We start from the raw sequence: 142,347 nt of genomic DNA, 5'->3' as shown, positions 1-142,347 counted from the left end.
CTGGGAAGATAAAGCAAAAGCAAATTAATCCAGTTCCCTATAAGAGGTGGAATGGGGTTGGAGCAGGGTGAATGAAGATGGTAAAAACGAGAGTCCTCAATACATTCCTTTTTTTTTTTTTAAACAGGAGAAAATCGAATTTAATTTCATACCTACAGAAACACCACATACATAAGAAGTTCAAAAACAGGAAGGTAAAATGAAGTATATATGCCATCCTGAGCTAAGGGATGGCTTAGTGGCTTCCAAGCACAAGAGGATAATTCACATGGACAGTAAGAGGGAAACCAAATATTGGGTAGTTTGCTCCACCATGCAACTGGCTCACTCAGATAAAATTTTTCTCTGGTAATAATTCTCATTCTGGGAAGGACCCCCAATTTAAATCCTTTTAGGTAGTTAAGGGAGGGGCAGAAGTTTATCTTGAGATTGCAGGATCTCAATTGCCTTTACCTCAAAATAATCAATGTGCAAGTGTGGCCCATTTGGGGGAGCTCATTCTGAACACTTTTGGTATCTTATCCATTAGTGTACAAATTCCCTTAGAGTGGAGATTAGGTTTTATTCATATTTGCATATGCCTAGACCCTAGTTCAATGACAAGACCATAAAATATAGTCAATAAATTCTATTAATTTTATAATAATAAAAATCCTTATAAAGTAAGTAAGTGATATAAATAAAGGCAAAAAAAGAAGTTGAAAGTTAAACAAGGATGAGATCAGATCACCTGGAGGAAAGTGTAGGGATTTATAAGTGAATAACTTCAAAGTAGCTAAACTGGAGGAAGAAGCCTAAAGATCAGAGGGGTCCACTGAGCAAAGACCAGTTGTAAAGAGTTACACTGCCTTTTCACTTCATGATATTAATTTATCTGGAAAAAAGTTGATCTGGATGACCTTATTAATCTGGTGTACCTCCTACTTCCTTCTCCAGTCTAGCAAGTCTCACATTTAAATAAATTCTACTGATGTTAATGAATATTATACCTGGTGGAATAATGAAGAGATTGAGTGCATTTGGGGACCAGTAACTTGGAAGCAGGCAGGGACTCTGGACGAGGGGCAGACACTAATTACAGAGAGTTAGGAAGCCCTCAACAATACAAATTTCTGAGGCTCCCAAACAATGCCTTTGCCCTAAGGTTATTTTTGTGGGGTTTTTTTTAACTTAATTTAATTTTTTTATACAGCAGGTTCTTATTAGTTATCCATTTTATACATATTAGTGTATATAGGTCAATCCCAATCTCCCAATTCATCACACCACCACCACCCCCCACCACTTTCCCCGCTTGGTGTCCATGCATTTGTTCTCTACATCTGTGTCTCACTTTCTGCCCTGCAAACCAGTTCATCTGTACCATTTTCCTAGGTCCCACATATATGTGTTAATATATGGTATTTGTTCTTCTCTTTCTGACTTAACTTCACTCTGTATGATAGTCTCTACGTCCATCCATGTCTCTACAAATGATCCAATTTCATTCTTTTTTACAGCTGAGTAATATTCCATTGTATATATGTGCCACATCTTCTTTATCCATTCATCTGTCGTAGGGCATTTAGGTTGCTTCCATGTCCTGGCTATTGTAAATAGTGCTGCAATGAACATTGTGGTGCATGTGTCTTTTTGAATTATGGTTTTCTCTGGGTACATGCCCAGTACTGGGATTGCTGGGTCATATGGGAGTTCTATTTTTAGTTTTTTAAGGAACCTCCATACTGTTCTCGATAGTGGCTTTATCAATTTACATTCCCACCAACAGTGCAAGAGGGCTCACTTTTCTCCACACCCTCTCCAGCATTTGGTTTTTTTCCCTCAAGACTGCTTTGGCTATTTGGGGTCTTTTGTGTCTCCATACAAATTTTAAGATTTTTTGTTCTAATTCTGTGAAAAATGCCATTAGTAATTTGATAGGGATTTCATTGAATTGGTAGATTGCTTTGGGTAGTATAGTCATTTTCACAATATTGATTCTTCCAAGCCAAGAACATGGTATATCTCTCCATCTGTTGGTACCATCTTTAATTTCTTTTATCAGTGTCTTATAGTTATCTGCATACAGGTCTTTTGTCTCCCTATGTAGGTTTATTCCTAGGTATTTCATTCTTTTTGGTAAGTGGGAGTGCTTCCTTAATTTCTCTTTCATATTTTTCATCATTAGTGTATAGGAATGCAAGAGATTTCTGTGCATTGATTTTGTACCCTGCAACTTTACCAAATTCATTGATTAGCTCTAGTAGTTTTATGGTGGCATCTTTAGGATTCTCTATGCATAGTACATTTCATCTGCAAACAGTGACAGTTTTACTTCTTCTTTTCCAATTTGTATTCCTTTTATTTCTTTTTCTTCTCTGATTGCCATGGCTAGGAATTTCAAAACTATGTTGAATAATAGTGGTGAGAGTGGACAACTTTGTCTTGTTCCTGATCTTAGAGGCAATGCTTTCAGTTTTTCACCACTGAGAATGTTTGCTGTGTGTTTGTCACACATGGCCTTTATTATGTTGAGGTAGGTTTCCTCTATGCCCACTTTCTGGTGACTTTTTATCATAAATGGGTGTTGAATTTTGTCAAAAGTTTATTCTGCATCTATTGAGATGATCATATGGTTTTTATTCTTCAATTTGTTAATATGGTGTATCACATTGTTTGATTTGTGTATATTGAAGAATCCTTGCATCCCTGGGATAAATCCCACTTGATCATGGTGTATGAGCCTTTTAATGTGTTGTGTTCTGTTTGCTAGTATTTTGTTGAGGATTTTTGCATCTATATTCATCAGTGATATTGGTCTGTAATTTTCTTTTTTTGTAGTATCTTTGTCTTGTTTCGGTATCAGGGTGATGGTGGCCTCATAGAATGAGTTTGGGAGTGTCCCTTCCTCTGCAGTATTTTGGAAGAGTTTGAGAAGGATGGGTGTTAGCTCTTCTCTAAATCTTTGATAGAATTCACCTGTGAAGCCATCTGGTCCTGGACTTTTGTTTGTTGGAAAATTTTTAATCACAGTTTCAATTTCATTACTTGTGATTGGTCTGTTCATATTTTCTATTTTTTCCTGGTTCAGTATTGGAAGGTTATCCCTTTCTAAGAATTTGTCCATTTTTTCCAGGTTGTCCATTTTATTGGCATAGAGTTGCTTGTAGTAGTCTCTTAGGATGCTTTGTATTTCTGCGGTGTCTGTTGTAACTTCACCTTTTTCATTTCTAATTTTACTGATTTGAGTCCTCTCCCTCTTTTTCTTCATGAGTCTGGCTAATGGTTTATCAATTTTGTTTATCTTCTCAAAGAAAAAGCTTTTAGTTTTATTGATCTTTGCTATTGTTTTCTTTGTTTCTATTTCATTTATTTCTGCTTTGATCTTTATGATTTCTTTCCTTCTGCTAACATTGGGTTTTGTTTGTTCTTCTTTCTCTAGTTACGTTAGGTGTAAGGTTAGATTGTTTATTTGAGACGTTTCTTGTTTCTTGAGGTAAGCTTGTATAGCTATAAACTTCCCTCTTAGAACTGCTTTTGCTGCATCTCATAGGTTTTGGATCGCTGTGTATTCATTTTTATTTGTCTCTAGATATTTTAAAATTTCCACTTTGATTTCTTCAATGATCTCTTGGTTCTTTAATAATGTATTGTTTAGCCTCATGTGTTTGTGTTTTTTACGTTTTTTTCCCCTGTAATTGATTTCTAATCTCATAGTGTTGTGGTCAGAAAAGATGCTTCATAGGATTTCAGTTTTCTTAAATTTACTGAGGCTTGATTTGTGACCCAAGACGTGATCTATGCTGTAGAATGTTCCATGTGCATTTGAGAAGAAAGTGTAATCTGCTGGTTTTGGATGGAATGTCCTATAAATATCAATTAAATCTATCCGGTGTATTGTGTCAGTTAAAGCTTGTGTTTCCTTATTAATTTTCTGTTTGGATGATCTGTCCGTTGGTGTAAGTGTGGTGTTAAATTTCCCCACTATTATTGTGTTACTGTCGATTTACTCTTTTATAGCTGTTAGCAGTTGCCTTATGTATTGAGGTGCTCCTATGTTGGGTGCATATATATTTATAATTGTTATATCTTCTTCTTGGATTGATCCCTTGATCATTATGTAGTGTCCTTCCTTGTCTCTTGTAACATTCTTTATTTTAAAGTCTATTTTATCTGATATGAGTATTTCTACTCCAGCTTTCTTTTGATTTCAATTTGCATGGAATATCTTTTTCCATCCCCTCACTTTCAGTCTGTATGTGTGCCTAGGTCTGAAGTGGGTCTCTTGTAGACAGCATATATATGGGTCTTGTTTTCGTATCCATTCAACGAGCCTCTATCTTTTGGTTGGAGCATTTAATCTATTCATGTTTAAGGTAATTAACGATATGTATGTTCCTATTACCATTTTCTTAATTGTTATGGGTTTGTTTTTGTAGGTCCTTTTCTTCTTTTGTGTTTCCCACTTAGAGAAGTTCCTTTAGCATTTGCTGTAGAGCTGGGTTGGTGGTGATGAATTCTCTTAGCTTTTGCTTGTCTGTAAAGCTTTTGATTTCTCCATGGAACCTGAATGAAATCCTTGCGGGGTAGAGTAATCTTGGTTGTAGGTTCTTCCCTTTCATCACTTTAAATGTATCATGCCACTCCCTTCTGGCTTGTAAAGTTTCTGCTGAGAAATCAGCTGTTAACCTTTTGGGAATTCCCTTGTAAGTTATTTGTCATTTTTCCCTTGCTGTTTTCAATAATTTTTCTTTGTCATTAATTTTTGTCAATTTGATTACTATGTGTCTTGGCATGTTTCTTTTTGGGTTTGTCCTGCCTAGGACTCTCAGCGCTTCCTGGACTTGAGTGGCTATTTCCTTTGCCATGTTAGGGAAATTTTCGACTATAATCTCTTCAAATATTTTCTCTGGTCCTTCCTCTCTCTCCTCCTTCTGGGACCCCTATAATGCGAATGTTGTTGCATTTAATGTTGTCCCAGAGGTCTCTTAGGCTGTCTTTATTTCTTTTCATTCTTTTTCCTTTATTCTGTTCCGCAGCAATGAATTCTACCATTCTGTCTTCCAGGTCACTTATCTGTTCTTCTGCCTCAGTTATTCTGCTATTGATACCTTCTAGTGTATTTTTCATTTCAGTTATTGTATTGTTCATCTCTGTTTGTTTGTTCTTTAATCCTTCTAGGTCTTTGTTAAACATTTCTTGCATCTTCTTGCTCTTTGCCTCCATTCTTTTTCCGAGGTCCTGGATCATTTTCACTATCATTGTTCTGAATTCTTTTTCTGGAATGTTGCATATCTCCACTTCACTTAGTTGTTTTTCTGGGGTTTCTCTTGTTCCTTCATCTGGTACAAAGTCCTCTGCCTTTACATTTTGTCTATGTTTCTGTGAATGTGCTTTTCCTTCCACAGGCTGCAGAACTGTAGTACTTCTTGCTTCATCTATCTGCCCTCTGGTGGGTGAGGTTATCTAAGAGGCTTGTGTAAGTTTCCTCATGGGAGGGACTGGTGGTGGGTAGAGCTGGCTGTTGCTCTGGTGGGCAGAGCTCAGTAAAACTTTAATCTGCTTGTCTGCTGGTGGGTGGGGCTGGGTTCCCTCCCTGTTGGTTGTTTGGCGTGAGGCGACCCAACACTGGAGCCTACCCGGCTCTTTGGTTTGGGCTAATGGCAGACTCTGTGAGGGCTCACGCCAAGGAGTACTTCCCCAAACTTCTGCTGCCAGAGTCCTTGTCCCCAAGGTGAGCCATAGCCACCCCCTGCCTCTGCAGTAGACCCTCCAACAGTAGCAGGTCGGTCTGTTTCAGTCTCCTGGGGTCACTGCTCCTTCACCTGGATCCTGATGCGCACACTACTTTGGGTGTGCCCTCCAAGAGTAGAGTCTGTTTCCCCCAGTCCTGTCGAAGTCCTGCAATCAAATCCTACTAGCCTTCAAAGTCTGATTCTCTAGGAATTCCTCCTCCCGTTGCCAGACCCCCAGGTTGGGAAGCCTGATGTGGGGCTCAGAACCTTCACGCCAGTGGGTGGACTTCAGTGGTATAAGTGTTCTCCAGTTTGTGAGTCACCCACCCAGCCGTTATGGGATTTGGTTTTATTGTGATTGCACCCCTCCTACCATCTCATTGTGACTTCTCCTTTGTCTTTGGATGTGGGGTATCTTTTTTGGCAAGTTCCAGTGTATTCCTGTTGATGATTGTTCAGCAGTTAGGTGTGATTCCGGTGGTCACTCAAGAGGGAATGGAGCGCACGTCCTTCTACTCTGTCATCTTGAACCAATCTAATACATTCCTTTTTATATCATTTTTTAAACCTTTGAACCTACTCAAATTATTTAAACGTACTGAGCAAGGAAAAAATTTTTTCTACTTCTTTAATGTTGCATCTATACGAGATGATGGCTGTTCACTAAACTTTTTGTGGTAATCATTTCATGATGTACATAAATCAAATCATTATGCTGTACACCTTAAACTTATACAGTGCTATATGTCAATTACATCTCAATAAAACTGTAAAATAAATAAATAAAGGTACTGAAACATTTTGAGGGGAAGAGATTCTTAAATGACCAAACGAACTGAAGAGCTATGATCCTGCATTAGGCAAGCCCCCAAATCTCAGAGAAAGAAGACAGAGGCCAGCGTTGATTTTGCAACCAAGAAGGTGATATCCCTGTGTGCTAGGTTACATTTACCAGGTGACTTGGGTCTGTGTGACCCGGTACTTCTGAGAGGTCCTGAATGTGTGAGGGTAAAGTGAGGGAGGTGTTAGGTTGTGTTTGTGGGGCTGTGTGTGGGGATGTCACAGTGTCCAGACTAGGGCAACCCTAGATGACCGTGTTAGCTGCAAGATTTGGTGGTAGACTGGTCTGGACAAGGAAGGTGTTAAGCACTGGATTGTGTTCCCTCAAATTCATTTGTTGAGGTCATAACGCCAGGACCTCAGAATATGACTGTATATGGAAATTCTGTCTTTAAAGAGGTAATTAAGTCAAAATAAGGTCATTAGGGTTGGCCTTACTCCAACATGACTGGTGTCCTTATATGAAGAGGAGATTAGGACACACACATGCACTAAGGGAAACCACAGGAAAGCACTGGGAGAAGGCGGCCATTTGCAAGCCAAGGAGAGAGGCCTCAGAAGAAACCACTCTTGCTGACACATTGATCTGGGACTTCTAGCCTTCAGAACTATGAGAAAATATTGACACCACCCAGTCTGTGGTACTTTGTCATGGCAGCCACAGAAGGGGACTGGAGGGCAAGGAGAACAGCTTTGCTAAGAAAGGGGTGAGCCCAGGAGAGAAGCAGGGGTGAGGTGGGGTGGCGGTGATACTGAGGGAGTCACAGCTTTGGGGGATCCTGGGAGAAAAGGAAGAGAGGGAGAGCATCGAAGAGAGGAAGGAGGACCGTGTGTGTGGCGGGGGTGGGGTGGTGGTGGAGGGCAGTGAGCAGAAGGCAGCAAGTCTCTCATTTCTCTCTCTTAAAATCCCATTTTCCCCAGAGCCAGCCCTTCCCCAGGGCTACACTCTCAATGTCCCTCTGTTCTGCTTCGGCAGCAGAAGGTCTGGCTCTTAGGAGGGGCCTATGTAGAGCCGTGCCGCCCCTCCCCACCATCTGACGGCCCATTGTGCCCTCAGAGCTTGGAGGGGTGATTCTGAGGGGCACATTCCCTCGGCTCCAGGAAAATCTCTGGCTCCCAGGGCTCCCCGGTGCAATCGGGAGCAGAGGGGGCCGGCTCCCATGCTGGGGAGGGGGCTGCAGGTGGGGGATGGACAGCCGGGGAATGACTGCGGCCTCAGCTGGCGGGGCCTCCTCCTGCCACCTCCGCCCCTCGGCCCTGCGGCAGCTGGGCCCGCGCCCTCTCCTTCCCCCAGGCTTTTGTAGCTCCAGTTTATTTTCCAGTTAATGAAGTGCGGGGAGGCTGCGTCCTGGCTGCTGCCCCTGGAAACGCTGAAGTTCTGAAGGCATCTCCTCCCGGAGGCTGCAGCCTGCGCCCTCGGCCCCTTCCTCGCCCGCCCCTGCCCCAGGCGGCCTGCGGGTCCCACCTGCCAGAGCGTCTGCCGCCTGGGGCCTCACCCCACCAGCCCGGGACCAAGGCCAAAGCAGGCGTCCTAGGGTGGTGTGAGGGAGGAAAGGAAAACCCTGCAGCCGAGGCCTAACTCTCCTTCTGCCGTTTGCCGGCTGTGTGTCTTCCAGCAAGTCACTCAGCCTCTCTGAGTGTAAGACGAGCGGTGGAGTCTGGGAACTTAGCTCTTCTCTTTGGAGTCAAGGGAGGTGAGGGAAACAGGGCCTAGGTCGCCAGAAACAGAGAGGAAACAAGCTTCTGTGTTTATCCAGGCTTTGCAGCCTCCCAGCTGAGCAACCTGGAGCAGGTGACCTAACATCTCGGGGATTTTAGTTCCTTCATCTGTCAAATGGAGGAAACAAGCAGTTGCCAATGGGGCAAACAAGTAGTTATTGAGGGGGTAACTGAGATAATTCACAGTTAAGCATTTATAATAACGTGGGCTCATAATAAAAAGTGCGGCCATTATAATTATTATTATTCAGCATTACCTTAATAAAATACCAATGCTGTGGGCAGAGATCAACCCTACTTTACGGGCCCTGAAGCTTATACCATTTTGGTTTTTTGTTGGGGAGGTGGTGGGGAGGGTCCTTAATAAAGGAAAGGAACATGCAAAATTATAAACGCAGAAGTAGGTAAGAAGTGACCATTTATTTTAAAAATGAAAAAAGGATTCATAACAAGCTACAGGTTTTAAAAAGTTGACAAATCAAAAATCATTAAAAATCCAGAAAAGTGAAATAATCATTTTTATTAATTAACTGCCTGACGCACCCATATAATATTTTTCTCTGCATTTTCGGCTGTGTCCCCTTTGACTGATTCCTCATAATGATTCTATAATGGTTTTAATAGAGAGAGCAGAAGCGTAATTCAGCTTTCCTCTGGAATGGTTGATCAAAATTTATCTTTTTATTACTGATAGTCTTTAAAAGTGTCTTTCAACTTTAAAATTGCTATTGGTAATACCATCTATAATTTTAAGTTTTTTGTCATTTTTGGAAAAAGAAAAACCTCTACACTTTTTTAAATTGTTTATTTATTTATTTATTTATTTTTGTCTGTGTTGGGTCTTCATTGCTGCGCGCGGGCTTTTCTCTAGCTGTGGCGAGCGGGGGCTACTCTTCCTTGTGGTGCGCGGGCTTCTCATTGCCATGGCTTCTCTTGTTGCGGAGCACGGGCTCTAGGTGCGAGGGCTTCAGTAGTTGCGGCACACGGGCTCAGTAGTTGTGGCTCGTGAGCTCTAGAGCGCAGGCTCAGTAGTTGTGGCGCATGGGATTAGTTGCTCCGCAGCCTGTGGGGTCTTCCCAGACCAGGGCTCGAACCCGTGTCCCCTGCATTGGTAGGTGGATTCTTAACCACTGCGCCAACGGGGAAGCCCAAACCTACACACTTTTTAAAAAAATAATTGAGCTGTAAGATATCAGGACAGTTCGAGTTTTCTTATGTTGTAACTAATCTTAAATACTTGTTATAAAGGACACCAGTTACTATTAACCAGTTTGTCCTCATTGTAGTGGTCTATTATGAGTTTTATGTTATCTTTATCAAATCACTAAGAAATTTAAAACTTTTCCCACTGTAATTGTATGTGTTACCCTCTTCATTAATTGGATTATTAAAGAATCCCAGAGCCTGTTAGAAAACTATCTCTTCCCTTTTATTTTTCTTGGCCGTGCTGCATGGCATCCGAGATCATAGTTTCCAACCAGGGATGGAACCCACGCCCTCTAAAGTGGAAGCACGGAGTCCTAACCACTGGACCGCCAGGGAATTCCCACTATCTCTTCCTCTTAATGCAGCGTCTCTTTGGGGGTAATCTGAGTTTTGTGTTACAATTCCCGTCCTAATGTCGGAATAATTTCTACCTAATCATCTCATATAAAAACACACAGGAATCATTTTTGTGTGGTATATTTATAATTTATATGCTACCTCATTAGGCGTATTCCTGACAGGAAAGAACTTCCATTTTGACAAAGCATCAGTGAGAACCAAACCCAACACTTGCCATATTACACATCAGGTGATTAGAAGAATCTTCCACGGACTAGATTCCGCTTTCCGTGCCTCCAGGTCCGGGTGCTAGAGGACACGTTCTTGGCACCACAACCCTCTGGCTCTGCATCTGCATGTCCCGATGCTGCATGAGTCTGCTTGAGGACCGTAGGAGCATTCCCGGAAGCCATCCCAACACCAGAGAGTTAGTATAACCATACATGCAAGTGATTGTGAGCTATACCACATAACCCTTTAATCCAACCTAAATGTACTCCCAACTAAATTTCCCCTTAGCCAGACTCCCAGAATGCCCGTGGCTTCTCTACCACCTGACAAGAGGCGAGGTGGAGGTGGAGGGGAAGTTATAATGAAAAGAAACTACAGACACAATCAGTTGTGATTACAATATCTTACTCTTGCAATTTTTTTTTTTTTTTTTTTTTGCGGTACGCGGGCCTCTCACTGTTGCGGCCTCTCTGGTTGTGGAGCACAGGATCCGGACGCGCAGGCTCAGTGACCATGGCTCACGGGCCCAGCCGCTCCGCAGCATGTGGGATCTTCCGGGACCAAGGCACGAACCCATGTCCCCTACATCGGCAGGCGGACTCTCAACCACTGTGCCACCAGGGAAACTCACTCCTGCAATTTTTAGGCAGAACCACATGAACGCACTGGCAGGGTACAACCCAGGACCTTAGAAGGAACAAGTGAGCTTCATTAACTTCACGATAAGTTTGCCTCTGCTTGTAGACTCTTGGGCCAGGTATAATTTTATGGGCTCTAGAAGGTTTCTCTATAGTACCCCCAAAATGCCTCCTTATCAAGTATAAAGATGTCTATAACTACACTGTCAGACATATATTTCTTTGGTTAAAATATTGCCCCAGTGCTACTCTCTTTTAAAATGTATCTGGGAATTCCCTGGTGCGCCAGTGGTTAGGACTTTCACTGCCAGAGGCCCAGGTTCAGTCCCTGGTCAGGGAACTAAGATCCCACAAGCCATGTGGCATAGCCAAATATATATATATATATATATACATATACATATATATATATATAATATATATAAAAAATATATATTATATATCTGGTGGGGGAGGATATGGAGTCTTTCACATTTTAGTATAAACTCATTTGACAGTGAAAGTTTAGAGCAGTAAGAGAGCTCTCAAGATTGTGGAATAACACTTTAAGAAAGAGACTGTATCACCAAAGGCAAACTTCTTTCAATTCACACTTTGCACGGGGAATGAACGTGCTGGATTCTGCAGCCTAATTGGGGGTTGCAAGCGGCCTATGTGAGAAGGTGGAGTTGTGGGGAACACCTCTAGGAACTCAGCATCATTTTTAGTCACTTTTCAACTCTGAGCAATAATAGAAGAGATAAGAATCCCTTATAATATTAATAGCAATTCTTTAACGACATCACTTGGCTTGTTAAATATTTTGGATTTTATTCAGTGCCTTAAGCCACATGCTGGTGGCCCAGCTGAGGGTGAGTTGGGAAGACACATAATTGTTCTGATTTGCTCTGGCTTGCTTCCTGCATGGTCACTCTGCCCCCACTTCCCAATCTCTGCTTCCCAAACTCTGCTTGCCCGAGACCATGACTCAGGTCCCAGCCTAACTGAATTACACCACCAACACCCTACTCCCCACCCACCTTGGGTACTTTCTAGTTCCCACTTTCCCAGAGGTAAGCATCTGATGGTTTGTTGGTGAGAAAGAGAATCTCAGTTCATCGTTGCTTCTCTTTCCATTTAAGACTCTAAATAGAGGTGGCGGTAAAATTACCCTAGAAGATCCAGAAGCAGAGGAGGAGAGATGGAGAGGAAAGCCGGTGTCCTGAGCAGTGGGTGACTGCCAGGTGACTGTTTATCTCAGTCTCTCTCACTGGCTCTGAGCTTTCTTTCCCCCATGTAAATGAGGTAGGAGAGGGGTAGGTCCCCAGAACACAGAAGGGCCTGGGGCTTCTTCTTTCAAAGCAGTGATTCTCTCACAAGCCTCCTCAGAAAACTCCACTTTGATAACCCCAGCACCTGAGCAAGCCACCCTGGAACCAGTTGTGAAGAGGCAGGCTGTCAGCTGGCTGTGTGCAGTGTCTTTGAGAAGAGAATGCAAATCCTGGGATATTAGATAGAAACCAGGCTATACAGCACTTAGCGCAAGGTCTCCAGGAATAGAAGAAACATGGTAGACTTTGACATACTTGTTGAGAGTCCTATGGTCACATTTATTGATACTTGCTCTGTACCGTTGGGCAAGCTACTTAACCTCTCTCTGCCTCAATCCCCCTACACAGAAGTGGAGATGTTGACGCCCTTCTAGTCATTGTGAGGACTGAAAATCATGCCAGTACAGCTTCTAACACCATGCTGGACATGTTGTAGATGCTCAGGGGGGACTAGGGTCACAGAAGGAAGAGATATTTGATTGAACAAACATTCTCTGAGCTTCTGCCATGTGGCAGGTCCTGAGAAGACCCTGAGGGAAGAACTAAGATGTATGGGGAAGGGACTCACAGTTCGAGGTGGAAACAAGACATGTCTGTGTGCAAGTTTATCATAGTAAACGAGTGACCTCAAGTTGCAGAGAGTGCAGTCAGTGGCGCTGTGAGGAGAGAACCAAAAGGTACATCATCCCACCAGGCAGCTCAGTGAAAATGCTGCATCTGAGTTGGGCCTTGAAGGAGCAGTTTTGACTGGAGATTTATGGTAGAAAAATACACCACATGGAGGGGAAAGCATGCGCAAAGGATGAAGGGGTGAATCCCTAGGGACTCTTTGGGGAAACTCACCGGATTCTAGGAACCACGTAGCATATGTGAATAAAGCTGGAAGCTGATAAAGCTGTCCATGGAGCCCAAAGGTAAGTGAAGGCCACGGGGGCTTTGCATGCCTTAAATGTCCACAACTCACTAGGAAACGGGGAACAGGGCAGGTTTTTGAATGCAGAGTTTTGGAGAGACAGCCCCACTCCTCAGAGCATCCTGGTACTCCCAAAGCAGGGGCCCGGCCCAGCCATCCTGTTTTCGTGAGAAGAGCAGGACTGTGGCCACCATCAAACAGGAGAAGGAGGGAGGGCAAGCAGGCAGGGAGAAGTACTAGTGAGTTACACCGTTATAAATACACTTTAGGGCCGTGTGACCTGGCCATAAATCGCTGCACTGTGCTCAGGTGATGTCACCCGATGCTTGGCTGTATTTATAGCTTTGTTCACTGTTCCTTGGGATTTTTTTTTTTTTTTTTTTTTTTTTGCACTTACATGCCATTTCTACTCTTATTCTGGTGCCTGAAGGATGATTTCCTGGAACTTCCCCACTACTTAGTGGAGAAGTTCCTCCTGCGTCTAACTGGATCTGTACTTTGTTACAAGGAACCAGATCCCCCTCTGGATCTGTACTTTGTTACAAGGAACCTAGCCCCCCCTTCTCTACTCCAAGAAATCCTTTGTAGAATTCAGAATGGGGAACATCTCTCTCTTTTTCTCAGTCCTAAGAGCCTCCTGTGTGTCAGGCAGTATGGTGACAGCAGTGAACAGTAGTGGCAGTCTCTACCTATACAGGGTTTACCATCCAGCAGGGAAAACAGACACTGAATACCTAATTACAAGTGTGATTAACGCTGCTGGTGAAAATAGAGGGTGCTTGAGGGCAATAACGAGGTGATCTCACCTGTTTGGAGGAATTAGAGAGGCTTCCATGGAGAAGTGACATTCAGTGTGAGGTCTAAGGGATAAGTAGGGGATGAGGGGGGCGGTTCGGGGCCAGGGTGGAAAAGAACATTGCAGGCAAGGGAACAGGGCATGTGGAGGCCTCAGTGAAGACAGATATGTGGCCAGTTCCAAAAACTCGGAGAAGCCTGTCAGAGCTGGAGTATACAGGGCAAGAGGGAGTGTGGGAAGCGGGAGGCTGGAAGGCAAGACAGAGCCATCCCAGGCAGGCTCTTGTAGCTAATGGGAAGATTCTGAGTGTGATCCGTAGGGCAACGGAGTCACCAGTGAGTTTTAAGTAGGGGAACTAGGTGGTTACATTTGAGCTTGAGAAAGACCACTGGGGCTGCAGACACACAGAACTGCAGAGAACAGAGCTGAACAGACACCGACAGGCTGTTGCTGGTGGTCCAGGCAGGAGGGGCCATAGCATACGGACCAAGGTGTTGGCAGTGGAGACGGAAGGAAATGGACATAACTAATAACCACCAACAGGAACTGGAGACTGGTTAGCGCTGAATGCGGAGGAAGAAAGAGCAGTCAAGTACAGCAGGTCTTTGGTTTAAACAACAGGATAGAGGCTGGTGCCAGTCTTTTATTTTTTTTTTTTAATCGCATGCCTGAGGGATGATTGATGTACAAAATGCTGCACCTATTTCATGTATAGAACCTGATGAGTTTGGAGGTAAACATATCCATGCCATAAACATATCCATCACCTCCAAAAGTTTCCTTCTGCCTCTTTTTATATATTATTATTTTATGTCGACATAAGATTTACTCTCATAGCAAATGTTTGAGTACAGTAGAGCATTGTTGACTACAGGCACTAATCTGCACAGTAGCTCTCTTGGACTGACTCCTCTTGTATAACTGAAACTTTGTACCGTTTGACTAATACCTCCCCTTTCCCCCTCCCCGTCCCCTGGCAAACACCATCCTGCTCTCAGGTAGACCCTCTTGAAGGACCCCCAGAGGAGGAGCCATGTTTCTGCTGTTTTGTTGTTTTTCATCGCGGGCAAATTTTTCCTCGGGATTTACTTTCCCCTAGACCTAGTCCCAGAGCCTAGACTCGGGCTTTATGTGGGGAGGACTTGGGGATGGGGCAGGAGGAAGCTGGAGGCTCAGGCATGAAGGCTGGTGGAGGAGGGGAACTGCCATGCCTGCCAGAAGAGGAGTAGGTGCCAGTGCCTTACTGCTGGCTGTGTCTCAGAGGCTGGAATAGAGGCACTGGAGGGACATTAAATCAACATTCTCCATCTGTCCAGTTAGGAAATGCCACCGAAACCAGCAGCCAGACCCTGCCTGTCAGCCACTGCTAGGCCTGTTCCCTGGCCCAGAAGCCGGGAAGCCAGTGGGTGCAGGGAGGAATACTGTGGCCTGGAGCATGGCTGTCTCATGTAGGAAGACCCACCATGTCATGTGCAGGGAGTAAGGAAATTGGTCCCTGACCCTGGCTCTCCGGAGGAATAGAAGCAGTTCTTAAACAGGGAGCATTTATAGAACACCCCTATATATGTCCTGATGGAACCCCTCAGCAGGCATCTCTAGGGAACGGCCTCTGCCTCCTTAGCAGAAACAAACATATGATGACAATCCCATGGGGCTGTTAGAGCTAGAGGAAACTGAGGCCCAGAGAGGGGAGCTGTCTTATTTAAGGCCATATTTCAGACTTTGAAGATCCTAATTCTCAATACCCAATTCTAGGAAACTTTCCTTGATGTCTCCAAGCTAAGTTCAGTAACTAGTGTTCTGCACTCTTAAAGAAATGGGTATGTTTCTATCTCTGTACTTCCCAACTCAGTTGTAGCTATCTGTCAATCTTTCCCACTAGACTGCGGCTCCAGGAGAGCAAGGGGTGTGTTTTATTCATCTTTGTGTCCTAAGTGCTTAGCCTAGTGCCTGGGCATAGAGTAAGCTTTCAATACATGTTTGTGAGATGATGAAATGGATGAATGGGTGAACAAGCTAATTAATTAATCTTAACCCAAACCCTTAGCAAGCCTCTGTTGGGGTTATTAGGACAGGAGTGACTTTTTTTTTTTTTTTGAGTGTTTTAAAAATTTTATTAGTTTTTAAGTTTAAATCATTTAACACTATTAATTTTCCCTTTAAGCACAGCTTTGGCTATATCCTGTAAGTTTGTTTTTGTTTTTTATTGAAATATAGTTGATTTACAATGTTGTGTTAGTTTCTTAGTTTCTGGTGTACAGTAAAGTGATAAAGTTATACATATATAGATAGATAGATAGATATACTTTTTCATATTCTTTTCCATTATGGTTTATTACAGGTTATTGAATATAGTTTCCTGTGCTATACAGTAGGAATGGGCCTGGGGTGCAGGGGTGGGAAAGTTGCTTATCCATTCTATATATAATAGTTTGTTTCTGCTAATCCCAAACTCCCAATCCTTCCCTTCTGGAGTGACATTGCTAAGGGTTGTGCTTTAAGGTAATGGCCCCCCTTATAATAAGGGTTAAGTAAGCCTAGCTCTATATTTCCATTCACGTGAACCTTATTCAACTTCACCCTTAAACCTACTATGATGTTCAATAACCTTAATACAACTTCAGCCCATAATCTTAGCTGCCAGCTTGAATGCAAACATAAACCACAATTCTCACAGCCAGACCTGATACTAAATAGATCTAACGATGGGTGGTTTTAGGTCTTCGAAGAAGCGCTAGGGAATGCTAAAGATCAGCAGACTGTAGACTTGGGAGTAGGATCCAAGGGAACCAAAACCAAGGGCCAAAGGAAGATGAGAGACTCTCTCTTTCTCGTTGCATCCCCACCTTCTGCTCACTATAGTCTCTGATTCTCAGATACCTACAGGAGACCAGAGCTACATAATGATCAGAGCTGTTTGGACATAAGGGGTGCCTTTGCTGATAAAAGCACTTGGAATGGGCCTGGGGTGCAGGGGTGGGAAAGTAGGAGTTAGCAAGGATCCTGGCCTAAGACACAAGAGGCCTCCCTGGGTTCTGGTGCCAGTCTTACTCTGACTATGACTTACTTTGTGACAGATCATTTCACCATCTCAAGGGGGAATGGACCTCATGTTGTCTGAGGCTCCCCCTAGTTCTGGAGCTTGATGTTTGAGTCATTAGTTGACATTACTTTCCAATTTTTCCTGATTAAGTCTATTCCCCACTCTCTCCTCCTCCATACCCACTCCCCACCTCCCTGCCCCTGTCCAGGGCCCCTGAGTGCTGACTCTCTCCTCTCTTTCTCTGAGCTGATCTCCTCAACTGGGCTGCTCATTTGAAGCAGGAATCTTCCAATCCCTGTGAGCTGAGGCAATGAAATCCTCATCAAACCTAATAAGAGGTAACTGGTCCATTTAGCACAAATTGTCCCCCCATGTCGGGATGTGAAGCACTGAGAAAGAGGGGGATGAAATGGGTGGGAAAGAATGGACCACAGCTGCTCGAAGGCAAGGCTGGTGCGTGGTAAACACACCCTGGGAGCCTGTCTCTGCCAAGGTCATTCTTTCTACTCCCCTGCCTCCGAGCAGCTTCAGCCTATCCCAACCTCTCCCCAGATATTTTGGACACTCATCCTCAGTAGATAGTCCCTTCTGGGGTCTGGCCTTTAGTCCTTTGCTTCAATAGCAAAGCCTGTCAGCTCCCTCAGACATCCTCTGACACCCAAGCCCCATCCAAGGAGCCTGATTCCTTGGTCCACCATCCCCCAAGGGGCCTGCTGCTCTTCTTTCTGCCCCCACTCCCACCCCTCGCAGTACAGATTTGAATCTCTCCCCATCGCCATTAAGAGACTGCCTCTACTCTGATCCTCATACATGTCAAAGCTGGGCATCTGAAGGAAGAGGAGAACAAGAGAAAACAGACTGGTGTAGCAGCGGGAAAGCCCAAGGCCTGATATGTGGAAGGACTTACACAGCCACCTGGGCTGGAAGACACAAACGTGGAGGAGGAATGAGGACAAGCCCCTTTGCTGGGAGGACTTTAGAAGAAAGGGTGCCTCTCTCACTGCTCTGGGCTGCAGTCTCTGCAGCAGGGGGAGGGACAGGGTGACCTCTGGCAGCCCCTCGTTCTCAGGGACTCAGGGTTTCCTTTATGGTCAGGATTATTTTCCAGGCTGAAAATCAGGATTTGGCCTTTTCCTTTTGTGTCTCTGGTAAGCAGCAGGAACACAATCCTCCGCCCCCCTCTAGGGGGAAAAAGGACAATTTATCGAATTGTTCTGCTGTTCTCAGCCCTCATTGAGACAAAGAATTCATTTCCGTCTCTCAGGGTGGCTTCTCCTGCTGGTGGTCATAAATTGCCTCACTGCTGATCCCCTGACCTCCTGATCTCTTTGCTTTTGTGCTCAAAAAATTATTCATATTTCTCTTAACTCCATATACAACCTTTGGCTTCTTCTCTCCTTCCCTCAGGGTGACGTAGCGTCCTTAGGGATTACTTCCTCTACCTCCACGCCCCCGCACACTTCTCCCTGGGCAGGGCCCTGCGCATGGGGATGGAGACTGATCCAGCAGCCAGACCCGGCGAGCTTATTGGGTGCTCAGCACTGTTCTAAGAGCTGTATGGATACTGACCCATTTAATCCTCACAACCACCCCATAAAGCAAGTACTATTATTATCTCCATTTTCAGATGAAGAAATCAAGGATGAGAGAGGGGAGGTAAATAGGCTGCCCAAGGTCACACAGAAAGTAAGGGGCAGAACCTGGTTTAGGACCCCCTCGGGCTGGTTTCCATGCTCATGTACCTTGCTTTCCACTAGTCTGCTGCTTCTCTGATGGGGAGAGGGTGCCCAGCTTCTTCCTTGCCCTCGGGGAGCTCCAGACTGAGAGAACATGCATAGCTCTTGCCCCAAAGGAGCCCCAAGTTAGATGGGGAGGCAGATATCCTGTCCTGGGGAGATATGTCCAGTCTGACAGACTTTGTTTCTGGGGGCATCCATCGGATACTGGGGACTCAGCCCCAGGATGCCCCCAGTTTGATGAGAGCTATGTGATTAAACTCGAGTAGGCTCAGTTAATCCAATTAGAATTGTGAACATTCGTTTGAGAGAGATGAGAATGGAGGAAAGTTAAGAGAGCTTCATTGGGGTTCTCCCCAGAAGGAGGGGAGGGCAAAGCAGGATTGGCAATAAACGGAACTGCTGGTAGAGGGAAGAGGGCACGGCAGGCACCTCATGGTGTGCGCCTTTGCTGAGGGTGATGCCTGGAAAGCAGGCGTTTGCTTAGCTCGGTGATTCTCAACCCTGGCTGCCCATCAGAATTACCTGGGGAGGTGTTTTAAAATCCCGATGCTTGGGGCTTCACCCAAGAACAATTAATCTTTGGGAGTGAGGCCAAGGCACTGGTGATTTTTAAAAGCCCCTCAGGAGATCCTAATACACAGCTGGTGTTGGGGACCCCTAGCTGGAGTTAGGGTCTTAAGCTCTGGCATCTGGGGTATTGGCTTTTGTGGAGGGGATTCTGGAGAATTGTGTTTGCTATGAACAGAGCTGGTAGGAACTGGAGATTAAAGGCAGGGAGGGGGAAAGGGAAGTTAAGGGACCACGAGAGGGAAGGGAGGTGACTGCTTTGGATGTTAAGGATCTAGAGAAATTTGGCTTCTCTGTTGCTAGGGTTTCTAGGTGAGATAAGAGGCCAAGGGGAAGGAAAACCTTTGATAAGCCGGTCCCTACTCACACTGAGAATCACCATCAAACCTGAATAGCAGAAGCTGGAAGGTGGGCAAGAAGCACTCACTAAACTAAGAATATTCTCTTCCCTCTCTCTGGGCTTTTTCTTCTAAACATTTTCCTGCATCATATCACCATGGGCCTCCTGTCCATGCAGAATGAAAAGGGGAAAAGACTGTCTCACTGATAGTGCAAGAACATCCCTACCTCAGGACCCTTGTACTTGCTGTTTCCACCTACCTGATATATTCTCCTCTCAGATGCCCGAACATCTGAATCTCTCAGTTCCTTCAGGTTTCTGCTTAAATGTTACTTTAGCAGAGCAGCTTTCCCAGTAAGAGTAGCAATTCCTCCTTCCCTCCCACTCCCTATTCATTGTATCCTGCTTTACTTGTCTCTCGTAGCATTTACCACAACCTGGTGTATTCTATGATTTTTCTACTGCCTCTTCCTGCTCTGCAGAATGGAACACTCTGAAGGAGGGGCTTTGTTAAAAAAAATTTTTTTTTCATTGTTATATCTCTAAGACCTAGAATTTTGACTGGAACATAAGCAGACACTGAATAAATATCTGTGGAATGCAAGATTAGTGGATGAGTAAATGAAAAGCCCTTGTGTGTCTGCACGTTGGTGTGTGGCTGTTTGTGTGTATTTGTGATTATATTCCTATTTCTCTGGGTTAGGTATGCTCCTTATTTTTAAACTGTGCGTTTGCCCGTGCGCATGTGTTTTTGAACATATGGAGGACTCTCTGGGTCTATGCATGGTGTGCTTCTGAATGTGAGTTTGTGTGTGTTTCTGCCTGTGTTTCTGTGTCTTCTGTAGGTGGATGTGTCTGGACCCTTCAGCCTGGTGTCAGGATCTGTGGAAGGAAGAGGCGTTGTAACTGCCTCTCACCAGCAGAGGGCACCAAATAGCCACGTGCCTTTGCTCAGGGCCCGAAATCCAGAAATCTTGGCGGGTAGTTAGGGACCCAGGAGACTTAGGATCCGGGAGGAAAGAAGTGGAGACCTCTCTGGACCAATACAGGGCTGTAAAGTTGTGCAATTTCTGTGCAGTTTCTGATATTTCTCCTCAACTCATTCCCTAGAACCCAGAGGTCGAGGCTCCCCCAATCCTGTGAGCAGAAGCATCCGGTTAGGGGCTGGGAGAGAGGCTGGTTGTCAAGCTGGGCTCTTTAAGAAAGAGAAGAACCTCGTCAATCTCCAGGAATTCCTTCCCCTCCCAGTACCCAGATCCCTCAACCTCAAAGGATCTGAAACTCTGTGCTTGGAGATCCTCCTGTGGCTGCCCTCTCCTGGGCCTTTGGAAGTCCTCTAGTTGACTACTTTCTGGATGGGTAGATAGATGCCCAAGATGAACAAAGGAAGGAGTCAACTGCGCCTCTCCCCCACCAGCTGAGGACTCCAACACAGCCTGGTGTCATTGTGTGCTGGGTGAGGCCCCCGTGGCAGGGGCCTCAGTCCGGTCCAGGAAGCAGCTGGAATTCTTCAGCTTTGGGTTTTGTAGGTGGGAAGAGAAGTGTATCCGTCCTCACCTCCAGCATTCATCAGTCAATTGAGAATTCCCAATTTGGGGGATGTAGGGGTTAGATTCTGGGTGTGGAATTTACAAGAAAAAAAAAGGATTTTATCCTTTTTGATTCCATGAACAGCCACCTGCCCACTCCCTCCTCTCCCACACACGCTTACACACACCCAAACACACCCAAACACTCACACACCCTTCCCCACCAGTCATCCCCTGGGCTAGAGGCTTGTCCTCAGCCCATGCCCCGCCTCCCCAATCTACTGCCTAGTTCCTTAGCCCGGGACCAGGGCTGTATATATAAATGAGAGGGAGGTGCGGGGGCAGGGGTCCAGCCGTCCCAGCTCCAGCGCCCGCTTCTGTCACGTTAGTCACCCCCTTTGCCCTCCACCGCTTTCTCTCTTGGCGCTCCGTCCATCTCAGTTCTAGCGAGGGGTGTGAGTGCGTGTGTGTGTGTGTGTGTGTGTGTGTGTGCGTGCGTGTGCGCGCGCAGTGGGGGGGCAGGAGGAGGGCTGTGGAGGGAGGCGCCGTCGGAGGGAGAGTAGACGTCAGGAGGAGGGACTGAGGAGGGAGAGAGAGGGAAGGAAGAGAAGGGGGGAGAAAGGGAGAGCAGAGATCGAAAGAGACCCAGAGAGATAAAGCTTGAGGCGAGAAATAGTAAAAGGCGGGGGGAGGGGGGGAGGGGGGAGGAAGGAGGGGTGGAGAAGAGGGAAAGGGAGAGTGAGAGAGAGAGCGAGCGAGCGAGCGACGGGACCGGGAGGAAAGAGAAATAAAGAGGAGCGGAGGGAAGGGAAGTGAGTTTGCGCGCGTGAGTGAGTGTGCGTGTGCGTGTGAGTGTGCAGGGGCGGGCGCGGGCGGGCGGGGGGCGGGCTCCCGGGCTCCCCTCCTCCCCAGCCCGCTCGTCTCGCTCGCTCGCCAACTCCGGGCCCCAGCCGCGGGCGGGCGGACGGCGGGCGGACAGCATGCTGAGCCTCCTCGTTTGGATCCTCACTCTCTCCGATACTTTCTCCCAAGGTAAGGGCCCCCCCACCCGCCCCGACCCCCGGCAGCCCGGGGAACACTGGGGGGCTCGGCGGCCCGTGGCCGGTCCCCCGGGGTCTGGACGCCACGAGGCGGGGGCTGGGTCCCGGCGCGGAGCCCTGGGGGAGGGGGCGCGGAGTAACGGGGGCTGGCGAGGAGGAGTTTGCCGTTGATTTGCCCAAGTTGTTTCCTCCGGCTGCGCGGGAGACCGGTGAATCGGGGCCGCGAGGGCCGGGGGTCGGAGTGAAAAAGGGATCCGAACGCTCAAAGTCTTTTCCGGAGCCTCTGGCAGCCCTACCTACCTCCACCCTCCGAGGCCGGGAGTCAGGACGCCCGGGTCCTGGCCGGGGGAAGGCTGGGAAGAGAGTGGAATTTCAGATTCGGGGGTGGGAGGTGCGCGGAGAGCTGGGGGCCCAGGCTCCGGAAGATGCAGCTAAGGGAATCCTCGTCCTCCTTCCAGCCCAGCCCCTGGGAGGGCTGAGTCTGAGCGGCGGCTCCCGACTGCCTGGGGCTGCCCCCTTCAAAGGCAGGGAGCGGTGCCTCGGGGCCTCTGGTGGGGATTCGAACCCCTGCCCGCGGAGGCTCCGGGTCGGGAGTGGAGTTCCAAAGGCAGCTCCGGGCCCGCTAGATATGGAAGGGGCCACTTGCGGGCGGGGCTCACACCCACGGGGGGTCAGGAAAGTGTTGATGTCGGGGCCTACTTGGGACTGGCAGGGGAGAGGCTGGGAGATGAGGGAGAGGCTGAGAGAGAGATGAGGATGTTAGTGTATCCTGAGGCTGGGCTGGGGGGCGGCGGGGGAATTGAAGAAACCAAGGGCCTGGACTTCAGCCCCGACTGGGGTCTGTGGGCGTGGATTCTTGTCTCCTGGGTCGGACTCTAAGGAAGATTTAATCCTGCTGAGCAAGCTTCCCCCACCCCCCCAAAATGGAGCTGACACACAGATGTTGACATACAAACACCAAAAACCAGCCATAGACACGGAGACAGACTATTCACCTACTGAGACAGACATACCCGTGAGCATCCCCCACACGGAGACAGACACATATACACAAAGACACTGACACATCTGAGGAAGACAGATTCCTCCCCCGTATCGGCACATGCGTGCACGTTCATGCACCCAAACATAACAAAACTCACAGACACAGTACATGTATGAGGCGGGCATTTACAAGGACACAACACACGCACACACACACACACACACACACTGAAACCCTTCCAGGGATACCAACCCTCCAGCAAACAAAGAAACTTGAACAGATATTCATATAGGCAGACACTTACGGAGATGTACAGACAACAAAATGGAGGAGGTGGTCTCCTTTTTTTGGTGGGGGGTGGGATCTGGGAAGGGGGAAGTTAGCTTGGACTGAGCACCCTCAGGCATTGCCCTGCTCTCAGTTCCCTTCCAGGCCCGGTGGGTGTGTGTTTAGGGGTGGGGTGTTATGCTGGACCCCTCCCCTCCAATCCTGGCCAGGCGCCTGCCTGGCTCTGAAGCCAAAGCCTGGCTGAGTTGCTGGGGGCGGGTCTGTCGATCCATCATTCCCCATAGGGCATCCATGCCCCCCCTCGCACACACACACTTAGGATTTGGGAAGGGCGCACATCCGTGGTGTGAGAAGTGGTGCTGGGGGAAAGGAGGCCTGGTCCTGGGGTTGGCAGGCCAAGCCAGCCACTTGGCAGAAAGTTGGGAAGATGACTTAAGTTCTGACTTTGTTCAGCCGGGCTGCTAGAGAAGGGGGAGATGGGGGAGGGCCCACGGTGGTGGGGGAGGGGTCAGCTGGGTCTGTACTGATATGCGTTTGGCGCAAGCTTCTGTCTGCCCCTTTCCCCACAGCCCTCATGTGTCAGCAACGTGGATACAAACGAGCTTCAAGGAACAAAAGCTGCAGTTAGCAAACAGGAGAGGCATGTGGATTGAATTGGGACAGAAACGGTCGGAGAGAAGTGTGTTGTGTGCCTTTCTCCCTTTGGAAAGGGGGGGAGGGGTTAGGGGTTAGCTGAGCTCCCATCGCCCATCCTCCAGCGTGGGTGAAAGCAAGACCTGAGGAAAGTGTGCAAAAGTATTTGGGATGGGGGGAGGGGTTACCAAAGGGAAATAAAAAGGAGAGGATAGAAAGGAGGGGAGAGGAAGTCATTCCTGAGTGTTCCTGGGAAGCTGAGCAAGGACTGGGGAGGAGGCAGGGGGGGAAGGAGTGGGGATCTGGGGCTCTTCAGGGTGGGGGAAGGCGGCAGGACCTCTCTCCTCAGCCCCCATCCTTAGAAAGAAAGAGTTGTAGGCAAGGACTGGGCCAGTGGTAGGGGAAACCAAGGTGGGAGGATTGCCAGGGGCTTGAGGGAGGGTGGAGAGAAGGTGGGAGGAGAAGGCAGTTGAATTGAGGGGAGTGGAGAGGAGAGGGGAAGGGGACGTTCAGCCTAGGCAGAGAAATAAAAATCACGTTTTAAAGAATTTCAATGGGCTTCATCAATCTTCATTTTTCACTAAATAATTTTCTGTATCTTATCTAAATGAAAACCATTATCCTTCCCCCTGTTTCCAGCATGCGCTGGCTCCTCAGACTGATTGCACCGAAAATTGAAATATTTATTCATTTTCTGGGAGATTTTCTCACTCCCCAGTCTCAGGGAGGAGAAATTGAAAAAGAAAGATTATAGCTAATCAGAGCAATGTGGGATGACAGGCTGGCCCAGGGTGGGAGCTGCCCAAGGGAGGGTGGAGGTGAAGGTAGGGGGAAAATCTGTCCCCCCAGCCCCCAGAGTCCCCTGGGCATCCCTGCCACCGCTTGGCAGGGCGGTGAGGAGTGAAGGGAAGAGGGCCTCCTAAATTCCCAGTATTCAGCTGCCGAGTACAGCTACATCCTGCCAGAGAACAAGAGTCTGGAAAAAAAGAGTAGCTGGGAATGGACTCTCTCCTCCCTGTGCCACCCCCACCCCCCACAGATGTCCCACCCTTCTAGCCCAAAGCAGGATCTTGAGGTTGGGGAAGAGACAGGGAGCGACATGGCAGAAATCAGGATACCAGGTCCCTCTCCTTGACCTTCTTTTTTTTTATATATAAATTTATTTATTTTATCTATCTTTGGCTGCGTTGGGTCTTCGTTGTTGTGCGCGGGCTTTCTCCAGTTGCGGCGAGCGGGGGCTACTCTTCATTGCGGTGCGCGGGCTTCTCATTGCAGTGGCTTCTCTTGTTGCGGAGCACGGGGCTCTAGGTGTGCGGGCTTCAGCAGTTGTGGCTTGCGGGCTCCAGAGCACAGGCTCAGTAGTTGTTGCGCACGGGCTTAGTTGCTCCGCGGCATGTGGGATCTTGTACCAGGGCTCGAACCCGTGTCCCCTGGGTTAGCAGGCAGGTTCTTAACCACTGTGCCACCAAGGAAGCCCTTCTTGACTTTCCTGATGGGACTTCGGCTCAGGCCCAAAGGGAGGGTGTGAACCCAGTATTTAGTGCCTGGAATTACCTCTGGCTAAGCTCTGGACCCCAGAAGACCCTGGATCAGGAGGCGGAGGCATCTAGGTCCTCCCACCTTCTGCTGCCTGCATGGTTGGCTGTCTTGCTCTGCCTTTGGTTCTCTGATGGGGTGAGGATGAGGAAGCCCAGCCTTGTCCCCGGCTCTTACCCCCTTGACTTGAGAACCAAGTGCTGATGGAAGCTCTTGTAGACCCTCTTTATATCCTCGGGGACCAAATCTTAATTTCTCTTTTATCCTTTCAGTTTCTGACACAGTGCTACACACTCGCTTGGTAAGTGCCCTTAAATATCGGATCAATTGATTGATTTGATGAGAGTGCTACGATGTTGGAAGAAGGCAGTATTAAAGGGTGCTTAAATCACAGACTCCTGTCCAGCTCCCTGGCTAAACCCCCTCCCCCTTGGCCACTGGGTAGTTGTGTTGGCTTTTGAACAAGGTATGTGCCTTCTCTGTGCCTCAGTTTGCTCATCTGGAAAGTAAGGTTAGGAATAACATTTCATAGGGTGTCGATGGCAGTCAAATATGTTAATCCGTGTAAGGTGCATGGAACAGTGTCTGGCACAGAGAGATGTGCTCAGTAAGTGCTTCTGTTATGACTTTGTGGCTGGACATAGGAAGCCGAGTTGTTTGCTTCCTTTCCAGCTCTCCTTATGATTCTCTTTTTGTTTTCTTGCTCCAACTGCCCAGATGTTTTGTCCTGGGCTTCAGTACCTCTGCTTTGTATCTCTCACGGAGAGAACTGGGTTGTAGAGGATCCAGAAGGGGAAGCTGACCAGCCTTCCCCTGGTTGGAGACCTCAGGAAAGCTCTGGAGAAGGAGAGGACCAAGTGGAAGATGTCAGCATTCTAGTGAGAAGGAGCTAGAGCTCTTGGGAGAGATGAGGAACACTAGCCCCGAGGTGGCAGCATTTCAGAGTCTGGAAATAATACAGATCATTTATTGAGCCCTTGTGCTAACTACTTGATATGCATTATCTAATTTAATCTGTACCACAGCCCCCTGAGATTGGCTCTGTAATTATCCCCATTTCATGGATGAGAAATCGAGGTTTAGACAGGTTAGGTATCTCGATGGTAGCTGGGGGAACCAACCCACCTCAAATCCTGCGCCTCTCCCCTTTGCCTGGGATCCCACATGCCAGCAGGGACAGATGCTGGGCTAGGACAGGGTCTTTCCTGATCCAGAGCCAAAGGAGAACTAAGAGGAAAAGGGAATGAGTGCTCGTAAATGGAAACTCACTCAAATCTTAAAACTCATCCTTTATTCTGAGATTCTGTCCTTCTACATTTTTGGGTGTTGAATGGTTTTTCTTTGATGATACGACAGTGCCCATAAATGACTTTTTTTAAAAGCCCTTTACTTGGCAAATCTAAAGGTTTGCAACCTGTGTTTGTTTCTAAGATTAGACACAGCGCTACAGGTCCATGAGCTACAAACTTGGGCACTACCCCTGTACCATGCAAGGCTGACTCCTGGAGAATCGTGGCGAGGCAAGAGGTGGAGTGCTGAGTGGGGGCCTGGGGAGAAAACCAGGACAGTCAGCTTCCAATTCAGCGCAGTCCCTGGCAGACACAGAGGCTGGGATCTGGTGTTCCCATCTGCTTTGGGAAGCCCTGCCTGCCCTAGAGTGGGGCAGAGTGACTGTAGGAGGTGGGCTCCCTACCAAAGCGTCAAAATTACTTCCTCTTGAATCCCTACTGTGTGCTCTTCACATTCATCATTCTTTATTCCTTTTAACAACGACCTTGTGAAGATAACATTACCCCTATTTTATAGATGAGGAGACAAAAGCTGAGTTTAATTAACTTGCTTAAGGCCATCCCTGGGGTATTAGATCCCCGATTTCAACTCTTTGTCTTACTACAAAGCCAGGCTGCCTCCACGTCTCAGCCACCTGTGCAAGTGCCTCCTTTCAGCTGAGGCGGCTGTGGAGGGGAGAAGGGGCCTTCTTCCTTCTCCTCTTCCCCACGGCGATGGCCAGGCTTCTCCTGGTACCTTGCTCAGCCTTCTCCCCCAGGGCTCAGCCCATCACACCTAGCGCACATCCATCTTGCTGCTTTGCTCTCAGGGTCATCTGTTTTATTCAGTGGGGATGGGAACTCCTTGTCTGTCAGGAGAAGGAGGTTAGTAAAGCCCCCTTTCTTCCCACCTGTAGAGTCTTTTTAACTTTGTACTTGTATAGTACTTTCCAATTTTAGCAACTTTTTCACACGTACAATCTCATTTAATAGAGATACTGTGATTGTCCTGTGATACAGACAGGGTAGTTATTACTGCTCCATTTAACAGATGAGAAAACAGAGTCCGAGAGAGTTGAAATGACTTGCTAAGGGGGAGGTTGGGCTGGAGGGAAGGGATAGGGGGCAAATTCCTCCGTCACCCCAATTTGGGGGGACTGTTTCCAGCTAAGGGTAGGGAAATTCCTCTCATGTGCCCAGGGCTGAGAAAGCTGTGCCCCTTCCCGACCTACCACCTCCTGCCTGGTTTCTTTTCAAGGCCTCCAGACCACTTTACTTGGCCATGTCCTGGAGGATGCTTTGACCTGGAAAGGGCTGGTGTAGGGGTTGGAGGAGGCAGTGGTCAGCAGTGGGGGAGAAAGAGGCTGCCACGTCCTTGGTCCTCGATGCTGAAATGCAGCATCAAGGAGAGGCTGTCTCAGGAATCAGGAAACAGAATGAGTTCATTCCAAGTGAGAGAGAAGGCTGTTCACTTTTGTGGAGGACGTGCTTTGTGTTTTATGTGCATTAGTAACTCATTTAATACTAACAATCTGTTAAATGCAGGAGTCATTATCCCCATTTTGTGGTGGACAAAGAGAGACTCAAAGATGTTAAGCAGATCGGCCAACGTGATACATCTTAGAAGTGACAGAGCCAGGACTAGATCCCAAGCAGGGAAGTTGGAGTGGGGCGGGCCGGCATGATTCCCAGAAGGAAGCCCCTGAAGATGGTCATATCCACCTCTTCCACATTGCTGCTGCATGCAAGTCTCACTGCACAGTGTGTGTGCCCACAGGCACGCGCATAGGTTCCCACGTGGCCTCCTGTGCACTCGCACACGCAGCTATTTCTCATCCCCATATCATATACCTATGGACAGATATCTCTGGCTTTCCCCTGGTCCTTCCATTCACCAGAACAACACTGCCATGTTTCTGTGTACCATTCCCCTTCCAGCTATGGCAGCCATCCTTTGAAGAGTCTTTGAAGGCACTAATTTTTGTCTTGTCTCACGTGCTCTGAAGATATACACACTACAAGGTTAAGAAAGTTAGAACGCTTGGGTTCCTCATTCTGTGACTCTGGTCTCTCTCCATCCTGCAACCCCAGCTCTTACACTTTCCCACTACTGATTCACAGACAATGCAACCTGATAGAGTTCTTTGAGCTCCCAGGATGAAAGCTGTTCTAGCTCCCAGACATTGCCAAAGATCACATTTTTCTTTCTTTTTCCATCCCACTCTCCCACACCCCCCATCAGCTCTCTCCAAACTCCCAGTTTCTCCCCCTCCACATAATTTCTCCAGCAACTTTTATTAACCTCCGTAGCCTCTGGGAGCTGAAGCCTCATTCCTCTCTGCCCTCCTTGAGTCCATTTAACAAAATTGGGATCATATTGAAATAAATGTGCCTTGTAGCCAGCCAGCCTCCTCAGGATTAAGGGTCTTAAATCCAGGGTGGAACTCTCTAGTACTCCCTAGCAAATTCCATTAGTTTCCCAGGAGATGCTGCTGCTGCTTCATTCCTCTGGAGATCTGGCTCTGGGAAGGTGATGGGAGAATCTCCCAGAAGGCCACGGGGACTGGGTTTTGAGGTAGGGAAGGGACGGCAGGGACCTGAGTGCTCTGTGCCTGGAGGGTAGTCCCTGGAGGCTGCCCCACTCCAGGCCAGATTAGGAATCATACATTCCTCTTCCAGACTGGCCCTTTGATGCTTTTCTTCTCTGCCTCTTATTTCCTTCTGAAGCGATATGAGGAGTCCATCCTCACTGGAAGATGTGTGGGAAGAGAGTAAGGACTCAGTCCCTTCATCCCACAGAAATGTGTTGTGTACTTATACTATGTGCCAGGCAGCAGTGCTGCAAAAAGAATAAAATACTGTCCTTGCCTTTAAGGGTCTCACTTTGTGATTTAGGTGCAAACATTACTTAGCTTTGGTAGGTCTCAGTTTACTCTTCCATAAAATGGGGAGAATTAATTTTTTTTTTCAAATCAGCAAATGGATATTTCTATATATAAAACATACTGGTAGGCATTATGAGGAATAAAAAAAACCCCACAAAATTGTATGGTCCCTTCCCTCCAAGAAGCTAAGATGCGCATACATGTGCAGAGATTCCAGGTAGTGCCAGGCTGGGTGTAGCTGGTGTCAGGATAGCAGTGTGCGCAATCAGAGCTGGGGAGTTTGCTGTGGGCTGAAGAGGCCAGGAAAGGCTCCATGGAGGAAGTGGGTCTAAGGATGGACAGGATGTGGCTGTGGCAGGAAGAGGGAGAGCATTACCAGACCGACTGAACTTCCCGAGTCAAGGTGTGGCTACCGGAATGTGCAGGGTCCATTGAGGCTGGTGGCAGCTCAGGATTTGGGTCAGGGCAAAATAATGGAGGTGATCCAGAACAGTAGACTGTGGCCTGACCCAAGAAGGCCTTGAAAAGCCAGGCCAGAGACTGTCCTGTAAGAAGTGGGGAGCCAGGGATTTCTGCTTCTGAAGCACAGGAAGTGTTAACCCGTGTGATCCCTACCTCATTCCTCACCAAACCCTCCTCTCCTCTTAAACTCCCCTTCCGCTGCTATAGAGATCTGCAGCCCATTCAATTGGAAAAAAAAAAAAAAAAAAGGTGAAATGGGCAGATGATCAGAGTTTGACCAGGCAGAAGTGAGCAGAAAACCTTAGAGAAAATCAGTTCTGCCTTGGGAAGTTTCAGATCTGTGACCTGAGTTGGGGAGGCTTTGGAATGTTGAGAAGATCTCTTTTTCTCTGTGAACCCTCAGGTATATGATAAAGATGCCCGGAGACAGAGTTCAGTGGAGAGCCCTGCAGCTTGGTGGATACCAGGCTCTTTGTCACACGTTCCCTGGGAGCTTAGGCCGGGTCTGCACTGCCCAGAGTCTAGGGGAACCACCTGGTTCCATCAGAGGGCCAATCTGGATTTAGTCCCTGCAGGGTCAGTCCTGGGCCATTTCCTCTGGTCAGTGGCCAGAGATGTGTGTGCACTTGGGAGTTGAGCCTAGAGATTCTTAAAACCTCTGCAAGGAAGCCAGGTCTGCTTTTTCAAATGGAAACCTTTGAAGAAGTTTCCTGCTAGGGTGGTGAGTGCCTGTGTCCAGCTAAGTCAGTGTGCTTTTAGTGGCTGGGCTGGGCCAGGCACTCAACTAGGCACTGGAGGTACAAAGGTAAGTGAGATTTGGTCCCTGTCCTCAAGACACTCTGGGGCGGGTGTGGGAGAAGGATGTATAAACACATATTGACAATACTATAAGATAAATGTTGGGAGAGAGGTATGTGAAAAATGCCAAAGTCTAGCTGTCGGAGAGGGGGGAGTGGAGGAGGCAGCCTGGCAGGGGGAGGGCACAGCCACAGATGTGAGGCTCTGGGGCTGCGCTGGAGCCTCTGGAATGCAGCGCCACTCAAGATATCCCGGCTCTGGACAATCCCTGATTGTGCCCCCTGCTCCGGATGGAAGGAGCTGAGGAATCCGAAGGAGTGAGCAAGGTCCCTCCCAAGGATTATGATTTCCAGGAACAAAGGCAGTTTATATAAAGCGCCCTTTCCCCAAATCTCCAACCTCCTGTGTCCAGTTCCCTCTTCCCCACCCCAGCTCCCACCCAATGGAGCTGATTTCTAAATTAACTTTGTCCTTGTAATCTGCTTAGCTGAGTTCTTTTTCTTTTCTTTTCTTTTCTTTTTTCCCTCCTTCCTGAATTCTCCCAGGAACAGCCTGGGGCCCTGCTCGCTCCATTACCCAGCATTGTCAAGCCATGAGGTGCTTTTAACTGCTCTTACCATTGACTCTCTTAACTGGGAGGTTACTAAAAGGAAGGAAGCTGAGATGGGCAGATGGGGGCAGAGAGAGAGACACACAAGGGAGAGGGAGAAGGCAGGCTGACAGGGTGAAGCCCCAGAGAGGAGTTGGGGTTTTCTTCATCTTGATTCCCTAGTCATCCAGTGACTCCTGCATTTTAATCCCAAACCCTGAGCAACTGACATGCTGCTTGCTCTATGCCTCAGTCCCTACCTCCCTGGAAATCTACTAGCTTGACCTCACTGTGAGATGGGATGGGGGGACTCCCAGAGGCCCCTGCAGCCCACTCCCTCTTTGCCCACCTCTCCCACACACATACTCCTGCTACCAGTGCTATCAACTCTCCAGCCTCCACCCCCAAGTTAGCTACTGCCTGGATGATGTTTGATCCTAGACTAATGTGCCTATCACCCTGCACACATCTGGGAATTCTTCCCTTACTAGGCCGTGGGTGAAGTGAGAATACAAAATCATTTTAATGTCTGTTGGAGCCAAATATAATTAGAAAGGAAAATCTGACTTGGCAAAAAAAAAAAAAAAATCGAATGCATTGCAAAGCTAAGTTAAAACGACTTCTGTATTATCGGCACTGCTGCTGCTCTCCATTTGTGCAGAATATTGAGAGGGGAGCCTGTAAAGCCTGTATGTAAGGGGTCTGGTGTGTGCACGTTGCCTTTGGTTTCATACCAGGGTCATGCCATAAGACTAGTCTCTTTTAACACATCTTTGGAGTGGGATAACCCCTCAAGTACCCCGGGACCTCCTTACCAGAGGGCCTATGGGAAAGCCAGACTTGCCCAGAGGGGCCGCTGCCTGTGTGATCAAGACCAAGTCATTTCACTAGAGCCTCAGTTTTCTCATCTATAAAATGGAGACAGTAATACCTACCTCAGAGGGTTGCTATGAGGACTGAATGAAGGAATCTATGTTAAGAAATGGGATTTGGAACACAGCTGGTATTCAGTAAATCCTATTGCACAGTGCCGGCTTTTTATAACTCATAGTCCAAGGCAGATCTGAGGAGAGCAGACGGTAGGATGAGTGAAGAACAAATAATGGTGCAAAGACAGGTGAGTCTCTGTGAACTGTGCCAGTGATGGTGGTAATCCCTGAATTTACGGTTTCTGGAATGCAGTGCGGTGGGACTTTTGAGATGGCAGCAAACCTAATGGAAAGCTCCCTGCTTTAGAGTTAGGTCTGAGTCCTGGCTCTGAAGGTTCAGTGGTCTCTTCGTCTTCGTGAGCCTTAGTCTCCTCAGCGTTAAATGGAGTGACAGCAGCCACAGCCACTTACCTCTTACCTGAAGCCCTGGGAAAGCATCTGGCAATGCACAGTAAGCGTGACCAGGAGGTTTGTCGCGCCACAAGATTTCAACTCAGTGTGTTAGAACAACGATTCTCAAACTTTAACAAGCTTATGAAGCACCTGGGGATCTAGTTAAAAAGTGCAGATTCTGATGTGGAAGATCTGGGGTCAGGTGGAGTTTTTTTTAATTTGTTTGCAATTTTTTTTTTAAATGTATTTGTTTATCTTATTTTGGGCTGCGTTGGGTCTCTGTTGCTGCGCACTGGCTTTCTCTAGATTCGGGGAGCGGGGGCTGCTCTTTGTTGCAGTGCGCGGGCTTCTCATTGCGGTGGCTTCTCTTGTTGCGGAGCACGGGCTCTAGGCGTGCGCGGGCTTCAGTAGTTGCGGCATGCGGGCTCAGTAGTTGTGGCTCACGGGCTCTAGGGCGCAGGCTCAGTAGTTGTGGTGCACGGGCTTAGTTGCTCCGTGGTATGTGGGATCTTCCCCGACCAGGGCTCGAACCCATGTCCCCTGCTTTGGCAGGCAGATTATTAATCACTGTACCACCAGGGAAGTCCTCAGGTGGAGGTTATGCCTTGGCACCAAGTCCCAGGGGACGCCAATGCTGCTGCTTCTTGGACCGCACTCTGAAGCGTTAGAGGATGTGTTCTTCTAGGGAAATAGATCTTCAACATTCTAATGGGAAGCAAGAGAAAATAGAATTTGTTTACCTGAATTCGCTTTTCAGCCAGCTTAGTTGTGTAACAGAGCCCGGATGGATCGTTGATTCAGGAGTGTCGATATGTTTGTTTTAGGGAAGCAGGTTGTGGGACGGAAGAGGGGGCAGTGGGTGCCAGCGTGTCCATCTTCGGGCCCAAGCCTGACCTGACCAGCCTCCTTCTTGCCACCTCCCAAGCTCCCAGTCGCCCCTACTCCACCCCACCAAGTCTTCACTCAGGCCAACAGCTGCCAGCTACAAAGTTGAAAAGCAACTAGCTAGTATGTTGGTGGAAACGCCTCCATGCACGACCCAGTCAGTCACTTCCACTCAATTTTTTTTTCTTTAATGAAGAGTCCTCAAAATCCAGCTGTCATTTGGTGGAGTTTTGGGGGAAAATATTTTGGCAGAGCTGCTAGCCAGGGCCTAGACCTTGTTGGCTTTGGCTTGAAAATTTGGTCAGGAGCAAATTGAGGTTTGGGAAGGAAGGTGGGTCATAGGCCTAACCGAGGGCATGATTTGGGGGGAGCAATGGAGGACCATCCCTGGGCAGGTCATTTTCTCACACTCACATAGACCTACTGGTTGTTCAGGCAACGTGATGAGCTAACTCATTCTCTCCCTACCTTCTCTGTCTGTGTGCAGAGCCTCAGGCTGTAGAGGAAGATCCCCAGGCCTGGGAAGAGAGAGCTTCTGCCTTCAGAGTTCTGATTCAATGGGGGAAGCTTGGTTCTTAAATCTAGGGAATCCTGTCCACTGGGGGAAACAGGAACTCTCATTACTTCCCCTTATCCCCCCCCCGCCCCCCCAGAAAACTGACTGCACATTCAGCCATCTCCAAGTGCAAGTGGGGACATATGCAAACTGCACGCATCCATCCTGAGGGGTTTCAGAGTAAATAAAGAAGGAGGTGGGATCAATCAGATGGGGCTTCCTAGAACATAGAGCCTGGGGTCAGGAGTGAAGATGGAGAGATGATTCTGGAAGAATCCTAACATCTTTGGACTCTCAAGATCTCTCTCTTTAGTCAGGTAAGACTAACTTGAATCAACCTGGACACGTCAGTGTTTGCCCTTCTTCTGAAGAGAAAGGAATTTCATTCGCTCTCTCTGCTTACTCACTTTCATATCTAATAATCCCTGGCAAGCAGGAAGTTCTTCTTTGTGTCTAACCTGAACCCTTCTTGCTCCTGCATAAAAAAAAAAAAAAAACTGTCTTGAGACTGTAACTGAATAAGTGTCCGGTATTCTTTTTGTCTGGAAAAATAACATTTTCCCCAATAGGTTCATTTTTCTCTCACTGCAAGGCAAAGCTCCCTGTGATAGAGAAGCAAGCCCAGAGAGGTCATAAGTGAGACTGTCTCTGAGGCCCCAGTTGAGGCAGAGCCGGTTGTCTCTTTAGGGGTCAGATCTGCTTTCCAACAAACTGCCAAGGCTATCTTCCCAGTGTCCCCAGTCAGGGCTAGAAGGATAGTGTTCCCAGGAACCTGGCTGAGTCACCATGCCCTTACTTGTTCAGTTTCCCCTTCTCAGCGGCTGGAGCAGCTGGAGGCTGGAGGGCTCTGGGCCGCTGTCTCTGGCTGATGGCCTGAGGGCCTCTCCTCCTCCCTCCATGGGGGCCAGGCTGAGAGAGGGAGGCCCTGGCATCTGCTGCTACACCTGGTACCTGTAGGAAAGCGGGGCCTGCAGGGGAGATGGCAGAGGTAGGCCTATGCCACAGTCAGGCCCCGTTCTAGCTTCAGAGCAGGAATATTTTCCTTTTGGAATCACACAGGGATGTCCTCAACCATGCCTGGGTGGACAGGGTGGATCCCAAGTGCCATCAGTGTGGGCAGAGAAAGGAGAGGATAGGGTGTCTGCCTTTGGAGATCTACTAATCTGTCGGAGTACGGATGAGGATCCTGGACTGTATTAGATCAGTGCAGACTTTTAGCTCTAAGCTTGAACTTGAGGGTGGAGACTTGATTTCTGCTATCGGATAGCTAATTATAATAGAGGAGATAGGTTCCCCATCTTCCTCAGGGTCTACACACACAGAAAGATCATCTAAATAAGGGGAGGGGCTTCCCTGGTGGCACAGTGGTTGAGAGTCCGCCTGCCGATGCAGGGGACACAGGCTCGTGCCCCGGTCCGGGAAGATCCCACATGCTGCGGAGCGGCTGGGCCCCGTGAGCCATGGCCACTGAGCCTGCGTGTCCAGAGCCTGTGCTCCACAACGGAAGAGGCCACAACAGTGAGAGGCCCGCGTACCGCAAAAAAAAATAATAATAATAAAAATAAAAAAATAAATAAGGGGAGGATTTTGAACCCTGTTGTACATCAGCACAGGAGAAGATGGAAAAGGAGGTACTGGAGCTGCGGGATCAGTTATGGAAGGTTTCCAGGAAGGGGCAAGAGGGGAACATGGAACCCAGTGGGAAGGACTGGTAGGGCAGGACCCGGTGTAAAAGAAGGTAGAAGAGACGGCGCTTACTGGAGGGCTGGGTGGGAGAATAGTGGGGGCCGGGGGTAGGGCTACCCAGCTAGAGCAGTGTGGGCTGCAGCCTCTGGGAGCTGAGACCTGTGGTGTCGCCTTGTCAAGTCGTGGCCCCTGCAACGTTCACGCTGGCCGTGTGACACACTCCCACACGCACAGGCCGGGAGAGGAGTGGCGGTAGAGCAGCTCCTGCTTGCTGGAGGACGGGGCGGAATGTAAGTCCTCGAACAGGAGGAGCTGATGTGTGTGGTGGGGAGACAGGAGCTTGGCCCTCTGGTCCGCCTAGAGGAGTCAGCGGGGCTGTTCCAAGTTGGCTGCAGCGTGGAGCCTGCCTGTGGGGCAGAGTGTCTTTGTCGGGGGGAGGTTGCTACCCTTTTTCAAGGGTAGCCATGGCCCGGGGTCCTGGAAGTGCTGCCCGGTGGCCTGGCACGGGACAATCTGTCCACCAGCACAGACACACGCTCCGCTGTGCTGGGCTTCTCCCTGCCCCCCAGCCGATGATCCCCAGGCCTCTTCCTCCTGCTGTCCTCCCCTGTCTGTCGGTCTGTCACTCGGCAGGAGTGAAATGTGCCCTGCTCTTGGAGCATTTGGTGCTTGATAATTTGTGGATTATAGCTAACTCTCGATAAAGATTCCCCTAATTGCTTGGCTCACCTCAGGTTCTATCATCAAAGCAAAGCCGTGAGGCCCCCCTCTCGCCCTCCTTTTCTTTTTATTATCTCTTAATTAATCACTCTGGCTTTCACACTTAGCAGATAATTACAGTCTCCTGGGCACGAAGCTCATTTTCATAACCTCCTGCTCCAAACCAGCAGCAGAGCGGGGGAGGGGAGGAGGAAGCGGGAGAGAAGGGGAGAGTGGGAAGAGAGATGCTGGAGGGAGGTGCGGGCAGCAGGTAGCGGGTACCTGAGAACAAGGAAGGAGAAGAAAAGGACTTTGGGCAGCAGCACGGGGCGGGGGTGGGGGGGCAGTGTGGAAACAAGGAGTGCTGAGCGTGGGCACGGGGACCAGAACCCCTGGTCAACCCAGCAGTCCCAAAGAGGCTCTGCCAGTGGGCGGGGAGTATGGCCCTGCTCCCTGGGGAAGGCCCCACCTGGTCCACCAGTGCTGGCACAGCCTGAGCTGTACTCGCCGGCTCCCTTGGCCTCCCAGGGGGTGAGGTGGGGTACATCAGGAGATGTGCATAGGTTGGTGGCCAGAAAGCTGAATGAGGAGCAAGAGATGGTCCCAAGTGAAGTTCCTTCAACCATGTGCTGGGAAGTGAGGCAAGCTGGGGTGAGAATGGTGACAGGGAAAGGAAGGACAGGACCACCATCCAGTTAGCACCCAGGTCTTGGTCTGGGAAATTTTCTTCTTTGAGGAGAGCAGGGCACACACCCTGGGGCTGAATCCCATGGCCATGACTAGGGAATGGCCACTCAATAATGTGATTGGATGAAGAGGGGAAAGCCTAGCACTTCCTCACACCTGTGCCTTGTAGGTGCTGTGCCAGGGGTCTGACGATATGCTCATCATACCCATTTCAGAGATGAGAAAAACTGTGGCTCAGGAAGAAGAGGTTAGGCAGAGAGAAAGCACCGTTCCCACTGGGCCGTCAGCCCTGGCATCACCACAGACCTCGGGGCTTTCCTTGGGCTTCCAACTCCAAAATAAACAGAGAGGAAGATGTCCAGATGATGGATTTGAGAGGCTCGAGAAACAGGAGAGTTTACCGAGAGTTAGACACAGAGCTGGACTCGGACCCAAAACTCTAGAATGTACTCACGTCCCCACCACTGTTCTTCATCATGTCTCTGTGGCCTGGGCTTCTGGTCCACAGGAAGTGGTGGAGAATGAGGGAACATCCATTTTTTCCCCTCTCTATGTTGAATTTTCTTTCATGACCCTAGAACAATGTGCTTGATCTCGAGAAAGAAATAAATTGGATCCTACTAACTTTTGCTGTTAACTAGCTGTGAGACCTTGGAATCGTCCTATGACCTGAGTCTGTTTCTTCATTGGTAAATGGGAATCTTGAAAAGACCGCAGATGGTATGCGTAAACCTGGCGTATGACAGGTGCTTAACAAATGGTAGCTGTTACTACTCCTATTGTCATTACCACTACGCATGAAAGCACCTAGCCCATGCCCTTAGAAACCACATAAAACAAGTTAATTGTTTTAAAAGCTGGTGACGAAAAGAGGGTCCTTTTGTTCGACTTCCTCAGTAAGGGAGGGCACAAAATTTCTACCCTGTGTTCTTTCTGGGATGTGCTATTGAGCCTTGACAACCCAGGTCACTCTGTCCCAGTGCAATTTTTCTCTCCACAAATAAGTTGTCTGTTCTGGCTGGGGCTGCTTCCAGCTCAGAGCTTATTGGCTTCCAGCTCCAGGCAGGGTTGGTCGTCCCTTTGCTGACCTCCAGGCCTCAGACTGCACACTGCTCCTGCCGCCTGCAGCAGAGCCCCTGTGCCAAAGGGTTAAATGTGTCCAGTCTCGCGTGGCTTGAAACGTGCAACTTCTGGTTTCCCAGGCACTACAGTAGGAAAGTCTATATTCAGGAGGTAATATGGAAGGAGCACTGTGGATTTTAGCCCCGTTTGTGCCTGTCAGGGAGTGGCCTCATGCACTGACCTGGGCCTGTTTTCTTATCATAAAACGAGGAGGTTAATCTCCAAGATTCTTTCTGGCTGTGCCATTTTCCGACTCTTTGCCATCCGGTGGGAGTTCAAAAAAAGGACTTGTTCTTCCTGAATGAGGCCCTGGATCTCTCTGATTTGGTTTTTCAGCCAAGGCCGGAGGTACTGATTTCAGAGGGCCAGAGCTGGGGTGCTCCAGGAGAAGGATTATTTGCTCAGAAACCAGGGTGGAAGCAAACGTTTTCTACATTTTTCAGATCTGGTCTGGACTCTAGGTGAGGACAACTGGAGTGCCCTTCTCCCCACAAACACACACACACACACACACACACACACACACCCACACACACACACCCCCCCCCCCCACACACACACAGAGAGTCTGCTGTCCGCTCTGGGAAGGTGGGAGACCCTGGATCAAGCATGCGGGTTCTTGTGTCTCCATGTTGATAAGAGTTTGTTCCTTAAGCAACGTGCTCTGGCTTCACCCTGAACTTTAGCTTTGGTCTGTGAAAAGGTTTCGCAGAGTCTTGTGGGAACATAAACATTTGGTAGATTTCTTTCCCTGAAAGCTATTTCTTCTCCTTTCTTTTTCTGGGAACTTTAGCCAGCAAGACCAAGGCCCCTCCACCCTCCCATCCTCCCTCCCCTTTGCCTGAGACACCCAACCCCCTCTCTCCTCCTCCCCGCGATGAAAACAAAGTGAATTGGTGGGTACTGGGAATCATCGAGAGCAAACCGGGCCAGAAGAAAGGAGTGAGGCAAACAGATAGCTCTCCCAAGAGGAGAAATTATAAGAAGGGAGGAGAGAGAGAGGGAAAATAAGCAAATGGCATCAGTGGTGAAAAGTGAATTCCAGGCATTTAAAATTCTTTTGGTTTTAATCATCTCAGAGGCCGACCAGAGCTGAGCCGTGGGGGAAGGGAAAAAATGAAAACCAGGGCCCTCTCCTAGGAGCCAGAGCCCAGGAATTTCGGTCTGCGCCCTCCACCTCCTGCCTCTGATGCTCAGAAGGGTTACCTCCTCCAAGGGCCTTTCCTGACTAACCCTCCCTTTATCTCATTTCACAGGCTCAGTTTATACTCAGTTTTCAAGCACTGACCTTTCAGTTTTCGACCAGATTGCAAGTTCCCCAAGGCCCTGGATTATGCTTTGTTAAAAACAAAACAAAAATAACAAACAACAAACCTCGGCCTCTTTCATAAGTCATGCCTGGGCCTCCTCGGTGAGGGTCAGGGCCCCCAGAGAAACTTCTGGGCCTGTTTTCGTCCTTTGTAACATGGATTTGAAGAGATGAGCTGAGCCTGGAAGAAACTCCTGAAGGAACTGGGAAGCTGGGAGGGAGCCTGGCAGGTCCCGGGTGCCTCCTCTGTGCAGTGTTCTGTGTTGGCTGCTTTAGGATTCTCTCAAGGGCTGTCCTGTCTTCTTGCCCCCTCCCTCAGGGTCGGGGCTCGTCGTCCGGAAAAGCAGCAGGCGAAGCCCCTGGACACTGGTGGGTGGGGGGATTCCAGGCTCTTTCCCTGGCCAGGGGGGCAAGAGTGGGTTTTAGGTGAGGGAGTGAATCAGGAAATCTCATCAGCCTGGCCAGGTGATGGGTGATGAGGCACAGAGTGAAGCATAGCCTGAGGTTAGCCTGGAAAGAATCAGGAGGAGGGCAGGGAAGACCCTGTCACCTGCCATGCTCAGAAGCCTCCTCCTTTTTTAGTCTGGCCCCTCCCTGTGTGCTGAGCATCTTTCTTCTTTCTTTCTTTCTTTTTTTTTTTTAAGGATTTATTTATTTATTTTTGGCTGTGTTGGGTCTTCGTTTCTGTGCGAGGGCTTTCTCTAGTTTCGGCAAGCGGGAGCCACTCTTCATCGCGGTGCGCGGGCCTCTCACTATCGCGCCTCTCTTGTTGCGGAGCACAGGCTCCAGACGCGCAGGCTCAGTAGTTGTGGCTCAGGGGCCCAGCTGCTCTGCGGCATGTGGGATCTTCCCAGACCAGGGCTCAAACCCGTGTCCCCTGCATCGGCAGGCGGACTCTCAACCACTGCGCCACCAGGGAAACCCCTCTTCTTTCTGAACTTCCTCCCTCAGCCTCCCGCTCCCCGACTCTCTTTCTCCTTCTCCATCTGGAGGCAGCTTTTTCCATTCTACTGACCACTAGCTGTTTCTCCCAGTTTCCCAAACCCTCTTGCCCTCAAACTTCGATGCTGGGATGTTCAGACTTTGTTTCTTATAATGCGCTTCCCACTTCCTTCCCCCAGTAAGATTACAAACATTGAGAGCTCGAGGCTATATTAGATCTGATATTAGACTGGGAGTCCGGTGACCTGGATTTTCGCCTTGACTCTTCTTGGGCTGTTTCTTCTTGGGCAAGTCACGTGCTCTTTCGGGGCCTCGGTTTATTCAGCCATAAAACAAGGAGCTCACTAGGTGATGCCTGAGGTCCCGGAAGTACTCTTTGCCTTCTGGGTGAAAGAGCAGGACCTGGAGTTCAGACTGCTTGGGTTCATGACCCTGTTGTGCAAGTCCCTTCACCTTGGTATAGAAGAACAGTGGCATCTGCTTCGTAGGGTGGTGATAAAGATTGCATTAAATAATCTGTGTAGAATGCTTGGCAAACGTATCTGAGATGCTTTAAGTATGCGGTACGTGTTAGCTCTTATTGCTAAGCTGAACCCTAACATTTTATGGTATGAAGTAATGAGAAGAGCCCTGGATTTGTGGTCAGAAGACCTGGATTCAGGTTCCAGCTTCCTCCCTGACTCTCTGTGTGACCTTGTACAATTTCGTTTCAAGTTGTGAATATGTTAATGATAAGTCTTTGGGGACAAGGGGATCTTCTCTCTTGGTCTTGCATCTACCCCACCGTTCATGCCTAGAACGGTGCCTGGCCTAGGCACTCAGGAAGTGTGTGTTACATGAATGATTGAGTATAAGGTACTAATCGATGAACAAGGAAATTGAGGCTCTGAATGGGAAAATGAATTGCTCAAGATGGACACAGCTAACCTTTGTTGCGTGCGGGGCTGGGGCGCGGGGGGCTGCTGTGGGCTGTAGGATGTTTGGCGGCTTCCCTGGCCTCTGCTCACTAGAAACCAGTAGCACACCCCACCCACCGGTGTGACAATAAAAAATGTCTCCGGACATTTCCAAGTGTCCCCTGGGATAAAATCACACTGATTGAGAACCACAGAACCAACGAGAGGAAGAGCTAGACCTAGAAATCGAGTCTTCTGACTCCCAATCCATAGCTTTCTCTAAAATGTCAGATTGTTGTTTATTTCTCCCTTTACCCAAGTATTTAACCTTGACCCATATCATAAAATTAGGAGAGAGACGTTTATGTCATGGAGGAGTGAGTAGAGTATTTCAATCTCTAGCCCATTTTAGAAATGATTAGGCTTCCACCTAAACCATAACTTACTGACAGGGGGACCAGGGAAGGAGCAGACAGGTGGCAAAGACAGCCACCTGGACAATCCACTAGTGGGGAGTGAATGGAGGCCCTGAGTTCCTTTAGAAACGAAGTTTGGGATGAGGATTGCTGGGAGATCTACCCTCTCTCTGCCTTAAGCAGATAAAAGCCGTCCCCTGTGGTGCCAGACACCGGGACTAACTGTTTTGGGTCTCAGGCACCTGCTACACCTCCCTCCCCTCCCCTCACCCCCCTTCCCCCCAGCTATAGCTGCTGAGACGGCTCTGAGGGCCTAGGGCACCTCAGAGTACAGAAAAATCACAGATTTAATCCAACCCCTGAAAAGATAGATACCAATGAAAACCAAGACTCAAGAGTGTAAGTGACTCAGTGCCCCAGAGCAGACGCTAGAAGTTCCACCTTCAGCAGTTTGGAAAACCACTGCTTCACCTCCACAAACCTCCCTGCCTCTCCTCCCCATTCCTGACTGCACAGATCGAAAAGTCCTTCCTTGGTTGGGGGTGGAGGGGAAATGGTGAGATAAGGAATCTATTTTCCATTAATTGCTAGAGGAATTGAGGCCCAGAGAGGAAGGTGGTGGTCCCCAGAGAAGCTTGAGTAACACTGCTCCTGGGACTGCAGGCAGATCCCCCCACCTTCCCCAGACATGCCCTTATCCTTCAACCTCTGCCCCCATCCCTCCTAAAGGGCCTACTCTTGCTGTCATGGCAACCAGGGGATTAGGGCCAGCTAGGAAGCCTAACGGTAGGGGAGAGGGCTTAGAGCGGAGGCAGGTGGAAGGAGGAAATGAGAGAATGAGGTGATGATAAGGAAACAGAGCTGGGTTGGGGGGAGAGCAGGGCAGAGAGGAAGGTGAAAGGAAGGGAGAGGATGAGAGAAAACTCATCCATCCTAGGAGAGAAAAGGAGGGAGGAGCTGGGAGGGAAGAGAGAGAGAGAAACCTCAACTTTTATTTAAAATCGGAGAGCAGTTGTATGCCTGGAGTCGTTGCCATGGCAACGGCAAAGAAAAGGAGATAGAGAGCTTGTGAAGCCGTGAAAACCCAATAGGGGTAAATGTTTAAAGCCAGGAACAAAAACCATTCAGAGATAATTAAGTAACAGGCTGCAGGTTCCAGACTCCTGCCCATTGTCAGGGGACTTGGCCTGAGATGCCAGCCTGCTCTACCTCTCCTTCTCCCCCGCCTTTATCCTTGTCCTCACTCACCAAGAGGATTTCAAAGAAGCAGCCAGGGAGCCCCAACCCTCCCTCCAATCTTCTTCCCTTTAACTGAGGACTGGCCCCCTCACTCCAGTGCCAGCTCCGCAGACCAAGGCTGGACAAGCTTTCTCTCCTGCACTATTAGGAAAAATACAGTCTTGGCAGGGAAAAACAACAAAAAAGCCTTTGGTCAGATAGACAGAAGAACTTGTGGATGCTAAATTACTAGATGGACAATTAAGTTGTGGACTTTCTTCCTTTGGACCATCTCGAGGGTAAGAGCTGCAGATGTCACAGGCAGGCTGACCTCTGTGTTGACTGTCGCCCTCTGGGTCTCTGAAGTGCTGGGGCACCTGGGCTCTTCCTTCACTGGGGAGGTACAGTCTAGTCTGGGAGCTTTGCTGGGGCTGCTTCACCGTGTTTAATTCTACCTCTGATTCCTCTTTGAATTCTCCTTAGGATTTTTTTCCAGCAGGCTTAATCTTCCCAAGCTTCACGATGGCCAGAAGCTAAGCTGATAGTTTGGGGGTTAGGTATACTCTGCAGAAATAAAAAAGAAAGAAAACGCCAAAGTTCTTTTTCATATTTTAAATGAGTCACCTCTCTCCCACCCCAGACATCACAACAGCTGGCTGGCCCCTTGCCCGGTGTCCTCAGGGAAATAATCTTTTGAGTTCCGCCTTCCCCTGCCTTCAGATGCCTCCCAAGAAATCCTGGATATCAAAGAAGGCTGTGATGTTCTTTCTTCCTCTCATCTCAGGATGCAGTTCTGAACCGAAGGCCAGAATAGCTAAGTCGTTTTACATCTGCAGCTTCCCAACCCCTCTCTCTCCACTCTTATCACCCACCTCCAGTCCATTCCTCCAGATACTCTAAATTTTATCCTTAGACTAAGCCAGACCATCAGAGAGTGGCAAACTGAGACTGAACGGTTTTGGCCCTTCGAAGAATTGCTTTTACTGAGCTGAGCCTTTGGCACTGTGCCATCAGCCTGCACCGAGGAATGTTCTGAGGGGCAGCACTGTGAATCTCCTTATTGTATTTATGGTTAGGGGTGTTGCCCAGGACAGGGCTCAACACATCACAGCGACTTTGTATGAGGAGCCTCAGAAGAAAGTTCTGTAGGGGTACTTTTCCTAAGGCGCCGGTTAGGTTTTATTTTATGGGTACTGTAAATTGCATCACTAATTATGAATTTTTCCTCTTTCCACGTGCTGCTTGGGAGCTCAAGGCTAACCTTGCCATTCATCTCTGATGAGGCACCCAGGATCGTGTGGCATATATTTAGTATTAGGACTTTACCCCACCCTCAGTTTATTTCTCCTGGGCTTATTCTCTCTCCCTGCTGGCCTAATCACCACCATCCCCACACAATGTCTCGGGTTATCTCTTAATTTATTGTTTATATCATTGACTCTGTGTATGCTGCCTCAAGTCTTTTTTGTAATAAATTAAATGAGTTGAAATATATAAAACATAGAGCATAGTGCCTGGCACATAGTAGGCCAGCAGCTACTAAAATGTCGGCTCTTATTTTAAGTAACAGATAATATAAATTGTCTGTAATCTTCCTTTTAGGGGTACTGTAAAGATGGACCAGAGGCTGTGGAGAGCTGAGTCCCCCAGATTAAAGGCCATCTGTAAATACAGTTAACTCCCAACTGACCCAGTAGAGGGGGAAAGCCACTGATTTTTTTTTTAATCTTTTGTTTTTTTAACTTCAGAATGCATCATGGTGGCAATAATGATGATAATAATCAGATTTGTCTTGCTTATTAGAGTTGACTTGGACTGCTATTTAAATGAGTTTCTAATTCCCTGCTCACACCAAGACTGACAACCGAGACGTTCTGGGTGGCAAAGGGAATCAACCTGCTTGGGATTAAGATTTTTCCATGGATAATCTCCAAAGTGAGAAACGTACGTGCGAGTAATTGAGCACGGATAGCGTTTTGTTGGATGAGTGATGCCCAGCCAGACGAGGGTGAGAACCAAGCCCAGGGAAGTTGGTCGGGTGAGACAGGAAGAGGTTGACAGAGTGTGACCTCTGTGAGCCTGGGACAACCTGATCTCCATCAGGTGAGGTTGGCCTGAGTTCTTTGTTTCTGCCTTATCTATTTTCCAACCAACCTTTCATTGGGTCCTGGAGGAAGAAGAAAAAACAGAAACAAAAAACGCAATCACCCATAACCGCCTTGTTTTGTTCCACCCTGCATTTATTGAGCATTTACTCTATACTGGGCACTGTTAAGTGCCGTGGGTGTGCGAGGAGAAGAGAGCTCTCTTTACCACCTCAGGGAGGACTTCTAGTTCTTTCTGTTACCTCTAAGTTGGAGAAACTGTCCAGTGGATACACAGCCTGGGGAACGGGCATCTCCATCATATCCCTTCTTTCCCCTTCTGCTCATGCATTTCTCAAGGTCCATCTTCCATAAGCTCTTCTCTCTTGTTTCCTCAAGGTCTTTCTCTCCAGCGCTCCCTCATTTTCTCTGTTACCTCTCCAAGGTCCTCTCCTCTTCAAAGTCCTTCTTTTCTTTTCATATTTTCAAGACCTTTCTCTTTTTTTCTATTAAAATAACTTTTTAAGAGAGCAAATAGTTTTATATTGGGTTTTCTTCTATCTTCTCTCCTTCAGGGTTTTTTTTTTTTTTAAACTCTTTCCCAATTACTTACAAGGGAAAGAAAAAAAAAACCTCAGCAGCTCTCCCAATCTCTCAATTCTTTTGCTCAGAAGACAAAAGATCCTTCAGAATTACAGAGGAAGGGGGAAAAGGAAAAAAAAAAAAAAAGGATTCCAGTTAAAAAATCTTCATCAGGGTCAAAAACCTGACAGAAAAGCTTTGTTTGAAGGGCATGTGAAGGGGGAGGAGGGGGGAATTGGCAACTAGCAACTCTCAACCTCAAAAGGCAAAAAATATCTTGAGATTTGAAGGGAAGCTAGAGATAGTGAGCATTCCCATTGAAGTATTGGAATAGCTTTGATTTCCTTTTTAACCAGAGTCTTCTCCTTTTGAGGCTCGTAGGATATGCAGAGAAGGATTGGGGCGTGGGAAGGAAAGGGAAGCAGGAAACTACTGTTTTAATTTCACCCTGGGTCAGAATTGTCAAGAGTCAGAGTCGGGATGATTGAAAAGAAAGCCTAGGCCTCGAAACCTCAGACCCCAGTGGGCTGCCCAGCCTTAGTACTTTCTGAGAGCGGGAACAAGAAGAGAGTAAGCAGAGTGGAGGCATGGTGAGAGGCCCAGGGGGACTGATACACTGCGAAACCTTAGGAGCGACCTGTGGGCAGGTGGGCAGCCACGTGGCAGTGTTGTCATGGAAGCAGGATGGAGAGAGATAGCTGCCCACCTAGGAACGGAATCTAAGAGGGTGTGTGTGATGTGGACAGAGAAGGAAGGCGGGGAAACAAAGTTCCACCTGGTCATAACTTCTCTAGGACTTTGGGCAGAAAAGATTCAGAAATGTCCTTTGAATCGAGGAGCAGTGCAAGCAGGGTAACATGGGGCGTTACTGAAGGAGTGTCAAGAATGAAAAGACTAGAATGAGGAAGGAAACACAAAGCTGGACACCTGGACCAGAGGGACGTGCAAAGAGAAGACAGGAACCAATCATTCATTGAGCGCATCTAAATGCCGACCTTCCCTGGAGGCCATGCTGGGGGCGGTACATGGGCCAGCTTGAGTGAGAACTGTTTGTGGCAAGTGTTTAAACCCCAGGCTGCTTTTGCCCTAGCACCTGGTATCCAGCCATCAATTGATGTGTGACGAGGGACTATGAACCAGTTTTTAATATTAGCCTGAACAAAACATAATTAGGAAGAGAAATTTGCTTCTGCAGCTCTGGCTGCTGCAGCAAAGCAGTTACATAAGGTTCATTCAAATGACTTGGGACCATCTTCCCCATTCCCGTCCCCAGGTCTCTGACTTGAACAAAGTAGTAGAGGCCCAGAGCCTCCGCACCTGCCTTCCGGAAGTCCCAGAGACAGACACACTGCCTGGGAGCAGATCTAAGACCTTCAGCCTGTAGAAGGACACTGAACAAGGGCACAAGTCAAATAGATCAGTGCATAATGCAATACAAGCAAAGGGAGAAGGGGCAGAAGACAGCAAGAGAGGGAGGGGCAGACTGGAGGGGGCGGGAATAAAGAGCTGAGGCAAAGTGTGGCTCCTCTGATGGTGGAAAGCAAAAAAAGGAAAGAAAAAAAAGTACGGCATTATCCTGGGGCAGTTGCAGATGAACGAGATGGATTCAGGAAGGAATTAACTCTGTGAATGTCCTGTATTATCACGGCTACGATCTAAGGTGGGCAAAGGAGAGGCTGTGGAGCTTTTTGGCAGAGACTTTTTGGGTGGTGGGGGAGGAGTGAGGGAGTGGGTGGCAGCGGGGGTGACATTCGTGTAGAATGTTAAGGCCACAGGCGTCCCAGGCTGAGCTCCAAGTGGCCCCCCTTAGAGCAAGCTGTTCACTCGGGGCACTTCATCTGGGTGGAGGGAGGCAGGAGTGGAAACTCCAGGCCTAATTGCTAGGTCTCTCTCAGCTCTTCCAGGGAGCACAGGGCAGGAAATTCCTCAAATTCCAGGCTTGTAGGATCACTGCTGAGCGTAACCGCAGAGCAAGGGAAAGAGGCCGAGAGGCGGAGAGGGTTGCCTCCTCTCCATCTTTTTTCCTTCACAGTTTTAAAGCAGCAGCAAATTAGAAGGGTTTAGCGGGGCTGATGGCTAAGAGAGAGGCCCCAAACATAACAGTCTCATGTAAGAAAAGTTCCAGGTCTGGGAATCCCAGAGAAACTGGCCCTGGATTAAGTAAGTTTGAGGTTGAAAATAGACTGCTGTGGACCGGGACAGGAATTTTTCCCAGGGTGATTTTTTTTTTTTTTTTAAAGCTCTGAGGAATAACTGGTGGAAGGGAACTTCCTTCAGTAGGACCTAAGCAAGAACTATCTTGTTGAAATAAAGGATGGTGGAGCAGCGAGTACATTAAAAGGCGTCTTGGGGGTTTACAGAATTTCCTTTTGCTCAAAGGGGGAGGCCAATCAGGTCGCCTCCTGCAGCATTGGGCGTGGAAGGGAGAGCCGATGCTGTTCCTCACACTGTTCCTTGAACGGCCCAAACATCTTCTCAACCTCCGTGCTCGTTCAGACTGGTGACCCCTCTTCCCATCCCATGCCCTCTGAAATCAGGATTTGCCTCCAAGTTGCACTTCTAGTGCCTCTCAAGGTAGTCTCCTCTACTCCCTCCAAAAAACTATTCTTTCCTTTGAGCTTCCAAGGCAAATGGCTTGAATTTCGATATGGCACTTATATGCTGTCTTAATCATAGCGAGTTGTTTACCTCTGCCTCTCTCACCAGACTGTAACGCTCCTGGAGGATAAGAGTGTGTCTTGTTCCTATTTGTAATTTCCCTCTCTTTCCTCTTCTCCCCAGCACGCAGCAGAGTGCCTGCCACACAGTAAGTCCACACACACACACATGCTCATTGACTGAATATTCTGGTCATTGGCAGGTCCCCATAATGAAATTTTAATTCGAAGTCTGGTTCCTCTTCCAGCTAACCACTTTTGTTCCTCCCTATCACTTAATATGTGCTCCGAGAATACAAACACTTTTTTAATATTATCTTCAGTAGAACATAACTAGGTGCCACTAAAAATCCATTATCATGCTTTCCAAAGCCAAGAAGAAATGACTTTTGCATTATCTACACCACCAGTCTTCCTCAGCGGTACAAAGAACTGAGATGTGAATGTTTGCATCATCGTTGATGATGGGACCACTGTAGAGGGCAGTTGATTTCACTGGGTTGGAGGAGGAAGGGGCAGTGGCCCTCGGCCTCTGTAATTCTTTCTTCTCAGTGGTTGTGCATCCTGGGATTTGTCCAGAGAACTTAGCACTGGTGGTCCCGCCCTCAGCAGCAGCCTAAAAATGGCCACTGTGGGCTGGCGTCAAGGAAGTCGCTCCACCAAAACCTCAAAAATTCACAGTCAAAAATGCCATATCCTGGATTTCATTCTAGGGCTGTGAAATTCTTTCTTGGGATAGGATTATAAAACCTTTTTGGTTCTCCTTCAGACCTTTGTGTCCCCTTTTGTTGTCAGATATTGTTACTGGGTGGCAAGTGCAGGTTTTTCACTGCACTTGAATGTGGATTCCCCACCAAAAAAACAATTCAGCTGGCTGTATGATGTCAAAATGACTCCTTGGTTTGGCTAATTCAGTCAGCTGGTGAAAGGATCATGGGGCATGAGGCATTACCCCATCTTGGTTTCCTTCCTGACTACTAAATGAGCTGTGTGACTTTGAACAAGTTGCTTAACCTCTCTGGGTCTCAGTCTCCCCTAACATGAGGAAGTTGGGATAGGTAAAAGCAGAGGCTCGGGCTTCCCTGGTGGCGCAGTGGTTGAGAGTCCGCCTGCCGATGCAGGGGACACAGGTTCGTGCCCCGGTCCGGGAAGATCCCACATGCCGCGGAGCGGCTGGGCCCGTGAGCCATGGCCGCTGAGCCTGCGCGTCCGGAGCCTGTGCTCCACAACGGGAGAGGCCACAGCAGTGAGAGGCCCGCGTACCACAAAAAAAAAAAAAAAAAAAAAGCAGAGGCTCTTTTCAACGGTAGCTTTTGTGTTTATATATGAAGTTATTATGTTCTTAACCTTCTTCCCTTACCTGGAGGAAGACTGAGAGAGAGGGCCGTGGATGTCGAGCATGCAGGCTGTGGTGGGTTTTATGAAAGGGGTTTTCCTTAGTGCCTTCTGTTCACTTGTCAGGTTTCAGGGGTAAATTATGCCTTTACTTACCAGGATATATATAAAAGAAACTACGGATAAATATAACGCAACCCGAGGCGTTAAATACTGAAGGGACAGGAAATAATACCGGGTGTGGTTATAGATGGTGCTAGTTTTGCCAGACTTCCTTAAAGAGGTAAGTCTGGAACAGGGCTCAGAAGGAGGCGACATGGCATGGATTGCAAGGGAAGAAAGAAATCCAGTCCAGGTGTGTGGGCCGGTGCGGTTGTGGGTGGGGCTTTTGTGGACAGCTGTTAAGACCTTGTGCACCTGGACTCTCAGTAGACAGTTATTGTGGCTTCTTGAGAAGTGGGTCAACATAATGCAGTTTGAGAGGCTGCATTCAGATTTCTGGGCAATTGGAAGTGGGGAAAGCAAGAAGCAGGGAGGATGCTGAAGGGGCCATTATCATCCAAATGAGATCAGTGGGATGTGAGTGGTATGGAAAACATTGTAAATATCTGGAGGAAGGGAGTCTCAGAATTATATCTATTCAGTCATTTAACTTACGCTAAACACCTCCTGTGTTCTGGGCTGTCGGTTCTGGAGGTGACCTATTCCATGAATTAGGAAACTAAAGATCAGATAAGGGATGGGACCAGTCCAGTTCCACACAGCTGATTCTGGTGGAACCAGGGCTGTAAACCTCGACTCCTGATTCTCATTCCAGTGGTCTTTTCTACGACAGCTAAGTACCACCCATATTCCTTGACCTCAGTTTCCCTGTTAAATTTGCAGGTAGTGCCTGAGGAGCTCCACTGGATATAGAGTGACCTTAACACATCCCAGGAGCTCTGCAAGCGATGGGCTGTGCCCAACAGTCAAAAGTCAGGACTTGCCCCAGATCTTTTGCCAGCTGCCAGAATCCCAGGCCCTGAGATGTAAACTCCCCACACAGCTTCCAGCACAGATTGCCCAATAACGTAATTGGAAGGGAGGGAGGGAGGGGATCCAAGTGTGCAGGCAAGTACTGCTCTGCTGGGCTCCTCTCTCGCCCCTCCACATCTGTATTCCTTTGAACAGCGTGAGAACATCTGCAGGCCTTCTGCTAAAGCTCCGCAGGCCCTGTTTCCAGCCTGCTTCTTCCTCCCGTGGACTCTTACCTGTGTCTACCCAGTGCGGGTGCAAGTGAGGAGAGACCTAGGATTTGGTCCAGGAGGAGTGAGGAGGAGCCAGGAGTGACCCCCCTAGAAGATGTTAGGGTCCACAGGTGTTTTCTGGAGTTCTTTTTGGAGCCCTGTGTAGCCCCTACAATCTCCTCTCTACACGTTTGGCCTGCAGCCATGAAGTGGCCCAATGAATTGCAAAGTTCCTGGCCTAGAAGCCTATGCCTTTCCCTTTTGGCTTTGGAAAGGCCAAAAGGTGCAAGTTGTGCCCCTAAGTGATGGTTTTATATCCTCGTTGTCCTTTGTAAATGGTACAGAGTGAGAGGAGAGAGCTGGCCCCAGATGGACAGGGCTATGCGATATCATCCTTGTCAACAAAAACCTCCATTATCTTATTGAGGGTGAGGGCTCTGCAGTTTCAGAGGGTCCACGGTATGTTTTCATTTCAGTTAGTTTCAATTTGTCAAGCAATTATTGAGTACCAGGCACTGTTCGGTGTTGAGGAAACAGAGATGAATACAATATGGTTGCTTGCCTTCCAGGAGCACACAGTTGAGTAAACTTTTATTTAAGACCAACAACACCTATCTCAGACATAGCAAAGAGACTGACTACAGGGAAAGGTATTTTGGGATAGAGAACAAGGAACAGTTATGGAAATCCCCAACCAGCAGACCAGGCCAACTATTCTCCCTTCTCTGAGGAGATGGCAGCTTCAGGACAATGGAAAGAGCACAAGAAGAGGAGTTAGGAAACTTGGGTGTCTTCTCCCAGCATTGCCATTAATACTCTATATGCACCAGGCAAATCACTTAATTGCTCAGGCACTCAGTATCCTACTTCTAAATTGAGGGGCAATTAAATAATTTCTTAGATCACTTCCATCTTTAAGATGGAATCAATCCAGGAAGGCTTCCTGGAAGAAGTACAACTTCAGTGTTTGAAAAATGGGGGGGTGGGGGGAGGGAATTAAGCTACTGTGCTGGGAAAGGCATCCTTGCTGTGCAGTATCATCTGGGAAAAATAGAGGTGGGAAAGAGTGGAGAGAGGCAGAGAGCGGAGACAAAGGGTTTTGAAGATATTGTGAACAAGTAGTATAGGAATTGGCAGGTCTGGAGGGTGAGTGTGGAATGGCCTTTGGATCCAGTGCTTAGAAGATCATGACGGTTTATAGAGAGGAACTTGAAACAGACCTGGCAGAGGGAATCCGATATTTTCCCTAAGGTGAGCGTCCCCTCATGGCTCTTCAGGATCCACCCTGACCCCAGAATTAAAGGCAGCTCACCACCAGCTGCATTTTTAGAAGGAGAGAGGTGGTGTGGCAAAAACAAGTCAGTAATTCCTCAAAGGTTGGAACTGCTTACCCTCAGCTGAGGAAATCAGACCAAAAAGAGTTCCCCCCGGCATCTGTGGGCCGCCCAGGTGTGGCTGGCAGGCACCCTGTCACCAAGGTGGCCCATGGTAACTCCTCCAGAAAGTGTGTCCCTTTTGTAACTGACTCCTCTGTGTAGAGAAGCCGTTGTCTAATTTCTTCTCCTTGGCCCTGCTCCTCCACAAGCTATTCTCTGTCACTGGGTTTCATGTTGGGAATTAACTAGTGGATTGTGAATGCAGCGAGGCACTTAGGATGAGACAAGTCACAAGTGTCCTCCCCCAGGTTTCCCCGCACTCTCTCCTCCCACCAGGAAAGGAACAGAACGTATACAAATTCCTCAAACTACACGTTTCTTTCAGTGTGGTGGAGGTACCGAGTGGGAGAGGGGGAGAGAGTAAGAGCCAGAAAGAAGGGAACACAGTAAGAAAAGGGGAAAGAGAGAAACAGGAGAAATGGACCCAGGAAGGGGAGCGAGAAAATAAAGAAAGCAGAAGAGAGAAATGGAGCAAAAGAACAAGAGAGGCAAGGAAATAAGGATTCTGAGGATGCAGCAGGGAGAGCAAGTGGCCCAGAGAAAGCGGCTAAGACCTGAAACTGGAGGGCCGGGAAATCTGGGTGGGGAGGGGGGGCAGGAATCAAGAAAAGATGATCTTGGGAAATGGGAGGAAGGAAAGGCCAGGGGGCAAAATAGCCAGAGAAAGAAGGGGAGAAACAGTGAGATGAGGAGGGAGATATACAGCCAAGAGCGGTACAGAAGAGAAAAAGGAGCGAACAAGGTAATAAGGAGGGGAGGCCAGAAGGATGAGGGGATGGGAGAAAAGGAGATAGGAGAGGGCAGGGGAAAACAGGCAGAAAGGGAGGGAGCCGCAGAAGAGGCATGCATGGCCGGTTTAATGAGCCACTCTTCCTCTCCCACTCCCCAGAAGCGTGCTAATTATGCCTCCATCCTCCCAGTCAGGAGGACTGAAGAAATGCCCTCTCCCAGCTGAATGGCAGGGGGAGTAAGGGGTGGCAGAAGGCAGGGCTGGGGCTAGGGGCAGGAAGGAGTGCTGAGCCAGCAGGATGGCAGATGGGGCCCCTGCCCCTGATTAATCGGGCCTCCCGTGGACTGGTGGTGGGCACGCTGCCAGCCCAGGATGGGTGGTGGGAGGAGGCACACCTATCTCCATTGGCCCTGTGGCACCGTTGTCCTCTTGGGGACATCCTAAGAAAGCCAAAGACCTCATGAGAAGGGGGAAGGAAAGGAAGGAGCCGCAGCTAGGGCTTTCTTCTCCCCAGCACCTCCATGGGGCGTTTTCCCCTGCCCAGTATTACTGCCTGGTACTGATGCTTCACCTCTAATCTCAAAGGCACCGAAAGTAAACCAGGGGCAGGTGAAATTCTAGCCTCAGGCCACTCCAGCTTCCCCCCTACTCCTGTCCTGCTGGGTATCATAGGAGCTGAGTTTCATATACTAACACCTGGACTCACTTATCTGCTTCTCACAGGGATCATACACCCTCTAGGTGCCGTGGAGGACAGAGGGGCGAGTGCGAGACCACCAGTGTCCTATGAGTGGTTTACAATGTAACGGGGACTTGTGAGAGATGGGGGACAGTATACGTGGAGAAATCCAAGGGAGGGAGACTGTAGGGAAAAGTGGAAAGAGCATGGATTTTGAAGTCAAACACACTTGGTTATAATCCCAGCTGTATAGCTTATAAGGTCTTGGACAAATTTCCAAGCATCAGTTTCCTTGTGTATTTACCATGTGCCAGGCACCTTTCTGAGTGATATTAGTGGATTTATGCATTATGCATTAATGGTCTTCTGTGGTCCTGTGAGATACGTATCTTGTCATCCCTATTGGACGGAAGAGGAATCTGAGGCACAGAGAAGTTAAGTGACTTGTCCAAAGTCTCACAGCTAAGACATGACAGAGTAGCTGAGATTTCAGTTGGTCTGGCCTGGAGATCCTGCTGCTAACTACCATGCTCTAAGGCCTTTCTCTGAAATGGGGATAATGTAACTGAGTGCAGGGCTGTGGGGAGGAGATCAGTTGAAAGCATTAAGCACCCACTAGTTCCTCAATACCTTTGTGTCCTCTCGGACCAAGGCAGTAGATGCTAAATTGCCCTGTGAGTGGCATAGCCAGGAAGCTCAGAGCAAGGACAACTCATGTCTTTTTTTTTTTTTTTAATTTTTATTGGAGTATAGTTGATTTACAATGTTGTGTTAGTTTCAGGTGTACAGCAAAGTCAATCAGTTTTACATACACATCTATCCACTCTTTTTTTAGGTTCTTTTCCCATGCAGGCCATTACAGAGTATTGTGTAGAGTTCCCTGTGCTATAGAGTAGGTCCTAACTGGTTATCTATTTTATATATAGTAGTGTGTCTATGTCAATCCCATTCTCCCAATTTATCCCTCCCCACCTTACCCACTGGTAACCATAAGTGTGTTTTCTACATCTGTGACTCTACTTTTGTTTTGTAAATAATTTCACTTGTACCCTTTTTCTTGATTCCACATATAAGCAATATAATATGATAGACAACTCACTTCTTTATTAGGGTGTCCTGGGAAGGCTTGACCGTCAAGGAGAATTAATAGGAGCTCAGTCTTAGGGATAGGGCAAGGGCGCCCCCAGGGAGGGAATGATAATCCAGAGACCACTTAAGAAAGGACCAACACTCCTGCCTCCCCACTCCACCCACACGCTGGTTTTTCTAATTGCGTTTCTCCTTCTCCCCTACACGGCCCCTCCCGCACCAGCCCACCCCCGCAACTACTGCCAAGTCCCTAACAGAAGGCCAGCTCACTCTTGCCTCCAGGCTTGGAACAAGCCACTGTTGTTACTACCTGGAACGCCCTCTGTCACTCCGCTGCCTACCCTTGATCTTCACCTCCTGCAAAACCAGCCTCAGCACTCCAGTGGGGACTGTGACTTGATCTGCCTTTTCTGCTGCTCAGGGTCTCCTCCCCGACCCTGGGCCATCAGAGTGAACTGCGTGGTCATCTGCACTAGTTGCTTTATTGCTTGAACAATCCCTCCCTAACTTTGAGGAATGTGTAGCTGTGTGTGTATCCCATCCAGAATAGCTAGAGATGGGTTAGTACAACTTAAATGAAATTTAGGGAGAATTGGCTACTGCTTCTCTCGTTAGCTGTTTCCAAAGGTGGTTGAAAATCCAAGTTTTCATTGTAGCAACCAGCAATTGCAAAGATCTCTGGAATATTCATTCCATGTGCTAGTGGTGTGCCAGGCCTTAAGCCAGGCACAGGGGAGCTGTGAACAAGATAGTTTCCGTCGCTGGGGAGTGGAAAGCACAGGAGGCATTTTCCCCTGATAAACCTTGGGATTTGCTCAGAGGTCCTTTTTTTAAAAATTTATTTAATTTCTTTTTGGCTACGTTGGGTCTTCATTGCAGTGCGCGGGCTTTCTCTAGTTGCAGCGAGCGGGGCTACTCTTCGTTGTGGTGCGCGGGCTTCTCATTGCGGTGGCTTCTCTTTGTTGTAGAGCACGGGCTCTAGGCACACGGGCTTCAGTAGTTGTGGCGCACGGGCTCAGTAGTTGTGGCACACGGGCTTAGTTGCTCTGCGGCATGTGGGATCTTCCTGGACCAGGGATCGAACCCGTTTCCCTGCATTGGCAGGTGGATTCTTAACCACTGCACCACCAGGGAAGTCCCTCAGATGTCATTTTTTTTGTTACTTTTTTCTCTCTTTCTTCCTAAGTAGCAGATATATGGCACTTTTCAGTTTACTAAGCATTTCACAATCCCTTCTTTTAATTTTCATTACAGACCCATGAAGTAGCTATTATCTCCATTTTATAGGTGGACAAACTATTACCAAGAGAGGATAATTCCCTTGTTCTGGAGCCGGGTAGAACCAGGTAGAGCCAGGAGGAAGGTTGTGCTCTTTCTCCAGGTACTAGTGCATGTTCCACTGCACAGCACTGTCTAATGAAAATTACCCTACCTGGAGGCTTCATTTCTCTTTAAGTTGGAATAAACAACCTTTATCTGTGTGGTCATCTGCTCAAACCTTTATTAACCGCATAACTGTGTCTGGCTCAGAGTAGATGCAGTATAAAGAGGGCCGTATGGTCCAAGCCCTGCCCTCTGGGGGCTATAGTCTATGCCAAGGCACTGACATGGATAAACCTGTACAGGGCATGTAGGTAGCAGAATGAAAACAATAACCTAACGTGAATCGGCAGCAAAGTATTTAAAGACTGTCTGTGCAAGGCAAGGATGAGTACGTTTTAGGGGTGGGACAGGATGAACAACTCATGCCAAGCTTCCTGGGCAGTTCTCCACAGTGCCAGACCACAGGGGTGCCTTTTCAATATCCATCCTAATTCTTTCTCCTCTTGCGATAACAAAAGCGTGTGTGTGTGTGTGTGTGTGTGTGTGTGTGTGTGCATGCATGCACATGTATAATTCTTCAGACTGCCAGTGAACAACTGGGTTGATTGTAAGGCAAGTAGTTATGGGAGTCCTATATTTAGATGATGATGGGGAAACTTTTAGCCCTCTTGTAGCAATATAGTACAATTTTACTCTCCTCCCATATACATCAAATTTATCTCTTAACACTGAGCTTTTATGAGATGGACTGAGCACCTGTAATATGGGGCCGGGGGGAGAGAGAGAGAGAGAGGGAGAGCAACTCTGAAATCAGAAAAATAGGAATTTTAATCCTAGACCTGCGAACATTTAGTCACATTCATGGCATCGGGCAAGTTATCTGATCTGGCTGAGCCTCAGTTGCCTCGTGTGCAACTGGGAAAATTATCTCTGCCTTGCAGGGCTGTGGAGAGAATTAAGTGAGATTGTGTGTATAAAGCACTCTATAACCTGATGATCAAATGTATTTTTGTTAAATTTTTTAACGTATTTTCTGTAGGTAATGCACATGGTACAAAATTTTTTTAACGCAAAAGGGTAAACTGAAAATCTCTTTCCCATTGTTGTCTTCTAGCCACCATTTCTCTTCTCCTTGTGTATTTTGATCCTCAAAATCTCTGTGTAGCAGGCAGGGCAGGGTTTATTATTCCTGTTTTTTAGGAATGAAAACTGAAGCCCAGAGAGGTTAAACAGTTTGAAAATGGTGGGATTAAAACCCAGGTCCTCCTATTAGTAACCCAGCTTGTTGTACTCCACATTTCACACTAGAAGGCATGGTCAGAGATGGGCCCCAAGTTGCTGAACCTTGTGATTTTGAGGTCATAGACTCTTTCAAGAATCTTATGAAAGCCATTGATCCCTCCCCCCACCCCAATGCTATCCACATTCTGACATATAATTTTATATGGTTTGTGTAGAAGCCCTACCCATCCCAGCACCTTCTTTATATCCTCAACAGGGTTTTAGCTTTATGGGACTTCTCTGGAGAGCAATGGCACATCGCTCAGTGACCTGCAAACAGAGACTGCTCCCCAAGAAGCCCAGGGCTCTGGAGTCGGAAGATCTAGGTTCTACTCCTACCATTCACGTCTTACCTTTGTGACCTTAGACAAGTCCCTTAATTTCTCTGAGCTTCACTTTCCTCATCTGTTAAATGGGATTGATATTCTCTGCTCCCAAAGAGTTGGCTACTAACATGTATAGTCGTCTTGCAAACTGTGAAATTATAAACAAATCTAAGGTATTATTTCTCCCTGCAAAGCCCGGAGGGAGTGCAGCAAACAGAAAGTAAACTCGTACTTGGAAGTTTATCCACTGGCAGGGAGAGTACCCGTCCTGCTTGGTGGAGGCTGTCCAGCCATGCTGCCCTCTCTAGAGTTGACACTAGAATCGAGGTCCTCAGTACTAGGTATGAGTGCTTACTCATGTAACCTTGAGCATCCCGTCATCAAATCTCAGCGCCATCTGATTGTCCTGGTCCACAGTGAGTGATAACCCCGTTATTAAGACATGTCTCATTAAGACATCCTGAAGAATGGAGCCAGCAAACAGCAGGTAGACTCGAGCCTCCTGCCTGGGAAAGCTTCCCCTCCACCCCCGTTCATTAATGATTATGGGAGGTTTTATTCCCCCCAACAAAAGTGTTAATTAGACATTGTTCTGAACAGGGATATTACACAAATGAATTAAACTCAACCAATCAACAAGCCAGCTCTGTGCTTCAGGTCCCCTGAACGAGAAGGGAATTGAAGGCAGTAATGGGAAACAAACGGTAGGATGTCTTCCCTAATATACAATAATAAGTAGGAAGGTTCCCTTTGGTTCCAGCACCACTTTTTTGAAGGAAGATACCTTTGTCTTCCTGCCTCCTTTGTCTTCATTTTCCTTTCTCTTTATTCCTTTCTTTCTCCTCTGCTGCATGTGCATACACACACACACACACACACACACACACACACAGAGTCCTGGACTGCCTAGTGGACCTTGGTACTTCCCATGTAGCCTGGTCCTTAAGCTTGGGGCCAGGGTGGGGATAGAAAGAGACTCTACCTGACCCCAATTCCAATCCTTTCTTTCACTCATCATGTTTCAATGTGGATGAGTCAGTGAATCTTTTAAAGACATTAGTTTTCTCATCAGAAGATATAGTATATAATACTTGAGTCCCATCGGTATGCAGTAGGTACTCAATAGATAATCTATTGAGTCTAAAGGACCCAACATCTGGAAACACTTTGTGGCCTGGCAGTGAATTCCTGGTTACTGGTCGCCCCCTGTGGGCAGAGAGGAAAGAACCAGAGGGAAAAGAGTCCCATTTTGAGGGCCTCCCATTTGATTGGAGGAGAGATTAGAGAAGCCTGAAAGGTCTTAAAAACATGCAAATGTGAACAAGATGGGATAAAACTAGGTATTAAATACTTGGCCTGTGATGGGAGCTGGGGGACGGGTGTCCTCTGTGGAGACTAGAGCAGGAAGGAGAAGTTGGGGGGAGGGGGGACGTTTTTCTTGCCATGGGAAGGAAGCCCCTTAACAGAGGCCTGAAGAGGATGGGGTGGAGGCTGGGTCCATGTGGCTGGAGCAGGAAGTGTGGACCCGGAGCAGGGAGATGAGGTTGGTGTAGCTAGGGGGCAGATTGTGTGTTGGGGGGGCTCCCTGAGGGCACCACTGACTTTATCTTAGCACCTCAGTGCCTGGAGCATCCTAGGTGCTGGAATGAGTGTATAAAGTTGGGTGTGATGTGGTGAGCTGTCAGGGAATTGGGACCTCATTCACTGTCTCTGGGGTCAGTAGGAGTCAAAAGGGTATTGAAGACAGATTTGTAAAATTATTTTCCTTAGGAATGGGATGCAGAGGGTAGAGTGTGGAAAAGGAAGTCCATTCAGAGTCTTCCCAGCATGTCTGGGGAGGGGTGAGCTCTGGATATCCCTTCCTTTAACTCCAGATCCGCCTGCTCTACTAAGCACAAGGGCCCCTTGCCCCGCACCAAGCACCCTTTCAGTAGTCGTCCCAATCTCTTTACAGATCATCCCAGCCAAGGATGGGGGGTGGGGGGTCCCTCCTCCCTTCTGAGAGGACCCCATCACTATCCCTATCACTCCCCTTAATAGGAAACTTCATGGCTTTCCCTGAGTGGCCACCTTCCCTCTCACAGACCTCCTCCCGATTCCAGGCCAGATGGTGAGCTTTTTGATCTCATTACTCCATGGTACCTTCTCTCCCTTGCTTTGCAGCTCGTTTTATTGCTGGTCCCCACCATAACCCCAATCAGGAAGTTGTTTGATCGTTGTCTCAAAGCCTACTGTCACAGAATGAGTCCGTTTTCTCTTGTTTGGCCCTGAACAAATGGTCACCAGGGCTGTAGAGCTAACACTGCAGAGACAGGATATGAAGTTTTTCTTCATCCTTCTCTCTGCTTCTAGGAGCCTCAGATTCCCATAGATTGGCCTCTCCCAATTTCCATTCTATTTCGTAGCCAAGTGCTTGGCATTCTTCGTGTCCATGAACCCCAAGCTCTAATAGGATCCTGAGCAATGCCTAAAATAGAAGGGGGTCGTTGTCAAATCTTTGTTTTCTAGTTACCTGGATGTTTTACTTTGTGGAGTGCGTGCACATGCGTGTAAGCCACAGGTACGTGATGTTATGTTTCTCCCTAGGGACCTGAGTGCATGTGTTAGGAGTCAGGAGATGTGGGCTCCAGTTCATAGTCTCCTTTTACTAGCTGTAAGAACTTGGGGTAGTAAGTGGGCTGTAAGGTCACTTCTCTGAGCTTCAGCTTCCCAGGGCTGAGTTTTTGTGATTCAAAAGTAAAATGAAAATGATTTGTGAATTATAAAGCTGTTCATCAGAAGGAAGGCGTTTTTATTTCTTGCTAATTTTATGTTAGTCCTGTTGTCCCTTATCCAGTCCATAGGGGTCAAGGGACTGGAGGCTTTTTTGGATAATCCACAAGTTGGAGAGTTAGAGTAGACATATTTCAGATAATGTGGGGCTGCATAGTTATTACTGCAGATCACCCATTTGTTTTTCATCCCACCAGATATAGATGAGTATAGTTTTGCATGGAAGAAATGTATGAAATTTCTAGGGAAAGCCAACGTTAGATTCTCTCTGTATTTTCTACCTAACAAACATTGAAGTTGAGCCATGTGTATGTTTGTATTTATTTTTGCCCTTGTTTTGCTTTTCTTACATCCTTTTCTTCCACCTCTTTTGGTATGCATCGCATCTTGGAATTGAAGCAGGAACTGGTAGGAGCCATACCCCTGCCTCCTGGCTAGGTAGCTATTCAGGCACCCTCCCTACCTCTTGTAAGGGATCAATTGCTTACCATCCGTCCGTTTCTTTTTTTCTTTTGGAAGGAAACCTGTTTAGAACAGCACCCTTGGGACTGGAGCCCCGGGCAGTGAGTGTCACAGAGAAGGGAAGTCTGTGTTGCTGATGTACCATTGTGATTACATGCACACATGCCGACAGCAAGGACTGCAGAGAGTTCTGCCCCCGTCTCTGGCATCCCCCATCCACCAGTGGAGGGGGCAAGGGTATCAGGAGGGAGACGAGAAGACCCTGACCTTCACACTAGGAGGGTAGATACAGAGGAAGGAGGGAAATCAGGAGGAGAGAATTAATGCACAATGAGTACCTACTCTGCACTAGACACTCTGCTAAATATTCTACTTATTGTTGACCCATTACATTTAATTATCACGGAACCCTATTAAGTAACCTTATTTTCTGGGTGAGGTGTTAAGGCTCAGTTAGGTGACAGTGGAGCTGGGATTTAAGCCAAGACCTGTCTGACCCCAGATTCCTAGCTCTTTTGGCCAGTCCACCATCTTTCAGGGCCTCAGAAAACCACTCTGATAAAGGAGACAGGCCCTGTCCCTGCTAGATGGAGACTAAGTGGCTGATAACCGTAACTGGACGTTTGGGTGACAGAACCATAATCTATATCCTGTAGCAGTAGTGCCAGTAACTTGGGAAGAACATTCCTTTACCCCTTAAAAAGACATTTTACTACCCCAGAGTCCCAGAAATCTACAGAGTCCTACAGAACCATACAAAGCCAAGGGGATCTGGTGTTTCCGGGGGCAGGTTTATGCTTTGACAGTGTGTACTGTCAGCCTGCAATCCTCAAAAATTTCGAAGACGCAAAGTGTCAGGAGATACTTCCATGAAAACCAAGGGATGCTGGGATAATCCCAAAGTGTTGTGGATTGTTTGTTTTTATTAAAGTATAGTCGATTTACAATGTATTGGTTTCGGGTATGCATCAAAGTGATTCAGATATATATATATATATATATATATATATATATATTCATTTTCAGATCGTTTTCCAAGTTGTTTTTTGATAGAGAAGGAACCTTGGGGGCCTTGACACTGCAAGACAAGGGGCATCAATAACACAGACTGCAATGCACAGGGCGCCCCCTGGAGCACAGAATCAGAGTGTGGAATTTCAAAATGTGTATTTATTCATTCATTTCTGAGTCATTGTTCCGGACTTATTTTCTGGTTTGACTCATTGAGATGGATACTGCGTTGAACTTGTAGTGCTGAGCGTACGTATCAGCTGGAGGTGTTCGGGGGCCGTGGCAGATAGTTTAGGTGGTTTAGGAAGCTGTGTCAGGGTGAAAAACGCACAGCTCCCTCGCAGACCTGGGCACAATGAAACATGCTTCATGCTCAGGTAACAAGACCATCTGTTGGGTTACCTGTACTTACAAATGGTGAAGGGGTATAATAGTGTGCTAGGGTTGCTGTAACAAAATACCACAGACCGGGTGGCTTAAACATCAGAAATTCATTTTCTCACAGCTGTGGAGACTGGGAGTCCAAGATCAAGGTGTCAGCAGGGTGGGTTTTCTCTGCTTCGCTTGCTGAAGGCTGCCTCCTTGCTGTGTCCTCACGTGGTCCTTCCTCTGTGGGCGCATCCCTGGCATATCTTTTGCGTGTCCAAATTTCCTCTTCTCATAGGGATGCTGGTCAGATTGGATTAGGACCCACCTTCATGGCCTCATTTTAACTTAATTACCTCTTTCAAGGCCCTATCTTCAACAACAGTCATATTCTGAGGTCCTGGGGGTTAGGGCTTTAACAGAAGAAATTTGGAGGGGGATATAATTCAGCCCATAACAGGGACACAGAGAATGGGAACCTATAAGAAGGAGAGTAAGAGGGTGCCTGGAGCAGAAGACGGTAAGTTCTCCCACATGAAGCACAGCCCGTGTGAAGGAGGCAGCCTGATGGAGGGGACAGACATCCCACTGACCGTGGAGCCTGGCGCGACCTTAGTCAGCCCGCTGGGGCGGATGTCCTCCACTGTAAAGTGAGGGCTTTGGGCTGTATGTTGCCGAGGCCTCCTGATGGCTTTCATATGCCTTGGTCTAAGGCTGACAGGGGAGGAGAGAAGGCGATTTGAGGTGGAAAGCAGGCTGGCTGGACAGGAAAGACCAGGAGAGCAGACCCTCAAGGGCAGTCAAACACAAGCAAGGAGGCTGGGGATGAGGGTGGTGAAGGTTAGCGGGCTAGACAGTGTGGCTTTGATCTGCCACAGGTCTGAGGAGCCTTGGCAGGTCTGCAGTGAACCTCTGTGAGCTTTGTACTTCGATGGGGTCTAGGTCAGGTACAGTCTCAGTTTTGCCCTTGAGCGTTGGCTTTCCTATGATAGAGAAATCTCAGAGGATGCCATGGGACCCACTTATGCCATGATGTGCACTGATGACATGAGGCCCTCTGATGACATGCAGCAATAAGTCACGTTTGAAGTCCTTGACACATGGGTTCAAATTTCAGTTGGCCCTTAGCCAAGTTACCTCATTTTTCTAAGCTCTGATTCTCCACTTGTGAAAGGAGTAAATATCTTCTTCTCTGGAGGTTGTGAGCATTAAATGAATCGGTGTCTATAAAGTGGTTAGCAGAGTGCCCGGCATACTTAAGTGTTAAAATGAACACTGTTTTATTTTTGGGGGCCGCACCACACAACATGCGGGACCTTAGTTCCCCAACCAGGGATCGAACTCACACTCCCTGCAGTGGAAGCGCAGAGTCTTAACTGCTGGACCGCCAGGGAATTCCCAGAAATGAACATTATTTTAAATTGCTAGCTGTCAAGCCACTTCTCTCCTTCCAAACCTTATTTTCAATTCCCCTCCTCCAGGAAGCACTCTCTGGCGAAGCTTATAGGACTCCACTCTTGCATGCTGAACCTGGGCTCCTGTGGCCTGACTTTGGGTTCCTGGGTAGCTGTTGGCTTCTTGTCCTGAGTGTCCTAGAAACATGGTCTCCAGAGCAATGGCCCAGCTCCTCTTCTCCCCACGTCTCTCCTCGGGGCCCAGAGCAGATCCCTGCCTGTGGCACATGGGGCTGAGCCCGGGGGTGCCTGACTGATTGACCCCCTGTGACTCACTCCCATTTCCTTATCAGGAAACAGTCTCCCAGGCTCTGTGTTAGCCAGACACCAGGCCGGACCAGCAAGTCAGCTGCTCAGCAGCTCTGCTTAAGTTGGGGGCTGGCTCTGTGCCTGCAGGCCTTCCTGGGAGGCTCTCCTGGGGCGGCCACCCCTCTGCCTGGCTGGCGGGGTGGGAGGCCAGCTGTTTCTTAACTCAGGAAGGTGATGCTGCCTGAGGGATAGAGGTTTGTGCATGAGTCTCTGCTGTGCGCCAGGCACTGTCCTAGGCCCTGGTGATCAGCAGTGATGAGGCAAACGAGACTCTGCCCTGGTGTAGCGGGAACGAGCTGGTTCATGGCGGTCCAATAAGTAAATCAACAAGAATATATCAACGGGACTTCCCTGGTGGCACAGTGGTTGAGAGTCCGCCTGCCGATGCAGGGGACACGGGTTCGTGCCCCGGTCCGGGAAGATCCCACATGCCACGGAGCGGCTGGGCCCGTGAGCCATGGCCGCTGAGCCTGCGCTCCGCAACGGGAGAGGCCACAACAGTGAGAGGCCCGCGTACCGCAAAAAAAAAAAAAAAGAATATATCAACGAAGAATAAATGTTATTATGGTGAAAATAAACAGGGTGACATGAAAAAGGCTGACATCTTCCAATCCTTTTCAAACTTTCCTCTTTCAAGTGGTGCTTCTTGTTGTATAATAGGAGAAGATGTTCTCTTTTTTGTTTGGTTTTTTTTTGGCTGTGCCGCGCGGCTTGCAGGATCTTCCCTGACCAGGGATGGAACCTGCGCCCCCTGCAGTGGAAGCGCGGAGTCCTAACCACTGGACCACCAGAGAATTCCAAGGAGAAACTTCACTTAGCCCTCAGAGACCTCACAAACTGAAAACTGAACACGAATAGGACTCCAAAGAGTCTGGGGAGAAAGGGAAAATCCCGTGTCATGTGGAGGAAACAGTGGACTGGCCCAGTAGATTTAAACACTCCAAGGGACTTTGTTTCGTTCATCACCTTAACTTCGGAATCTAGAATAGTGGGGCATAGTAGGTCCTCAGTAAAGATTGGCTGGCTCCAGTGGGCTGAGCTGAGATGAATGGAAGTGGACATTACACAGAGAAAGAGCTTCATAGACTATTCAAAAAAAAAAAAAAGCTTCTTAATAGCCAGAGCTGTCCAGCAAACAAAAGGGCTGCTTCAGGAGGCAGTGAACCCCACAGCCCAGGAGGGTTCAAAAGGAGCCAGGATGATCGCATGCTGGGCATACCAGACTGCGGACTTCTGATTGGGAGGCGAGGTTGGGCAAGGTGACCTCCATCGTCCCTTCCTACAGTGAGGCTCTGCCATTCTGTCACCACCTCTTCCCAGGCCCAGCCTGCCCGGTGTCGCATCATGAATGTTCGGACTTTGCTGACAATGCCTGTGCCTTGCTTGCAACAGTATTGCCCATGAAGAGGAGCCCTGACTGCTCTGCATTACAAGGGAAAAATCACTTGGAAATAGACTTCCCTTCCCTGACCCTGCAACTCTGTCCCTGTTTTATTTTTCTGCATCAAATTGCCAAGAGTAAAATTGCTGGACACACGGCCTGTGCTGTTTGCTTCCTTTATGGCCCCTCATTCCCACCAGTTGGCCAGTGGAGAAAACAATTAGCAGCATTGGCCTGAGACATGATCTGGAGGACAGGAGAGCAGGCAGTGCTGAGCGAGCGGGCTGCGGAAGCCGGGCAGGCTGGGGTGGTGAGGGCCAGGACAAGCGGGCGCTCACATCGCCATATGCCCACAACCTCCCATCCCATGCCCACACCAAGTCATCAAGCTGCTTCTCCTCCAACCACTCCGATTGTTCCCGAGCCCCCTACCTTGCAGGGTTGTGCCTGAGCGCAGGGTTCCCCTGGCCTCCCCACTCCTTCACGTCTCTGAATGGGCCGGTGATGTAAATACAGTCTGGCCACGTATTGATTTTCTACTTCTAGGCCTTCTTTCCAAATGGCCTAGATGTTGCTACCTGTGTTGGTGTGTCGGTCTCAGAGGGAGGTCCCAAAAGGCCAGGGATGTGTCTGTCTTGTTCTTTATAGGGAGTTGCGCTTGTCACCTTTGGGTGTTGTTATGTTTTCTGGTTTGTTTTGACGTGTTTGGTGTTTTGTTTTTCGGGAACCATGCTATCTCCTTGAGGGCTGATGATTTGCTCATAGAGCAGAGTTCCGAAGAGAGAAGATAGTTGATGCTCAAGGGGTTCTTCTGCTCAGAGCGTGAGACTGGGTGTCCCTTGTGTTTATTTTCCTCCGGGCCATTCCTCCATTGCTGCTCACGCCTGGGGGAGTGATGCAATCCTCAGTTCATTCATTCATGTATTTATTTGTTCCATTAACCACGTTTATTGAGGGTCTTCTATGAAACTACTCCTGGGCTTGGCTTCTGGGAATGTAAATATAAGAACCAACCTCTAGCCATACGTCTAAAAGGGGAAACAGAAATGTAGACCGATATATGCCGTGAAGCATAGGAAGGAGGCCCCATAACAGAAGTAAGAGGTGGTGTGGTGGAGAAGACCAGAGACTGGGGCTCAAATCTTGCCTCCAGCTTTTACTGGTTTTGTGACCTTCTTGAGCCCACGTTCAGTGCAGTGACAGTGTCTATCTTCTGAGGTTGCTGTAAAGGAGAATTAAGCTGGATAGTACATTGTCAGGGCCCTGTAAATACGGACCCCTCTTTTCCACGCCTGGGAGAATATAAAAGGAGTGACTCACTTTGCCTGGGGAAGTTAGGAGTGCTTCCCAGTGGAGGTGGTTGTTGAGCTTGATCTTATAGCACAGACAGCAGTTGTCCAGGTGGAGATGGAGGGGAAAAGAACATTCCAGGAAGTGGGAAGAGCCATTTCCTTAACTCAACACTAGTAAGGAAAAGGCCTGGCCTCTTCAGAGAAGGAGGGCTAGAGTGTGTGCTGTGGGGTCGTGGCAGGAGATAAGATGGGGAGGAGGGGGCTTCCCTGGTGGCGCAGTGGTTGGGAGTCCGCCTGCCGATGCAGGGGACGCGGGTTCGTGCCCCGGTCCGGGAAGATCCCACATGCCGCGGAGCGGCTGGGCCTGTGAGCCATGGCTGCTGAGCCTGCACGTCCGGAGCCTGTGCTCCACAACGGGAGAGGCCTCAACAGTGAGAGGCCCGTGTACCATAAAAAAAAAAAAAAAAAAAGATGGGGAGGAGGACAGGCATCTGGTGATGGAGGGCCCTGGGTGTTCAGCTAAAGATTTTGAATTTTATTGCAAACAGCAGGGGTGTAATGGAGGTATTTAAGCAGTAAGTAGTATGAATCGACTTTGTGTTCTAGGGTAATAATTTCGGGGGGCAGCATGGAAGTAGGAGCGGAGTAGGGGAGAGATAGCAGGGTGAGTGTGGGCCTGGGAGAGAATATAGACAGTCATTCAACAAACGTTTATTGAGCAGCTGTTGTGTGCCAGGCACTCTACTGAGCGTTGGGATACAAACATAAAGAGGTTCCTGAGGGTGACAGGTAAATGAGGAACACACTAAGTTGTGGTAAGGGTTTTGCTAGAGAGCAGCACAGGTTCTGTGGAGGCCTGAGTGGAGAGACAGCTAATCAAAAAGGCTGCGGACAAGGCCCCTCATTCATCCGCATGGATGTGCACACGTGACACAGCGCCCAGAGGCGTCATGCACACAGACAGCTACACCCGGTTGTCCTGGTATTGAACTTATCCACGAGAACGAGAATACGAGTTAGAACCAAGGGAGCAACAACTCAGGAGAGGAGGCATTTGACTCCAAAAAGTAATCTGGAGTTGGAATCGACAACTGCTTTGAGGTAAGGATTGAGGAAGGGGAGGAGGTTGTGCCCCTCTACGGAACAGTCCCCTCAGGAAGGTACTGAGGCTCTGATATAAGGGACAGGAATGGTGGTAGAGCCCCTGGTGGAGTGGCTAGAAGTCTCAGCATTTCTGCTGGGGGAGACTCGCCTTGAGCAGGGACTGTGGTTTGGGCTCTTCCGTCTGCTGGCTGACATGTCTCTTCTCATCGTTTTAGACCCTAACCCCAAGGAGGGGATGATTTCTCCTCACCTCCTTCTCCTGCCTCTTCAGATTCCTTGAGTTAATCCTCTCCCAGAAGAACCAGATTCCAGCTTCAGCCCCGTTACCTAATGCGTGCAGGACAGTGAACAAATCCACCTCCTATTTGTGCTGTGGGATAATAGGGGAAAGCGCTTCTGTACGTTGTGAAACCCTCAGCTGGTATGGGATTTTGGCCGTCATCATTGTGGGTGGCAGGTTGGTTGGATGGGCAGAGGAAATGAGTTTGGAGAGCTGGAGATGGGACTGTTAAGACAGCTGGTCAGTTTCAGAACTTCTTTCTTGAGAAGGAGGTGAGAACAAAGTTCAAGGGCCTTCACAGAAGCTCAGAGGATTTGCTGCACTGCCCAGCATTCCCAGAGCTGTCAGCTGTGTGATGGTATGGCCCTTCCCCAGGGGACAAGTGTGTGTGTGTGTGTGTGTGTGTGTGTGTGTGTGTGTGTGTGTGTGTGAACTTGAGAGAATTGGTAACTGAGCAAAGCTTCCAGTGAGCATGCAGGTAAGAGGGGCCCCAGCCTGGATGTTCAGGGCAGGGGGTGGGGTGGGTGACCCCTGTGTCCTCCAACCACTTCCTGGTTCATTGAGAGGCAGCTAGCCTATTCCAAAGGATTCTTTAACATGGGCCCAGAAGCATTTGCATCCTTGGTTATGCCATTGCCTGTTCCACATGTGTAATGTGGGATGCTCATCCCTCCCTCACAGGGCTGTTGAGATGAGGTGAGGCTCTGGAAATGAAAGCACTTGATAATCTGCAAGGCTCTATATTGCTTTAACCACAGCTAGTGTTTGCAGAGTGCTTACTTAAGTGCCAGGCCCGCTGCCACATGAACCTGAGGTGCGAGCAGGTATCCTCCCCAGTTGTGTAGGTGAGAACACAGATGCAGACAGGTTGTGCAGCAGGCCGGGCAGTCTGGCTCTGGCCTGTGCTCTTAACCATCAGCTGCCCTGTCTCTGTGTGGAATATTATTGTATGTCATGTAAAGAATTGTTACTTATGGTGGGGCCCTCCAACACCTACTGTAAGGAGGTTGATGGTGGGGAGACGGGGAGAAGCTCTATGCAGAGTGAGCCTTGAGGTCCACATTGGGAAAAGAGAGTGGATGGAAAAGTCCTCAAAAATAAAAATGGCAACACAAGTGCAAGGTATCCCGGTGACCAGCTGGCATCTCATCTCCCCTCTTATGGTGGGAGGAATAAGACTCCTGGCTCCAGGACTTCTCTGGTGGCGCAGTGGTTAGGAATCCGCCTGCCAATGCAGGGGACACGGGTTCGAGCCCTGGTCCGGGAAGATCCCACATGCCGTGGAGCAACTAAGCCCGTGAGCCACAACTACTGAGCCTGCACTCTAGAGCCCGCGAGCCACAACTACTGAGCCCGCGAGCCACAACTACTGAAGCCCACGTGCCTAGAGCCTGTGCTCTGCAGCAAGAGAAGCCACCGCAATGAGAAGCCCACGCAGCTCAACGAAGAGTAGCTCTCGCTCTCCACAACTAGAGAAAGCCTGTGCGCAGCGATGAAGACCCAACGCGGCCAAAAATAAATAAATTAATTAATTAAAAAAAAAAAAAAAAGAAAGAATCCTGTGTCCAGCCACCCGTCCCTGCTCCCTGCTCCTGTTTTCCTCCACCTTTTGCTTGGCCCCTTCTGCACTCCTCCCTTCCCCCGACCTGTGGCCTCCACCCCAGCCGGGATCAGATATGGCCTTTGTCTTTCTGCCTGGCTGCTCCCTTTCAGGGCCTCTGTGTCTGGGAACACTGATAGTTCAGAGGAGCCCAAGGGGCAGCTTTGGGAAGTCAGACGGGGTTCCCCAAATAAACGCTGTCTCTCTCCACCCACTGCCACTTCTCTTCATCCCCTTCCCCTGGCCTGGGTACCCCATGACGGTTAGGTTCCAGGGGCTGTGGAGGAGGCTTCTGCTTCCCTGGGTCCCTGCTTAGGGGGAGAGGAGGAAACAGAGCAGAAAATGTGCCTTCTGTAGAGCACTGAGGAGGCGGGGCCTGGGAGCTGGGAGGTATGGAGATGAGGCCTCTTCCGTCACACCCCTCCCCTGGCCCCTCCCAGACCAGCGCTGCAGGTGCCTAGAGGCTGGGGCTTCTGGCAGCCCAGGCTTGTTGGCCAGGGGCTTCCTGTGAGGGCCCCCTCCTGTGAGTACAAGTACTTCCTCCCAGGGAAGGGAAGGCGCCCATGACTAGCCTAAGGTGCCTGGAGAGCCATGGTGTGGGTGACGGTAGGGCTAAGGCAACTTGTCACTTTACAGTCTTAATTGTTACTAATAGCTACCATTTACCTAGGATTTGTATGGCTAAGCACTTTACATACTTTAGTTCCTCTAATCTTTGCAGTCGTATTTTGCAGATGAAAGAAACTGAGGCTCAGAGGGGTAACTTCACTTGTCCACCCGTACATTACCAATTAGGCAGTGCGGCACGGAGGTTAGACTCTTTCTCTTTGATGCCAAAAAGAGCCAGTGTTTAATCCTATTTTTTCACCCTAGAACTGCAAATTCCTAGCTTTGTGACATTAGGCAAATTCCTTAATTTCTCTTAGACTCCACATTTCTGTCAGTAAAATGGGGTTAATAATATGTATCACAAAGGTAGCTGTTGAGGATTCAGTGACATAATCCATGCAAAATGACAAGCTTGATGTTTTGAATATTCATTCATTTAGCAGATGTGAACTGGGTGCCAGTTTGACACCAAGGACTGTGCTCCATGCTCGACTTACAAAAGTGAGCAAAGTGGCCATGGACCCTGCCTTTTTGAGAATGAGAAATGTCTGCAAGGCGTGATCAGTGCCATGTATAGGAAGCATGATGTAAAAGGCAGCTCTAAAAAAAAGTGGCAGAGCAGGAGGTGAACCCACTTCTATCTGCCTCCAAAGGCAGGGAGGTAACACCCAAAACTACTGCTTCAGAGCTTACTGTAACTTTCTCCCTGGAGGAGGGGACGGTCCTCTGAACTGCACTGGAAGGTCCATGCCAGGAGAGCTTCCATCCTTTCTGGACACCAACTTTAATGGGAAGCGGACAAACTGGGCTTCCCTAAGGGACAGTGGTAAAGCTTCTAGAAGTCACACAGATTCATTTATCCATTCAGTACTTTTAAAGTACCAGGCACTTTTTTCTAAATGGTGAGGATACAGCTATGAGCAAAGCAGTGGGAAAAATTCCTACCCTCATAGACTTCATAAGGCTCATGTCAGGGAGCGAGACAATACATAAGTTAGTACGTAAAATATATGGTAAGTTAGATATTGATGTGTGCTCTGGGGATAATAAAGTAACAGAAAGGGAATCCAGAATGTGCTGGGGCAGTGGTGCATCTTAAGTAGTGTGTTCAGGGAAAAACTTACTCAGAAGGTGATCATTGAGAAAGGATCTAAAGGAGGCAAGGGAGCAGACATATTAAGGGGAGAAGGCATTCCAGGCCACCCATACTTTTGACCAACTGGCTACAAATTCCAGGGTTCCCACAGCCCCTTCAATTTCAGTAATTTGATGGAACTCACAGAATTCAGGACAGTGCCATACTTAGTTACAGTTTTACTTTTAAAGGATACAAATCAGGACCAACCAAATGAACAGGCACATAGGGCAGGGTCTGAGAGGGTCCCAGGTGCAGCACTTCTGTGGCCTCTACCTGTGGAAAAAAGCCAGCATCCAGATAGTCCCCAACCAGGAAGCTCCCCAGTGCCCAGAGTTTTTTTGTTTTTCTTTTTACTATTGAGTCACTGGGCGTGTGATTGAACTCAGTCTCCAGCCCTACCCTCTCCCTGGAAGTGAGCAGGTCATGTCTGGCTGATATCAGTGTCCCAAAGCCCCAACCCTCTAATAGGTTGGTCTTTCCAGCAAGACCAGCCCCATCCAGAGTCACTTTATCAGCTTAAAGCCAGGTGGGATCCAAATGCCCACCATGAATAACAAAGACTCTCTTATCATTTAGGAAATTCCAAGGGTTTAGAATCCTATCCTAGGAACCCAAGACAAGGACCTGAGAGATTATTACAGGACAAGGACCTTGAAGGAATCCCAAGGACTTGAGTTTTTACTTTGAATGAGATGGAAAGTCAGTGACAGGCTTTGGGCAGAAGTGACAAGATATAATGTCTTTTTTTTTTTTTTTTTTTTTTTGCGGTACGTGGGCCTCTCACTGTTGTGGCCTCTCCCGTTGCGGAGCACAGGCTCCGGACGCGCAGGCTCAGCGGCCGTGGCTCACGGGCCCAGCCGCTCCGCGGCATGTGGGATCTTCCCGGACCGGGGCACGAACCCGTGTCCCCTGCATCGGCAGGTGGACTCTCAACCACCAGCGAAGCCCATAATGTCTTTTTTAACAGAGTCACTCTGGCTGCTATGGTAAGAATGGACTGTGAGGAAAAGGTGGAGGCAGGGAGACTAAACAGTCTCACAGGCTCCTTCGGTAATCCAGACACAAGATGATGGCTTGGGCAACAATGGTACCAATGGAGGCCGTGTGGAGTGGTCCATCTCTGGAATTAGCAGGATTCACTGCTGGACTGGATGCAGGGTAAGAGAGAAAGAGCAGAGCGGAGGGTGACTTTGAAGTTTGTCTTGAGGACCTGGAGGAATGAAGTTGTCATTTACCGAGAGGACCAGGTTCGGGAGTGGAAGATCTCAGGAGCTCAGTCTTGGATATGTTAAGTCTGAGATGCCAATGAGACATCCACTTGGAGATGTTAAATAAGCAGTTTGACAGGTGTGGCTGGAGTGTGAGGGAGAGATCAGAGCTGGGCAGAACTGCTGGAACATTAGTGTAGAGGTAAAACGTTTGACGCGAGCAAACATTTTAAACTATATAACTGGATGAATTCACTGAGGGAGTGAATGGGGAGAGAGAAGAGAGCCCCTGGGACCTTGGATCACTCCCATTGGAAGATGAGGAGGAACCAGCAGAGGAGACTGGATGGGGCAGGGGAGCTGGAAGGGAACCAGGAGAGCACAGGGTCCTACAAGCCCAGGGAGGCATTGGTCAACTGTAACAATTGCTTCTGGTCCATCAAGCCACATAAGGACTAAGGAAGATTAATGTTGGACTTTGCAACTTGGAGGCTGCTGGTGACCTTGACCAGAGAAGTTTGTATGCGGTTGCCCATGGAGAGGAAACAGCAGTTTAAGAAACTATGTTTGGTCATAAGAAGAGGAGACTCTGGGGGCATGTCATAACTCCTCACGTGCTTAAAGGACTGTCATATGGAAGAGAATGAGATTCATTTAATGTGACTCCAGAGAGAAGAGCTGGGAGGGTTAGAAGCTGCAAAGAAGAGGATTGTGGCGGTGCCTAAATAAGGATTCTGTGCCCCATTTATTTACTCATTCAAGAAATCAATGTGGAACGCCTGCTTTGTGACAGGCACTGGCCTGGGCACCAGGGAGAGAGTCATGGGGAGACTCGGTGTCTTCTGGCTAGCGGATGAGAATGACACGGGCAGACAGTTGTAATACACGTGGAAAGTGCTGACAAGGGCCGCTGTGTCTGACTGGGGATGGGCACAGGGTGGGGAATGGGGGTTCAGAGAAAGGTCAGGCCGGGCGGGAGAGTCATAAATGTTCGCAGAGGATCTTCCACCTTCTGATAACTGAGAACCTATTGGCCTAAATAAATGAGGCTTAAAAGGGTACTTGAGCCTCCGTCATCAGGTCCGTTTTCTGGATGACTAGGCCATACAGATACAGCCCTAATAAAAGTGATGGCTGGTAGGTGGGTGTGCTTTATCATTTACAGAGCACATTTAACCCTCGCAACAGCTCTGCCAACATCGTTCTGTCATCCATCCGTTTTATCGTTGGGCGAACTGAGGCTCAGAGCAGGGAGCCTTGCCTCAGGTCACATAATTATCACAAAGATGGAGCTGGGGCCAGAACCAAGTTCACGAGTCCAATGTGCACGCCCTTCCCAGGGCTGCCAAGTGCTCAGCCATGCTGATTACAACCTGCTTTGACCCATGCACAGAAGTACTTTGGGGCCAGGGTTTGGGTCTCTTGTGAAATGTTTCATAACACGAGCCCCCTCCCCTGATTCCTTGGAGCTTTCCCCAGTCTGCTTCCCACAAAAATAATGTGCTCTGATTATACCAGACAGTTTCCTGTCCTCGGCCCAGGACTTTCTCTCCTGCTTCTCCCCTCTGGCCCTGACCCTTCCCCTTTTCTTGATCTTACTTTATCATTCTCTCACTTCCAGGAGATCTCTGGAAACCAAGAGTGGCTTAAAATGGGATTCTTTCGACTTCCTAGACCAGCAGTCCTTGGGTTCCTCTGATGTTGATGAGACCTATTGAGTCCAAACAAAGAGGCTGAGATAGCCAAAAACTGTAAATAAGAAGGATGGAAGGAAAGATAGGGCAATAGTAATAATAACAACTTACCTCGGGCTTACTACCTGTGAGGAAATACTAATATCATCTCCTTTTTACAAGTAGGGAACCTTTTGTAGAGAAGTAAAGCCCACTGCCCCAGGTTGAGTAGCAGAGCTGGTTACTCGGTCGACCTGTTAAGCTGCTGTGCTCTACTGCCTCGCTTAAGAGGAAAAAGGAGGAGAGAAACAAAGACTCGGCAAGGCTTTCATTCAGCATGATTTTTTTGAGGCTTCGTGGTGCTGAAGCTACGGGGTAAGAAATAGATCTAGTTCCTGCCTTCCGTGAACTCACAGCTCCAGCACCACAGAACATCAAAGCGGGAAGGATCTCAGAGATGTCCAAACTGGGACATGGGGTGGGGGGCGGGTGAAGCAAAACACCTACGATGGAAAAGGGAACACACACCTTTGCCCACATACAAAACTAACATTAAGCGTACAAGTCGGCAGTTCAACGCAGGCCCTTAACCATCGCAGCCAAGCACCTGTGGTAGGGAATCTGGGTGCTGGGTGCTGCCACAGGCGGCAGGCAAAGTCCTTGCCACCCTCAGCTGGAGGGGAATCGCAAGGATAGGAAATAGTATGACATTGACCGAGAGAGTGTAAAGCGCTTATGAAAGCTTTGAGAAAGAACGAGCAGTCCAGTTTGGTAGGAGTAGAGCTTACTTTTAAAACAGAAGTGAAAGGTAAGGTAGCGATGCTAAGTGATGCGGCCCAAACTGAGCTCGGTGATATCAAAAGAAGCAGACAGGTAGGACTCCTCAGGAAAGGCTTCCTGGAAGAGGGGACCTTTGTGTTGCACTTGAGAAGAAGAAACACTTGGATTAACAAGTGAGGAGGTAGAATGAATAAAATATATATATTTTTTATTTTTTATAATTAATTTATTTTTGGCTGCGTTGGGTCTTTGTTGCTGCGCGCAGGCTTCCTCCAGCTGCCGCGAGCGGGGGCTACTCTTCGTTGCGGTGCGCGGGCCTCTCATTGCGGTGGCTTCTCTTATTGCGGAGCACAGGCTCTAGGCGCACAGGCTCAGTAGTTGTGGTGCACGGACTTAGTTGCTCCCCGGCATGTGGGACCAGGGCTGGAACCAGGGCTCGAACCTGTGTCCCCTGCATTGGCAGGCGGATTCTTAACCACTGTGCCACCAGGGAAGTCCCAATAAAATATTTGTAGGACAAGGTGGTGTGGGAGGTGGAAATGGAGGAGAAAGTTACGTTTCTGAGTTCAGTTCAATTCAACAGCTGTTAGTTGAGCAAGCCAGGCATCCTTGATAAGAATAAGGATGAATTAAAAACGTAGCATCTATCCTCAAGGAGCTTATATAGTTCAGTGCTTCAGAGTCGTAGGGTGCACAAGCACCATGGGAGCTCGGGGTGGGGTCTTGGCCCAGGCTGTGGGTTTAGGGGAGACTCTTGGGGCACCAAGCCTGAACTGTGTCTTGAAGGCTGGAGAAGAGTGAGGCAAATGGCGGGGGAGGGGAGCGCGCAAAGGTGGAGGGCTGAGGTGGGATGCAGCTCGGAAATCTCTGACATCTGGGATTTCTAGAAAGTAAAGGGCACATTGGAGAGAGCAGATGAGGGTACAGAGGTAAATAGCCAGGTCGGACAGGACCTAACCTAATTTTAGAACTTCGTCTGAAGTCACTGGGGAGCCACTGAAGGGTTTTACACAGGGCGATGATATCAGATTTGCCTTTCGGAAAGCTCATTCTAGCAACTGTGTGTAGAATGGATTTAAGGGGAGCGAGCTGGGGGAGGGGAACCCATTCGGAGGTTATTGCAATAGTCCAGGGGATCAAAGGCGAAGACTTCAACCAAGGGAGTCGGCGTGGGAGAGGGAGGGAGAGGATTGAGACCTGTGTAGGAGGGGTGTTGAGTGGCACCTGGTACGAGGTAAGAGAGAAGAAAACATCTGGGATGCGTGCCTGGTTCAGATGAGGGTGGGAAGATCGCAGGGTCGGGGAGCAGAAGACCTAAAGAGCTGAGGCTGAAGATGCCGAGACCACAGCAGCCACCGCCCGCTCGTCAACAAGAGTCGGAGTCCACAGCTTTTGTGGACTGAGCTGGTCTCCAGTGCTGGCGAACAATTCCTAGAAATCCTTGGATGAAGACCAAGGGCTTGGCAGTATTTCAGGTTTAAAGCCAAAAATCAGCGTCTGGAGGTGGGTGTTGGTGGGCGGGGAGAAGATTGTGTGTGTGCGCCTGGTTGGAGAGAGTATCTAGAACATTTGGCCAGGAATTCCTGAGTTTCAAGGACCCCTGCACCTCTGATGTTTTTTTACACCTCAGGCAGCAGCACTGCCCCGCACACACTCATGGCACCGGCAGCCTCCTGGTGAGAACAGAATCAATCCCAATTCCCTCCATCCCAGGGTTCTGCGAGAGGTCAGGGATATCAGATAGAGCGCTTGGAGGCTCACAGTAATATAGGAGAATATTGCTTATTAAAGCAAGGAATCACTTAAATTTGAGAGGCTACTCAGCACTGCAGTACAGAGGGTTCAGTTCTCAAGAAATCTTTATGGTGACAGGGAGCTGGGATGGGGAGGGGGATGGAGAAGGCACCTGATTCTTAGGAGTCCAGAGAGACCAGAGTTATGCTCCTGGCTTTGCTGTTGACTTTGGAGAATTCACTTCGCCTCTTTGGGTCTCAGGTTTTTCATCTGTGAAATAAGAGGATTGGATTAGATCATCTCATATGGGTTTCTTCCAGCTCTAAAATTCCGTGATCCTAAAGAATGCAGTCAGATAACTGCCGCCCATTTGATCCTTTCCTGGTCGCACTATCTACACTTTTTCAAAATCTTATGTCTTCTTGATTCTTGAAAACTTGCGAGCAGGAAGTCCTTCTTCATGTCTACCCTCTATTTCTCCTGCTTCAGCATAACACTTGTTGGGGAGAATGAACATCTGCTCACCCTTGCTCAGAACAAAGGCTCCGTCCTCTCAGCCTTCATTGTTGGCTAAAGAGTGTCCTTATCTATTCTGAGGGTGGACATGGGGAGGGCCCTGGCGTGCAGAGAGCAAGGAGAACACGGCAGCTGTAAAGTTCGCTCACACTCACACTCAGTACCTTCACGGTCCTTCCGCCTCTGTGCCTGTGTTCATGCTCTTCCCGCTCCTTCCCATGGCCTTTCCTGAAGCAAGGGGAGACGTGAGAACCCTGACTCCCAGCTCCGGTCATCTACAGTCACAGGTGACAAGCTTCTATTATTATTGGTCATGGCCACACAACAAATACCTATAGATGACACAGTTGATGTTAATGAAATAATAACAATGGCTAATATTTTTAAAGTATTTACTCTGTGTATACCTCCTTTAATCCTCACAACTGTTGACACTACCAATAACCAACTCATAGCCACAGTAATGCCAACACTAGGGTAACTGTCACTACACTTGACCTCCGGTTATCTCTTCTTTGGAGGGGCACACTCAGTGGAGGCCCACTGTCTTCTCCCTCCCTCCTCCTAACTCATTCCCCTCTCCTGCTTACTCTTTCCCTGGGATGGGTGCAAGAGTCATTTTTTTCTAAACGCCACCCTTCAGTGTCTCCCCATCATCAACAGGATAAAGTCCATTCTTCTTAGAATGACCTTGCATGGCTGCCCGGCCATCCACACCTCCCCACCCTCCTTCTCCAGGATTCCCATAATTGCCTTCACCCACTCTCTGGTTCCCCAAACTCAACATGGTTTCCCTTCCCCTCAGCTTCCGCATTCTCCCAACCATTAAATCCTGCTGTTTCTACCTATTTCATATCTATTCCATTTCAGTTTATCCACTGTCTTCGTTTTACATCCTTATAATTTCTCTCCGGGAGCAGTGATGCAGTTCTCTGCTGGGTCCACCCTCCCCAACAACTGGCAGAGAATTTTTTGTAATTCTTCATTTACTCCTCTCAGCCACTGTGTTAAAATCCAAACTCTCGATCCCGCGTGTAGAACTCTATATGATCTGGCCCCAGCCTACCTTCCTTGCCCCATTTCTGTTTCTCTCTCTCTCCCTCCCTCCCTCATCAGAACCAGTTGCAGAGGGAATTCCCTGGCGGTCCAGTGGTTAGGACTCCGCGCTTCCATTGCAGGGGGGGCACGGGTTCGATCCCCAGTCATGGCCAAAAAAAAAAAAAAACGAACCTCTTGCAGATACCACAGTCCACCAAAAATCCTTGCCTCTGAGCCCTTGCTCTTCTGCCTGGATGAATTCCTTGACCCTCACTAGGGCCCATTTTTCAAATCTTAGTCTAAGTCATATCACCTCTGTAAAGCCTTCCTGATCGCCACTCCCCACCCCCCTTGCCCAGACCAAATTGACTCTTTCTCTGTGCATCCGTTACATCCCTTCCATTCTTTCATCATTGCACCTATAACCCCATGCTGCATTCATATGTTAAAGTCTGACTCCCCTGCAAATTCCTTGAGAGCTGGAGGCACGTGGGGTTCTACTTGCTGTCTCCAGCCCCCTGCACCATGCCTGACACCTAATAGGATAAATGAGCATTAAATGGTGAGTGGATCAGTGAACAAATGACATTCAAGACCTGCCACAATCTGATGCCAGTCTACCTATTCTTTCTTATGTTCCATAAACAGTAAAAATATGGCCCCTTATAACTGCCATGCACATGTAGCTTGCGAGTGCATTTAAGGGGATTATCACTTTTAATCCTCACAGCTCTGCCCTTCCACAAGTACCCAGAGCTCCAGCCACACCAGAATATTCCCCAGACACACCATACTCTTCCCTGCCATTGTCCTCAGTGTGCTTTGTGCCCAGAATCTCTTTCCTTCCATACCTGCTGGTTCGGGACTTCATTTTACCCTTTGCACTCCCTCCTCTTTTCCTGCCATTGGAATTAATCACTTCTCTCCTAAACACCAAAGCTGCTGATTGGCCTGGGCCTTAGATTTAACTAAAAGCGGTTTATTATAAGTGCCTCAAGAGCAAGGCGATGCCTTGTTAGTCCTCTTAGCTCTATGGTAAAACTCTGGCACATTGTAGGTCCCCAATACTTGTTGCTGATTAGAATAGAATAGAATTGAACTGGATCCACTGCTTAGGTTTCAGGATGCTTCCAGTTTTGGCTGGAATCACAGGCAGAAGGGGATCAAAGTGGCAGGAATGGGTTGGAGCTGAGGGTGAGTGAGGGTGGGACCAGGGGCAGACTGCTTCAACTTGACAGAAACTCTTCCCCAATAGGATTTCTTGCCAACGAGTCGCCTGTGGCTGCTTATGGAAGCATGATTATTGCTATTATGTCATTTTTGACGCTCCCAAACAACACGCTGAGTGCTGAGCAACGTGCCCATGGCCAACCTAAACCCGTGCCAGGAGCTCCTCATGACACTTTCTCACGGTGGTTCTTGGAACCCATTCCCCATCCTCCTACCATCTCGGGGGTTGGAAGGCTTCTTACAGATCTTCTGTCCAGCCCGTGCTCTATATATGAGGTTCAGGGGCCTGGAGAGGAGTGCTGGCCCCACCACCGTCTCCCTGGTTGTAAATGGCAGAGCTGGAGTTCAAGCCAATTCTTCTGATTTCCAGCTGATGCACTTTTTGCTACTCCCTCTACTAAAACCTGCCCCCACCAAATGGCTGTGAGAGTCCCTCGTCGTCTTATCTTCCTCCATTCTGTTCAATTCAATAAATATTTATTTTATGGAGTATCCACTCCTGCAGAGCAGCCTGTGCTGGGGAATATTGAAACAAGAGAGAGAGAGATGGGGAAGATGAAGTTCCTCATCCTGACAAGTTTACTGCCTAAACTATGGGTGGGGGTGGGGTGCAATGGGGGGCACACAAGGGGACCTTCCTTTCCTAGAGGACTTCATGTTGCATCGTCAGACTCATTTCTTTGGGCTGTCTTGCTGCCCCCTTTCCCGGCCCATCCAGTATCCCTGTTTGACCACTGATGAAACGGGCTCCGGGAGGCAGAGCTGCCACTCGATGGAACTGAAGCCCCAAGAACTTGCCATGGCGCCATCTGCCTTCCCCTCTAGATGAAAAAGAAGGAGGGAGCTTGGGGCTGCCTAGCCTATTGCTGGCCCACCTGAAAAAGGTGGGAGCTAGGGAAGGGACCACACTCGGGGAGGGGAGGGAGCCTTTCCTGAGGTCCAAGAGCCTGACATTTGCTGTCGTCCCCAGCAGCTGTTCACAGCTCTGCAGCTCCGTGTGCCTTGCTACCCTTAGGCCCTCATCCACTTCCTTCTGGAAGAAACACAGCTTTAAGTTGTGTTTCTTTTCCTTTACGTCTGCGACCCTAACAGAGTTGGGGGTTCCAAGAGGAGAAACTGGCTGGTCTGGGGGACCTGAAGAGTAGACAGCTTTGAGGAAGAACCGAGGAGGAGTCTGCATCAGCAACCTGGGCTCCTCCAACCTCTTGGCCAGAGCGGCAGCCCCTCCCGGTGCCCTGGCCATCCAAGCACCTCCTAGGGAATGCCAACACGCCATTAATTTGTGTGCCTTGCAAATACGTTATTGGCATCTCGTGGTGTTGAAAGTCATGTAATTATGAGCAGAATTTATATGTCGCCAGGGCTGCCTGGGCGCCTTCCTTTCGTCTCCTTCCAGTTACTGCAAATATTGAAGGCTGGCTTAGAAAAGAATCAAACCCACCCGCCTTTATATCTTTGCACCCTGTAGATAAGGTTTTAATTGAAAATCGGTTCGTCTGTTCCCCATGCCTAATTACAAGCCACCTGCACTGCTAACGGAGCACACGGACACAAGCCCAGCACCCTCCAGGAAGAGCAGGCTGGGTCCTGGGATGGGGATGGCAGTGACTTTGGCAGCTTCTCCTCTTCCACGTCTGCCACGTGAGGCCCTCTGATTTCTTACTGATGAGTAGACACTGGTCTTTGCAGGCAGGACTCTCCCCCACCTCCCTCTTCCCTCCCTGTTTCATGGCTGGTGATTCCCAGTGAGGACAGGATGCAGCTCACCGCCTGCTTCCTCCTTTCTGCCGAGGACATACTCCTCCCACTGCCCCCATCCTGCCCGCTCCTTTCCTTCCAGCCCAGTTGGGCAAAACACCTCCCTGTTTGTCAACATGGTTCTCTTTTCCATATCTGGACCTGCCTAGAGGCCTCTTATCCGACCCAGAACACTCGTCCCAGGTCCTCATTGCTCTCCTTCCTCAACGTGCTCCATTGCCATCCTCTTCCGTGTAGCTCCTGCAGTAGTGACTTAGGGCCCGTCGTCCTTCTAGATCTGCCCCTGGGTGTCCATCCTGAGAACTTGCCTCTCTCATCAGACTGCAGTATCCTCCACCCTCTGTAACTCCTCCTGCACCTGAGGAGGTGCTCAGCGGTGTCCCAGGCTGAGGGGCTGGGTCACAGCCTCTGTCTGCCTTCTGCCAGGGACTCGTGAAGGTTGATCAGGTGGGAAAGGCAGGGGTCAGCTTGGCTGCCTTGCCTGGGCGGAGCCAGAGTGTTTGATTCAAGGCCCCAGGCACAGGAGGAGCACCTGGGACCTCCACCCTCAATGCCCTCTTTTGGCCCCCAGTCACATGTCACTGCTGTCACATTTGGTTCCAACAATCATTCCCCTGCTGGAGAGCAGGAGGAAGAATTCATTTCCCAGCTTCAGCCAGGAGACTGTGAAATATGATTTCTGAAGTGTTAATAATGCATCACGTGTAGACGGCACTTTACATCTTGCAGAATGGCTGGCTGAGTAGGGGGCGGCTGGCAGCCCGGGCGTGGGGCTGGGTGCCGAGTTTCATTTCGGTACTTCTCCTCTGGAGCACATGCCTACTCCCTGGTGCCTTCGTTTCTCTTTCTGAGACAGTCTTGGCCTTCTGCCAGGTATGGAGGTGCCTCCCCTTGTCACACCCCACCCCCTGCTTCCAGACCTGCATTTCTCCTTCATTTATCGCCTCCTAGAAAGCCCCCAACATTTCTTTTTTCATTCATCAAATGCTGGTTAAAGGACTGTTTTGTGCCAGGGCTGGGGATGCAGAGATGTTACTGTCTATGGGGGCTCTTGGGATTGGATGGAATAGAGGTGTAAGTCCCCACCCCCCCAGCACTGCAGCCTAAAGTGAAAGCAACTGAGGGATTGACACCCACCCTCCCCTCTGCTCTATTTTGGGGATATGGGGGGGGGTGGGATGCTCTCTGCAGGCTGCCAGGCCTCCAGTAGCTAACTCACTGCTATGGACTTGGAGGGGAGACCCTGCTTTGTCTTTGGTGGTCTGCTCAGAGCCACTAAGCTTTTAGGGTCCTTGACCTCCCAAGAACTGGAACGTTTCTGAGCCCACACACATCAGCCCCCGTGCCTTTCACATATGTGTTTGATAAATAGCCTTATCTTTTCATTCCTTTCCAAGGCATTTCATAGATCTAGAATATTCCCCTCTATCCATGTCACTGAACCCTTTTGCACTTATCACTCCAAGGGTTTGGGAAATCTCTCCATTTCCCAGGCCACATCCATAGCCACTGCTTCCAGGAAGCTTTCCTAGAGTGATCTGAGGAAAAGAGAAGGCATATAATGGTTATGATTGTTACCCCAAGTTCCCTCATGGCTCTCACCTAAAAGATAGCTGCCCTTGACACACTGGAGTCCCAGGGTACTGCCCTCTCTGTAGCAGCTGGCCCTTGAAAAGTATATGGAACTTGTTTTTATAAAATCATATTTATTTTTTGGAGACCTGGATTTCTCGTTTCTAGGAGTCCTGCTCTGCCATCAGCTGTCTTTGTAACATCTTTGGACCTCAGTGTCCTCATCAGGAAAATGAGGCCATTGGGAAGGGCTTTCTCTAACAGTGTCTTTGATGACACCCCTACTTCAAACAATTCCTTGGTGAATTATTAGGTCAAGAGAAGGAGCCCTTCGGGAAGTGTGTAATTGCCTTGCAGCTAATTGCCTTCAGAGAGCAAGTTGGGGGGCTGTGTTTTCCTGGAGGGTGGCTTGCCTGTGCTCTGTCTGCAGTGACTTCATAGATTGCTCCTGTTCTCAGTCCTGTCTGTGACCCGTGGGTCTGATCCGGAGTGGAATCTCCCAGAGAGCCAGGCCTGGGGCTTTGTGACCTTGTTTGCACTTCATCCTGCACCACTGGCTGGATGCTAACTCAAAGCTTTGAGCGGCCGGGGATGAGGAGGACGCTTCCCCTTGCCCTCAGCCCTTCTGACTCCTCTCACTTACCAGGAAGACAATTCCTCACAAAGTTTTCCCAACAGGTTGCGCTGCCGCTGCTGTTGAGCTGACACCGTAGCTGATGAGTTATTAAAAACCCTTCATTATTATTCTGTACTGTCGCTCTCCCTCCTCCCTCCCTGCCCTGCCCCAGGCTTCCAAGGCCCACGGCTGTCACTGAGAAATGCCTGGAGGCCCCAGCCAGGCAGAGGCAGGCTTTTCCACTCCCTCCCTCAAAGTGGCCCCCACAGGTGCAGCAGCTGGCCAGAGGCACTAGGTCTCACCCAGGGCTGGGGATTCTCACACCGGGGTTCCGATCCTGCTTTCGGCAGAACCTGGGGAGCCTGTGCAGGCGCTTCAGTGCTCGGAAGTCTTTATATCAAGAAATGGTTGGAGAGGAATCTCCCGAGGATCTTGGTTAGAGAGACATCTCAGAGGTGTGCACGTTCCAGGTGACATCGGGGACCCGATGCTTCATCCTCTGGGGAAAGAGGGACAGGCTAACTCCATCGTCTCACTCCCTGAGCTGTGGGTTCGAACCCAGCGCACCCATCACACTGTCCCCATAGTCAGATTTGGCTGCAGCGAGAACAGAGCAGAACACTCAGCTCCTCTCCCAGGCACCACAGCGACAGGTCCTGAGAGATGGGGAGAGTCCTGCCCGGTGGAGGGAGGAGAGCCCAGAGAGAGCTGTCCCTGTTCCAGAGTCAGGTGGCAAATAGGCAGAGTCTCCGAAGCAGCTCTGCACCTTCACAGCACCCTCCCTGCTGCAGGGCTTCCCACAGGCACCCTATGAAGGGTTCCTGCACCCTGTGTCTGGACAAGGGATTTCCAAGGTCGGAGCTGTGAGCGGGTCTCTGGCTCCCGAGCTGGAGTCCATTCACTTATTCTCTGTCGCATTTCTCTCTGCTCACTCTTGCCTCTTCAGATCTGAATCAATCACTCTTCTTGGGGCCTCAAGCATTAGGTTCCTTTTGCCCCGAACCTTCTAGGCATGCTCCGTCCCCACTTTCTCAGACCCTGGGGCAGAAAGCTCTGGGCAGCTGGGCCAGAGCCAAAAGCATCCAGAATTAGCCTGAGAATTCAGGGGCGATGTTCCCACCTTGTTTTGGCCTCCAGGTTGAGTTGATGTCTTTTGTCTGTCTCTACCTTTGTTTGCCCAGATGAATTTGAAACATCTATCCAGAGGTGTGGAGGCAGAAAAAACGGAGATTAGAGTTAATGAAGTGAAATTGTAGTTAAGAATGGTGGCCTTTAGGATTGGGATGGGGATATAGTGAGAGCTGGGGACTTGGGATTGACCAGTGCTCAGTAGGGGTCAGGCTGGAAACAGGGGTGACTGTTAAGGGCAAGGGTTAAGGTTTGGTTTCTGTGTTCACGTATTCAATAAATATCTGTGGATCATTTCTGCTGACCAAGCCCTGAGGGAATTGGAGATATGTTGCCTTCAAAAAGCTCATGCTCTAGTTGAGATTTGGGGTTAGAATGACTGTTAGGACAGGTCTGGATTGGAATTAGTGTTGGGTTGTGGCTGGGTTCGGGGTTCCTTCTTGGCGTTAGTGTTGAAGGAGAACTGAGGGTTACATGCTGTGTGATCATACAGATTGATGTGTGGCTCCTGTGTCAGTTCCTTCCTCCAAGGCTCTGCTCCTAAATTCCCCCCTCCCACTGCTTACCCAAGCCTGTCCCTGCTGTCTAAGACATCCCGGACTTACTGGAATCCGTTTAATGACAGCAACCATCTGCTACCCCTCCTGGTGATCAGCCCCTTCCCCTTTCCTCTTTTTTTTTTGCGGTACGCGGACCTCTCACTGTTGTGGCCTCTCCTGTTGCGGAGCACAGGCTCTGGACGCGCAGGCTCAGCAGCCATGGCTTACGGGCCCAGCCACCCCGCGGCATGTGGGATCTTTCCGGACCGGGGCACGAACCCGTGTCCCCTGCATCGGCAGGCGGACTCCCAACCACTGCGCCACCAGGGAAGCTCCCCCCCTTTCCTCTTCTGTTCCTCCTTCTACCTTTCTTGGCGGGGGTCCTGCATCCTGCCTTCCTGGGGGGTGGGGAGGCCTGATATTCCTGTCCTCTCTCATGGCTCATGTCCTGGGAGTCTCTGTCCCTCGCCATCTCCCTGACATAGGCACCCACCCCACCCTCCTTCCCCCGTACACTGCCCACCTGGCCCAGGCTCTCCCACTTCTGTGCTCACACATGTGGGACCCTCTGTCTCCAGTGGAGTTCTCATGATTCTCTGGCCTCCTTTCGTTTCCTCTCTTGCCCTTAAGCAACATTTCCTCGTGACTCCCTCCCTCCTTCTCCTTTGATCCGTTTTCCAGGGTCCTGTCAGCAGTCCCCTGTGGCTCTGATTTCACTCTGCCCTTCCTTCTCTGTTGATTCCCTTCAGAGAACCTCCCGCCCCATCCCTCCAACTCACTGCCTCTTGGGCTGGAGAAATTTCTTTTCATCTCGCCTCATCAGTCATGTGGGGCCGTTCCCTCACAGGACACCTGCTCCTTCTGGCAGCCCAGCCAGGAGCAAGTGATTTTTGTTAGGAAAAGTCATTTCCGTGGGATGCAAGGGGCTGAGGAATGCTGGAGTCGGGGCATGGGGTAGGCAAGTGGCTCTTCCTCCCTTGTTTCATTCCAGGGTGAAATAGCTGGACTCCAGGGCCATCACTCTCCTCTCTCCGTCGTTAGCCCCATGGCAAGATTTAGGGGGTGGCTGGATGAAATGCCAGGATCTCAGGAGTGGCTTGAGAAGGAAGTTCCAGAATTATCTGAGCAAAGGTCACACCGCTCCCATCACCAGCTTCCATTTCAGAGAATCTGCACATAAACCTGACGAGGGCCGGGTTTCCAGAGGCTTCTATCTGTTCCCCACTGTCCTCCCTGTCTTTTTCTTGCTCTTGGAGCCCTCCTGTGCTCCCATGAGAACCTTCTCCCACCCCACACTTCCATCCTTCCTTCCCAGGGCTGTGAGCTTGATTGACTCTGATACCCGGGGAAGGCATAAGCCGCTTGTTGGAATGCACGGCGCCCTGTCCCCCTCACAGGGAGATAATCGAGGAGGAATATTGGCTCGTCCAGGAAACGAGGTGATAAATTTGTTGTGAGATTGGTGTCACAAGCAATCAGGGGGAGCTTCTCCCCATCCATGGCTGGGCAGCTAAATGAGAAATCATTAGGTTATTGCAGAGACCAGGGACAACAGAAGTGGGGGAAGGAGAGGACTCCCCTTTTCACCTCCCCATGTCCCTGGGGGGCAACACAGGGAGATCAGAAAGGGAAGGGAAGAATCAGAGATACAGAGAGGCAGGCTGCTTTCTCCAAGGTTTCTCCTATACCTGAATGTCCGTACCTCCATCAGTGATGTGCTCCTGGCATCTCCTCCGGTGTCTGGGCCGTCCTGAGGCTGACACAGAACACAGGACAAAGAGACAAGTGAGCAGGGTTGGGTGTCCCCAGGTCAGTGAAATTTTTGTAGAAATTTTGTAGTAGAAAAGTTGAAAAGGGCACGTGGGAGAAGCTGATGCGGGCACAGGCCAGAGTGTCTGGTTTGGAAGAGATGGGAGAAGAAAATCAATACCTTCTTTACAACCCCTCTGGGAAGACTGCCTGGAGGAGAGGGATTTGAAGGCTGCGTAGCAGACACTGGATGGGTGTAGGTGTGTAGCAGACACTGGATGGGTGTAGGTGTGTAGCAGACACTGGATGGCTGTAGGTGTAGACCTGCTAGGAGATGATTGGGTGGTTGGCATGTATACATGTAGGGTACTCTCCCCTTTCTGCTAAATTCCTGCCTCATTCATGGAAATAAGACCATAGAGCTGCCCTGGCTTTCACATGCTTTGGGGTCCTAGGAACAGACATCAGTTTGCATGGCCTTGAGGAGAAGGTCTCTCCATGGACCCTTGCCCTGGACTCCCAATTGGTCATCAGCACCATGTCCGCCATCAATATCCTGTAAACTTCCAACAGTGGTTAGATGAATGGTTTTGGTGTCCCTGTGCTTCCCCTGTTCTTGGGGCATTTGTGTTTCAGCTGACAAGCAAACTGAGTCAGGTGGAACAGGAAAGATGAGGAGCAAACCGTGAAACCAGCGTTCATCAGCCCTGAAGACCTACCTCTGGGTGCTTCCTGCCCTATGCCGGCCGCTGCCGATTGAATGCTGCCATACTGAGACCTCGCCCCTCCGGCTGTTAATTACAGAGCCTCCACTGCCAGGCTCCCTCAGCCCCGTGCAGCAAATTAACGTTCCGTGCCCCTTGCATGTGCAGAATGAACCGAGTTAGACGGATCGATGGAGCTACCGGTTGGAGCTGCTTCTACTTTCTGCAGGATTGATCCAGGTGACCCCAACTTGGGGCCTCTAGAAGCGCCTTTGCGGGAAATCTTTTTAACGGAGATTAATTGGAAAAGCCTCGAATGTCCTAGTTACAGGCAGAAAGTGCCCCCTTCTCGCTTTTGGTGGCTACGTCCCAACACTTGTATGTAGAGGTGCAGTCACACGCACAAGTTCACTAGACACAGGAATGCACACAAGGACACACACACCCTCACACCACCGAACGGCCGCCTTAGTCCTTCTGATTCTTCTAAGCCCATCCCCGAACCTTACCAGGTGGACACGTGGTGGCTCTGTGGAGCTTGGATCAGCCCCAACTTCCACTTTTGTCTTTCTGAATCTGGACCTCTTTCTATGTCTGTATCCAGTCTTTGTCAGCAGCCTAGAAGTTTCTGGAGGGCAGAGACTGAGGAATGCCCAGAAGGAGAAAGTGTTTAATTTTTAAAGAGGTATGACCTTGGTTCTAACTTCTTTATGTGCCTGAATTCCAGCCACTTCCAACTGCTTGCTGGTCTTTTATGTCTCCATGTCTTGGTTCATGCAGTTCCCTTTGTCTCCAATGCCCTGTCCCCCAGCTCTCTGGCTGTTGAAATCCTTCTTGTCTTCAAGGCTCAAGGCAGTTCTAATCAGTAAATGTGTATTTATCGGATACCTACTGTGTGCCAAGCAAGGTGTCCAGTGTTTAACTTGTATGATGTAGAAAGGACCGAGAGCTAACAAAGTCCAACAAGATAGGGGTCTCGGCCCAAGGGAAGACCAGGGTGGAAGTCAGACATGTGAAAAAAATGCAGTCTATCCATTGATGTAATGCCCTTTCCTCCACATCACTCCATCAGGACTCTCATCATGCCATACTGCCCGGATATGCGAGTGTGTCCACCAGACTGTAAGCTGGGTGGTGGCAGGACCAGGTCTGTCTTGTTCACTTCACATCCCAGAGCCCAGGACAGTGCCTGGTTTGTAGTAGACACTCAAAAAATATTTGTTACATGAATGAATGAATGTTGAATTGACTTGACTTTCTCTGGGTGCAGGTGCCTTATCCATTAATTCAGAGAATCAAATGACAAACATTTATTGAGCACCTGTTGTGTGCAAAGCACTTCTGTACTAGTCACTTTGGGAGACACACAGCTAAGATCACATCTGTTGCCTCAAGGAGTTTACAAGCCAGAACAAAATACAGTATAGCCACAGATGAAACTACAGGTCTCAAACTACACGAAACGTTGAAGTTTCCTGATTAATTGCCATGGGACCAAAGTCTTATTTATATCCTTGACTGCCAGCCTAGACAGTTTTTTGAACTGTTCTTTTCCCTGTAGATGGCTCTGTTCAGATATTCCTTCCTTTAAACTTTAGTTCTGCAAACCATTTCAGTCCACCTTGATCAAACAGTTATAAATTGATTATTTGTTAGGTGTGTGTCCAAAGTAAGAAGAAAATATATGAGGTGTGTGAATAGAATCATAAAGCACCAGAATTGAAAGGGATCTTCAGTATCACCCAGGGCCTTCTGGAACATTGCCGTCTGGTGGTCATCCACCCTTATCTTGAACACTTTTAGTGACAGGAGCTCACTGCCAGGTGCTATTAGATAGTTCTTATATGAATTAAAAAATCTGCTCCCCCAGGGGTCACAGCCATTAATGTCTGTTCTGGGGGTTTGTAAGGAGGGCTCGGTGATGGGGCCTGGGGTCGTGGAGCATGTCTGCCAAGGCAGACTTTCTCAGAGGCACTAGTGCAGAGCCAGGGCCAACGTTGAGAGCACTCATCAGAGCCCCATGCCTTCCCAAATTAGTTGCTCACCTGGCTCATAGAGTCAGATGGTCCATCTGGAAGTCCTAGAGAAATCTGCAAAGTCATCTGTGATGAAGGGTTCCTGACTCTGGAAGGATATTAAGATCTAACACCTGGATCTGATCTGCTGCTATTTCTCTTTCTTTCTTTCTTCCTTTCTTCCTTTCTTCCTTTCTTTCTTTCTTTTTCTTTCTTTCTTTCTTTCTTCCTTCCTTCCTTCCTTCCTTCCTTCCTTCCTTCCTTCCCTCCTTCCTTCCTGCCTTCCTTCCTTCCTTCCTTCCTTCCTTTCTTTCTTTCTTTTCTTTTCTTTCCTTTCTCTTTCTTTCTTTCCTTCCTCCCTCCCTCCCTCGCTTCCTTCCTTCCTTTCTTTCCCCTTTAATTTTGAGGTGAACAGGGGTCTGAGGTGATGCAGACATATAACAAAGCTGATTAAACTTTGAAACGGAGGAGTGTTCCTAAGAGCTCCTGTCAGGCCTCAGAAGACCCGGATTTCCTGCCGGCTCTTTTGGTTTCAGCGGAAAGGAGAGAATGCCCTCCTTTCTGCTGCCCCAGCCCGCACCTTTCTGGATTTCTCGGAGTTAAGGCTCTTTATTCTGGAGACTGTTCCTAAAAGTGCCAGGAGACCTCTATGGACAGGGTCTGGAGAACAGCCTGCATTTCTTCCTGGGCTTTGGGCCTGCTGGGGGCTCTCAGGGGTACAGTTCTCGCTACTCTCAGATTGTACTCTGAAGCCATATTCATAGCATGGTAACTAAGAATGTTAAAGCCAGCTGAGGGAGCTTTCAGAGCAGAACTTGCAGGGTGCCTGCGCCCATCTGCCTGAGGAGGAGCCAGAGGGGAGGGGTGCACTGTAGGAAGGGGGAATGTGGTCAGACCCCAGGATGAACTTTTTGTTTGCCTGGGGAAAGGCAGGGTGGCGGGGGGCTGAGGAGTGGCACATTGGTCACCTTCCTGGTGGGCACACTGCTGCCTGGGCCGAGGATGCACTAGCCGCCCCGGGGCGCCTGTGGGAAGGAGACGAGGGGCAGCAGCTACCTGGGCCCCACTTCATTTGTGGGGAGACACCAGGGCCTTGCCCTCGGCTGCCTTAGGAATTACCTCAGATACAGCCCACCTCATCCTCTCCTCCTCCCCAGCCTTGGCTAATCCTTTCAAAAATCCCTTCCATTTCTCAAGGATTTCACTCCTTTCCTTTGACCTAAATGCTCAAGACCTTCCAATGAGGCCCTAGGGAGATGATCCACCCCAGATCTCCCCGCCCACCCGCCTGCACAGCCCCCAAAGCTGTGCTGCCCCCTGCCCTTCTCCGATTTCTTTCCTCCTCCTCCTGTGTCCTTATCTTCATCCTCGCTTTCCGCTCCCAGATGGTCCCAGTACTTCTTTTCCTGACTCTCACTCCCCATTTGTATCCATCGTCCCTGCCTTCTCCATAGCTTCTTTCTTGCTGTTCCTTCCTCCCCACCCCCATCCCCCCTCTGTCCCTTTTATACCAGTGTCGCTTCAGCCCTTCCTTCCTTCCTTCCTTCCTTCCTTCCTTCCTTCCCTCCTTCCCTTAAAGCAATCTTTTACAGCGGGCTTCCCTGGTGGCGCAGTGGTTGAGAGTCCGCCTGCCGATGCAGGGGACACGGGTTCGTGCCCCAGTCTGGGAAGATACTACATGCCGCGGAGCGGCTAGGCCCGTGAGCCATGACCGCTGAGCCTGCGCGTCCGGAGCCTGTGCTCTGCAACGGGAGAGGCCACAACAGTGAGAGGTCCGCGTACCGCAAAAAAAAAAAAAAAAACCCACTCTTTGACAGCCTCTTTGTCACTCTTCCTGCCACCAGCTTTCTCGTCGTCTGCTTCGCTCTCTTTTTTTCTGTCTGACTCCCTCTCCCCACCCTTTTCTCTATTCTCACTTTGTCTTTGCACGTTGGGCCATCTCTTTCAGCGTCCTGCCTTTTAGGACTTGAGGACTGCTGGAGAGCCAGGCATTTGGGCCCCTCCCCCATTTGGTCTCCTTCCTTTCCTGCCTCCTGACCCTAGCCCTCTGGGGCCTAGCTCTGTCTCCTTCAGCCTCCTCTGACTTTGTGACTGTCCTGCTCTCTCTTCTCCTTCCCTCTCTCTCTTCATCTTTTGCTGTCTTTCCTCTTATCCTCTGTCTCTTATCTGAACTAAGTCCTTGCCGGCCACCTGCCTCCTCTCCCCGCACTGCCCTTCCCTTGCCCACTGAAGCCAGATGGAAATTCAATTTTTCAGCAGAACTGTCCACCATCCCTGCCACCCCCCTTTCTCCTCCTGCCTGTCATACCTGCTCCAGCCAACCCCACTTGGTCTCACAATGCCATCGTCCTTCCCATAAAACACTCTCAGGGTCCCCTGCCAGGGCACATTTGCATAAAGTTGTCAGATCAGGTCTGGCCCCGGTGCCTCCCGCTGGCAGCGCAGAGGGGGCTGGAGGCCCAAATGGGGCAGGGTGGAGGGAGCGTTTCCAGCTGCACCTGCCTGTCTTTTTTAGTCCAGGAGCTCAGCGTCCTTGTGAGTGGGTCTGGGCTGGCAGGTCACTTTGGAGACTCAGGATTGCCTGCCCTCTATCCTCTTTTTTTCCACCATGAACCTAGTGGAAGGGGACGCAAGGAACTCTGATGGGGAGTTCCTTACAGAGGAAATCAAAGAATGGCCTTTCTTTCCGCTGCTGGATGCATCCTGTGGGTTCTCTCAGCTGCTGTCTTAGTGTCATAAACCTGCAGCCCTCCCTCTACACTCCTGCTGGAAGGAAATGCCAGGATGGCCCCAGGTACACCAGCTCTCGCACTGTCTGCGGTACGGGGCTGAGTTCTTGGGAGTGTCAGCAAGGTCTGGCTGAGGCCCCAGGAAAGCAGGAGATGCAGTAGAATGTGAGAACCTCAGAGCCAGAAAGGTCCTTCCGTGCCTAGTACTTCAACCCCTCTCATTACGGTTTAAGGAAGCTGAGACCCAGAGAAGTGAAGTGATGCCCCCCACGGTCACGCAGCTGGGTGGGGCAGAGCCGGGACCAGATAAGCCCACGCCTCCTGACTTCCGGCCCGGAGTGCTCTTGTCTCTGCTGCCAGGTGGTGCTGGGCCAGTTCCCCTGGCCTCTTTCAGGGTTCTGTTCTTGCCTCTTTCGGTGAGTAACACACTGGCGCAGACCAATGGACTCCTGTGCCCTGTCACTATGAATACCAGAGCCCCACGGCCGGCCTCTGCAGCCAGCCTCTCTGGTCTGTTCAATGCGAGGAAACCAGGCCAGATTGTGGCCACTTGTAAAAGCCCATCTGGTCCCTGGAAAGGTTCCCCTTCAGCTGTCCCTACCATACCCCAGCCTTGGAGATAGACATCGGGGTGGCTTGGCCAAGCAGTTTGTGGGGAGGGGGGAGAGACTGCTTCTCCTGCCTACGGCTTTGGCCTCCTGGGATGAGAAAGGACCAAAAGTGGGAAGGGGGTGAAGGTAGGTGGGCCAGTGGAGCCGAGGTGTCCGCTTCTGAGGCCCCTGCTGCCCACTGTGTCTTTTTCACTTCACACTGTGAGATACTTTGGTGTGGTAAATGCTGGTGGGCAGCAGAGTGGGGGCCGTAATAGTCCTTGAATGTTGAGGAACTTGTCTCTGGGGTGTTCGTCTGATGTCCATATCACAGACCTCTACTCACAGCCAAGCCTGAGCTTATCTGCTGGGAGCAAGTCGGTGCAGCTTTCTGACCCCTGACCCCTGACCTCTCAGAGGAGGGGCTTACAGTCTCTAGGTCACATCGCATTTGGACACTTTTGGATTCTGGGCTGGGCTCTGTATAAGGCAGAGTCAGCAGACCCACACCCCTCATGACCAGTCGGCTGGGCAGGCGTGGTACTTCCCTTCTGGCAGCTTCTGGTCTAAGGGTTCTGAACCTGCTTCTCTCTCTGCCTCTATGTCTCTGCTGTGGGCAGCCGGGGTCTCTGCCTTTCTCTCCTGTCCTCGTCCTCATTCTGCCCGCCCCAGCCAGTTCGTTCCTCCCACCCCCCCGCCCCCCCCCGCCCCACCCCAATCTCCCTTCCTCCCTTCTCCCCTGCCTCCTCTATCAAAAGTGCAAATCTCCCTTCCTCCTCTCCTTTCCCCTTTGCTGGCCCAGCCCAGAGAATTGCAATCCTCTTTTCTCCGTGAGAGAATCCAATGGACAGGAGGGGCCCTCTCTGGCTGTTGTATTTTTCATAGAGCAGGAAGGGGATGGCTGGGGTAGTGGGGGAGAAGCTCTTGGGGGAGGGTGGGAGAGCGAAGATGTGAGGGCAGAGAGAGGGAGGGAGAGTGGAAGAAGGAACAGTAGAGTGTGGAGAGATTTAGTTCCATCTGAAAGCTGTCGGTGCGAATCAAAGTCTTCCCTTTGAACCAGCAGCGATCTGGAGTGGAGAGCATGGGGACTGCTCCGGCCCAGGGGGTTCATTACTTCTCATTTGATAAATCCGGGGAGACAGGGCTCGGCCTCCACCACCCCTGTCTCCTGCAGCCTGGCTTCCTTGGCATCTCCTGTGTTTGCCTCCACTCCCTCTCTTGTTCCCAGCTGGCATAGCAGGCAAGGCTCCGGGAACACGACCATCAAGGTACATGTGACAAGACATGGGTGCAGAAACTTGTACTTGAATGCAAAGATGCAAAAGACTGTGTGTGTGTGTGTGTGTGTGTGTGTGTGCGCGCGCGCGTGTGTATGCGTGCACCAGTGAACGTGTGCTTATGTGCTGTGGTACATATGTGTCCACAAGAACTCCACAGCTGTGTCTGAGAATCTGTAAGCATTCCCAGCCTCTCTACGATAGATGTAGAGGTCAATTCCTAGTTCTCAGTCAAAAATGGGATTCAACCTCTCTGTCCTCACCAGGCCTTTATGGGAACCTAGTCCCCAACCCTGGGGATAGGCCCAGCAGGAACAGGAGATGTGTTCACACACAGAGATGGGGATAGGTGGCCTCTCCTGTGCTGTGCTGAGGATGGAGCAGGGAATTGGAGAGCAAGCAGAGCTGGAAGGCAGTGTCACCCCAGGAAGATCAGCGTTGGGAAGGAGAGGGGGGTGATGCTGAGAGACGAGGAGAGGGTGTCCTAGTGAGGGGACAGCGTCGAGGGGAGACAGAGAGGCCCCAGTTTGCACAATGGCCAGAGTCTGAGCTAAGAGGCCCAGCGGGTGGTGAGAGGTGGAAGGCAGCAGTAGCCACGCTGGCGAGATGGCATTCCAGGGGAGCCGGGTGTTCCGGCCCGTCGCCTTGCTTACAGGCCCCGACACTTACCAGCTGTGTGCCTGGGAGGAAGCTGCTTATCTCTCTGAACCTTAGGTCCTTATTAAGGATACTAATGGTACCTACCTCATCATGTTGTTGTGTACATTAAGTGAACTAGTCTTCGTGAGGTACTTGGCACAATGTCCGGTGCTTCACAAGCAGAGGCTATATTATTGCTACCACTTCTACTGGTGGGCGTTGGCGGCTTAAAGGTGGCATTTGCGATTGACTGAAAACCTCTTTAGGTGCCACTGATGGTCCTGCCAGCCTTTGGAACCACTCTCCCTTCATGTAGGAATATTTACATCAAGCCTTCTCCGATGGTTGGTTGCAGCGTGTGGGGCAAGTCCTGCGTGGCTATAGGGTACAGGCCGGCCCCAGATCTCAGGAGGGAGCAGCGCCCTCCCAGGAGGTAAACACAGTGAAGATGCAAGTCTGAGTATAGAGTGGAGATCAGAAGTAGCAGATGGGCGCAGAGCTTGGGGGCACCAGAAGTTCTCTGGGGTGGAGGCCATGAGTCCAGTGTATTCAGGAAATACTTCTTGGATATTCCTACAGCACAGCACAGTGCCTAGAGCACTATCTCTGCCACTTCCTGTCTGAGTCTTATTTCCCTTCACTGTAACATGGAGACCATAACCACCGCTGTGCCCTGGATTATAATGATGGAAACGGTGTCTCTAAGACATCTGCACTGGTGCCCAGTACATAGTCAGCATCTTCTAATTGGGAGTTAGCATTATTAAGGAACATTGCTGGGACTGAAGGGACAAGAAAGGCAAATCCAAGCAACTCTGTTCTCCAGGGGCTCCCAGGAGACCGGGAAAGACAGAAACGCACACACATGAGTAACTTTTAATCCAAGGCAGGCTGTGATCAGTGCTATAACCAGAAGCCCAAACAAGGCGGAATAAGAAGAGGGGAGGGAACCATTCCAAGGTGGAGGCCAGAGGAGCTTTGTGTTTTGGGGTGGGATGGTGAGGGCCAGTGTTAACCTAGAAGGAAGGAGGGCTGGGGGGAAGCTGGTGGGAAATAGGGGAGGAGCCCAGAGGCCCCACCCCATGGCACCCATCTGGAGTCTGAGACCCCCCAGCCTTCTGGCAACACGTCTGAAGGACGGAACCGAGCTGGAGATGAGGTCCTGGCCCCCTGTGGCCACATTCACCATCACCTTCCTGCCTTGGCCTGGGTCTCTGTGGCGCCTGGGCGTCTTTGTATCAGCGGGCCTTTCCCAGTGCTTTTCTCTCTGTTTCTCTGCCCTGGGCCTGTGTCTTTTTCTTTCCTGGCCTCTTTCTGAGATCTCCTCTTCCCTTCCTGCTTCTCCTCCAGTCTCCTTTCTCTCTTTCACTCTCCCTCTGCGTGGTCTGTCTTTGTCTCCGCTTCCCGGTGTCATTGGCGCCTCTGCCAGCCTCCCCATCAGTCTGTAAGTGTGTGAGTCTCCGTGCGGCTGTGTACAGCACACTTCTTCTCTGTCTGCCTTCACAATGGCTGCTTGAGAGCTCACTAACATCTGTGATGGTGTCTGAAGACAGGGAGGCAGCAGGATGAAAGCAGGCGGGAATTCACTTAAAAACACACACGCGGATTTGCACTCGCCCCAGACTGGAGTTGCCAGGGAGGCAAGGTTGCTGATTCAGTGCTGCCGCTGCTGCTTTGGAGGCTGGTCTTTTGTCACCATTCTGTTTGTGTTCAGGCTCTTCCCGCGTCCCATCCCACATCCAGCCAGTCCCCTGCATTTTGGTTTGCCCTGGTTTTATTTCCTGGAAGTGGGGTGTGGGCACAGGGATGGGGCTGACATTTCACCACCACCCCTACCCCCCAGTTCCAATGCAGACTCTGCTCCGTGTCACAGGTGTCGCAGACGTCATGGCCGGTGGAAGGCCCAGGCCACCGGGACCTCTGAGGCATGTGTGTGTTCTCTGATTTGTGTGTGTTCTTGTGAGATCACTGATGATGGTTCCTGGTGCCTTCTTGACATGTACCCTTTGCATTGGTAACGCCACCTCTGCCCTTCCTGTTGTGCCTGTCAGATGCCTGCACTCATGGCTCACTTTCTAGGCTCTCTTTCTCAGCAATCCCCGTATCCCCTCTTCACCCATACCCATCACTGCACCAGAAACTTCCAGAGTACTGTTTCCCCCCTACCTGTCCCAGCTCTGCTCCACACTCCCTCCTTCAGGGAGCCTCCCAGGAGTGCCCCCAGCACCGTTCCTCCCCCGCCAGCAGGGAGAGCCCTTTCCCGTCCCTCCACTCTCCTGCCCTGTCTGCCTTTACCGCGGTCTGTGAGCCTGACCCGGGGAACGGGGTGTTTTGCCTCCTTCCCTCGATGGGGTTGCGCAGGCAGGACTGTTCACTCAAGCATTTGCTCACTCTCACTCCATCAATCCACAGACATATTCGCAACACCTGCTGTGGGCCTGGCAGCCAGGCCCTGTGCTGGGTGATGGGACTGGTGCTCTGAGTGACACAGTCCAGACGCAAGGAGTTTCCCCTGGGCTGGGCAGGGGTGGGCAATGCAGCGTGGACCTACTATAGCAGAGGTGGGAAGTGAGTACAGAGAGCTCTGAGGGCATGCAGGCAAGCAAGGAGGACTTCACAGAGGAGGTGACTATTTGAATCCCAAGGGAAAGGGGGGGGGAGCAGTGTTCTGTCCAGGAAAGGCCTGTGTAGGGACCTGAAGACAAGGAGAAAAGCCTGGAGTGGGCAAAATAGGGAGAGTGGGACTTGGCCATGGCAGGCTTGGGGCTTCCTCTTAATCTTGATCCAGGTCAGGACAACCCGTGGCATCTGGCCTCTCTCTCGGATACTGTCTTGGCTGCAGGGGCTGTTTTGGGGCCAACCAACATTGCTTACCTCTTTTGCAGGCTCAGGATCTACACGGCCTTTCCATCAAGTTAAATTCCTGAGACCCCTTGTTTCCCCTCCTCTCTGGACTCTCTTCTGGGTTATTGCTTCCATTCCCCCGTCTCCAAGTTGCTTCAACCAGGCCTATGCCAAGAGGCACCTATTTCAAAATCCGCAGGACGACAGATACCTTCTTTGTCATGTCATTGCTCATGTTTCCACCGGTCCCTCTGATTATCTAACTGCCCAGGATAAATAGGGTCATAGCTACCATTCCGTGGGCACAGGCAAGGGAATGTACCAGGCATGTCATCCAGCTCATCCCATTTAACTCTTCAGCAGTCCAGGTAAGCGTCATCATCCCCCAGTTTACCAGTAAGGAGAAAGAGGCTTAGAGAGTAACTCGGCCATGGTCATACTGGTAGGAAGTGGCAGAGGCACTATGCAAACCTAAGTCTGTTTCCTAAACCTCTGCTCTTAAAAGGGAGTTTGCAATACTTAGTCTAGACTTGTCACAGGTACAGGCGAGCACACGGAGGAGGCTGGAATGGGACAGTGACAGCCCAAGGTCACACCACTCCTCCCTCCGGCAAGATGCCCATCGCTGACTCTGACTCCATCCTGCTGCGGGATGAGCTGCCTCCTCGCTCCCAGTGGATGGAACCAGCTTCTCACTGTCCTCGGGAGACTTCAACAGGACACCAGGGTGTCCAGGCCCCACGCAGAAAAGCTGTGAATATAAATTCCATCTCTGAGCCAGGGCTCACAGGCCACTCTACTTGCAAGCCCTTGACTTGGGCTCCGGGGGGGGCTGTGGGAAGGAGAAACGTGAGTGTGGAGAGTTCGCAGCCTGTAGCTGCACTAGAGAAATGCGCAATGGTATGAATAAATTTGAATAATAATGAGGGCAATGCCTGAATTAGTAATGCCGGCTTACTCACCTGACCCACCCCTCCCCCAGGATCTCAGCTCCTGCCACCCTAATCCCAGGAAATAAGGGTGAGCCTTTTCCTTTCCTTTAGAAGACATGGATGGGCCGTCAGGTCAGCAGAGTTGGGGAGCTGCTGTTTCTAACTTCTTGACCCCCTGCAAACCCAAAGAGCTGGATTTGCACACTTAACCAAAAGAGGCTGCCCCTTTGTATTAAACCATATGCTTGCATCAGTCCACTCCTATCTGCGCCCCCTCTCTCAGTCCTCTTTATATGCAACTACCAATCCCGTTGTCGAATGTCCAGGGAGGTTCAGAGTGAAAAGACAGCATGGCCCTTGGCCTTGAGGAGAGGTTCCCATTCTAGTGAAACAGATAGGGCAAACACCGTCACCCACCAGCTGCCTTCTACCCCATGGCAAACAAAAGCGTGGGCATAGACTGATAGCGTGAGACAGGAAATGCCATGGATAGAACTGTGACAGCAGGGTTGAAAGATGGGACAAGCTGGAGGTAAAGATCAACCTAGGAGGGCTTCCTGGGTGAAGGGAATGTGAGGCAGGTTTGGAAAGAAGGGGAGAGATGGAGCTGGAGGAGGAAAAAGAAGAAGGGAGGCGATGAGAAGACGAGGGTCCTGATTTTGGTGTCTTAGAGGGAGGTCTTGGAATGGCGGGGGGACAGTTCTGTTTGCTTACACACGGGAGTGATGGAGGATCAGAGAGATTTTGCAAAGCTGGGTTTGGGAAGAGTTGGATCTGGGAACTGTGGTCTCTGCAAAGACTTGGGAGCTGAGGAGGGAAAGAAGGGGGAGGAGTCCCCAGAGTTCCGGGCAAAACTGATTTGGGTTACAGTGTGTGACAGATTGGGGACGTGCATGGGAAGCCCCAGACCTCTCTCTGTGCTGTCCCGCAGCCCCTCCATTTCCTGGGGCCCAACGCGGGAAGCTGATGGTCACAGCATTGTGCCAGGACTGCCCCACCACCGGGCTGACCAGCGTTGGCTGGAGTGGGTGGGTGGGAGCAGTGGGGGGAGAAGAAACCCGCAATCCAATTCCCTGCTCCATTTAGGCTCCACAATTAAAGGCAATTACTCTGCAGTTCTCTGATCAAATGCTCCCGGCCGAGCTGCCAGTGGGCAGCCATGTGTAGCTCCCGCAGCCAGAGGGAGAGCGGAACAAAGTCACGTGGCCTGTCAGCTCCCACGGGGCGGGAGGCTGGGCGTGAGCAGGTGTATCCGTGTGTATGCACTCATGCCCTCGGAGCTTGGGAGCAAGGGGTGAACACACGGAATGGGGAAAGTGTGCAAGAAGTGGGTTCAGAGCTACTTTGTTTAGGATTCACCGTCATCCAGGAAGCTTATATGCGTACATGTGGACGTGCCTGTCCCGTAGAACCTGCCTTTATGTACCTGATGTGTTCAAGGGGGAACTGTACCTGGCATAGTTGTACACACATGCGCGACCTCACGTTGGCCACGTACACAAGTCCAAGTAGGGGTACGGTGGTATATTCATGTCTCAGGAATCGTGGGGGACCATGGCATCACCACAGCATGTGTTATGAAGGTGCCACCCATTGACAGGGGGCTGGGGGCAGGGGAGCGAGGCTCAGGATTTATCCCTGCTCTGTCCTTAACTCACTGGGCGTCCTTGGGAAAGTGAGTGTCCTCTCTGGGCCTCAGTGTCCTCGTCTGTAAAATGAGAGGGTTGGACTAGCCTGGTCTCTAAGGCCTTTCCGTAACACTGCACCACTTTCTCTGCCTGCTGAGTACTTCAGTTCCTGAAACCCATTCCCATGGGCCACGGAGGGAGGAAGCAATCCAGGGCGAGCACACGGCATCTTGGAGGGAAGGGGTTGAGGCCGAAGTGGGACGGGGGCTAGAGGCTCCACCTTCCCAGCCTTCAGCTCTCTCTCTCGGGCCCGGTGCAGGGTGGGAGTGGAAGCCTGGGAGGCTCGGCCTCTTAGTGGAACCCTCTGTCCTCACTCATCTCCTTACCCAGTACCGCTTTGGCCTTGCCAGGGACCCAGACCCGCTTCAGCCAGGAGCCAGCCGACCAGACTGTGGTGGCTGGACAGCGGGCCGTGCTCCCCTGCGTGCTGCTCAACTACTCGGGGATCGTGCAATGGACCAAGGATGGGCTGGCGCTGGGCATGGGCCAGGGCCTCAAAGGTGAGTGGGCCATGCAGCCAGCCAAGCGTCCAGACTACCCCATCTTTTCATCCCTCCCCCACCAACAGAGACTCCTGGACCCAACATCCCTTCGTTCCTCACCACGTTTCTTCTCTGTGCTCTAGCCTCCCCTCTCCCATTTCTGTGTGAGTCAGTCTCCCTGCCTCTCCTCTCGAGCTCTGTCTCCACTGCTTTCCAAAACCCACAGCTCTGCCTTTCCTCCTGGCTGTGGACTGGCTCGTGAAAGGCCAACGGGAAGCCTGAGAGATCAAGAGAAACCAAGAGACCTTTACATAAGAGAGCTTCAGACAGACAGACACCACAAGGGGCGCTGCAGGCAGCCAGGTGAGGCAGGAGGTGCTGGGAGACTCCAGAGCCCCCCTGCTCTTGCAGGGGGAGGACACAGTACCTTCTATGTCCTATGTTCCATGCCAGGCTGGCTTTGCTCCAGCCTCTCTCCTGCCCCATGCCCAGGCAATGTCCTCTCAGTGGTCACAAATTCATTTTACTATCAGCCTGAGCACTGTATTTATTCATTCATCAAGCCTTTATGAAGCACTATGGAGCCCCTGCAGAAACAAACATAATGTGCTGGGGTGGGGAAACCCTCCTATATTCCAAAACAAGTAAAGATACTTTTGGAAAGGCCGCCTGGCGGAGTGGATGGGGAGTCAAGACCTGCCTCTGCCTCCTCCCAGCTGGGTGACCTTAGGAAAGCCACTTCACCTCTCTGGGCCTTAGTTTACTACTGGGTCAAACAGGCATAATAGCCGTGGGTCTGCCTGCCTTGTAAATGCGTTTGCGAGTTTTGAAGCCAATGAGAGAATATGCTTTGTGAAAACACATTGCCCACTGTAAAGCGGGGTAATGGTGAAAGTAGGGAGGGATGGTGTATTTTTATTCTTGTTGTCGTCCAGGGTTTGAGACTATTTGCTGTGGGTTCCGTGTATTAGACCAGGTAGGGGAAATTTGTCTGTATAGAGCCATCTGTATGAAGGAAGGAGATGGGGCTGGCGGACCTATTGATGATAGAAAGAGAAAGAAACAGGGAGAGAGAGAGAGATCAATAGATACGGAGTGAAAAGAATCGATAGCCTCTGGACAGAGGGAGATGGTGGGAGGGAGCTGATGGTGGGGACCACGAGAGAGGAGAACAGAGTGTGAGGGGGTGGGCAAGAGCCTGGAGGACGGAGGGTGAGGGAGACTGGATTGCAGAGGCCAGAGGCGTGGCTTCTGCAGGGGACGGGACTCTTGGTTTCGGGGCTCCTTCAGGGAGCTGGCAGGACCCTGCCTCGTGCATCCCTCCCTAGGCGAGTGGTGGTGAGACCTTAGCCTGCCTTGGGCTTCCCTCTGGCCCTGGTGAGCTCATGTCTGAGCTGCGATGGCCTATATTTCTTAACGCCCACACACCCTCCCCTCTTTCTCTCCTTTTCTCCCTGCTGTCTGCCTTTTTTTTTTTTTTTTTCCTCTTTCTTTCCTATTATTATGAGAGACATTTGTCTGCAAACAGCTTCGGAGATTTCATCTGCTTCTGCTCATCTCCCCCTTCTGCTCTCCCCCATCACTCCTCCTGCTTTGTGGCTCGCATCCTCACTGTAGGAGGTTGTGACGTCACAGTGTCTGCATGGGGACCTCTTCCTCGTCAAGGGCCCCTGGGGGGGGTCCCAGGAGAGGGTGGAGGGAGGAGTGCTGGCCCTGGAATGGGATGCGGACCCTGACGTGGGGAGAGGAGGCACCCTTGTGGGGCAGGGTGGTCCAGGTCGATCCCCAGGTTAGGGCTGGGCTCACCTGGGCTCGCCCTTTCTGTTCCTGCAGCCTGGCCACGGTACCGGGTCGTGGGCTCTGCAGACGCCGGGCAGTACAACCTGGAGATCACAGATGCCGAGCTCTCTGACGACGCCTCTTACGAGTGCCAGGCCACGGAGGCCGCCCTGCGCTCCCGGCGAGCGAAACTCACCGTGCTCAGTAATGACCCCCGACATCCTGCAGGGCCCCCAGCCTCCTGTCTCTGTCTCTTGGCATCCTGGCTGTCCCCCCTTCTCCAATTTCCTCTTTTATTTCCCAGCTTCTCCCTCTCTATTCCTGGCCTCATGTCTGCCCCCACTGTCTCCCTAGCTTTCCCTCCCCAAATCCTTTAAACTTCTTCCGAAGCCAAGTTCAGATAGAAGAGGAAAAAATGGGCATGTGGGCACCCACTGCTGGACACGTGGACTGTGTGAGCTCTGGCATCCTCCCTGCCCCTGCCTGTGCCCAGGCCACGCAGGGACGGGGCTCAGCCTTCTGGATACAAAGCTCTCCCCACCAGAGTGGGGGCATGTTGACCATGGGGACCGGGCCTCTCCTGGCAGATGGCTTGTTGGAAGCTTCTCCCTTCCTCTCCCTCTCAGCTGCCTCGGAGCCCCAGAAACTACCCCCTCGGCTCCTTTTCCTTGAACTCAGCCCCTCTTCCCTTCGCTCCCTCCTTTCCCCGCTCAGCGCACACCCCTTCTTCCCTGCTTCACCTAGAGCCCTCCTCAGGGAGCAGGGAAGCAGGACGGGGCTTTGAGGGCTGAGAGCGGGGTGCGGGGACGGGGCAGGCAGGGGTCCTGGCTGAGTCTGCAGGAACTGCTGGAGGAGGGCTCGTCTCGGAAGCCGAGCCCCCCACCCCCCGGCTGCTGCCCACGGGATACAGAACAGATGTCCCTCTATGGCAACACCCAGGGCCATTTGCATAATGAGGGGATTCTCTCCTGCGCGCAGTACTGAACGAGGCCAGCTCTGACATGCCTTCGCCTCCTCTGTTCCGTGCCTTCCCCTCCCTGGCGGTACCTCCAGCTCCATCAGTCTTTCTGTCTCCCTCAAGCTCTGGTGCTCGGGCTGGGCCTCTGCCTCTGCTCTGCTTGCCTCCGGCCTGGCTCTGTCTGCCTGTGACCCTCTTTCTTCCTCTTTGTCGTCCACTCTGTCCCTTTCTTTTTTCCTGCCTCCACTTGATCTGTCCTGCTCCCTCTATTTTCTCTCCCCAACCCTGAAATCATTGAAGTGGGGGACGCCCCCAGGAGGGATGGAAGGAAAGGAGGGGGCAGCTGAGATGAGTGAGTGTGGACACAAGGAATGTTCTTACTTGGGGGAGAAAGGTGAGAACATGACAAGTCATCTGAGTGTGGTGGGAAGAGGCCTGGAATGGGAGTCAGGAGACCTGGTCCATTTTGGCACCATGACCCGGAAGAGGTCATAACCTCTGGACAAGTTTCTCATCGGTAACATGGGCTGCCAGCTTTTTCTTAGCAACTGCCGCTTTGCTTCTCCCTGAGCAGGGAGTTGTAAACTCCGAAGGTCTGGGCAGATGTGAGGTGTCAGAAGAAGTGAGGACTGGAGGGACCTGACAGCCAGTTTCTCTGGATGCAAAGACCCTGAAGGACTAGGACTCAGGGCTGGTGGATGACTCGCTTTTCCTCTCCGGTGAGGACAAATGGGAAGAATTAACAAGAAGCAGGATGGAGGTTAGGAAGCAAGAGTTCGCTAACCACCAGGGCTATAGGCATGGGATGCCAAGACATCCACTTCCATGCCTCGTTGGAGAGTGTATGAGCCCCGACACCGGACCAGGCATTCCAAGGGAACGTGAAATTCTTAGGAGACCTTCTGTCTTTTTCCCTCCCTAACTGCTTTGCCTTGGATCCTGGAAGGTGCTACTTCTAGAGTGGAGAACTCCCATTCTAATGAGGGGCCCTTGATACTCTCCCTTCCCTCTCCTACCCCAGCACAGAGGCGGAGAAATAGAGAGAGATGAGTAGAGGCCAACCAAGCCCCCAGATTTCCCAGGAACTTCATAATGGCATCCAGTGTCTTGGTTCAATCAGGGAAGGCTTCCTGGCAGAGGAGAATATCGATGGGAACCCTAGATGGAGGAGTACCTTGTTTACAAAAGCTTGCGAGTCAGCGAGGGAGGAGCTGACTGGCTTGTCCGCAGGGCACAGGGTGTGAGCCTTCGTAGCGTGTCTGAGTGATTTAGGTGGATGAGGGGAATGGGAGGAAGCCCCAAGAGTAAAAGAGATGAAAGATGAACCCGGCTACTCCTTTCCCCTCCCTCCCCCTCCTTGTCTCTCTGGAATTCTCACACTCCCTGCCTCCTGCAGCCACGTGGAGGCACTGAGAAGGCAAGATGTCTGTGCATCCTCCCCGCTTACCTGCTTACACACAGCCTTCGTTCATGGCAGCCTGGGGCTCAGAGACGGGGCAGGGCCGAGAGTGGGCTGTGTTCACTGCTCAGAATCAGCCTCCCTGCACACGGCCAGCCTCGTCACCTCGCCTCCCCTGTAGCCATGCCCCTCAGTGGCCCACCCCAGCCCAGCCCAGGTCACAGAATGGCCTTTCATTCTTCCTGCCTCAGGGCTCGGAGAAGCTGCCTCCCACTCCCTCGCAGATGCGGACGCAGGCATAATATTTATCTACAGACCCATGGCTCCCTCATTACTCACAGCAAGAACTGCTCGAGTGCAGTGGTGATGGGCATGGCTTCAGCGGGCCTGGTCCACACCCAGCCCTGACATTCAGCTCACTCTCCTGTCCCTGAGCCTCAGTACCTTGTCTGTAAATGGAGGTTAATGGTATTTACCATGAAAGGATTAATGAAAAACACTTTGTGGTGAGGATGAAATGAAATCGTATATACGTGAGGCGCTTGAGCTGACATGGGGTGGGCGTCCAGTGAATGGTGGAGATGCCGTCGATCACGTTACAGTTTACAGTCGGCTTCATATCCTTGGTCTCCTTTCACCTTCACAGTAACGACTCTGGGGGACAGATGTCAGTGTGCTTTTTGAATTTTACAAACAAGGAAGCTGAGGCCTCAGACACATGTACATATTGATACACAGATTTAAGTCACAAGTCCTAAAAATGTGTTCATAAACATACACAGGGACACACGCCTAGCTGAGCATGGTAGTGATGGATAAGCAGACACCTCAACAGCCTTAATTTCCTTCTTGCCCCAGATACGAAGAGAAAGGTGGGCTAGTGGCAGAGGAGACAGGTGGGCGGCCTTCCCTGAACAAAGGGCGAGGGTCAACCTTACAAGGGAAGGGAGAGCCGATGCAAGGAGAAGCCTTCCCCTCCTCTGCCCATCCAGAACTGTCCCCCTGGGGTGTGGCAGCAAGGTGTGACCTTGGAGGGGCCCACGCAGACCAGGAGACCCCGAGTGGCGGCTCTTTATCCATTTCTCTCCTTTCCACCCTGTTTGCAAATCTGCGCCCATCTGGCATTGGAGCCAGGTACAGCTGGTGAGCAAAGAGGAAGAGCCCGGGATTCAGCAATCATTCACCAGTCAGGAGTTGGAGGCACTGCTGCCTCTTGTCCGAGCAGTAAAGTGAACACACTGCACACATCACGCGCGCGTGCCCTGCACACGACAGTGCATGTACAGCCCTCATCTGGCCTTCATGAGGGCCCCGGGAATGAGCACCGTATGTCTCTGTTGAAGAAACTGTGACTTGAGGGCTTCACCCAAGATCACGTGACACATGCCAGGATTTGAAACTGGGGCAGCCTGGTTCTACAACCCATGCTTTTCACACCCTCCCACTCTACATGCATGAGTTGAGCAGAGTCCTGGGATGGGCTACAAGTGCTTCCTTTCTCTTAGAAATCCCAGCATGGAGACTGTCATTTCATAAACTACAGGACCGTCCTGCCCACAACTGGACTCATGGGCCTCCCAGGGTCTCCTCTCAAGGGTTCCCTCGGAAAGGCCCCTCTGAGTCTTTCTGGTTTTTCCCAGCAAAAAGCAAACAAAACCCTTTCACATTGCTGGCCAATGAACATGAGGTGGACCGGGAATCAAAATTATAATCCAAACCCTTCTGCCTTTATTTCATCAATCACTTAGCCACTAATTCAGCTAATATCCCCCAGGATGTGCTATCAACCAGCCTCTGCACTAGATCTTGGGGCTTTAAGAGAAAATAAGAGGCAGCCCCTGCTCCCAGGGAACTTGCAGTCTGGTTCACCTGAGCATTTAGAAGCCTATGGGAATAGGACAGGGAGAGACCCCCCTACTTCCTAGTATCAGACATCTGGTGGATTCAGTTCCTTAAGCATTTAGCCAGAGCCTGCTTTGGTCATGTTCTAGGCACTGGAGACTGTATAAACATTAGTGAGATGGAGTTCCTGCTTTTTCAGGGATGACGGTTTGGGTTGGGGAGGGGGCATGGATAATCATGTTAAGTAACGCAAACACAAGGTAGATAGTGCTTGGAGCTCCAAGTGACAGGCTGGGAACCACTAAGGTGGTGATTGTGGGGGATGTGGCATGGAGGGCCCTGTGCAGCAGCTGGGATGTGAACAGGATGGACAGCAGTTCAAGAGAAGCCCTGAGGGAAAGAACACCAAAAACGAGACGAGGAGATGCGAAAGTGCAGGACTTGGCCTGAGGAACCCTGGACGGCAGGCAGAGAGGCTTGCAACTCACGCCCATGGCAGCTGGTAGACATGGAATGTGTTTGAGCAGGGAAGTGGCACAGTCTTACCTGCTCTCTAGAGAAAATAACCTGCCAGCATGACAGATGGCTTAAGGCCACCAGGGACTGGAGGCGGGGAGTCCATTTCGGAGGTTGCCGTGATAGACCCCCTCATCTGGCTGCCCCAGGGCAGAGGCGCACACAGGAGGGAATGGACATAAGGAACTCCGTGGAGGTAGCCACCTTTCTGTGCCAGGCCCCCCAGGCCACAGGAGCAACAGATACAGTGATTATAAGTTAGGGGGTAAGGATGGCCCTGCCCTGCCAAGGGGTGGACATGCAGAGGGAGAGATGCCTCCAGGGGCAGGGGTTTTGGTCATACGGGCAGCGTTGGCTGCATCCTGGACTGACTCTGCTCTGCTCTTCTCCACAGTCCCCCCGGAGGACACCAGGATCGATGGCGGTCCTGTGATTCTGCTGCAGGCAGGCGCCCCCCACAACCTCACGTGCCGAGCCTTCAACGCCAAGCCTGCTGCCACCATCATCTGGTTCCGGGATGGGACGCAGCAGGAGGGCGCCGTAGCCAGCACGGTGAGACCCTACCTGTTCCCCCAGATCCTCCTGGGCCACATCCCAGTTCACCTTTCCTTTCCCACATGGATCTGACCACAGACTCGGGGAGACAGATGTGAACAGGGGCCTCAGAGACCATCTGGTCCAATCCTCCCATTAAACAGTTGGGAAAGTTGAGGTCCGGAGAAAAGAAGTGAATTCCCAGGTTCACAGGGCCAGTCAACAGTTAGCAGAGACTAAGAATAATGCTGACAATAGCTACATTGATTAAGCCCCTACTGTGTACCAGGCACTGTGCATGCTAAGATCTTTATGGACGGTCTCTCTTAAACCTCACAGGAGTTTCATAAATTAGGTGATATTTCCAACTCACAAAGAGTGAACTGATGGTCAGAGAGGCTGAGTGACTTGCCAGGGTCACAAAGCTGACATGCTGCAGAGCTGGGGTTTGTGCCTGCGTCAGAACGTGATCTCTCGCTACTGAGCCCCTCGACTTTCTTCCCCCAGCCTCTAGTTGGTATGTGTTCCCAGTCGGCGCAACTAAGAGCTTGGGGAGGCAGGGATTATGTGTACATGTTATAGATGAGGCACCTGTGGCAGAGAAAGACATCAAGTTACTTGCCCGGGATCACACGGCAAAGTTGACGGTGGAGCTGGAATTAGAATCCAGATCTCCTGTTTGGAGCTCCTCCTGTCAGCTGGGGACAAGCACATATGTACCCAGCCCTTTGCTAGATGCTTCAGGAGACAATTCTCATTGAGTGGAGAGAGAATGCTCACCTGTGTGCCTCGGAATGTGTGGCCCCAGGGAGTGAGTACCCGGATTAGCTCTGCCCTTGACGCTCTGTATGACCTTGGACAAGTCACTTGTCTCTGGCCTTCGATTCACCCTTTGACAAGTGGCAGTTTGGCTTCAGTGGTGCTTAACTTTTTCACTACCAAGAACTCCGTTATTTTTTTCCTCTAGAGCTTCCTGTTTTGAATATTTTGGCAACCAAACAGACTGATTGGTTAACGGCCATTTGTCATCCACCCCCCTTTTTTGTACTCGTTAAAGACACGATGGAGCTTTGAAGCAGCAGGAGGGGGCTGGTGTTACTGCACTGGGCTGGTGCTGTTCCGGTACCACATCGGGCCCAGCAAGGATGCCTATATATTGCTGTCAAACTGTGGGCCCCTACTTTGCTTAACAGTATGGTTTCCCTTAGGCAGTGTACAATATGGAAAACAGCCCGAGTGTTCCTATGATCATGTCCAGGGACCTCAGGTTGGATATCACTGAGCTGGTATGAGATTTTGAGCCTGTGAGTCCCTTCCCTGCCCTCAAGGAGTTTACGGTCTAGCAGGAGAGACCCAGCGCTGAAACACACATGCACGGTGCCTAAGAGGCAAGGCCGGATGTGACCAGAGTGGTGTGGAGGACAGACTGCCTGCAAGGGGCACAAGTTCAGGCTGGGGAGAGAGTCCTGAGGGCTGGGATAGCAAAGGAAGACTTTCCAGAAGAGGAAGGACTTGGGTTGGACTCAGGGGATTCCAGGAATGGGACTCAAAACCGTGGGGAAAACTGTACAACACAGAGAGTGAACTCTAATGTAAACTATGGGCTTTCATTAGTATTGGTACCAATGTTGGTTCATCAGTTGTAACACATGTATCACATGAGTGCATCATGTTAATTAATAATAGGGGAAACTGGGGGGCTAGAGAGGAGGGTATACAGGAACTCTCTGTATTTTCTATTCAACTTTTCTCTAAACGTAAAACTTCTCTTAAAAAAATCATAAAGTCTATTAATTAAAAACTAAACCAACCCAAACCTGGGGAGGCGGTAGGGGCTGGGGGAGGGTTGAGCTTCAGGTTAAATACCCGTCCAGCAAGCCAGCTCTGAGCGGGTCACCCTGAGAGCAGAGGAGGGGGCTTTTAGCTTAACCGTGTCTCCCACCCTTGTTTCCGCCACCCCAGGAACTGCTGAAGGATGGGAAGAGGGAGACCACCATCAGCCAGCTGCTCATCAACCCCACAGACCTGGATATTGGGCGTGTCTTCACCTGCCGCAGTGTGAACGAGGCCATCCCGAGCGGCAAGGAGACGTCCATCGAGCTCGACGTGCACCGTGAGCAGGGTCCTGGGGTGGAGGCAGGGATCGTGGGGTGGGGGGAATGTGCCCCTTGAGTGGCATCCTGGGAAGGAGCCTGGGAAGGGTGGGGTGGGGGCAGCACCCTTTGAGAAGCACAGAAGAATCCCCCAGGCGCCCTGGGACAGATGCTCCATTTCTTCATCATCTTGGATTCCCTGGTTTGAACCCTGAGGGCTGGTAGAAGAGGCATCAGCTGTGAGCCAGGCAGTTCCCGGGTTTAAACCGTGTGACTTTGGGCAATGACATAATCTCTCTGAGCCTCAGTTTCTAATTCGGTATACGTGCAGAAAATAAAATGCAGGCCTACAATCCCTTATCGGAAATTCTAAACCAAAAGCGCTTGGGTGGCAAAACCTGAACCGAGGCTCTTCGTAGTCTTTTATTTAACCCACTTAATTGGAATAGCTATACATTTCACTGCAGATGTATTAATGCGTGTGTCTGTGGGATATTGCCCAGACTGTGCTGGGGGTCTTACACAGTAAACGGTCTGTGCCCACCGTTACCTTTCTAACCCTTGAAATATCCCAAATTCTGAAACACATCTAGTTCCAGGGGGTTCAGATAAGGGGTTGTGGACCTGTACCTGCTTCTCAGGGTTGTGAGCATTAAGTGAGATATAGTGTAAGGGCATCTAGCATGGAGTATGCTACTTGGTAAGTGCTCAATAAACTCCCACTCCCCAGGGAAGGGTGGGAGAGTGGCAGCGATGGGAGAGATGCCCCACCCCCATCCCGGTCAGTGAGCCTAACGAGCCCACACTGACGCCTAGTGGTCACATCCGTCAATACACCTTCTGAGTCATTTGTCCCTCTGGTATCATCCTTGGTCGTCACCCTAGCCGGCCCCTAGAGGCTCCTGGAATAAAGGGGAAGAAGCCTTGTTTATTGGAGCTGGTACACTGCAAAGTCAAATTCCCGGGTCACCACGCGGGTGAGGTCTGAGTGTGTGTGCTAGAGAGAGAAAAAGAAATTTGAGGGACAGAAAAGACCCTGACTTCCAGTCCTCTGCTTTGCAGACCCTCCTACGGTGACCCTGTCCATTGAGCCACAGACGGTGCAGGAGGGCGAGCGCGTCGTCTTTACGTGCCAGGCCACAGCCAACCCTGAGATCCTGGGCTACAGGTGGGAGGGGCAGGGGCTGGGCACACTCTGGGGAAGGATACTGGGCGGCCCTTGAGGCCAGGAGTGGGGGGCTGAGGAGGACAGGCCACTGGACGTGAGTGAGGGGGCCCCAAGGCCTGACCCCGCTCTGTGTTGCCTGTTCCCCCAGGTGGGCCAAGGGGGGCTTTCTGATCGAAGACGCCCACGAGAGTCGCTATGAGACGAATGTTGATTATTCCTTCTTCACGGAGCCTGTGTCCTGTGAGGTTTACAACAAAGTGGGAAGCACCAATGTCAGCACTTTAGTCAATGTCCACTGTGAGTAGCTGCAGGGGCGGGGTTGGGGACAGAGGGCCGGGGCTTTAAAGGGCCTGGGGTGGGGTTGGGGGGGCTCCATGAGGCTGAGGGGGCGTGGAGAGGAGGCCGGACAGGAGAAGGAAGAGGACAGAGATTGGAGCTGACCCCCAGGGAGACTCAGACCCTCACGGGCTGCTCCTTTCTACCTCAGTTGCTCCCCGGATTGTAGTGGACCCCAAACCCACGACCACAGACATTGGCTCTGATGTGACCCTCACCTGTGTCTGGGTTGGGAATCCCCCCCTCACCCTCACCTGGACCAAAAAGGACTCAAACATGGTAAGAAGTTTGCTGCCTCTCCGGGATGCTGGAAGGAAGGAGCCTGGCCACAGGCTGGGGAGAGAGGGGGCAAAGGAGGTGCAGCATTATTTTTCAAGTTGAACCTGGGCTATTTCCAAGTTCTCAGGATTTGGAAGAGAAGGACGGTGCTTGCAGTCAACCCCACCCTCCTCGGCAGACAGCTGGCCGCTGCAGTGGCAGTGGGAGGGACGTGATGACCTGTGGGGTGGGAGGGGGGCAGGGGCCCTGAGTGGAACTGCTGCAGTGGCAAGAGACCTGGTACAAGAATGCTGCATAGGAGGGTGGAGAAGCTGGGATGACTCACTAGAGGAAAGAAGGCTGAATTGTGCCGCTCTACAGCGACCTGCCTTGGACAATTTGGGCCACAGTTGCAAAAAGAGGGATTTCAGAGTGAAACTTCCTACCTCATTTGGCACTAGAGAAGCATTAGAACAGATGACCAGCAGCGGCTGCATCCTCTGTACAGATCGATGGCAGCCTCGCCTGCCCTCCTGAGCCTCCGCCCACTTCTGCCCGCTCTTATATAGAGATGATGTGTCTAAATGCCAACCTGTTTAGAGTCGGGGGATGGACCAGATAGACTCGGGACCCTGTTTCCCTTCTGGGAATTCACTTGTGGCCCTTCCTGCTTTCTTTCCAATGCCTCCAATGCGGGGGCCCACACGGATCTAGGGGCCCAGGCCTCCTGGCTCCCCACCCGAGGCTGCTCTCTCTGCCCAGGTCCTGAGTAACAGCAACCAGCTGCTGCTGAAGTCGGTGACCCAGGCCGATGCCGGCACCTACACCTGCCGGGCCATCGTGCCTCGGATCGGAGTGGCCGAGCGGGAGGTGCCACTTTATGTGAATGGTGAGTGGCCTGAGGGGGGCGGGGGGCCTGTGAGGGGGAGGCAGGCACTGGAGGTCCCAGCTGGCCCTGACCACGTCTTCTTACTTGCAGGGCCCCCCATTATCTCCAGCGAGGCCGTTCAGTACGCCGTCAGGGGTGATGGTGGCAAGGTGGAGTGTTTCATCGGGAGCACGCCACCCCCAGACCGCATTGTGAGTGCTGGGCCTGGCCCCGGGCCGGCAGGGCAGCCGTTTGCTTCCCTGCTTGTCTCAGCCTCCTCCCACTTTCCCCAGGCCTTTCCTGCGCCCTGTGCTTCTCATCCTCTGACGCTGTCCCTCTGTCCCTCTTCCTGTTCAAATGCCATCTCCTCTCTTACTTGTTGTGTGACCCTGAGCCAGTTCCTTGTTATTGGGAACCTCAGTTTCCTCATCCGTAAAATAGGGGCAGTGATCCCTACCAAACAGGGTTGCCATGAGAGGCGATGTGGCAACACGTGTGAAAGGCCTGATGGAGCCTCCCTGGATATGCTGCTGGTTCCCCTGGGCTTTCACGCCTGCTCTTTCCTCTCCCTCGTCTCCTCCCCTTTCCTCAGCCTCCCCATCTCTTCCTTGCCCTCTCCTCTGCCTTCTGCCCCTCCGCCCTGCCCCCTCAGTTCTGTCCCACCCTGTCATCCCCTCCTCTCCCTTCTCCTGCCTTTCTCCTCCTACCAGCCCCCATGCCGCTCTCCACCCCCCTCTCTCTCCCCCACACCATGAACCATTAATTCCTCCCGTGACCATTAACCGTCAAACCCCTCATCACATTTAATGACCATTTGGCTAACTCCACGGCTGCCCAGAGACACTTCATTACCATGGCCACCTGGGCAGCGGGCGGCTTGGCTCCCGGGGGGGGGCTTTCCTTGCAGAGCTAGGAGGACTGATGCCTGGAAACGAGCCAGTTCTCAGTGGCTCTCCCTCCCTCGGGTTCCACTCTGAGGGAGGGGGACACAAAGGGGGGGGGATGCCCCGGCTAGGGGGTCGGGGACGGAAGAGCCTGGGAGAGACAGCTCTCCGGTGCCAATTCCCACTCGTTATAAGGGTCTGTGGATGGGTCTCCAGAGCCAGTGGGCTGTGTAGGGCCAGCTGTGGAGTGGTTAAAGGTGAGGTTGAAGGTTAAGTTATGTTTAGTTAGAAGCTCAGACTATCGGAGCTGGAGGAGAGCTGGAGCACTGTCTGCCTCTAGCCTGGTCCTCTCCTTTTCTAGGAAACTGAGACCCAGAGAGGGAAGGGGGGGCTACACAGGGCTCGAGGGGAGAGTCAGGCCTAGAGCCCAGGGTTCCTGGCTCTCCACCCAGGATTTGTTTTACCACATCCGGCGTCCCACATGTTGCTTCATTGAATCCGCTGGGGTTGGTACAAAAATAGAGATTCCCAATGAAAGAAGCCTGAATTCCAACTTGGAGAAGGTGGGTCTCTGGGACAGTAGTCGACCGTCTTCTTGGCCTGCTGGCTTTCCGAATAAAATTGCTCTCCCTTGCCCCACCAAAGACAGCAGCAACAAAATAGAGATTCCTGGGCCTCTCCCCCGGAGAGTCAAATGAAGGAGATAAGCCCCGGGAATCTGCATGTTAAAGAGTGTCTCTGAGCGTATTTGAATGGTCCCAGCACATGTCGCAGGCATGTTTGGGAGCCGCTGCTTCTCCTAGACTGGAGGTTTGATGCCAGGGTTTGAGGCAGCAGGTGCGACGTGGGCTTGTTTTAGGGCAAGCGTGGGGCTGGACTTAAGAGCACATGGGGTGAGGATGTGAGGATGCCTGGAGGGTGGGTCAGGTGTTTCTGCCACCTGCCTCCCTCTTCCTCATCCTGTGCTGCCCTCCCCACCCCAGGCATGGGCATGGAAGGAGAACTTCCTGGAGGTGGGGACCCTGGAACGCTACACGGTGGAGAGGACCAACTCAGGCAGCGGGGTCCTGTCCACGCTCACCATCAACAACGTCATGGAGGCCGACTTTCAGACCCACTACAACTGCACAGCCTGGAACAGCTTCGGCCCAGGCACAGCCATCATCCAGCTGGAAGAGCGAGGTGACAGCAGTGCTGGCTGTGTAGCCAGGGCGCAGGGCAGCCTGGGGACTCTGCTCCCTCTTCCCTCTGGGGGCACGGCTCAGAGAGACAGCTCCCTCCTGGGCCTGCCCACCAGAGCCTGGCCTTGGTGCTCAGTTGGAAAACCCACTCGCATTTTTAAACATTTATTGAGCATCTGCTATGTGCCAGCCACCCCCTCTAGGAACTGCAGGGACAGATGTGAACGAACACAGTCCTTGCCCTCTGGGAACTTTCAGTGCAGTGGAGAACTTACAGAGTGGTAGCAAATGACTTCAGATGGAGAAGAATGAAATGATCTGTGAAAGGGAGTCACACTCCCTACCTCACTGGGTTGGTGTGAGGATTAAATGAGAAGATATTCATGAAGTACCTGGCATAGAATAGGTGCCCAGGAAGCTTCGGTTCCCCTACCCCTTCACGAATCCTTAGTCTGGTAGGAGACACACATTCCCTCCCTTAAGGCACTTCTAGTGTGATGAAAGAGGCATCACGCCTTTGACGTTTTTGGAAGCTCCCAACTCTGATGAGGAAAGAGCTCCCCCGCTCCTCTTTTGTTTTTTAATGAGAACTAGCCATTTGACATGGGAGATGGGGGAAAATAACTGGAGGTCCCCTCGAGTCTTTCTTAGCTGAGGACACCAGCAAGAGCAAGGGGTTGGTGGAGAAGAACAGAGTAATAGAGTGAGGCGGGACTCTGCAGGGAAGGCTTTCTGGAGGAGAAGAGACTTACATGGATCTGATCCATCCAGGACAGCCAGGAAGGGAGAAGAAGCTGGAGGCAGGATTCTTGGGTCCTTCTCATCTCTGGGGAGCAGGGGGAACCAACCAGAACCGTTTGAGCCCTGGGAGGGTAGGTACAGGTGGAGCGGTCACAATGGTGTGTGTGGGGAAGGCAGTGAAAGAGGTCAGAACACATGGCAGATGGGAGAATGTGGGGACAGCTGATCTCAGACAAGAGCCCAACCCAGGAAGGAGAGACCAGCCTCGCAGACAGGTGGGCTGCAAGAGAGGGCCAGATGGACCACCAAGGCCAGGGTCAAGCTGATCCCAGTTCTGATGAAGCTGTAGCACGGGTCTAAACCCAAACAGTGCCGACTTCCTCTCAAATCCCACCTTGACTTTAACTGAACACAGCTCAGCTGAAACATAAAACCTGGGCACGATCCAGGGGCGCACGGAGCTCGGCTGTCCTCACCTTCAGCCAGCACTGAGCTCAGCTCCTCCGTGTGCCCCCATCCTCACCCTCCCCCTCTTCCTTCCCTCCTCTGAAGAGGTGTTACCTGTGGGCATCATCGCCGGGGCCACCATCGGCGCAGGCACCCTGCTCACCTTCTTCTTCATCGCCTTGGTGTTCTTCCTCTACCGGCGCCGCAAAGGCAGTGAGTATGGGCCCTGCTCAGGCCGCGGCCCTCCTGGGGGTCCCCAACAGGCAGGGCCTGGGAGAGGTGAGGGGGTTGACAGCGGCGCTCCCCAGGCCAGGTGGGTCCGGAAACAGCCTCTGCAGAGGCTGGCAGAAAGCGTCCAGGCTGCTCCTCCTGTCCCAGGTCGCAAAGACGTGACCCTGAGAAAGCTGGACATCAAGGTGGAGACAGTGAACCGGGAGCCACTCACCATGCATTCGGACCGGGAGGACGATGCTGCCAGCGTCTCCACGGCAACCCGTGTCATGAAGGCCATCTACTCCGTAAGGGTCCCTCCTCCCTGGCCCAGCTCTCCCCACACTCTTGGGACCGGCTCCTGCCCAGCTCACCAATACTGTCGCTCTCTCCTCCCTCAGTCATCCTACCTTGACCCTGCTCCCTCCCCCATATGCTCACACACATACATATATGTGCACATGCACATTCATGACCACATTCACGTGCCCACGCTCCCCAGGCTAATTTCCCTCCATTACAGGACAGGCAGGTGGGGCCTGCACAGGCTTCCTTCACCCCAGTCTCCGCCTACAGAGTGTCAGAATTGGAAACCCCTAGAAGTTTTCTGGCCCAACTGCCTCATTGCTCAGATGAGGAAAGAGCCCCAGAAAGGGGCAGGGACATACCCAAGCATTGCATGTTAGCAACAAAACTGGTGCTGGAAGCCAGGTCTCTGGCCTCTTCCCGCCACATCCCAGAGCCTCTGCTGGGAGAGGACACAGAGTTCAAGGCTGCCCATGACCCCAGACCCTTCTGCTTAATAGGTGACCTCTGGGTGTGGGGATAGGGTAGACAAGGGAGGACAAGAGCAGGGTGTCCGTCTCCTGATGCCCCACTCTTGCTGCTCTGCAGTCCTTCAAGGATGACGTGGACCTGAAGCAGGACCTGCGCTGTGACACCATCGACACCCGGGAGGAGTATGAGATGAAGGTGGGAAAGCGGGGAGGGGCCCGCGCACGGGGGCTGCTGGGAACGGGGGCTCTGAGGGCCTGCAGGGTGGAGGTGAGGGCAGGTTTGGGGAGGAGCGGTCAGGAGGTTATTGAGGAAACAGGAGGTGGGGAGCTATTGGCTGAGAACCCAGGGCAGAGCCAGAGAAGGAGTCCCAGAGGGCCATGACGAGACGACACCCTTCCCGCAAGAGAGACTCCCCTTCTCCATCCTCTTCTCTCATTGCCCCCCAGGATCCCACCAATGGCTACTACAATGTGCGTGCCCACGAAGACCGCCCGTCTTCCAGGGCAGTGCTCTATGCTGACTACCGTGCCCCCGGCCCTGCCCGCTTCGACGGCCGCCCCTCTTCCCGCCTCTCCCACTCCAGCGGCTATGCCCAGCTCAACACCTACAGCCGGGCCCCGGCCTCTGACTACGGCCCTGAGCCCACACCCCCAGGTCCTGCTGCCCCAGCTGGCACCGACACCACCAGCCAGCTGTCCTACGAGAACTATGAGAAGTTCAATTCCCATCCCTTCCCCGGGGCAGCAGGGTACCCCACCTACCGACTGGGCTACCCCCAGGGCCCTCCGTCCGGCCTGGAGCGGACCCCGTATGAGGCATATGACCCCATTGGCAAGTACGCCACTGCCACGCGATTCTCCTACACCTCCCAGCACTCGGACTACGGCCAGAGATTCCAGCAGCGCATGCAGACGCACGTGTAGGGCTAGAGCCTGGCCGGGGCATCTCTGCGGGGCAGAGGAGAAGGCTCTCACAGCTGTTCCCTGATATTCAGGGGCATTGCTCGTTGTTGCTCCCGTCCTGGACCAGCCTTCCTCCTCCCACCGTGGCAGGCGGGGAGCAGGTCTCCCGGAAACACCCCGTCCCAAGGATGGTGCTCTGTGCATGCCCCAGCCTCCTGGGCCTGCCCTTCCCTCTTCTTCGGGAGGATGTGTCTCTTCTGACCTGCACTCTCGCCTGGCCCCAGCCTGGGGACGGGGAAAGTGAAGGTTGCGGAGAGCAGAGGGGGCACTTTTTAGCATTCCCTTTCTATCCCACCCCTCTGATCTCCCGTGAGTAGACAGGGGGTCATGTGGAGATGAACAGGCTTTGGCCCAGGGGGCATGAAGTGTAGGGGTGGGTGGCTGTGGTACAGATAGGCGGAAGCGGGATAGCCTGGCCAGTCCGTCTGTCGTCTGCGTTCATACCTTGGATGCATCTCTCCCACCTTGGGACTGCAGAAAGGACCTTGGATTTATTTTAGTCCTGGCGCCGAGTTCAGATCCAGCCCTCCTTCAGCTGGCAGTAAAGTGCCGGTCGTCCTGGCCGCCCATGGGGACACCTGTCTGTCTGCCTGCAGAGGGATCCAGGTATGTCCCGTAGTGCTGCCCCCTTCTGCTTCTCTTCTGTGCTGGGCCGGCCAGATAAGCCAGGGGGTCGTGATGGAGAAGGAAAGGTCAGGAACCATGTCCTGAGTCACTAGCCAGACAGCAGGGGGCTATATAGCAGTTTCCAGAACCCACGCTAGAGTGAGCCCCCCCACGCCCCCTCCCCTCCCCAGTCTGCCCCACTTCCTGGCTTTAACTCTCTAGCATGCCTGGGGAGTGGTGGGGTGAGGGTGGGAGTGCTATAGGCTCTTTTTCAAAGACAACAAAAAACAATAAACACCTCATTTGGAGAAAAAAAGCAAAAGAGCTGCAGGGAGTCCCCCGCCCAAATACAAGTCCCAGTGGAAAGGAAAGGGGGCACCTGTTCTTCACTAGCTTCCCAACACCTTCCATTACTCTTTCAATCTCGAAGCACTTTGAATCCATTTTTAAACATGCAGGCGGTGAGACCTGTCATCCGATGGGCCCTGATAGGACAGGGAGGGGGCCTGGCTGTCATGCTCTGCTGTCCTACCCTAGGGCCAACCAGCTGGTTAGAGAGGCCACCTTCCCGGGGCCATGGGAGATGTTCTCTTTAGACGGGTTTTGGTTTGTTAAGCGTCTGTTTTTTTCTTGGACCAATCAGATTCCTTCTTCCAGTTTCAGTGCCTTGAGTGTCCAGCTTTGGTTGACCGGCCCTGGGTGGGTGGCTGCGCAGGGAGCCGGTATTGTGAGTGCAAACTCACTGCCAAGTGTTGCAGAGTTTAGGGGACAGACAGGTGAGGGGGCCTGGTAAGAGGAAGGGCGGACCTGGTAAGGTCACGCGGAAGGGCGCTGCAGGCAGCCACGGCCCAGGTGGCCCCTCACGCCCACCCTCACCTCCATCTACACACGTGCATGCACGCACGCCTGCACATGCATTCCACATTCTCAGCCGCCACCTCCTGACCAAAGAGAACCGGCGCTCCAAAGAGAACTCACTCCCCTGCCCCGGCCTCCCCTTCCCAAGAAGCAGGGTCTGCTCTTCCCCTTGCTGGGCCCTGAGCGGGCGGGTCCTCTGTTGCAATCCCCAGAATGCGCTTTGCCCTTTCTCTTGGTCGCCGTTCATTAGTCATGTTCGCTTTAATGAGTTACATGCCCATCAGTCACGGGCCATCGCCACCTTTGCCGATGGCTCTGTGGGGTGACATTCCTCGCCATCCCTTGGCTGGTAAGGACCCGCTCATACCCAGGAAGAAAGTAGTTCCAGTTCCAGCCTCTCAAACTGCCTCTGCATCCTCCTCCACTTCACCGGGGGCAAGTCCCCAGGACCGGCCCTTCCAGAGGCATCACACAGGCTCCCAGCGCTATTCCACCCTCACCCCTGGAAGCTGACTCCTTCCTGCGGATTCCTTTTCTGTGAGCTCAGTGACAAGGTCTGTTAAGGGTGCAGGTTCCTGTGCAAATTCATGCATGTTTTGATGATTTTCACAGAAGCCATGGGTAATCTAAACAGTTAAAATCTAAAGATGGTGGCTTTTTAAACAGGAATATTCCAAAAGACATTTACTTTTGTTAGGGGTTTGGCCACATTCGCTTGTTTACTCCTTCTTGGTTTTAGTGCTGGGTCCATTCCGTTGATGGAGAGGAGGAGGCCCTGAGGTCACTCGGTAACTCAGCTGACACTGCAGGAACCATGGGTTTTGGAAGCCAGATACAGAGCCACTTCCCTGTTCTCTGTTCCTTAACACGTTACAGTACCTGGGTATCAAGCAAGCACCACGCGAGGCACAGGGAGACGTCAGCGACCAAGGCCATCTCTGCCCTCTGCAAGTTGCGCTCTGGTCTGACCAGAATCTGAATCGGGACCGACCTGTTAAGCCAGTAGAATTGCTTTTCTGGGGAGTGGCAGGTGCCCTTGAGCATGGAGGGTTGCCATCTGAGGCTGGAGTCCCCCAGCATGGTGCCTCAGGACTTGATGTGGTCACTTTGGTGATCCTGACTGCCTTTGCCATTTTAGTTTCGGTGGGAAGAGCAAGGGGCCAGAAGACGTGGGACCCAGTTCTGAAGCTGCCATTTACTGAGTGACCTTGGCCTAACCTCTTTAGGTTCATTGTCCCCTATTTTCTGGTCTTTAAGATGAGGCGGGGAGAGTTGCACGAACCTCAAATTATCCTGCTCTTGCTGCATTCATTTGGTGAGGTGGAAGGGCCTGCCATCCCTAGCAAGGATTTGGGAACGGTGACTGAGCAGTGGAGGGACGGGAGAATTGAAAGTCTCTCCTATCTTGAAAGAAGCTTTCACTATGGGCTTCATCACCTTGTCAGAAGTGTTGTGAATGAATTTCCACTAGAAACCCCTTGATCCCAAACAGCAACAAAAAACATATCCTAAACCTCAGTGAAACTGATGTGGGGTTATCCTTTGGCCATTGTGCTGCTCCCCACTCAGAATCCTGACGGTTTTGCAAAGGTGTCTCTGGCTAGGTCAGGGCATGGTGAGTATCCTTCGCTGTGCACCCAGGTTTCAGGCAGCCTTCTCCGCAGGGAGAAATGAAAGCAGCCACCCTCCACCCCGGTCCTCGGGAACACTCCCGCGGCCTGGGGACAGCCAGCCTCACTTAACTGAGCAAGGGGAAGCCTGCAGGCTAAGGTGCCTTGAGCCAGAGGGCAAGGCGTGAGAACAGCTGGCCTCTCTGCAGGAGCAGTTCGGAAGGGCAGCTGGTAGAGTGAAGAGGGAGTCCGGCAGCTTTTGACTTAAGTTCTGGATCTTGAAGAGGTTCTTGTGATTCTGGATGACCCACAGTCTCCTTGTGGAGGGCCCGGCTTGCATCCTAAATCCCAGATCCCTCCAAGTCTAGCCTGAAAGTATGCATGAGGCAAAATCCACCATAAGTCAGAAAGGAAAGCAGCCAGGGATGGGAGCAGCGCTATACTCTCACAGATGTCCTGCACGGGATGAAAGAGGTCAGTTTGATTTCCACCCCATCCCCACCCCGTCTCCAGGCACTGCACCTTCTCCTTGTCTCAGCAGGTGCTGCTTCCCTTATCATTTTGAGGGCAGCCTTTTCTGATTTACAGGATGGAGCCCTGGAATCTCTTTCGCCCTGGTGCCCTCCCATTAAATGGGTGGCGTTCTGTCGGGAGCCGCAAATCCTGGGCTCCTTCAAATGGAATCAGGTGGTCTCTCAGTGTACTTGACCCATGTACATAGCGGTGTTGGGCCATTCGGGTTTGGAGAAAACCACGTTAAATCCAAGAGCCCAGTTGCACTGAACTGGCTCCGTCACTGCCTCACTCTGCCGTGAGGGTGGTTCTCTCCCCACTGCTGCACGCCCAAGCAGCCCAGCCTCGGAAACCTGGCTTCTCTGCCAACTTAGTGCTGTGTGTCCTGAGTCAGGTCACCACTCTGTGCCCCTACGGGCCCTTCTGCATGTCGAGGGAATCCCCTGGAAGGCGTTAGTGAAGCTTCTGACCCCTAAGGAGGTGCTAATAGAACATTGAAGTGCACAGACCAAGGGATGTAATTGGAAAGGCATTTATTTTTGTGAAGAGGCTATAAAATTAGCATTTAAATAACCCATCCCCTTCTCCCTGCCTCCCCTTATCCCCCCATGATGCCTCTCCTTTCCTGGAGGCCAGCCTCTTTCTGTAAGTCACTGGCCTCACTCATCAACTGGGTCCTGACCTTCCACTTCTGTGCTGCTGGAAGAGGATGGAAAGATGTGTGGCTCGGCAGACTCCTCAATCTGGCAGATGGGGGGGGCGGGGCAGAATCCCATTTTCTTGCATCACTGTGAGGGAGCTCCAGGCCCTGTCCCTGGAGGAATAATTGCTGCGCAGAAGTCACAGGCCATACTGGGTGGTTCTGGTACAAGCCTGCCCTTAAAAATAATAACAAGAATGATAATAATAACTCTGTTTGCATAGAGCTATCACTCATTCCTACCAATCTCCTGTCCCCTGATCCTGGCTTTTTGCTGTCCCCAACCACTGGCCTTTGCAAGTGTTGGTGGGCCATGGGTTCTTCTGTTCACTTCTGGGGATCATCAGATGCTTCCCCCTGGGAGTACCCCTAATTCTGGGGAGAGAGCAGCCAAGTTGCCAATACAATCAAATTCTCGACGCAATCTTGCTAGCAATAGTGACCCAGGAGATCCAGCTGCTGCCTCCAATTACGCCGGAATGAGGCCCAGGGCTCCCTGTGGTCCCCTTTTCTACCCCACTGTTCTTGGGATTACAACCACCGCTTCTGGCTCCAGTACAATTTTCTCCACCCAAACCCTGATAATAAATGGATCCATGATGATAATTAAGAGAAGAGGAAAAAAAAATATTATTTTTGTTAGGACAAACCATCGTAGATTTTTAGCAATGTGTATCTGTGTGTCCCTCACACTTTTTCCTATTCTGCCTTTTTTCATTTTCCTTTTTTTTTAAATATTATGTACTATATTTTTAGTCTCAAGCACACTATATATTATATATATTTAATTTTTTTATATATATAAATATAAATGTTTTAAAAAGTACCATGTTTTGTGTTGTTTAATGCACGAGCAACTCTACTTACTTAAAAGCTTGCCTGATTCGGGGTGAAATGATCTAAGTTGGAGGAAAAGATAGATTTTTGGATTGAGATGGCAGAGACGATACATTTGTGTCACCTCCAGGCTGTGGGGCAAACACATTTTATTCACCAGTTTGTGTCTGTTGCAGAAGCCTGAGGCCAATTATGGCAGTTCAGGGATAAACAGCCAGAGGCTCTGCTTTGGGAACACAACATCCAAATGCTCTGTGCCAAATCTGATTACGGGGATAGGAAATGGGGGGGAGAATGAATCGGGGATCCAAATCCCGAAGGATTTGGGAGTGTGGGGATGAACGGGACTGAGTTCACTTATTTAAAATGCAGTGCTTTGGGTAAAAAGCAAAGTTACCAGGTCACCTACCCTTTGAACTTGAAGTGAAACAGAATGAAAAAACAGATGGTGCAGCGGTACACACACACAGAGGCCATCCTGCTGAGAAATTCTAAATTCTCAGAGTTTAGTAGAATTTGCAAAGATTTTACTTTACTCTTTTCACAGGGGTGTTTGAGGATAACTGGGGAAAAAAAATTGTTTTCAGATAGTGCAGCGGTACACACACACAGAGGCCATCCTGCTGAGAAATTCTAAATTCTCAGAGTTTAGTAGAATTTGCAAAGATTTTACTTTACTCTTTTCACAGGGGTGTTTGAGGATAACCGGGGGAAAAAAATTGTTTTCAGATAATGTTTTAGAAAGCTATAAATCACTAAAGAAATACAAGGGTTTATTGTTTCCCTCATCCAGTTAACAACCCAGCAAACTAAAGATGGTCCACAGTAGCCTTTTTGTACACAAGGGACACAGAACACAGTCAGAGCTGGGGATGTAAGAGAGCTGAAAAAAAATACTTTAGAGATAATGCAACCCATTTCCAAGAATGTTGTAGGGCACAACCCAGAGCTACTACAGAGGGGGGGGGCAGGACACAGTGGGGGCTGCTGTTCGTGGAGTGTGTCCTGGACCAGAGCCTGTAGGTAGCTCAAGGGGCGTCCAACCTGGATGGGAGTAAGAGGCCTCCGTGCAAGGTGAATCTCAAGGCTACAGCCAGGTAAGTTGAACTGGCATAGGTAAAATATGGCATGATAGTTGGACTCCAGAAGCAAACAGAGTTAAAGAGAGAGAGAGAGAGAGAGAGAGGAGAAGAAGCAAGTTAGTGCAAACATGGAGGCCAAGTGAATTCTGTTAGTCCAAGTAGTGTTAGATGGGGTGTTTCCTGTGCTTTGTATCTGCTTGGGATGAATTGTATTCCTCTCTGCATCCACAGAGCCCAGCCCAAGGCCAGCAGGTACTTTGGGACAAGTCTGTGAGCTGTACAGGGCACCACACGATACTTGTTGTCAAACCCAAGTTCATGTGCCCTACATACAGTGAGCCCAAACAAACTGAAACATTGGAGTTTGGGGCAGAGAAAGGTTTATGGATTAAGAGGACACTGACCAAGAAGATGGGAGACGTTTCTCGGATTCATCTTACTGACTGGCCAAGGTGTAAGGTTTTGAAAGGCAGCATTTTCGGATGACTGTTGCAGGGAACGTGACTTTTTTTTCTTTTTGGTTGGTGGTGAGATAACAGAGTCGTGTTTTGGGAATCTTAATCATCAGCCTTCCGGTTCCAACCAGTCTGGGGTCTATGGACTTGTGGTCAGCATGTAGTCACCATCCTCCACCTGGGTGGGCATCTTCGTTCCCACAGAACAACTCAAAGATGTGTGTCAAATTGTTAGGTGTGCCCCTCGAGGAGGAACTAGGACTCTGTCTATCACTGAACTATTGTTTCTTAACTGCTTTTCCTTTGTTTCTGCATCCTCTCACTTCCCTAATTGGTAACTGCTTGAGTCTGCTCTTTGGAACTCAGGGAAGACCTAGGAGACTAAAGCTTTTTTCCACACATAAGAAATGAGGGACACAGAAATGCTTCTGCACCCAGGAGCGTCCTGCAGGGTCTTGCTCAGTTTCAATTCCCACTTTTCTTTGATATTCCCCAATCCTGAGGGGAACAGGGGTGGGACAAGAAACGGAATAAAGTTTTAGATGGAGAGGTTAGTCATAAGCTCGATGGGGACTTGGTTTTAGGGGGAACCCACTCTCATATCTAGGCACTAGATAGGCCGCAGGAACCTGTCTCATGTATTAGGCCTCTTCCTGTGACAGGGTCTCAAGCCCTTCCCTTAAGTCACCCCCATCCTGAAGACAAGTAGTAATGTTGCGGGAAGGGGGATCCCTTCCAGGTCCCTAGAGTGGGCTCTTGTAATGAATTATCGGAGGAGACACACGTGCTGACAAAGCAGGAGACTTTATTGGGAAGGGGCACTTGGGTGGAGAGCAGGAGGGTGAGGGGACCAGGAGAACTGCTCTGCCACGTGGCTTACAGTCTCGGGTTTTATGGTGATGGGCTTAGTTTCTGGGCTGTCTCTGGCCAATTGTTGTGACTCAGGGTCCTTCCTGGTGGCGTGCACATCACTCAGCCAAGATGGATTCCAGCGAGGAGGATTCTGGGAGGTTGGTAGGACTGGTGTCTCCTCTCTCCTTTTGACCTTTCCTGAATTATTCTGGCTGGTGGTAGCTTGTTAGTTCCGAATTCCTTACCAGGACCTCCTGTTTAAGATAATTCATGCAAGTGGTTACTACGGTGCCTGGCCAGGGCGGGCGGTTTCAGTCAGTTGTTCCCCTAACAGTAATGACACCAACAGGCCCTTTATCACCACTCTTTGCAGAGTTTAACAAGCTACTCCCTCCTTGGGAGGTCTCCTGCCTCGCAGCAGGAGCTCTTGCCCTTGGCCCAAATGTGCTCATCTGTACCTTCACACCAAAGGGGTGAACTTCAAAGTCCTCCGAGACCTACCCCAAGATCACCTTTCCAAAGGATCAGACCGTTCAGCCTTCCCTTTCACTTACCCAACATTTCAAGACAGTCTGACAGAATCATGCCTTATTTGGCGTACTCCTGCGCTTTGCTGCCTCTGTGATTTTTGTCTAAGCTCTTTTCTCTGCCTGGAATGCCCATGTCCCTTTACCTTCCTATTTCCAAATTTTGCATATCTTTAGGGCCCAGCTCAAAGGCCATCTCTTCCAGGAAGCCTTGCCTGGTTCATTATGTACTTACCTCCTCTCCCTCCTAGCAAGTCTCAGGACAGGTGAGCTGCCTCTCACCGATCTCATTTGTAACTGTTTGCTTTGATCACAGGGTTTTGTGTATAACACACTAGTACTTTCCTCTTAAAATAAGGGCACTGGAAGGCTCATCATCTAACAGAGTCCCTGGCATATAGTTGCTCAATATGTGCTAAAGGAATGCAGGGATGGAGCGAAGGGAACCAAACCCACAAACATAACGCATAAAGGGAATTTACCCTGGAGGAGTCCATCCTTGATGAAGTGGGATGGCGTGGTGATTAAAACATGGGCTCTCAAGTCAGTCTGCCAAGCTGATAGACATTACCAGTACTCACTAATATTGAGTCCTCTATCTGAGTCCTCTGGCTATTGGACAAGGCCAGCCTGCCTAGTTTTGGCCAGTGTTCTATAAACAAAAATGACATGTCACTTCCAGACCAAAGCATTTAATTGCTAGTGTGAGACCCTCCAGCTCTTTCTTCACCTGCCGTAGCTACAGGAGCTCATTTATTCCAGATGGTGCAGCTTCATAAAAGTGGAGTCGCTCTCAGCCTGGGCCGCTGAGTGATGATGTGAAGCAGAGCTCCTCTGACAACCCATGATAAACATGTGGCTTGAGGGAGAACTGAATCTTTGTTAAGATATTGAAATCTTGGAGCCTGTTTGTTACTGCAACATAGTGTGTCCTATCCTGATTAATACACAGCTTCACCTCTTGCTCCTGCTTGACCTTGGATAACGTTGGGGATGAAGACATTTTCTTCTACCCTTTTAGGTTCTTCCGGCTGGTCTAAGAATTAAATTGACATGATTAACAGGAGATTAACAACAGATTAACAGGAGAAAATCAAACAAAAGTTTAGTAACATACACAGGAGAGAGACCCAGGAAAACTGAGTAACTCACCAAAATGACCAAAGCCCTTCCCTTAAATACCATCCTCAGCTAAAGACAAAAACCGAGGTTGAGTGTGGGGAGAGTCGGCTATGGGAGGTTATAATCACCCAGCAAACAAGGGTGATTGTGATGCAGATGTAAGTCTTTGCCTTCTTCTTTGGTAAGAACTTCCAGAGATTTGGTCATCCTCCTCTTCCTGGTACAGGGAGGGAGGCATCCTGACAAATGGAGATTTCCCTTACAGATGTATTTCTTACAATAGGGCAACGCCTACTCGGCTTTCAGAGCCCTTCCCAAGTCTACTGTTTCACAGAAAATAACAATAGGCTAAAAACATATCTTAGGGTGGCAAATTCTGTTCCCCTACAGTAAGTTCCTTTATCTCTCTGTGTCGCACCTGTCTCCCTGTGAAAGAGACTAAGACTTCCTATCCCATATAACGTGCTTAGCGAAGTTCCCAGCACCTGGGTACTCAGTAAATGTTAGCTTGAGTTAGCCTGGAGAAAGAACAGTGGGCATCTGCCTCCCTCCCCTTTGCCCCTCTCCTTAGAGACGTCGCTAAAGATGTCAACAATTGCCCAGGGGGTATGAAAAGAGCATGGAATCTGGAATGAGAAGATTTAGGTTAAAATCCCAGCAGTGCTTGGGGCTCCCCCGGTGGCGCAGTGGTTAGGAATCCACCTGCCAATGCAGGGGACACGGGTTTGAGCCCTGGTCCGGGAGGATCCCACATGCTGCGGAGCAACTGGGCCCGTGCACCACAACTACTGAGCCCGTGCTCCTAGAGCCCGAGCTCCTCAACAAGGGAAGCCACCGCAATGAGAAGCCTGCGGACTGCAATGAGGAGTGGCCCCCGCTCGCTGTAGAGAGGGCCCGGGCGCAGCGACGAAGACCCAAGGCAGCCATAAATAAATAAATTGTAAAAAAAAATCCCAGCAGTGCCTCCTGGAACTCGGATTCAGGGCAGGTAGGCACATCTTTCTGAGCTGCCTTTTCTTTATCTGTAAAATGTTGTGAACACACAATGAGATGAGGTACACAAAAGCCCTTTGCAAATTGCTAAATGCTATTCAAATGTGAGTTGATTACTTGGATCTATTAACACGCTAGCATCCCACCCCCACCCCACACCATCGCCACTCAGCAGCATCCCATGCCACACACATTGCTCCTACAACCGTACCCCCCAACCCTACACGTGCACACAAGATACTGGCAGCTTTAACAGTGACCTGCTATTGGAAGAATGTGCCCATCCAGCTGGGACAATAGAGAACATCTTTATGGTCCCCAGGGTTCTAAAACCAAAAGACCAGCTCTTTGCAAAGCAGGAACCTGGGGGAGGAGAATGATCACTTCATCGGCACTTACTCTCCCACTTCCTTTACTCATTGTAATTAGCTACACAGAGACAACCTCCCGGGGAGAGCAGAGCCTGTCAGTTTCCAGAACTGAACCCGGGGGCTTTGTCTTTCTGTTCCTCTCCACATAATACTGCTCTCTTGGCGGTCGCTATGCAAACACATCCTGCATTCATTTGCAAACTGGGGAATATTTCATATTTTGAGGCTCAGATAAATGTTCCAACTCCCCAAAAGAGACACAGGTTAGGATTTCTTTGCAAACAGTATCGTGTCAACCCTCCTAGTCTGGATCCTCAGTGATGCTATAGCCTGAGGGGTGACCAAAATCTTGCTCTTCTCAGAGCCCTCACTAAAATAGATGCTTACCTGTGGTGAAGAGAATCTCAGAAATTGAAGACATCTCTGGGGCCATCTGCTGCAACTGTGGACTCAAAGGAGGAGCCACCATTCGGCCTCAGAGACAAGTGGGTTCTGCGTCAAGGCCATCAGGGGACTGAAAAGCAGAGTGGCTTTTTATGGAGTCTGGGCTTTGGAATCTGAATGTTTGGGCTTCCCTCCAGCTTTTCCAGGCACCAGCTCTATGCCTTTGGGAAAATCATCTGACCTCTTCGGGACTCAGTTTCCTCGTTGATAAAAATCGTTCCTTCATTCATGCAAAAAATATTTATTGAACATTCACCATATGTCTGGCACTGTTCCAAACCCTGGGGGTACAGCAGGGAACAATGCAAGGTCCCTGCTCTTGTAGCATTTATATTATAATGATGGGAGATAGACAATAAACAAATAGGTGTATGTCAGATAACGGTAAGTACTCTGAAGAGACTCAGAGCGGAATACAGGGGACAGTGGGGGACTGACTTTATGTTGGGTGGTCAGAGAAAGCCTCTAAGATAAAAGGAAAGGTAAACTTGGAAAAAGAATATTCTAGGCAAAGGGAACAGCAGCTGCAAAGCCCTGAGGCAAGAAATGAGTTTAGAGGGTTCAAGGCCCAGCAAGGGGTCTGTCCAGGGGGAGTAGAGAGAGGTGGTAGGAAATCCTATTAGAAAGAAAGGTGGGGTCGAACAGATCCTGTGAGGGCTTGTAGGCCATTAAAAGGACTTTGGAAATTATTCTGAGATGGGAAAATGTAGTAAGTCAAGCCATATGAAATTGCTGTTTTTGTAGATCAGAAATGGTCGAACATTAGCAATGTTATATGGTTCAACCTAATAGATGTAAACATGCAGTATTGTTAATTTATTATTATTACTTAAAAACAAAACAAAACAGGCTTTTCTATTATTTTGGCAGGATTAATTGGAAGACATTTCTTCCTTCTACTGAGCATGTATCTGCCTCCTTGCAGTTTTCTCCCAATGGCTATAATTCTGCCTCAGGGCAATGCTGTCTGTAGTCGCCACCCCCTTTACCCAAACGACCCTTTTGATATTGAAACGTAGTTATCATGATGTCATGTCTCTTCTGAGATGCCTCTTTTCTGAGTTAAATACTTATGATTCTTCAGACCATTTCTCTTATGATATGGTTTCCTGTCTCTTCCACATCTTGCCTTCTGAGTGAGTTCTGAACAACTGGTAGGAAACAACCTTCCCCATTGCACCCCACTAGTCTGAGGGAGCGTTCTCCACCTCAACCCAGTAGGGTTCTCTGCGTTCCTTCACCTCCTAACCATCAATAAGTACAGACACTGTCTTCTGGCTCTTCCTCAAGAGGGAGTGGGGGCCCCTTGATCTTCCAACGGCCCTGAGAACCATCCCCTCCACTGCCGTGGGACATAGTGCCAGATTCTCAGACAAAAATCCCTAGGAGATGGAATAAGAGGGGTTCCCAGGTCCAGCAGCTCGGCCATCGCCATATCTGGCACCTCAGCCTAGGTTCTTTGGTGTCCCAAGACTTGGAGCGCTCTGTGTGATGGGCCTACTGGGAATTTTTTAATAGCTGGCATCACAGTGTCCCAGACCTGGCTTCCAGGATCTAGATCTGTCAACTGTACAGTTTGAGAATCAGGAGATATGGGTTCTAGTCCACGCTCCATTTATTAACCATGTGACCTTGGACAAGTTACTGAAACTTTCTGAGTCTCCGTTTTCTTATCCATAAAATGGAGATAATAATGCTACTTCATCAGCCGAGGGAAGAGCTGGCACAATTGGATATTAAATGAGCATGTTTCCCCACACCCACCACAACACATGGCCTCCGCCGCTCTCCTCTAGTCCAATGGTCCTTCGGCACTGCCCAGACTCTTGCAGTGGCTAAGTGTTCTCTCTGCTTCCATTCTCTGTGCCCCTAGAGTCTGTTCTCCACAGCAGGGCACTGATAGTGATTCCCTAAGGAACTGTTACCCTACTTGGGGAAAAAAAAGAATCTCTTCTTAGTTTCACCATCAATACTGTAAAATTAAACTTTAACTGAAACAACAGAACCTGAGTAATCCTTTTAAAATGTAAATCACATCACTTCACTCCTTTGCTCCGGGCCTTATGGCTTCCTATTCCACTTAGAATAAAATCCACACTCCTTTCATTTCCAGCAGGCCCTGCCTTAGCTGACCCCTGCCCACCTCCATCCTCACTTTGTCACTTACCACTCTAGTTCCACTGACCTTGCTCTCTTGCTCCCTGGACCCCTTTCTCCAATGAAACTACCTGAAGTTTGGGGGGTGCTTAGGATAGGGAAGAAGCTAGCACTTATTAAGTAAATGTGCCAAGCACTTTCATAAATGTGATTATGTACAACGTTCAGAAGAATGGGCCTCTGAAGCTAGGCCTTAAAGGGAATTCCCCTATCCTCCATCCCAATACCCAGTGGGACAGTTCAGAAGAGCTCAGCAAATAAACCCAAGAAACTTCTGGCCTCAGAGCCCCCAGGCCTCCAGCTCTCTCCTTCTAATAACCCAAAGGGTTATTAACAGTCTCTTCACTTATTAAAATAATTTTTTATTGGTCTGTCTGTATGTCAGAGAAAGGAGCTGGAATCTCAGATCCTCCTTTGAAAGGGCAGCCCCTCACTAGGGTAGGAAAAGAGAGACAAACCTCATTGTTCAAGAATTGCCCCTTCCTTATGGGAGGACACAGCACCTCCAGCACTGGACACGGGTTTCTCTTGGATTTAAAAACTCCATTGGGGGAAGAAAAAAACCTCAGGGCAAATGTAGAAACATTGGGAATTCTGGTCTATTGAGGACAAAAAGCCTTAATATTTGAGTTCAGGCCTGTGGGCTAGTTGTGCAGCTCTAATTCAGGGAGCTGGAGTCTGTCAACGACGATGAACTCCCTGAGGGCAGGGAAACACCTTCACACTTTATATCTGTCACACTTTTTATCTGTCAAAAATCAGTGAACTTACACGACCAGAATGGCATTTTTACAAGGCAGGGAATTGGACCACTGATATTTGAGTTTCCTTCTAAGCACTAACGACCAGGATTCCATGCTTTTGATGTCTTCTGTGGATGGATACCAACCTGGTGGCAATGAAGCAACTCAGATTTTCAGGGCAGTACATTTACACATGCTCCTCACCATTTTCCACTCAGAACCCTTGGCTTCTGTATAATATTTATGGCAAACCAGTGGCAAGAGGAAGGATTGAAGTTTTTGACCCTAAGGTTTTCCCACCACAGCTTGTTTCCTTCATACTTGGCATGGGCTCAGCACAACATCTCTGACTCCTTCTGGGACTCCATAATCACAGCAAAGAAAAGAAAAGAAAAAAATAAGACTCAACTGACTCCTATTTAAAGACTCATACCAGGAGTTATCTTTTCAGGGAAGACCTCCACCCCCATGTCAAATTAAGTGACCCTTTTTTGTCATCCCATAGCACCCCATTCTAGCGCCCCCCCATTTGTGCTTCTGTCATGTTTTTATACCCAGCACAGCTTACCAAGATATTGACACTTTAAAAAGGAATTGTGGTGCCAGCCGTAAAAGAAATACTTCTTTCTTTCCAAAATATGGTGCCCTCCAGCTAATACCCAATCTCTCTCCTTCCATTCCCAGCCAAGTCTCTGGAAATCCATTGTCTGTGCTTCCTCATTTTTATTACTTCCCCACCTGAACACACTACAGTCTATCTTCTGATCCTACCAAACCTTCCAAAGAGATCTTGCTCTAGTCATCAAATCCAATGGCGCTTTTCAGTTATTTTCTTCTGTTATAGGATCATTTTTAAACAAAGGTTAAATCATGACTTGCATACAAATATAAAATGAATGTGTCAAAAAGTGTATTTAATCCATTAATTAACGAGAGATCCAGTAAAATGTTTTAACGGATTCAAAGGAAAATTCAAAGTACCACACCCAGATAGGTAAACCAGGAATTCTGAAATGAATTTTTTTTTAAATTTATTTATTTTTGGCTGTGTGGGGTCTTCGTTGCTGCGCACGGGCTGCACGGGCTTTCTTTAGTTGCGGCGAGTGGGGGCTACTCTTCATTGCGGTGAGCAGGTTTCTCGTTGTGGTGGCTTCTCTTCTTGCAGAGCACGGGCTCTAGGCGTGTGAGCTTCAGTAGTTGTGGCATGTGGGCTCAGTAGTTGTGGCTCGAGGGCTCTAGAGCGCAGGCTCAGTAGTTGTGGTGCATGGGCTTAGTTGCTCCGTGGCATGTGGGATCTTCCCAGACCAGGGAAACTTCCCAGACCAGGGATCGTCCCCTGCATTGGCAGGTGGATTCTTAACCACTGTACCACCAGGGAAACCCCCTGAAATGAATTTTTGTCCACAAGGCACTAATCAGTTGCACTCTACCATACACAACTGATTTGCATTTCTATGGACAAGAATCCTTTGCATTAACGGTTTTCTACAAATTAGAGGGTTGTAAAATAGCTGATAGACAACGAAAAGCAGAGATAACCTTGATGGGGAAGTTAGACAGAACATCCAACAACCTTTTTAGTCCCTTTTAAAGTCTTTCCTGATACTTCCTTGTCCTGTATGTAGCATTTCACACTAATGGCCATTCCTAAGACTCTCCCTTTTGCTCTGTGGTGTCACCTCGAATTTCCCCCCACCTCTCTGACTATCCCTTCTCTGCTGAAGTGGGCTCCTCTTCCTCTATCTGTCCCTTAAATGCAGGTAGTATCCAGTGTTTTGTCCTGGATCTTCTTCTCCCTCCTCCCTCTACCCACACTTTTGAAGGTAATGTCATCTATTCTTTTGTCTTTAAGCCACCAAAGTTACGCTGATGACTCTCAAACCTCTATCTCCAGCATAGCTTCCTTCAGAGTTGCAGACCTACGTTTTCTTACTATCCCCCTAGCACCTCAAACACAACATGATCTACCTACGAAACCCACCTTTTCTTCCTTGGATGGGGTCACCTTTTACCCAGCTGCTTAGTCTAAACCCTTGGGAGCCAGGCTTGTCTTTTGCCCCTTCCTCACGCCTCATATCCAATCAGTCACCAAGACCTGCTGATTCTGCTTCCTTGCTTATGCTCCAGCCTTGCTGCTCTTCCCCATTTCCATTATGGCTGCCTTAGTTCAGACTTTCTTCACTTCTTGTCTGGATTAATATAAGAGCCTCCTATCCAATCTTTCTGTCTCCAGCCTGACCCCATCTAATCCATACTTGACTCGGCTGCTGAAATAATCCTTCTAAAATGCAAATCTGATGTGATACTCTCGTCCCTGAAATCATTCCATGGCTCCCTGTCAAGGTCAGGACAAAATTAAGCCCATTAACAAGTCAGTCGAGGGCTTCCATGAGCTGACCCCCTCTGTCCAGCCTTGTGTCTTGTTGAGTCCCTTCCTAGGGTTTAAGGAGACCACTTGTGTGTCTACTTACAGTTCCCCATCATGTGGGCCATGCCATTTCCTGCCTCCTTGGCATGGGTTCTCTCCTTGAAATATTTGTCCATCCCCTTTCACCTTTTCCTAGCTAACTCCTGAGCTTTGCCTCTTGCCTGGAGATTTTCTTACCTCCTGCCCATGTCTGGATTATGGGCTCCTCCTAGGTGCTCCTTTCCTGTGTCCCCATCCCTGGACCCAGGGTCACAGACAAGTTTGCGATTGTTGGTCTATCTCAGGAAAAACTCTGGCTCCCCTGCTTTTCTCTTTCTATGTACTTAGTACACGAGGTTGTCACTGTTTATTTGCATGGCTTCCTCATGAGTCAGGGGCTGGACTCCACATGTATCCTTTTCCCTCCTCAATGTCTTCTTCCTACACAGTTCCTGAGGATGGCTTATCTCCCCTGGGGAGGTTTTGAAGCCGTGTAACTCAGATTGGGACTTGAACCCCCAGTCTTTTAACTGAGATCACACACCTGGTCTCAGGACTTAATGAAGCTCAGGTTGTTGATGTCTCATTGAAGAAAGAATTCAGTGAGACAAAGTGATAGGTAAGAAGTGGATTTATTTAGAGAGAAACACACTGCACAGACGTAGTGTGGGCAATCTCAGAAAGCAAGAGGCCTTGGGAGAAACACACTCCATAGACGGAGTATGGGCCATCTCAGAAGGCGAGAAGCCCTGAAATATGGCATGGTTAGTTTTTATGGGCTGGGTAATTTCCGAGGCTAATGAGTGGGAGGATTATTCCAACTATTTCGAGGAAGGGGTGGAGACTTCCAGGAATTGGGAAGTCTTTGATGGTCCTCCTCAGAACTGTCATGGCGCTGGTGGGTGTGTCACTTAGCATGCTAATGTATTACAATGAGCATATAATGAGGTTCAAAGTCCACTGGAAGTCAAATTTTCCACCATCTTGGACCTAGTTGGTTCCAACCAGTTTTTGTCATGCCCTATGGCTATGCAATTCTCCCAAAGGTTGTACCCTGCTTCCTTCCCTCCTGTTTCAGCTTCACCTAATATAAAGCATCTATATATAGCCCCTCTGCCCTATATAGAATCTCAGGTAGGGCAGAACAGAAATTGCAGGAAGCCAATAGTAAGGGGAGGAGAAGAACCTGTGATGAGTTGATCTGGACCTCTAGTTTCATTTTTTACACTCATTCATTCTTTCATTCAATGACTCAGTACTGGACACTGTGCTAAGTCTCTGGGGTATGGAGATAAGTAAATAATGCTTTCTGTCCTTCAGAAAGGTGCAGTCCTTGGGGCTTCCCTGGTGGCACAGTGGTTAAGAATCTACCTGCCAATTCAGGGGACACAGGTTCGATCCCTGGTCCGGGAAGATCCCACGTGCCGCGAAGCATCTAAGCCCATGTGCCACAACTATTGAGCCTGTGCTCTAGAGCCCGCGAGCCACAACTACTGAAGCCAGCACACCTAGAGCTGGTGCTCCGCAACAAGAGAAGCCACTGCAATCGGAAGCCCGCACACTGCAAGGAAGAGCAGCCCCAGCTCGCAGCAACTAGGGAAAGCCCTTGCGTGGCAACGGACACACAACGGAACCAAAAATAATAAATAAATAAATTTATAAAAAAAAAAAGAAACGTGCAGTCCAATAGCAGAGACCTATCTGTATGCAAATAAATGTAATATGTGATATAACTGCTAAATACTAGGAATCTGAACACAGCGCCACCTTAGCAGAAAGAGAAAGCTATTGCTTGTAACTGTTGGGGGTTCCGAGTGAGAACTGCTGCCCTCTGAGCAGGGACTTGAAGGATGAGAAAGACAGCCCAGTTTTTCACAGGAAGAAAGGCATTCCAGGCAGAAGTGGCCCAACAAAGATACGGAGCTCTAGGTATGGTTTTCCTGGGATCAGCCAACAGTCACAAACTTGTCTGTGGACTGGATGCAGGTTGGGCATACGGGGGGCAACCCGGTATTTAAAGAGTTCTGAGATTCTCCCGGACCTATCCCCCCGCGCCCTTGACCCCTCGGGCACCCGGTGCAGCCACCCACACCCGGGCAGGGTCTCCAGGCTCCGGGGGCGCCTGGCGCCGGCGGCGCTGCGGACCCGGTGGTAGCAGCGGCGCTGCCTCTGCCCACCGGCAGCCGCGGCCTCCTCCGCGCGCCTCTCCACGCCTGGTTTATTATGCACGAGGCAGGCAATTTGCCTTCCGCCCCGGGGACCCATCTCGGAGACAAGAAGGTAGTTTGTTCTCTGTAATGGCTTCTGCTGGAGTGTGGCGGGGCCGAGGCGCGAGCGGGGAGCCGGAACAGGGCGGGCAGGGAGCGGGGAGCGGAGAGCGGGGAGCGCGATGCGCCGAGCGTCCCCCAGCGGCCGTCTGGAGCCCGAAGCCGGCGCGGAGGAGGCTGACTCCTTTTCTCTACCCTTCTTTCTGCTGCCCTCTTTGCTTCTTAAGCGGTTTCCTTTGTTTCTCCCATTTCCCCTGTCTTTCGGCTTCATATTCCTTGAGCCTTACTTAGTGTTTCCTTCCTTCTCCCTCGTCTCTTCCCCATCACGCTCTTCTTTGTGCGGAGACCGGGGGTGAGAGGGGCAGGAGGGATACAGGGATGATTAAAACAGTCATCTCTCCCAGCATGGAACGCAGCCTCGCCAGGAAGTTTGTCTCACTCCCTTCCCGTTCTAGGCCATCTCTGCCTCTCTTTTTCCCTTTAGCATACTCCTTATCAGTTTCTTAGCCAACTCTAACCTCTGTCCTTATGCCCATGGGAAGACACCCCCAGCACCCTGCCCATCATATCCAGGTGGTGAAAATCAAGACTGATCCCAAGAATGAGCACCCATTTCTCCTGAGATGTTGCCCATTGCCTCCTCATTCACCAGAGGTGTTTCCTTCCTGAAGCCTAAAGTCTCCCAGGAGAGAAGGGAGAGAGAGAGAGAGAGAGAGAGAGAGAGAGAGAGAGAGAGAGAGAGAGAGAGAGAGACTGGCAGGCTGGCACCTCCTGGGATGATCTCTTCCCCGTGAGGGGTGACTAAATCAGCCAGTTGACCATCTTCTCAGCTGTAAGGTTCTTCCACAAGGCTCAGGAAGAAGCTGGAAGCTGTCTGTCCCAGGGGTCCCCATGAGGAATTATTCCCCGATTTCATCACCCCCAGCCCTTTACCTGCGCCATCAACACCACCAGGTCAGGCAGTGGAACTTGTGTCCACGCAGACATCTGCATAGCAGGATAAGAACACTGAGGGAACAGTGAGTGCGTGCTATTTGCATTCAGGTGAATGAGCTGTGTGCTCCTAATGGCTTATCTCCCCTCTGAATCTCAGTTCTCTCATCTGTAAAATAAGGAGGTTGCATTGGATGGAGTCAGAGATCTACAAACTGTGCTAATCCATGACTCTCTGTTAGGGGTAGAGACTATCCCAGAATACCCCAGGCAGGGGAATGTCCTCTGTGCTCATGATTCAGAAAGTTTCCCTGTGCAAGGGGAGTCCGTGAATCATCTGAACGAGTGGAAGGGGGTGGTGGGGTAGGCTGGGGCAGATTCGAGTCTGAAAGAAGCAGGGGAAGAGGGGCTGAGCTGGGGTACAAGTGTAGCCACAGGGAGAGAGTGTGGGGACTGTAATGGTTAGAGTGTAAAGGGGTGGAGGGCTGAAGCCCAGAGCTTGAGGGCACCTCAGGTGATGTTCTCAGTGTGGGAGAAGACGAAAGGCTCCTGGGCAGCAAGGAGGGAGTGGCAGGAGGAAACAGAAGGGCCCCAGCAGGCTGGGAAGAAGAGAACAAAGAGGTGCCCAGGCCAGGAACTGAACAGGGACAGTGGACAGGAGCCTGAAGGACATGTGGCTTGGAGAGTGAGGGGGAGCTGTGTGGTGGAGGACCTGGAGGACCTGGAGGACCTTGCTGCTGAATCTCCTCCAAGCCTGTTGTCATCTGAGGACCCTGTCCCCTGAGGTTTGCTGGACTTCCCAACAGTACAGGGGCACCTCCTCCAAAGAACTTGAGGGTTTATGCTCAAGGCATCGCCTCTTCCTTCTCAGGAAAGGATAAACGGCTTCTAATTGAAAGGCAGGAAGACCCTGGGCATGTGTGTTTGTGTGGGGGCAAGTGCGTGCACAGGGGAGCCTGTGTAGGGGATGGGGTGTGCCTGGGCTGGGGCAGGGGACTGTGCAGGAATGGGGCTGCTGCTGGGGCTGCGTGGGACTTGCGAGTACCTGCCAGAGTCCAGCCACATCTCTGGGGAAAGAGGGAGGAGTCAAGGGAGGGCTGAGAACCGGGGAGAGGAGCCGGCCCAGGCTGCGTGCAGTGGCGAGAGGAGAATGAATGGGCCTGACCAGGATGAAAGAGAACAAAGGAGCAGGGGGGAGGCACAGCACGGAGGGAGAGAGACGCCAAATGGAGGAGGAGGTTGGAAGAGAGAGGGCAAGTAGGAGAATGACAGAGCCCAGTTCAGCTCAGTAATACTTGTGTACCTGCTCTGGGCACTGTGGGGAAGGAAGAGGCAGTTCTGGCCTTTAGGGTAGGGGAGCAGATGCAACCACAGATAATTCCACTATGAGATGCGGGGGCGGTGGGGGGGAGCTGCTATTCTCCCCTGGGGTTTCAGAGGAGGCCGCAGAGAAGAATGAGCAAGAGACTGAGATATACTATATAGATACAGTGAGAGGAGGAGTGTGGCAGGTAGCAATCTGTTTTGAGGTGCCAAGGAGGCCAAGCTCAATGCTAAGGAACGTGGCCCAAGAGAGAATTATTGGTCACGGAAGCCTCACGAGGGCTCTCCCTGCCCCTCAGCAGAGGAAGTCAATCACTGTGCCTTGGTGGGCCGCCAAGGGGACGCTCACATATTCTGCTCTGCTCTTTGGTGATACAGACCAAACTATGTCACACCCAGTGCCAGACCTTCCATTGGTGCTCAACAGATGCTCCATGAATAAATAACTGAACCAAGCAGCGTGCCTTGCACCAAGCAAGACCCCTCCAAGGAAGACAATTTTTTTTAAAATTTTATTGACGAGGGAGTCGAGGCTCTCTCTCAGCTTTGGGAAGAGAATTTAAAACTAAATTCGTAGTTTCCCTGGGCTTGAGCAGTCTGTTTTTCTTTCTTTAAAAAAAAAAAGGAAGAAAAGAAAAGCTTAATATGATCATAGGTTTGATTTATTTTTATTAGCTTCTATCCTGGTCAAAATAAAATAATTATAAATTCAAGATTACAGTGAAAATCACTACCATGTTAATTTTTTTAAAGAAGTGTGAGAAGTTCGTAGGCTATATACATTGCCTTCCACTTTTTCTCCTGTGAATGTTAAAAAATAAATAAAATAAAATCCGGGACTTCCCTGGTGGCACAGTGGTTAAGAATCTGCCTGCCAATGCAGGAGACACAGGTTCTATCCCTGGTCGGGGAAGACACCACATGCCGCGGAGCAACTAAGCCCATGTGCCACAACTACTGAGCCTGCGCTCTAGAGCCCGCGAGCCACAACTACTGAAGCCCGTGTGCCTAGAGCCCGTGCTCTGCAACAAGAGAAGCCACTGCAATGAGAAGCCCGCGCACCGCAACGAAGAGTAGCCCCCACTCACGGCAACTAGAGAAAGCCCGTGAGCAGCAACGAAGACCCAACACAGCCATAAATAAATTTAAAAATAAAAATAAATAAATTTATTTTTAAAAAATCCTGTCATGCAATAGAAATGGTTTTAATTGGAAGGGGAAGGAAAAAGGGGAAGAGAGTGGGAGTGGGGAGAATGAAGGCAGGAACCTGGGAGATGGGGAGACACCCCCGTGAGAAACTGGAATTCTCATCAGTTCCCAGAATAGAACCAGGGGGGCCAGTTGAGGCCCCTCCAGGCTGTGTGCGTCTTCTCCTCCAGGGGGCGCAGCAGAGCACCCTGTGTCTGGTCCGCACGGCCCCTGGGGGTCTGGCCTGTGGCTTCCCATAGAGCAACGAGCTTTGGACCAGGCACCGGGAGGGCACTGACTCTCCCTGCGTCTGTCACCGTCTAAGAGAGCCACAACACGGTCCAGAAAAGCCTTTGCGCTTCAGCCAGAGCCCGCCGCAGTCCCTCCTGGCTCCACTGTCCTCCCAGCTGTGGATGAGTAATGGGTCAGCCGGGCTCAGCATCACCCCTCCCACTCTTCCACGCACCCCCGCGCCCTCCTCCCCTCCACCATACGCAGGGTCTGGAGACCCTTACCGGGAGAAGGGGAAGGCAGGGCACAATTTGTCTTTCTGTAATTATCTGTCAGGTACAGCTTGTGAAGCCTCAGCCACCTCCCACCAACCATGCAAGAAAATAAATTACATACACACGGAGACACGGATGGCACGGTCTTGCCCTCCACCCCCAGCCGGCTCAGCTCCGGGAGAAAAGCTCTGCTCAGGCGAGCCCAGGACTGCTGATACCTGCACTGCGGCCCCCGCCGGCCAGATACGCATCCTCCCTCCTCCCGGCCCTGACACGTTTGCTTTCATCTTTCAGCCTGAGTTCCTTGCTGGCGAGAAGGGGGAGATCCGTTTGGCCTCTAAGAAGTCGTGGTTGCCGAGAAAGAAAGAAAAACACATTTTTGGCCATTTCTGATGAGAAGAGTTGGAGGTGGGAGAGAGGCCTTAGAGTTGCCTGTACTTTCTAAAATGGACTGTAAGGCAAGCACAGTGCAGTGACTGAGTCTCTTCCCTGTAACAGTGATGGCAGCCACTGTACGTAGGGCCAGCGGATCCAGGCACCGCACTAAGGTCTTTACACATGTTGTTTCATGGAGCCCCACAAGGAAACCCCGTGGAACGGGTGTTTTTATCCGCACTGTGGAGGTGAGTCCTCGGAGGCTCAGAGAAGTCGAGCGACCTGCCCTCAGTCACACAGCTGGTTGTGCCTGACTTGAGGCCCAGCTCTTCATTGTTATGGGGTGGGGCTCCGTGGAGCTCTAGCTCTTGAAGGCAGAGGAGCAGGGGGTGGGCTCTTGTTACTTCCTCTTTAAAATATGCACAATATTGGGCTTCCCTGGTGGCGCAGTGGTTGAGAGTCCGCCTGCCGATGCAGGGGACACGGGTTCGTGCCCCGGTCCGGGAAGATCCCACATGCCACGGAGCGGCTGGGCCCGTGAGCCATGGCCGCTGAGCCTGTGCATCCAGAGCCTGTGCTCTGCAACGGGAGAGGCCACAACAGTGAGAGGCCCGCGTACTGCAAAAAAAAAAAAAGAAAAAAATATGAATATGATCATCTTCTCTGAATCCCTGTGACAGTTAAAGATAGCAAGTCTTGGTATTTGTAGGGGCTGGAGAAACGAGGTACCTCACCCTCTGCCCTCTCTTCAGTGTCCCTCCATAGGCAGGGAGCTCGGTGCTGTGAGCCTGGTTGGACACAGACATCCTTGAGGACTCTGAGGAACATTGTGGGTCAGGGGTCCTGATCCTTTCTGTGCGCAGGACCCCTCTGTCGGTTTGGTGAAGTCCTCGGGCTCCTCTTCACAACGTTCCCAAATGCATACACTGACATACATAAGATTACAAAGGAAGCCAATTATTCTGAAATACTGTTATTGAAAGAGTCACAAAAACCAAATTTGTGACATAGTAATCTACCACCTACTTTAACAATGCATTCAATAACCAGGTCTAGCAGCAGATCTAGTAACTACCATAATTTCCAGGTTGTGATGAGTGTAATGATATTTCAAGAGATCGGCGGCAACTGATGGAATATGAAAGCATCTTGATTTTTATTAGTGCCAGAAGCACAGGTATTGCTAATCTTACTGGGGCTTGTACAGGAATACTAAATTCACTTAGCGGTTCATGAAAATGTAACTTTTTCTCCAATTCAAGTTCCCAGACCCTCCCATAAATCTAACCATGGATTCCAAGTTAAGAGTGGTAGCAATTGGCTGACATACATGTTAATATGAATTAAAAGTGCAATTTAGGGGCAGACAACTAGGGAGATCAAATAAAGCCTTCCCTCAGACAGAGAGGTTT

The 142,347-nt window shown here is 50.2% G+C and overlaps 1 protein-coding gene across 3 annotated transcripts; it reads left to right on the top strand.

Moving 5' to 3' along the window:
* Positions 1-21,711: 21,711 nt before the first annotated feature.
* KIRREL1 (kirre like nephrin family adhesion molecule 1) lies at positions 21,712-118,253 on the top strand (the record flags this gene model as incomplete). Of its 3 annotated transcripts, none has more annotated exons than XM_082652854.1 (15): positions 21,712-21,956; positions 100,982-101,131; positions 102,947-103,096; positions 108,002-108,159; positions 110,104-110,254; positions 111,297-111,402; positions 111,551-111,699; positions 111,890-112,017; positions 112,759-112,885; positions 112,976-113,076; positions 114,732-114,930; positions 116,223-116,330; positions 116,496-116,635; positions 117,222-117,299; positions 117,551-118,253. In XM_082652854.1, 15 exons carry the CDS (start codon positions 21,905-21,907, stop codon positions 118,025-118,027), a joined length of 2,274 nt encoding a protein of 757 aa, XP_082508980.1. In that variant the 3' UTR covers positions 118,028-118,253. The 3 variants fall into 3 exon arrangements, with proteins under 3 accessions (XP_082508980.1, XP_082508979.1, XP_082508981.1); XM_082652853.1 differs by having other exon boundaries at positions 112,711-112,885; XM_082652855.1 differs by having other exon boundaries at positions 21,905-21,956; positions 100,967-101,131.
* Positions 118,254-142,347: the final 24,094 nt, after the last annotated feature.

This window comes from Grampus griseus, assembly GCF_964374135.1.
Source record: "Grampus griseus genome assembly, chromosome: 1".
Taxonomy (NCBI): Eukaryota; Metazoa; Chordata; class Mammalia; order Artiodactyla; family Delphinidae; genus Grampus; species Grampus griseus.
Note: the sequence above shows the minus strand (reverse complement) of the source record. Positions and strands in the feature narration are given on the sequence as shown.